This window comes from Pholis gunnellus (assembly GCF_910591455.1).
Source record: "Pholis gunnellus genome assembly, chromosome: 13".
Classification (NCBI taxonomy): domain Eukaryota; kingdom Metazoa; phylum Chordata; class Actinopteri; order Perciformes; family Pholidae; genus Pholis; species Pholis gunnellus.
Window position 1 is genome coordinate 8,516,851 of NC_136540.1, and position 127,842 is coordinate 8,644,692.

At 42.9% G+C, this 127,842-nt stretch overlaps 5 protein-coding genes across 9 annotated transcripts; 4 read left to right on the forward strand and 1 right to left on the reverse strand.

Annotated features, from left to right (window-relative positions):
• Positions 1-2,526: 2,526 nt before the first annotated feature.
• nbeaa (neurobeachin a) lies at positions 2,527-85,378 on the forward strand (the record flags this gene model as incomplete). 3 transcript variants are annotated; one of them, XM_079172190.1, is made up of 62 exons in its annotated part: positions 2,527-2,823; positions 27,578-27,809; positions 30,326-30,426; positions 32,182-32,277; positions 32,538-32,659; positions 35,000-35,126; positions 36,812-36,931; positions 37,935-38,081; positions 44,077-44,274; positions 45,283-45,416; positions 46,138-46,246; positions 47,050-47,202; positions 49,027-49,195; positions 53,767-53,846; positions 54,267-54,329; positions 54,711-54,808; positions 55,526-55,618; positions 57,467-57,575; positions 57,683-57,764; positions 58,043-58,166; positions 58,294-58,486; positions 59,450-60,136; positions 60,304-60,753; positions 61,290-61,507; positions 61,680-61,833; positions 62,398-62,421; positions 62,885-62,968; positions 63,703-63,883; positions 64,120-64,244; positions 64,361-64,429; positions 64,546-64,714; positions 65,017-65,378; positions 66,132-66,268; positions 67,711-67,865; positions 68,608-68,734; positions 69,733-69,852; positions 70,908-71,041; positions 71,698-71,759; positions 73,288-73,352; positions 73,777-73,885; positions 74,008-74,174; positions 76,136-76,260; positions 76,362-76,511; positions 76,619-76,651; positions 76,984-77,120; positions 77,266-77,383; positions 77,716-77,818; positions 78,054-78,169; positions 79,403-79,515; positions 79,766-79,906; positions 80,027-80,146; positions 80,452-80,604; positions 80,727-80,891; positions 81,087-81,176; positions 81,863-82,055; positions 82,929-83,000; positions 83,249-83,404; positions 83,741-83,911; positions 84,024-84,125; positions 84,339-84,535; positions 84,933-85,084; positions 85,288-85,378. In XM_079172190.1, 62 exons carry the CDS (start codon positions 2,527-2,529, stop codon positions 85,376-85,378), a joined length of 9,144 nt encoding a protein of 3,047 aa, XP_079028316.1. The 3 variants fall into 3 exon arrangements, with proteins under 3 accessions (XP_079028316.1, XP_079028317.1, XP_079028318.1); XM_079172191.1 differs by lacking the exon at positions 76,619-76,651; XM_079172192.1 differs by lacking the exons at positions 62,398-62,421; positions 76,619-76,651 and having other exon boundaries at positions 61,680-61,861; positions 62,892-62,968.
• Positions 85,379-89,059: 3,681 nt separating this feature from the next.
• On the reverse strand, positions 89,060-98,334 carry sertm1 (serine rich and transmembrane domain containing 1; the record flags this gene model as incomplete). The annotated part of the gene is made up of 2 exons (XM_079170990.1): positions 98,174-98,334; positions 89,060-89,414 (listed from the first exon to the last, which is right to left on the reverse strand). Exon 2 carries the CDS (start codon positions 89,399-89,401, stop codon positions 89,060-89,062), a length of 342 nt encoding a protein of 113 aa, XP_079027116.1. The 5' UTR covers positions 89,402-89,414; positions 98,174-98,334.
• Positions 98,335-109,233: 10,899 nt separating this feature from the next.
• On the forward strand, positions 109,234-111,150 carry ccna1 (cyclin A1; the record flags this gene model as incomplete). Its single annotated transcript, XM_079171055.1, has 7 exons — positions 109,234-109,392; positions 109,514-109,733; positions 109,824-109,939; positions 110,075-110,301; positions 110,468-110,672; positions 110,803-110,916; positions 111,013-111,150. 7 exons carry the CDS (start codon positions 109,234-109,236, stop codon positions 111,148-111,150), a joined length of 1,179 nt encoding a protein of 392 aa, XP_079027181.1.
• Positions 111,151-111,944: 794 nt separating this feature from the next.
• Positions 111,945-118,288, forward strand: sparta (spartin a). Of its 3 annotated transcripts, none has more exons than XM_079170983.1 (8): positions 111,945-112,081; positions 112,614-113,428; positions 115,060-115,254; positions 115,629-115,785; positions 116,054-116,248; positions 116,450-116,608; positions 116,769-116,859; positions 117,617-118,288. In XM_079170983.1, the coding sequence occupies exons 2-8, from the start codon at positions 112,640-112,642 to the stop codon at positions 117,864-117,866; spliced, it is 1,836 nt and encodes a 611-aa protein (XP_079027109.1). In that variant the 5' UTR covers positions 111,945-112,081; positions 112,614-112,639; the 3' UTR covers positions 117,867-118,288. The 3 variants fall into 3 exon arrangements, with proteins under 3 accessions (XP_079027109.1, XP_079027111.1, XP_079027110.1); XM_079170985.1 differs by having other exon boundaries at positions 112,639-113,428; XM_079170984.1 differs by having other exon boundaries at positions 111,962-112,040.
• A 574-nt stretch (positions 118,289-118,862) lies between these two features.
• ccdc169 (coiled-coil domain containing 169) lies at positions 118,863-123,430 on the forward strand (the record flags this gene model as incomplete). The annotated part of the gene is made up of 8 exons (XM_079172119.1): positions 118,863-118,867; positions 118,955-119,037; positions 119,187-119,321; positions 119,694-119,734; positions 121,104-121,202; positions 121,751-121,804; positions 122,287-122,363; positions 123,247-123,430. 8 exons carry the CDS (start codon positions 118,863-118,865, stop codon positions 123,428-123,430), a joined length of 678 nt encoding a protein of 225 aa, XP_079028245.1.
• Positions 123,431-127,842: the final 4,412 nt, after the last annotated feature.

Genomic DNA, 127,842 nt, shown 5'->3' on the forward strand with positions numbered 1-127,842 from the left:
TGAAAACAGGAAATTATTACCTGTGTTGCTGTCTGAGGTCAGCCCTTTGTACATCAACAAGTCTGCTTTTCTACTGTTCCTAATAGCAGAATTTAAAACCTTTGGATCTTGATCCTACTCTCTTAACTCCAACCAAATGTGGTGTCATTTATTTTCCAGGCATAGACAGAATTACAAGTCATTTAAATGACAACTTGTAAAAACAAATATAACTGCAACCGCGAAAAATTGCCAAGATACAAACTGAATTGTGTCCGTTCTCCACTGATTAAACCCTTTCTGATAGATGCCACCTCTTCTGCTCACCTCACTGAGTCCCGGTCCCCGCTGGAAGCTCCAGCACTGTGATCATCACCCCCACAGGACACTGGAACTACCTCCACACTTCTCTACAAAGGTGCAACGGAACAGAGAGGAAACTGATGGACTGCCCGCAAGCAATGCACCTCTGCTGGAGGTGAGAGAGGGGGAAGAGATGGTGGAAGAAAGAGAGAGAGAGAGAGTGAGGGAGAGAAGAACAATGTTAGTGCTTTTACCCAATCACAAAGCAGATCCCGGTTAAGACCTCTCTTTATGCTAAAGAAGTCTTTTGTGGAATCATGACAAAGCTGCAGAAGCGAGCCTTTGTCTGAAAACAAAGAGGAGTGTGTTTGTGCGCGAGAGAGAGAGCCTGCCATTGTGGTTGTGTGTGTGTGTGTGTCCACGTGCGTGCTTGTGAACCAAAATGTGTGCACATCTGACAGCGAGATAGCATGTGTTTGTTTGAGAAATTGCTTCTCTGTCTGTGAGGGAAGTGTGTAACAGATGCAAGCATTTGTGTGCAAGTGTGTGTGTGATTGTCTCCTTCATTTCCTTTGTGCCGACTACTGGGTTTAGGAAGAAAAGAAAAAGACATGGCCTCGCCCTCTGCTAATCTGTAAGATTCTCTAATGATCTCATGTGCGCACATGCATGTGCGCCAAATGTGAAACACACACACACAGCCAGAAAATGTCACTCCCATGTCACCCTCACCTTGTCCCCCCTGTCAATAGCCAGCATCTCAAGAAAAATTAGGAGCGAGACATCAAAGAGACTGGCACCTCTGCCTATATGAAAATACACTCAGACAGACGAATCAGCCTGTATAGTTGCTTTGCTAATGGGAATCCTACCGAGCAGATGTGTCCTGTTGGAAGAACACAAGGAGTGTGAAACAGGCTTATGTCCGCACACAGGTAGTGAACCAGTGGCCACGGTCTGTACAATTAGTGAGTATGTGTGTATGAGAGACTCCGGCTGGACCTGTGAGTCAATAATACTGAGAGCACGACATCAAAAGAATTGAAAGATAAAGGTCCAGACACAGTTAAACATGTAAGACATTGTAGCACCATCCAAACTGTATCCATAAACTACTTGCAAACATAACTGTTTGCATACAGTATGTATGTGCATGTGTGGCGCTGGTTTTAAGCCTGAAAGAAACAAATAAAATAGTGATAATAAAGAGAGCAGTTTGCTAGAAGTGCATTGATTTTCCTTGCTACATAAAGACATAATTGTTTGAGGGTGATATATTCCACATTAGGGCCTGTAAGAAATAGCAATGCTATGTAATGCAGAGGGCACGAGGAGGATGAAGAACAGAGGTGGTGAGGTAAGAAAGTGTGTTCAAAAAGTGAAAATCATTGCAGGAAAGTTAAAAAAAGAGGTGAAGACATTAGAAAAAGAGGAACAGAGGTAAGACAAATATTCAAAATCTTGAGGTGAGTGTCCGAAGAGCAAATCTGTGATGCTTAATAAGGAAACAAAGGTTAAATATAGGGACAGAAATAAGTGGGACAGATGGCTTCTGAAATTACAAACAGCCTCCGTCTGGAAGCCAGACTCCCTAAACGGCTTGAACTCAATATGAATTGCCGCTCTACTGCACCTACAATATGCCCACCAGTATTTATTGTTGCTTTTTCTTTTTAAATCACTGTATTCAGCTCGTCTTCACTTTTCCACACTGACATCTCCAGAGCCCTTCGATATTAAAAACATTAAAGTAGCCTACAAACAACGAAACAAAATCAAAACAAAAACAAATCACTGCTGTTCAGGTGGCACTGTTATATCTGCATGAACCCATGCACGGATGGCTCCATGTTATTCCGCCTCAGCGCCCTACCAGAAAGCTACCGAGTGCGCATGTGTGGCTAGCGCGCGCTGCCGCAGACAGGGGGCGTCAACATGGCGTTCTCTCCTCGACGACCGCACTGACTGCAACCTGCCAATGAGAGAGAGAGAGACAGAGAGAGGAGAGAGAAAGAAGCGGAGGCTACCATTCTGTCATACCTCCATCCCTTTTTTTCCAGCCCTATGAATCCCGACACATTTCCAGGAGGATAGGGTGACTTCAGAGGGCTTTCGAAACACCGCTCTCCCTTGTTTTTCTTCTGCGCAGTGGATGGTTTTTGTGTAGCAGCGGACGCTCGAGCTTGCAGACCAGGTGTGAGAGACAGCGGCGACCGCTCCTCTCCTCCCTGTTTCCAAGGGGAAATGTCGAGCGAGAAGCCGGTTTCAGCACCACCGGGGTCCACTTCTTCGCTCACGGACACAGACCGAGACTCCCATCCGCCGCCGGGCTCCTCCGTCCAGCAGGTCGCCGCGGGCGCTGGCTCCGGCGCCACCGGGGAAAGGATGGTGTCTTCAGCCGGCTCCATGGTCCTCCCGGCCGGGGCGATCAACCCCGCTGTCCCGATCAGGAATATCCAGATGAAATTCGCCGTGTTGGTGGGCCTGATCCAGGTCGGGGAGGTTAGCAACAGGGACATCGTGGAGACGGTGCTGAACCTGGTGAGTGTAAAACATGATGCAAAACTGTTAGAAACACAGAAAGGCAGCCATAGAGCACAGTGCTGTGCTAACCCGCTATGTTTTATTTACGATGCTTCACTCCCATGTTTTGTGTGGCTTTCAGGAGATGATGTCATTTGTTTGTTCGGATGATGGGATGTGGGGGTTTTCTTTTTCTGCAGATTAAAAAAAAAGAGCATTCACGAGGCTGTGTGTGTGTGTGTTTTGGGGGATAAATAGGCTGAAGCTGTATTATTGTAAAGCCCAGAGGAACTTAAAGGAAAGCATGTGACCCCACGAAGGCATGAAGGGTAGTCTGATCACCAGCCATTGTTGACTAAATGACCAGTGTTGCGGTGCAACAAGGAAAACACGTTTGCAGTTTAAAACTGTAGTGCACAGGGGAAAGTGTGTGCAGGCTATTCTCTCCATGACCCCGATATGTGCCCTGAAGTGATGCATTGAGGTTCCAGCACACGGCGAATGGCTACAATGTTGCGCACAACACGCGAGGCACCAAACGGAATTATTTCGTTTCCCCTAAAGAACGAAAACACTGAGGCATGCACTGTCTGTGGAGCAACTGAAACAAAAAAATCAATCCAACACGAACAAAGGCCGACTAGCATTATGCTATCCATCGACATATGTGTGTGTGTGTGAGTGTGTGTGTATGAGAATGGCTAAAAATTATGCATGGGCCTATTGTTGAAGGCAGGGCCCTGCATCCTGTGCGCAAAGGAGTGATGTATAGGTAGCTGAGACATGGCCAGGGCAACCGCGATCATTTTTATTTATGGAGCAGTTGTACGTCCCCCCCCCCTCCTTCCATCTTTAGGTTGAGTCGGCGATGCTGGGCCTCCCCTACACATGAGAGGGTTTTAATCCAGGCTGGGTGGTTTTTTTTGGACGTATTTCCCTGTTACGAAACAGAGGAGCGAAATGCACAGCAGACGTAGGTCTGGAGGACTAATGCGTTAGGAGGATATAGGACGTGTGTGTTGGATGCTGCCAGGCTGTTTTTCCCTCCTCCGTGCATCAGGCGATGGCGTGTACTGCATGGTGTTACATATCTGCCAAAAGAGGGGGGCTCTGATCATTATTCATTCTCTTTTTGAGGAAGAAGTCGAACAACGTAGACGTAAATTATAACCCGATTTCAGTTCAGTGCTGTCTGGAGGTGGACTATATCGGGGTCCTATTTACTCACTGATGCTTGGAGCAGGACAGCCTACATCTGGGCTAAACCATTTCCCTCGCAGTCAGTCTGGTGAGCCGTCCGGATTCAGGTCGCCCCCCCCCCCCCCCCACAATCGATTATTGGTACTACACAGAAGAGCAGAGGGGCTTTGCTGGCTCACTCCGACCTTGTCTCCTTCCCTTACAACCCCCCCCCCCCCCCCCCCCCCTCGCTGGCTGCATGCATGCTGATAACCATCCATCCTGTTCCACAGCCTCCTCCTTCACTCTGGAGGGGCTGAGAGGAGAGATGCTGCCTGCATAGACTGGCCTGGCAGGGCAGCGCCATGCATTTAAAAGCAGGTGGAGAGGAGGAGGAGGAGAAGAGGGGGTTGATGGAGGGTGGGGGAGGAGAAGAGAGAGAGAGAGAGAGAGAGAGAGAGAGAGAGAGAGAGAGAGAGAGAGTGGAGGAGGATGAGGTGGTAGGATGCTGCAGTGGCTATGTGCTCAGAAATCACCAGCTGATGCAGCGGAAGAGGAAAGGACTCTGCATTGGTCCACATCGGATCATCAGAGCGTTCAACTGAAATGGACCCCATTTCTTTTGCATAAATACCTGCGTTTAGGCCCACATGTTGGTCTGATGCATTAACACACAAAGGCCTGACACCCTGACAAATTAAAGCACTATGTGTTATCCATACAAAAAGCTTTACTTCCTAAATCCTGAATTGAACAATCAGTTGTGGTTGCGAGGCTGCCAATAGCTAAGCCTGTTAGGGAATTCTGTTGCCCAGCTCCTTAATTAAAAGAGTTGAAACAAAAGAGGTGTGGAGGCTGGAACCTCAGCGGTCATGCTGCTGGTACAATGAGTCCACTGTGACCCAAAAGCTGATCCATTATTCCAGTCAGTGTGGGAGGCCACAGCAGCCACATCCACCGTCCACCGCGGCCGTATTGATCAGATCCCACTGCGGCTTGGGCGAACAGATGGCTTGTCGGCTGGATCGGATACTCTCCTTGTTCTCTACGGTGTGATGCTGGCCGTTGGCGAGTGATGAACTGCACTGTCTCTAGAAAGAAGGAGAAGAAGAGAAGAGAGAGAGAAGACAATAACAATCAACTCTGGCCAGAATGCCTGCTGTACTGATGCTGATACAGAAACCACAGAGCACTGCTGCTCTGCTTTAAATACAGCAACTGTGCACATGCAGTGCATGCATACAGCATAAAAACACTTGCATTATGTGTGTGGGCTGCTGGTGCTCAGTTATTATCATCGGCAAGGCATCACAGTTGTCAAGGCAACACTGCTCTTTGACTGCCTGCCTCCAGACGCTCGACCACCTGGTGTTGCTCTCCACTTCCGGGCTTCTGTCACAGTACGCTGCCACAGCATCTCTCTCTCTCTCTCTCGCTCTTTCTTTATCTTCATCTTTGTTTGTCTCCTCGTCTCCTATTATACGATAATATGGTCGTGGCTTGAAGCCGTCTAGTACTAAACATCTTAAACTTTAAAGGGCGCACACTAGTGCAGCTAGATCTTCAGTGGGATCGTCAGTGAATTGGATTGGTGATGGGCCACCATGAGCCACCAGACTCTGGATCTCTACTGGAGGGATGAACCATTTTTCCAAAAGATATTGCTTGATTTTGTGTGAAAAGCACGTTGGGTTGCTTGGGTCATTTGTTATGTTGCTCTTCTCATTTGCTATTTCTTTTATATGCATGTGCGTCAAGTCTTTTGAGTATAACATGATAAATCTGAAGGGTCTTTAGATGATAAACGGGACAGGGGAGCAGAACAACGTAAGATCGATTTTTTACTTGAAAATTGCTGAATAGTTCGACATTTTCCAGCCTCTAAAAATAGGGAAACAAAATATTTTCTTTGGTCGAGCTGGTCATAACCCATAGACATATTCAACTGCCGATGATGGGTCACAAGTAGACATTTCTTTGTTTGGTCGGAGGCCTAAAAGATTGGGGACCACTGTACTACACCACACCCTACAGGACAGGGTACTTTACTTTCCCCTTAGAAATACACGGGTCAGGTTTTAGTGTGTCCTCAAATAAGGTGTGAGGTGTGCTCAAAAAAATATCCAATCACAGCTAGCAAATATCTTTTTTTTCCCTGTAAATATCAGTCTACGGTAAATATATGGAAGAGAAGTTAATCATGAAGGACTACCTGGCGCTTTACTATCTGTCTTTGCTTCACCCTCGCCGTCCAACAACGTCACAACATTCTGTTTTAAAGGTCAGACAAATTGACACAGACAAATGGAGCAGCAGAGGTACTGTGACGGATTTAAAATGCTGGAAATCCAGCCATCCACTTTTAGCTAGTAAGGCTTACTGCTAAACTTCCCGCAACTTCATCATTATTGCCATTTCTGTCCACAAAGAATCACTCCAAAGCTCTACTTTGAGTCTTGTGTTCACCAGAGATGTGCTAAGTTTCTTTGAAATAAGTCATTCAGCATGAAAGAGCATAAAAAAATGACTTAACGACTAAATTAATCTTAGTTTTTTTGTTAATGGTTCACAACTTAGGCTGTGGTTATTGTCTTTGACATGATTTAAATTGTGACGTTGGATATTGGAGGAAGTGAGGAGAAATCTCTGTTTGAAGAATGGAGAGGCGTAATTCAAATGCATCTACAGGCAGTACTGTCAGTCTCGCCTTAATACGGCACCAGCTGTGCTTATTTATAGACAGCTTTATCTAGTTGTTCTGTTTCTTTTTGGGATCAAACTGGAGTGTTTGTCTGGCATAGAAAAAGATTGGTGGCACACTCTGCCTCACTCTTTGTCTCCATGCACATTCTTTTTGCTCTTCGTTCTCTCTTTTCACCTTCCTTTCTCGGTCAGATGCAATATCTTCTGGCACTGTCGATCCCCCCCTGCGCCCTTTTAGTGGTCCCACTGAGTCTCTGTTAGCAAATGTCTCATTATTCTTGTCCACACACTCCACGATCGCCAAGGTCAACCAATATACCGAGTCCGTCACTCACGGACCCAAAAAACACACCCACAGACATATAGCGGGACAAACAGTAGCAACCTGGGCCGGGTGACATGGAGCAAATCAAGTATCACAATATTATTGACCAGCTAGAACAGTTAAGTTCAGAAAAATCCATAACTTTACTGTAACGCAGCCTTTTAAACCAGGAAAGGACACTCATACAATGTTTTGATATCCAAATAGACGATATATAGTCTCATATCACAATATTGATATATATATATATGGATGTCTCTCTTTTTCTGAAGGATAAACAACCAAACAAAAATAAGTGAATCAGAATCAGCTTTATTGGCCATGTGTGTGTACGCATACAAGGAATTTGACTCCATTTTTTTCCGTTGCTCTCAACGTACATACACAGAAATTGACAAAAACAACAACAAAGTAGAACAAAGGTAAGCATAAACATTTAACTACTATGTGCAAATATAAATATACAAACAAAAGTATATATATGAACATAAAACACAATGACCCTACGTCTGGAGAGCAGGGCCATCAGTGCACAGATTTCTAAAGGAATATGTCGCCCAATTTAAAAACGTGTTACGTGAGTATATGTTATCTCGCCCTGAGGTGTTTTTTTTTGCAGCGTAAAATTCAGTTGAACTGTTTTCCGAGTTTGCCCTGTGGCTGCATGCTGAGGGCAGAGGCTAACTATTTCCCTGCAGCACTGTGATGGGATAACAATGCGTCATCGTGTGCTCACAGCCATGCAGATGACTCTCACAGCAAACATCCCACTAATAGACTGTAATAGCCTTGCTGGTCTGCGTAGATAATGATCTTTGATGGACTTTAATTAATACAAAAGACATTTAACGGTTTTCAGTTATGGAACATAAGCTTGGTTTGGTTGTACTGCTAATAACGCACACAATTAAATGAGCTCTATACAGCATCCCTATTTTATTATCCAATGAATTGGACGTCGGTTGTTTCATCATCAATTGCTCGTGTTGCCTTTCGTGCATTTCGATCAACATTTTCCAGGAGAGTTTTGTGTTGCTATGAGATTGTTGCCTTTCTTTCTCTTTGTGTTGGCGCTGCTGGCCTCCTCTTCCTGGTTTGTGTCCAGGCAGTGTTGCCTTTTGCCATAAAGTGACTCAACTGATTTTTTAATGTGAAACCTAAATCAGTAGCAGACATTGTGAAGTAGAGTAGAGGCCAGTCGAGATCGCCAATGAGCTCAGCGGTGGTCTCATTTGTTTATACTTTTATTATTATAGTAATATCTTTTGTCCAAATGCTACATTCAACCCCTTTTTACTGTGCATGGATAGCCTATTAGCAGTTATTGTGTAATATCCATTAAATTGGGACAACAACAAAGTCAGAAAACAATGTTATCAGGGCTACTATTTTGATAATTAGTCTGACCACTATTGTCTTGAATTATCATATAGGGCCTGATCAGACAGAGCACACCTTACTACCATTTTTTTACGCTAACGTTAGCTTAACCCAAACCATGAGCTGTACGCTACTTAATAGCTAATAGTACACAACTTACCCGAACTCTCAAGTACCACACTCATTTTTTCTGTCAACTCAACTCAATTAATCGACAAATCGTTTCAGCTCTACATGTAATATTAGTTATGTTTTAACTGAATTCATTTCTGAATAGCAGAACTGCTGGTGTAGCCTGTCTTCATGAAGGGAAGGGAACATTAGCCTCGGGCTAATGCTGCAGTCAGGAAAAGAAAAACATTCGGAGGAACCCTGAAATTTCAAGACAAACACAATGTCTCAGAAAGAGGATGCACACATTTTGCACGTGTTCTGCAGGCCTCTGCGCGATGCTGTCGGGGGTTATTTTGGAGAAAGACTAGCTGCTGTAATGCTGCAGAGAAGCTTAGTCACTTTGCGCCTCGGGGCTACGGCCAGTGAGCAACGCTAGCTAACGGTAACAACCACGTTGGTGCTGGCCCAAGGAACAAAATCACAAGTCAACATGGTTTTATACGGGCTGCCACTTGAACGCTGTTTCTCACTCTGTCTCACACACACACACACACACACACACACACACACACACACACACACACACACACACATACAAACATACGTGCTGTGGAGGTGGAGGACAGTGGGTGTGGCTTCCACTGCAAGGTCATGAATGGCTTCGCTATCTATCACACAGCTGGGTTGTCCTGACCCCAGCATGAGCTGGAGAGAGACAGAGAGGTGGCAGCAGTTGATATGCGAGGGATGCTCGTCTTCACTCTAGTGAGACAGTCGGTAAACTGAGTTTTAGAGGGGGAGGGGATTGAAAAGCCTGTGATTGTCCTTCAGGTCCTTCTTTTCTTCTTGAGTGTACCAAAGCTCCAGTCCAGCTCTATGGTGTACTGTGGGGGTCTGATGAGTTCTGCCCCCCCCCCTGTGGAGCCTCACCACGCTGTGTGTATCACTACTCTCCCCTCTCCTCTGCTCCCGGTGATGCAGGAGTGCCGGGGACCTGAGTAGACTGGGAGTGCTTGCACACTTTTTTTTTTTTTTTACATAAAAGCACGACGCCTGCTAGAGATACCTTGACATTTTGAGTTTTAATTGGCCATTTCTCATCATCATTCGGTTGTCACACTGGGAGATTAGCCTCTACTGGCTTGTTAGCATGGTTAGCGTTCCTCTGTGAAATTGAGTTCACACTCTTGAGGCATGCCAGGCAATCTAGAAACCATTTCCACCTGACAAATATCCAAGGAGAGAGAGAGAGAGAAAGGACAAATTACAAATCTAAAAGTGTAGATGTCCCTTAAACAACAACCCCCAAAATCCTCTTACTAGCAAGATTCTCCATAGTGATCGCCTTCAGAGCCAAATGTATCTTTCTAAAGAATCACAACACCATTCTTGTTCGAGTCCGATTTGTCTATGTGTGAAAGTGTGAGTCTAAACCGTCGACCTATCCGCGTCTTACAGATTCTATATTCTGCTCCCCTCCTCATTCTTCGTTAGATGCTCTTTCCAGATGCTGTTCCCCCCCCCCCCCCCCCCGAGGATAAGCCACATCCGATTTTGGGTGAGGGCAACTTCTGGGAATGGGGGGAACACAAGAAATAAATGTCCAATCCCTGCTTAATGACACCTTTTGTTACTTCTGTGTCGCTTCCTTTGTCTCTCCAGTCTTTATCTCCTCTAAGCACATCCATCTCTCTAACCCCTCGGTGTAATCTTGTCCCCCGCTCCCTGAATCCCTAGTCGGGTGAATCGGCTGGTGGATGAATGTGTATGATCCCTATTGTGAGGAGGTAATGGAGCTGTCTGCAGTCACATTTTCTCCACTCACTTTCTCCTTCCACTCATCTTTGCCACGTTTTGAGCTGAGGAAAGCTTGGAGGGAGACTATTTGCTGTTAAGCATACGTCTGCCATTCTGTGGCCGTGCTTGTGTGAGTGTGGATGAAGAGTTGAAGAGGAGGACGGAGGGAGATGACAAAAAGAACTTATGCTCTTTTTTTATTTTTAGGATTCTTGCTTCATTGTCATCTTTTCAGTGAAGACAAAGACAGAAATAGATGTCCTGTTGAAGGTCGTTGTTGTACTGTATCTTTGACCTCTTACATGGAAGGAGAGTACTGCACAACCTTTTCTAATAGTGCTGTAACAAGTCAGTTTACATTGATGCCAAAATCGCCACCAGACGTCAGAAATCTATTATAAATTAATTGCATTGGTCTGCTACAAGAGTGGGTATTGTGAATTAAACAGAAATTTCACATGCAAAGCATGTGCTCATTGCAAACTACAGAACTATAGATGTAATCACTGTTAACCCCAAAAAAATCACACCTCTGCTTGCTTCATTCTTTACATCCCTCATTTTCAATTGCAGGGATTTCTCCACTATCTTAACTATTTATTTAATGAAACTTGTAATAATTATACTGACTGGTTTTGTTAAATACCTGGATATTTTCAGAGGAGAAGTCTAGATGATTGTACACTGTTTAGCACAGTCCTCCAGTGGTGAGATCTTATCAAAATATACTTTAATAATAGAAAGTGAAGTAACAAAAAGAAAGAAACCCACAATAAATGGTTGAATTTACTCTGTAAGGGATTTTCGCCTGTACCTTTGTTATATTAATGTTTTTTTATTGAGGGTTTTTTAATAAAGCCCCAGAGTCCAAAGTAACGTCTGTGTAATTTTACTCAATACATTACTAAAACTATAAGTTATCAAAGTGTTATTTGATACATTTTCTGCTGTTCCACTCGGTCTAATACATTATTCATTTCTGCACTGATATCCATATAAAGGCTACAGGAAGCTTGTGCTCTTGATTATTCTTGTTTTCTTCCTTCATGCTCCTTATTTCAACACTATTGTGTCTGGCAGGTTCATGCCTTTGTGTCTGGCTCTTTTGTGTTTTTTTTCCCCTAATGTGTGTGTGTGTGTGTGTGTGAGAGAGAGATTATTGGGAGTAGGTTGTGGGTGTCACTTCTATAGAACGTTATTACAGCACATTTGGATCAAACATGCTGTTGAAAAATGTTTTTGGTGCTATGTTTGCACCTGTTTGTTTGTTTGTGTGTGTGTGTGTGTGTGTGTGTTTCAGTCTGGCATCCGTACAATGCACTAATCTTCACATTATAACAAGCAGCTTTGTTTAATTTACCTGGTGCTTGTGCGCTGTTGTGTGCCCCCAACATCCCAGAGAGTTGATAAATGAGTGTTCCTAAAAACCCTTGCTCTAGTCTACACCTTCATCTGCACATTTTCTCTGGCAACACACACACACACACACACACACACACACACACACACACACACACACACACTCACACACATTCACACAAATATACTCGCACACTGCTCCCTTCCTTCTTGTAGCCCACATCATTGCCTGGCAGGGGTGATTTTATATTCATGCTGGCCTACTTCGCTTTTCTCCCTTGGCTCCACGCACACACACACACACACACACACACACACACACACACACACACACACACACACACACACACACACACACACACACAAACACACACACACATCTGCTTTACTGTGAAGTATAGCTAACTGTGAAGCTATTCATCATGCTGCATACTGCAGTGGCCGAAGGTTGATTATAGCAAACTTTGTAGTGTGTGTGTGTGTGTGTGTGTGTTTGTGTGTGTGTGTAACTTCAGCATTCAAGAACTACTCCTAATGTTATTTTATACCTTTGACATCTAGCATCTCCCTGCTATGCACATACATCTCCTGCAGTCATTAAACACCACATTAAACTGGTTGGTAGATCTACACTCGCTATCAAACCAAAACATTTTCTGTTTTAGAGTCTCATCGCTCACATCTGTAGTCTGCACTGAGTGAACAATGAACCAGGACTGCATGTTCTCCCCCTGAAATAGACTTAAACTAGCGAATGCAGATGAGAGCTGCGATCCCTAAAGGAATTCATCTAATAACTCCACTTCAGTAATGACAGAGAGCTGTGGATGAACGAGTGGGTTAAACAAGGATTTTTATGATTTGAAATGGGGATTTTTTTTTCGTTGATAAAACAGCTCAACTTGATACGAGACAGGCCTTGGTAATGCTTTGAACACTCCAAAGAAAACCAGCTCAACAGACCAAACAGTGGCACAATATGCTGCTTTATTGTTTCCCTTTTCTGTGGCTGTGAGGCTGGCTAGTACTGCAGCGACATCGTTTTTTTAGCACAGATAATGAAGTCCGGTCTGAGTGCTCTGGTCCATGCCAGCAAGGGAAATAAAGAACAGTATCCTCATCTACCGTGGAGTACTGAGACTTTATTCAACAATATCATTTTGTGTGGTCGCCGACTGTCGGTGCAGTAGTGTTGACCACTATATAGTGGAGTAACGTCTACCTTAGCAGAGGATGAAGTCGCTCTCCCTCTGTGTGTTTAGTTGGACATAGCATAGCATAACATTGTATATGAGCGTGTCCCACAAGCTAGCTCACCGCCGCCGCTCTGCACTGCGCTCATACGGCGCTTACAGCTGATCACGCTGTTAGCTGTTTGAACACTGTTAGGTCTGTTAGCTGTTTGAACGCTGTTGGCTCTGTTAGCTGTTTGAACGCTGTTGGCTCTGTTAGCTGTTTGAACACTGTTAGCTCTGTTAGCTGTTTGAACGCTGTTAGCTCTGTTAGTTGTTTGAACACTTTAAGCTCTGTTAGCTGTTTGAATGCTGTTAGCTCTGTTAGCTGTTTGAACGCTGTTAGCTCTCTTAGCTGTTTGAACACTGTTAGCTCTGTTAGCTGTTTGAACACTGTTAGCTCTGTTAGCTGTTTGAACACTGTTTGCCTGTGGTTTGCGCTGTTCGCACCATTCGCCGCGAACCGCCGGCTCAGCCGCCGCCATGTTGAGAGGCAACAGAAATGTATTTAGCATCTTTAAATATCATCGTCTATGGGCTGTACTCTGCTAACTGACAATGCTAACATGCCAAGACTAAGCAGTTATAATGTTTACCATATAGTCTCCATCTTAGCTTGGTGTGTAAGCATGCTAACATTTTAGTTTGGCAGGTATTTGGCCACAGCTAGTATTGTAGTAGTAAGTATTGGACAAATTTAAATTTTTACCTGCTACACAAAGCAGATAATCAAATAATGAACTGATCTGACCCATCTTTAGTTATCTGTACAGCTATCAGTGCAATACCCCGTTGGTAAAAAGAGATTGAGGATTTTTGCAGCCAACAACTGGCAGTGGTGACTCACTGTTTTACCCCTCCCGCCTCCTCATCCACATCCTCCACGCTGCTCCTCAACCCTCACCGAGTCACCACGACATTCAGTCTCTGGTTCCTGGAAAACTATTAGGCTGAAATACCAAATGTGAATGCAGAGAAGCACACTCTTATAATCAAGCTAATGAACGGATCCAAAAAGGTCTTGTTAGAGTCTGTTTTTCCGTGTTAGCAAAGGGAAAATTGGACATTTTAGATCATACTCAGTTAGACAATGAATTGATTAAGTGTTTATATATATAATTTTATTTTTTTCTTGCCTAGGGGACTGAATTTGCACTGGGATTATTTTTGCCTTTAGACTTAATATTTATGGTTTAGGATCTGTCTGTATTTGTTTTTCTGAACTGACTCACACACCCTCCTACCTCAGCCGAAGGGTTATTTCGTTTCCTGATATTATTTTTCACTTTGCAATAGCACTTGATGTCTATATATATATATTTAAAAAAAAAAATCTTAGTCTTGCAATCTTTTTTAAATCAAATATTTCTTTTCGTTTCTCTGTTTGGCCTTCTCCTGTATGATAGCGTGAGCTCTCAAGGCTGTGAGTGCATGCTAGCAATAGGCTTTGATATTTGAGAATGGATTTTCTGCTGATGTGACCTTTGGATAGGAAATAGTTTTTGCCACATTTCACGTTTGATATCCTCATCTTTTTCTTTCTAAGGAAACCTCTTGATAACACTCAAACTGGGTGTATTTAAGAATATGATACTATTGTCGTAATTAGTTTTATTTGAACACGTTATATTATTTGAATGGCATTAGTCTGGAAATGGAGTTGGTCTACCTCATTGGCCGCTGCCCAACTGAATGGCGGCTGCATTGGGCTATTTAACTCTGAACTCAGCTCACTAGCTCTCTACCTAATGGAAATGAAACATCTGATCAGCATTTCAGTCTCTTGTCTACCTTATTAACAAATCGATATTTGTTGCAGATTTGAAGCATTTGAAACTCTGTATCATACATTATTGCAGTTGAAGGTTTTACTTTGGTTACTCATATCTATTAGTTATCCATTAGTATCCATGAAAATGTCCTCCAGGAGGAAGGCACTGTTTGTAAATTATTCCATCGTAATGGAAGCTATGACATAAAGTATTAATGTATTAGATCCCCTAAGGGCATGCAAATAAGGCAAACCTCCCAGTGTAAAACAGAAGGAGCTGATGTGAAAAATATGGTTTATGTAAAAATTTTGCATTGGTCAAAATATGCAAAAGATCTGAACCGTAGTTGATCACCACAAATGCAAACTTCTAATGGTTCCTTTTTTTTTTTTTTTAAGGTTTTACTTCCAAAGTACACGCCTCTGACAACTGCTACACTGTTACTGCTGTACTTCAAACAGCACCAGCTTCAAACAGTCTGAAGACAGGCCTGTAGCACAGAAACACCTCAACACTGGAGAAGTTGGTGCGGATTATTTGCGCCAAACGTTTAAATAATAACAGTTTTTATCTAACTGTTTTAAATGTCGAGAGCCAAGTTTTGCTTCGGCATGACGGGGTTCTGTGTGTTTCGTCTGCTTAGAATTAGATTCTCTGGGGGTCTAACTTGACTTATGATTATACGTACAGTATGTGTGTGGTCTTTTTGCTCAATAACAAATTACTAATCGTGCTCCACTGACCTCTCCAACCCTACTTTCTATTTGTGTGTGTGTGTGTGTGTGTTTGTGTGTGTCATTCCCGACCCTGTCTTATGATGATGGATTACTGAGACTCGTTGGAGCTGCTTGCTGCCTCTCTTATCCTCCATCAGCTGTGGCTCAATGGAACAGTACTCTCCATTGTTTCAGCGGATGGTGAACGCGTGCACAATTCTCTGTGTGTGTGCGCGAGTGCTTACAGTCATGCATGCACACATCTTATCTGCTGCAGCACATACACTCAACCGAACCAAACAAACAGATTAGTGATCCTGAGTTGCCACCAGCCTGGCCTGAGTCTGGTCTGCAGGGCTTATCTGCTGACCCTTGAACTTAGCATCAGCTAGTCGACACCTGCCTCATCCCACAGGCAGACACACGAACGAGTGAGAAACACTAACACGGCATACGAAACACATTTGTTTTGTCATCCAGTCGACCAGATTTCGGTCCCACGTCTCTATTTCCATCCGTGATGAGCCCAGTGAGGTGTAAGCAACATGCAGGATGCCCTGTAGGACTCCACTTCCTGTCAGCGACTTTGACATGAGCACATTTGAGATGGCCTTGTTAAAGTACATCAGCCTTAAGTCCTTCCTTCCTCAACTCCCGTGACATAACACACAGGGATGCCCTCGTTGCTGCCTGTCTTGAGGAAAACATTAAAAGAGAGGAAAACTGAGTTTCCACTTGTCCTCAATGGAATGTGCCTTTTTTGTTTTCCGAGTAGAAGAGGGCAAAAAGACACTTCAACACCTCCTCCTACACATTATGTCTCCTTCGTGCTCCCTCTGTGTCTGGTGGAATTCAATAGCAGGTCCCATTTGTTTCATGCTGTCCGTTCAATGGTGCCCTCTCAATCACCACCTCTTCGTGATGCTATTTTCTCTCTGTCTCGTAGTTCTTTCGCTCAGCTCTTTCTTCTTTCTCTCTCTGCGGATGCCTCGACACTCCTCTCTCTTCTCCTCTAGACCTTCTGTCCCCTGCTAAGAGAAGTTGCCTTTGGCCCTTTTCTATTAAACCAGAAGTCTTGAGGTCTTGACACATACCTTTTATAACCGTTTCTTGTCTGTCAGGCCCAGGCATTTCCATGCGAGAGGGTAGGTGTTCCCTTGGCTACCATTGCTTTTTGATAGAATTGTCAGTTTCAAGTGTTGAATTATCAATAATCACATTTTTATTTGTTGATATCCTGCTTAGCAAGCGGTGATTCTGGAGTATTTTGTTGTGTCATTTTTGTGATTTCCTGTAGATGACATTTGATCCCAGTGTTTCCAGTGTTCTCTGATCATCCTCAGTGGTTTCCGCTACTGAAACATGTGTCCCAATACTTTGTATGCGCCTTCTATTAAACCACGTTTATAACTTCCTTTTTGTCTCCTTTTCCTGGGAAGGACCCAACTAACACTCGATGACACTGGATGAACCGCAAAAAAACTCAATCGAAAAAAGCTATAGCTTGAATTGATGGATGTAAATTTATTCATGAGAAAATGAAGTGGACTATTAGCTGGGAGGCATGATTCTAAGTAGTATTCCAACACGGTTAGTCTCAAACACATAGTTTCTGTCACTAAATTTAAAAGCTGAATTTCTTTTGCAGGGAATATATGTATAGAATTTAAATTAAAATCTCCAACCCTCTTATAGTTAAAAACATGGCAATAATTCAGTCAGTCCTTCAAATTTAATATAAATCTGTAAATATATCTTTTAGATATCCAGCTGACAGACAAACCAACAAGGTTGAAAACAAAACCTTCTTCGTGTATAATGCCCAACTCTGAACAAACTAGCTGTACGCTGTCATATTTGTTTGTGTATTTGGTAGCATGAATATCTTCAGACATTTATAGAACCTTCTTTTGCACTTGTAGTTGAAGGATGTATTCACTCTTGATGCCTTTTTATCTGCAGTATTTGCTGTCAAACCTCCCAACATGAAATACGAGTTTTTATGACATTCTGTTGAGCATCCAGTTTGGTAACGGTGACAGCTGTGTGAATCTACACACAACGTGCGTCATCACGTGTATCGCATTAGGTGTTTTTTGGAAGACAAAAAGGGGAAAGAAATCTTTTGTTTGTTGCCCAATAGCATGTGACGAGGCTTATTGCTAGATCCGTTACTAAGCCTCTTTGGCCAATCAGGGGGCAGACATTTTAAACTGCGGTTGGATGAAGTCATAGTTGTGATCACTTGGCTGCGATCCTCAATCCCCGTAGTGTGTGTATGTGCATGCGTGTGTTTCTGACCTGGATATTTCTTCTTTTTTTTCTGAGAATATCAGCCAAGAACAGTACGGTTCTGTGTTGCTGCGGTGCATGCATCTCACAGCTTCGGGATTTCGTGTCAAAGCCATATTTTTCTGTCACAGACCTTTTTAAGTCCTTGAAAATGTTTCACGGTATTACTACAGCAATTAGTACACTTGCACTTTCAGCTGTTTGTCAATGAATTCCGCAGCCGTCGTGAAGGATTTCCACTGTAGATCCTTGCACGTTGTCGGCGGGGAGAGCAGGAGCTGTCCGTTGTGCTGAAAGGAGTCTGCAGCATTTGTCATCTTGTCTATCTGTCGTTTCTCTCTGCTTTCCCAAGCAAACATTCACACCATCGCTGTTTTCAGTTCTGCCCCGTTTGTGACGTGTGGCCTCTCTTTCTAGCTCTTTCTCTTGATCTCTTCCTCTTTGCTGCTCCTCTGTTTTCTTCTTCTTCTTCTTCTCTGCTCTTTTTAAAGCTCCTTCGCCTCCCACTCCAGTAAACAGACTTTTGAAAAATTTGTTTTTTTTTACAAGCTGCTCATATGCTAATATTACGGCGCCTCATTATTATTGGATTATTTTGGGAGGATTCTCTGCTCCCCCCCCCACCCCCACACTCTTCCTCTATCTCCACTCCTTCCTATTTGTGTGTGCTCATGCTGTCATTCATGTGAATCACTGCTGCTGCTGCTGTGTTGTGTGTATGTGAGCGCGTTAGTGACGAACTGAGAGTGTATGTGCGAATGACTGAGACCTACAAGACTTTTTGCAATGAATTGTTTCGCCTTTTTCGCCCTTTGAATGCCGAGTATGTGTGTGCGTGTTGTGGCTGAGTTTGTCGAGTGTTGGTGCGCGTTCGGCTCTATGTGTCCGTACAGTATGTTTCAAGCTTGCACTTGACAAGCTCTGAGTCAGATGTTGGAGGCGGGGAAAAAAAAGGCACAACTGAACTGATCTGCAGAGAAATGGAGACTTGCATAAAGACAGATCACAGCAGGTATTACTGTCTTATCTCGCCTTCTCTCACTCCTCTTCTATCCAGCTCTCCCTCTTTGGTTTCTGGCAGTGTTAATAGAAACTGACAAGCCAATGCATGGGAACACTCAATAGCTTTGCTTCTCTTTGATGTATGTACAGACTCACATTCACGGTTATTTTTGTGGAAACTGTGCCCAGGGTACAGCTCTTGGCACTGTGAACGCAATTCTCTGTATTTTGAATCTAATGGAACTGCAAAGCGTACAGTTATTTGCTAAATTGGAGGTAGCAGTTGCTTGATTGGAATTTGTCACCCTCACTGCACAGCGCCCTTGACAGGATCACACGGGCTGATTGGAAACGAGCCTTCCTTGACAAAGGACCACAATATTTATGCATAAACGACTTTCCCCATATGCCACATCAAGCCATGAAATGGTGCAGTCCGGAATAGCACATTATTCATTCAGTGCTTCATGGTGTTGCTGGAGTTTAGACCTCTTCACGGCACACATATATAAAACATATGGCTCTGTTCTACGTCAATTATCGATCAATTTGACATACAATTTGCAATTCAGTTCCTATTTAGTTTGCAACTTTCCCCAAGAGCTTTTTAAAAATGTATGAAGACATTGATGTAATGATTTTGCAGATTCACAGTATTTTTTTCTTTGATGTTTTATTATATGCATTAATGCAGAATTCATGCATATTCCGTCTGGTGATTGGTTCAATGCATGGGTGGGATATGGTCTCAAAACTATCTCTTTGAACTATAAGTCTCCTGCCGCTGACAAATGACCCTGATGAAGACCCGTACATTGTCGGTCTCAACGGATTAGTGATTTTAAAAACATTGCATTTCATATCTTTTTAGACCATATTGCACCCATGCAGTGAGCCCTTCACAAGATGGTACGAGCACAGTACAAAATGTGGTCTATACTTATGAAGGAAACAAAAACAAAAAAATTGTATGTGGGGAAAAAAAAAGAAATGCAAATCCTTATCCAGCAGATAAGCACTCTAAACCAAACCTTTAGCCCGGCTTATTTTCTCCCATTTTTCTGTATTGGCTCCGTGATTGGATGGCTTATGTGTGAGAGGGAAGTGAGAGGGATGAGAACAGTGTTGATGTCAAAGTATGAAGTGTGGTTGCTGCATGGAGCTGCTGTATGTGGCTGACGAATCCGCTTGTAATGAACTGCCATCTGCACTCCTTGGAAAATGCAATGGTCGGATGAAGATCTGTTAGTTTCCCATGATCCATAAGCCTTTTCTTACACATAGAATCCAACCCGGGGCAGGGTTCAACTCATGTTGACAAAGATTTTACTATTTAAGGTTTAGTTAGTTATGTTTTTAGATTTTTCTACAATTAAAAAACCCGAAACTTATTTCCAACATAAGCAGGCACTTCAAATAAGACCAGGAGTCCAAGAGAGATGGCCGTGCTAGTGCTTTGAGCTGTATGCTAATGTCAGCATGCTCACAATGACGGTGCTAGCATACCGACGGTTAGCAGACCCGATGATGGCGCTAGCTCGGATTGGTATAACCAAAGGTGCCAAATCTATCGAAGGCAATCTATGCATTACCTTCCAAAATATTAAACTCTGGATGAAAAAAATGTCAACCTGTCGCCGACGCTAGATGAAAAGTCAGGGGGTCACCAAAGTCAGTAGGGTTCATCCTCTGGGGACCCCAAACGGCTGTGCCGAATTCTATAGCATTTCATGAAATAATTGTTTCGATATTTCAATCTGGACCCAAAGCGAGCGGTCAGACATTACCATCTCCTGAGCATGCTAATAAATAAGCAGTTTTATTTATTATGCATTGTCTGTACATGCAGTAACACTCATTGTGACAGACTTCAAGCACACAGTGGTTTGTTTAGTGTCAGACTTTGTTCGATCAAATCACTTTCATGTCACTGAAGAGACTTTACTGCCTTGAGGGATCTGCAGCACCGCTGTTGTTTTTGTAGTGCGTCTGGCAGACTGAAGACATGTGCCCGTGTCACTCTATGTTAATGTTGTGAGTCTAAAAAGCTAGCGAGTTCACAGGAGTGACTGAGATATTGTTTGACAGCTAAATGAAATGACACGTTCATAAACATTTGAGCAGAGCATTTAGAATGTACTCTTAATTGATTCATTACACATCCATAATGTCACTTAGCATGCAGTATGTAGCCTTCCATAATGCATTTATTTACAGTTTTTATGGTGAGGAAATTCATTTGTTGTCTACATCAAACATTTCTTACGAGGTTCTGATATTTATACATTTTATACATGCCCTCACCACACACACACACACACACACGCGCACACACACACACACACACATGAACCTGCCTTGCTTGTGGCCTTAACCACCCTTATATTCCCCAGTGTGGATTTATGTAATTACTGTGATTTTGCAGTGTGTGATGTGTGTGTTGAAACCTTGTTTTTCTCTACTTAGCTCCTAAAACTGCTCCGCTGTGATTTCTGCAGCGCACTTCACTTTGCTCTTCCTGTAAAGTCTAAAGTGAAAGCCCTACACTTTATGCATAAAAGCTCTTAACTACTCCAAACTCTTATGGCTGATTACATTTATTTTGCTGACTCGTGCGAGCATGTGTGTGTGTGTGTGTGTGTTGACTGTGTGATTGTGACGTTGTCGCTCTGAACAGGGTTTCGCGATTGGGGGCTGTGTGTCGTCCCATCTCCCATCTGTGCAGACACTGGCACAAAGGCCCATGGGAAATGCAGTCCGGGGGGCTCCCCCCCCCCCCTCCTTCCTCTGTGTCTGGAGGCTACACTCAGTCAACATGTCATTGTTGATCACCATCACAGAGACAGAGACACATGCGCTGCCCTTTTCGACTGCGACTCATCATCCCCAACTTTTCTTTCCACCTCCTCTACTGCAACTTTTTCTATCACACTAACTTTCAGAGAGTTACTAACGTTGGGCTTCAAATATTCCTTTTTTTGTATTATCCACTTATCTAATTATTATGTTTTTAGGATTATTAAATGAACCATTTAGTTTGTAAAATGTGCATTGTGCACAAACCCAAACATATTCAGTTAACTATGATATAAAACCAAGAAAAGAAGCGAGCTGACATATTCAGAATGCTCGTTTGTCTGGAAATCAGTCCAAAAATATTCAGATTAGTATCATGTGATCCAATGAAAGGTACCAAGTTTTGCGTGACAAATGACCTAAATCATCATTTGACGATTTTGTGTAGATTAATCAATTCATTTTGTTAATTAGTTTCGGTGTCAAATGACTCTCTCGATAACATATTGCCAATATCTTTTTTTGTTCTGCCCCAAATATTCCTGTCGCCCTCGTCTTTCCAAAAGCCAGTGAGCCCTCATCCTCAACCAAAAGCACTGGAAAACCAAAGATTAGGAGAAGTTTATCCTGAATATGAATCCGAGCCGCTGACAGAGACCTAAACTGGCGCTTTTATCAATGCTGTTGACCAGAAATGAGGTCGTGCAGAAAACAGAATGTGGATTATTGAGTGTTTAGTCGCCACTTTAGCCCCAATGTAATCCATATCTTTTTTTTTAGAGATTTGCTGTGGTCATCATCGAGACGCTAAACCCTCCACTGCACATTGTGAGGCTGTGGGCAATAAAATCGCTCTGATAAGAAAGCGCAATAGCATTCAGCCGCCGTCTCGCCCTCATTGTCTTTTTTTTCGCTCCCACACACACACACACACACACACACACACACACACACACACACACACACACACACACACACACACACACACGCACACACTTTCTCGTCACTGTTTTCTCTTCCCTCCGATCGGCCTCGCCCTACAGTTTGTTTTTCTCCCTTTTCGTTTCCCTCTCTCGTTCCCTGTATTTTCTTTTTTTTCCCTCACTCTCCTTCAAATTCTGCTCTCCTGCGCTCTCTGTCGAGCCCTCTCGGCGAAGCGTTAAGTGTATAATCTGTGATCTCATGTCTAGATGGGCCTCTCGTCTCCTCACTCGCTCGGCGCACAAAAGGGACTGAATGGCCGTGGCTCGCTCGGGGGACACACAAACGTAATGAGCCACACAAGCACACAGCTAACAAACACGTGCCTCTCCAGCTCACTCCCAGGGGCTTTTGAAGTTGCATATTGATGATGCCGGCTCCAAAGGCTCAATTGTAATGTGCAGAGGCAGAGGAGGTGGCCATTGACCGGCCACTCGCCTCTCTGACCTGTCATCTCTGACGGCGGTAATGAGCAACAGGTGCCTCTTTTTTGCCAGGTTTGGCCCGTGAGAGTCAGTCGTAGTAATCAGCCAGCGTAATGGCTCGTTTGATGTGCCATCACAGCACCATCCATAATGGACTGTGGTGGGTCCGTGTGAGATTGTCTTCAAATGAATGATGATCATTTTAATTAATGTAGACCCTTTCAGAGCACTACTGAGGAAGTGGAAATTAGGTTAAAACCAACAGTATGAATAAAGGGCAATAGAGACAAAAAAACATAAATTAACAGGTGGGTCTTTTGTAAGGAACCAATGATAAAGCAAACAGGCCTCTTCCACAAAAGATCATTTAATGTGTCACAGTAGGAAAAAATACAGGTGTAAATATAAAATGAATGATGGCTGAATTGCATTTATTTATCACGGGCTTGGTATTTATTACGCTGGTTAAGTGCGATGAAAAAAGCTCTAGACAGCATTTCTCAGATTGGTCACGATTGTCACACTGAATTACGCCAAACCATCAGAGGAGAAGGTATTTTAAAATATTTGTGTACCTTTAAGAGTTAACCCATTTTCTGGTGCAAAATAAGTAGTGAAAATGTAAAGTCTGCATGGCTATATATGGACGCACGGGCAGACTCGAAGGACGTGAATGCTCATCTCTAACAGGATATCAAAGAATGTCCTCACAAAAAAAAAATGTCAGCAATGGTTGTGAGCTCTTGTGGTTTTACAAATCACTAAAAGTTCCCGAACGTAATTTCGTTGTATGCCTGCAATGACACTAAAGTGTCTCATCTCTTAAATAATCACTGTTGTCTCGCAAAAGCAGATGCGTAAGTACTCTCACATTGCTTTAGCATCATAGCAGCAACACGTCTGACTAAGAAGGTAAGAGTGGAGGGTCAGCTCATTGTTTAGCTGTCCGGCTTTGACTCACTCTGTTAAGGTATCAAGACTTTGACAACAACAGCAGACGTTTTGACTTGACACAGGTGTCTTTTCAAGTGCCCCAGTGAGCCATGACAGTGTGACAGTGAGCCAGCATGCACAGCCCTGTGGACCCTGGCACTGAAGGGGCTCAGTGGAAATCCAGCCATCATTCATTTTTATTTATCTGCGCCTGTGACATGTCAGAATGTCTTCAGGGGGAAAAGGGAACTGTTTCTGAGCAGCGTGGCTGGTGAGAAAAGAGTCAGATGCACAGAGGGAGTGTTTGTTGTACCGACCTCTGTATGCTACCTCAGGTTTTGGCAGGTCGAGATGCCGGCTCATATAAGCCCTTTGTGGTGTGAAGACGGTCCTGGCACTGCCCCCCCCCCCCCCCTCTCCCCTCCTTTACCCGACACAGCCAAAGTGATGCCGAGCTTACTGCCAGCTTCCTCCCGGGTCTGAATGAGCAACACTGCAAAGATGGTCAGAATAATAAATCACAGCGAGGAAAGGTAACACATAGGTGTGCGAGTACAGAACTGATCCTTTACCCGGAGTAAGAAATATCGAATGACTTCATAATAACCACAATGTCCACTAGACAATACAAGTAGATTAGTCATCAGTGAACGAATCCAGTGGAAGATATTCTTACATTTCAGACTGTTACTGAAGCTGTTTTCAGGTCAATCATGACTACACTTGATGCTCTGAAGCAAGAAATACAGACTTCTGTCTCGTCACAACACAAGGGGGATATTAAATTCAATAAGCAGTCTTGAATGTGTTTATTTCCAGTGTGAGCACAGCTGCACATGTACAGGAGGCATATAAGACGCAGACACACATTCACATGAGTGTGAGCCTGTCAAATGTTCACAAAAACCAAGAGGAACATCGATTGTGGGAAAAGAAGTTGTCACGACAGGTTCCTTTACTCACCCGCTCGTTTCCTTGCTGTTTTAAAAAAAACATTTTTTTTAAGGAATAGAACATACAGACATGAGCGGCACTTGGGGAGCAATCATTGTCATAGTGCTGCCAAAACAAATGTCTTCGACCACTTGCCAAGAAAGACAGTGAGGTCAGTGCTCACATTGCCTCAGAGGGGGGGGGGGGGGGGGGTGGCACTGCCAAGCCCCTTTATCCTAAGGCGAGTGGCATAATGTGGGGCCCTGTTTTAAGTGTGTGTGTCCTTTACCCACCAGGGTACGTGTCGCAGGGCGTGAAGGCCTCTTGTGCGTGCTCATTGATGTGATCGCTCGTCCCTTTTGTGAGATTTATTTTTTTTTCTTTTCCCCCCAGTGGGCCCGAGGGATGGGAACCGACATTCGTGGACACGCGGGGGTTTAGGGGTGAAGGAGGAGATCGGAAAGGTTGCGACTGTTTATGCAAAACAAGCATGTTCCCTCGTAAAAGTAATTAGTAATCTTTTGTCCGTGTGCAGAGCGGCAATGATGGTGCCGCTCGAGTGCGCTCAAGTGTGCTCAAGCTGCTCATGATCAACCTTACTGCCATCTAGTCAGCGTGTTTGTTTATACATCAATTAAAAGCCCTACTCGAGCCAATAATGGGTCGCGGAAATGCATCATTTTTATGGAAGCCACTTAAAATGGAGAACATCTATTTGATGGAGCGTTTTCATATCGGAGACTATTTCCCCCCACATCCTTTCTTTATTGCAGCTCTTTCTGTCTCACTGTCCTTTCCTCTTCAGGGCTGCTCACCTCTCGTTCTCGGTCCAGGAGGCTCTTCTTGGCAGTGCCGCCCAGGCTTTAGTTGCCTTTCCAGACATTGTTTCTGTTGGAAGAGAGATAATAATTATCCGGGCCCCCCCCCCCCCCCCCCCACCCCCTGTGTGTTCCTGGCACTTGCCCTCCTTTTATTTTTTTTCCTCCCCGTATCGTTGGTCATGAGACCCAATTCGTTGCTGTCGTTTGCATCACCCCTCTCATCTTGCTGTGATGTTCTGCACACACGGGTAACAAGTGTGAACTAAGAGAGATTGTGCTTGTGCTGTACATGTGTAGGTATGTCCTGGGGATGTGTGTGTTCCCGCGTTGGAAGTCGCTGCGTATCTGCTAGTTTCTCCAAAGAATACTCTCTCTCTCTCTCTCGCTCTCTCTCGCTCTCGCTCTCTCTCTTCAAGCTTCCGCTGCGCGGTATATAGCGAGCGCCTTCAGACTGGCAGCTTACAGAGATGTCGTAGGACGCAGCGGTCCCCAGCGGGCCCTGTAATTGGGAACCTCAGAGGAGAGGGGGGAAAATTCGATGCGGGATGAATTAATTCTTCCCCCTTTTATTCCATGCCTTGTTCAGAGGTCCTCTCTAATCTGTGCCAGAGTGCACTGGATCAATTCACTGCACTGAGAGAGAGGGAGGGGCGAGGGAAAGGGATGAGGAGCTGGTAGAAGAATATGGAGATTGTACACTTTTAATACAAGCCTAAAACCTGATCAATCACAAGGTGACATGAGGTAAATTTAACGCCGACCCACGAGGCTTAACCACTAAACTTGAAGTCTCACCGGGGCTGAGGCCGAGTCTGTCGATAGGCCAGCATGTGATAAATGCTGGTGTTGCTAATGATTGCTGCAGCTGATGTTCAATTTCATGTCAATACTATTGTATACGACCCTATCAAAGGCACCAGCATTTGCTCTTGGATTTTCTTTGCTCTCTTGCATGGTGCTCCAGCATGCATCAGGGTTAGGGCTCAGTTTTTTTTCAAGCATCGACACCACTCGTACTCTTGTTCCCTTCGGATATTAGGAGACCACTCTCTCCTTCGTCTCCTCGTGAAACATACTGGCTCTACTTGAGTTATCCATCACTCTCATCCTCACTGCCTGTGTAAAGACCGTGGTCACACTGTGTCTTTTGTTTCTGCTCGTAATCTTTTCCGTCTGCTCATAACCTGTTGCGTGTTTCTCTTCCATCAGATTTAATAACCTCAATGTTTGGTCTCTTGGCTTGGTGGTTGCCATGGCTACCACTCACTGGGTAGTGCGGTGTGCCGAGGATGAGCTGCGTGGGTATATGCTTTGTGCTCACGTCGTGCAAGAGTGTGTGTGTGTTTGTGTGTACGTTTGTGAGGCTGAGCGATATGACGGCTGTAATTTCACAAGTCATTTTCAGCGCATCGGGCATTAAGAGACGGGACATTTACACTCGATTTTCCCAAAATGATGATGTCCTCTGACTAATGCTATCTGAGAGGACACAAACTGAAAAATGTGCGTTAGTCAGTGTCCGTGTTTGCCCGCTTGGCTATGTGTGGATCTGAGGCGGTTTTATGCCTGCTGTATTTTGAGAGTGATTGCAGCTCAGCAGAGGAGAGTGCTTTGCTCCTCACATTAAAGAGAGAGCAGAGGAGCTGTGCTGTGTGTACATGGGTGTATGGTCAGATGAAGGACATTTATTTGTTGCTGTATGTGCGGGCCCCCCCGGCAGAAGAAATGCCTCCGTAACCCATAATCAGCATCCATCAGAAGCCGGACTTACCTCTGCTACAGACAAAAGGTTAAATGCTTCACTAAATCTTTTTCTCTCTCTCTCTCTCTCTCTCTCTCTCTCTCTCTCTCTCCTCCCACTTTCTTCACCACCCCGTCTTTTTCCTTCCCTCCATCCCAACACTGGCCCTTTTCCTGCCTCCCAAACCATTTCCCCTCCTCCCCTTGCTGTCTTCTTCTCCATCCTCCTCCCCCTTCCCCCCTTCCCCCCCTCTCCCTTTACCCTCCTCCAGCTGGTGGGCGGCGAGTTTGACCTGGAGATGAACTTCATCATCCAGGAGGCGGAAAGCATCGGCTGCATGGTGGAGTTGCTATCCCACTGCGAGGTGACGTGCCAGGCCGAGATCTGGAGCATGTTCACCGCCATCCTCCGCAAGAGCGTGCGCAACCTGCAGACCAGCACCGAGGTCGGCCTCATACAGCAGGTGCTGCTCAAGATGAGCACTGTGGACGACATGATAGCAGGTGAGACCAGCCGTCCATTTGTGAGCATTTTTTCGTAAAGACAGTGAACGCACGATGGCAGAAAAAGATATGTTGAAGTGCAGACGTGAACACAGCCACACAGGAAATTATCTCCACTTTCCTTTTCATTAATTTGGACAAAAGGTCAAAGAATAAGACAATATGATCTTGATATCGTAGCACAATTCCCCTGAATAATATATGAAATGATGATGACCTGCATTACTGGCACACATGTTGGGAGGCAGCTTTGCTGATTTTGATATATCTTAAGTTTCAGTAAAATATAATTGTGTGCTGTATTTGAACAAATTATTAAATCTGAAGTCAAACTTTAAACACAGTTTTACTACAACGATGTTGAAATCATCACATGTCTTGAGAGAGAAGCTGAAGATTAAAGCTGTTCCTGGTGGAGAAGAACTCTGTTTCTTCTGCATTGTATTATTGTTGAACTTTGTGCAAACCGGTGGAAGGAGCGTTTGCTTTATTTGCTTTTGACCATTTATCCTTGTGGATAAGAGAAACGTTCGCGGTTACCTTTCTTTTTTCAAAGTCCATAGTCAATATTTGAAGCTTTCTTTTCACTCTCTTCCTTCATAACAGAACTATTTCATGTGTGAGTGTTTGTTTGCCCTGCAGTCAGACATCCATAAAAAGCCGCTGGTGCTGCAGAAGCAGAGTTATGACCCCAGTATGTCTCCGCCTGTGCTGCGATTCGTACGGAAGGCTTTATTGCAAAACAGCACATACACGGCCGTCTTTTTACATAATCATATTGACCTTGACTTCCCTTTAATGATTCCTTGGAGTGCTTGTCCTCTCCTTCCCTCCTCCTCGATGTCCTCTTTGTCCTACCAACCGCTGCAGGATAATATGCTTTATACCTTCTATGACTTATTACCTCTCACCACAGCAGAGCATATGCCTCTTAAGTCAATTTAATGCCAATTCTCAGACTCCCCTTCTGAACCGTGATTCTAACACTTTTTAAAAGCTATTTAAAATGCCCTACATGGATTGATCGTACCAAAAACAGAGCATAGGGGTTTTGAATCTAGGACATTGTATATTGCGTTTTTTCCTCTCACACCAAGCACCTCAGTGAGCTAGCCTTCTGCTTTATTCCCTGTCGCTGGGCTCTGGCTAATGAAATACTGTGGGAAGACTCTATTCATATCCAGCAGGCCTAATGGGAAAGAAGAGCCTCTGTAAGCAGATTGCCTCGCTGTGAGAGGACCGCGCTGTGTAGCCATATCACACTGATCTGTTGTGGCTGTGTAAAGTGAAAGTCAATGAGGCAGTCAGGTCATTTTGACTAAACAAATGTCTTTTTAACACAATGTACTTTTTAATTATCTGCCTGAATATTTAGAGGGGAAACTTTTGAAAACTAGTTTTTGTCAATTTTATGACATTGTCGGTTGTTAAATAGACTTATTTGCTTTCTTGGCAAGAGTTAGATGCGAAGAGTAATACAACTCTTAATGTCTGTATGATACATATGAAGCTAAAGCCAGCAGCAGATTAGCTTAGCTTCCCTTTAAGACTAGAAGCAGGGGGGGAAACAGTCACCTGTAAACCAAGACATGTTTTTTATTTTACATTTCCCCTTGCTTCCAGTCCTATTCCTAAGCTAAGCTAATCACTTGCTAGTGTACCTTTATATTTAGAACCTACGGTGGCCTTCAGGTAACGTAAAAACGCAAAGGCCCTCTCTGGAGACAGCGTTTGGTTTGACCGTTCTGTCGGTTGCAACATGGCGGACTCAGTATCTGCTACCTATGTAGACATGTAGGGCTCATACTAAGCTAACAAAAACACAACGATTCTTAGGTTCAGGTGATTATACAGTAATGAAAACATAGTTATGAATATAATTTTCCATTTCTGCTCATAAATCCCCCTAAATCCTACGCATTGGTCCTTCAGACACATTTAATAAGAAAACAATAGCTACGCAGCTTTTCAGTCCTGGACATTAACTGGACAAACAATACTGGACCCCCAAGACCCCCATCACAGTATCAGTAATATCCCTTAAGATTTAATAATGTTAGTATCTGGGTGTTCAGTGATACAGTGTATAGTAATAAATCAACATTCAGGAACAGTCCTCTTGTACACAGTATGCAAGCCTGTCACTGTTGTTGGTATTATCTTTGTTTACCCACAGTAGCTGAGAGTACTTCACTCTTTCTCAGTGTGTTTGGCCTTATATTACCTGAAGTATTAAAATCAATGTAGAAAAAAAACGCAACAAGAATTGACATCGTGATGTACACATTCAGATTCCATATTCGAGGTTGCGTGTATTTCGTTTACAGCGGAGGCGCTCTGAGTACTTTGAACGCGATTGCATTTTGACTGCAGGCATTTAATGAGCTCACCTTATTGTATCAGAGAAGTGACGGTCGAGGGCTGACTCACAAACACACTCAAAAGAGCACACAGATGTTCTGCTTGTTTCTGCTCTCCTGCGCTCACTATCTGCCTCTCTGTCTGTGCGTCCTCAGACCTCCTGGTGGACATGCTGGGAGTCATGGCCAGCTACAGCATCACGGTGAAGGAGCTGAAGCTGCTCTTCAGTATGCTGCGGGGAGACAACGGCATCTGGGTAAGTCGGTGGACACTTAAAAGAGTTTTAGGTTGTGTGTGCTCATCAGTTTGTTGTTATTGTTGTTATGACCACAGTAATATTGGAGACACATTCCCATCTATCAGCTGCTGGGCAACAAACATTGTAAAATAGTGGAAAAAAGACATCAATATATTATATGTATTTATATAAGTGACCTTACAAAATAAAAGCAACATTTCAATGCAGATTAATTCTGGAAAAATGCCTAAATCAACGATTATTGTGTAAATATATCTATGTATATGCCAGTATTTCACACAATGAATCGTCTGGGAAGCTACATTTATTTCATCCTAGATTAATTATACAGCATGAGCTTGTTTGTATGTCATTAGTCTGGGTGTCACTTAATGGGATGGTTGTGCTAATAGACAAGAATAATAGAGGACGGGTGTCTATCTATCCGTGTATGTTTGGATTCATTTGGGAGTGTATGTCAGGACAAGGGCAATTTAGCTCACGTTTAACTTTTCTTTCCCTCTCTTAATCAACATTATTAATGCAACAGAGGATTGAGTGTGCTGTTTTTGTTTGAGTGATCGAACCATGATAAAAATAAACAGCAGCAGGCTAATCAGCGGTGAAGGTGAAACCATGAATTCAGTATTGTTTTTCTCCAGGTGAGTCCCTTTGGGAAGCTTCTCATTTCTTAAGCAACATCCTGCCCAATATTCACTCTCTATATATCCGCCATCTTCTATTTCTAACATCCAAGCAGCTCCACAGCAGTAAATGCTTTGCTCAAGGGCTCAGTTTCTCTCTTCTTCCCCGCTGTCAGACTTTTACCAGGTGAATGTAGATTCCATTTGTCCACAACAAGTCTGTGGACGTAGTCCAGATATAGTTTGATTCACAGGTTTTCTCCCTCCCTTAAACCTCATGAACACCTGCTTCTAGCTTTCATCCTGAAAATACCCAACTTTACACTGTAAATTGTAGAATTTTTACGCAAATGATTCCTTACAAATGGAGAGAAATAGGCCTTTCAGGTGCTGATTTGTGCTTACCTTTTAAACCTACACTGCCAGGTTTACTTGTACTACCTCTTGATGAGATTAATTCAGGAGTTGAGTGCCGGGAGTGCTTAGTACAAAATTCCACTAACAGTGCTACTTGCTGTTGTCATCCCAACTGCTCCCCGCAGCTTGCTGATTGGCCAGTCACAGGGTTTAGCTGATGTTTTTAAACCAAACTGTGCACATTTGGGACGGTTCTGTAAATCCGATCTCTTGTTGGGTTAGTGTACTGGCTGTGCGATGCCTCGGCAGCTGCTGGTGTCCACTTCAATAACAGCCTCCGTCCCTTCTCGTCAATCTCCCCTCTGCTCAGACTCCAGGACAACCACAATCAACAACCCCTGGTCACTGATCAGTGGTCCACAGCAAGCCCATCATCCATCCCTTCAGCTCTCTCTCTGTACCTCCTCTGTCTACTATCCACCCCCCTCCCCTCCCATCCACCTCGCTCCTATTTCCCAGTCTTTTCCGATTCCTCCACTCCCAGCAGCCTCCGTCTCTGGAGACAGATCGATTAAGGGTTGCCATGGTATTGATGAGATGTTGTCCGGAGAGGGCTGACGTGATTGAAGAGTTATTGATCCAGTGGGGTTGTGGTAGAGATGTGATGTCACACAGAATCTCCCTGTGATAGTTTCCTCAGATGGCACCTAATATTTACACTCTCTCCTCTCCCCTCCTCTCCTCTCCTCTCCTCTCCTCTCCTCTCTTCCAGCCAAGACATGCTATCAAGCTCTTGTCGGTGTTGAACCAGATGCCTCAGAGACATGGTCCTGATACCTTCTTCAACTTCCCAGGACGCAGTGCAGCGGTGAGGCTGATATACAAACACAGACACCTGAGCTTCATTATCACAAACATGCCAAATTTATTCTTTTATGCACCCAAATTGCTAAAGAGCCCTTCATGGCATCCTTTGTTGCAGTCAGTCAGCAAATCTTAATTGGCACTTTGCTTCACCAGTGCAAGGAGTTGAATGGTGAAATGTCAAGTAATGACTAACCGAGTGGTTTATTGATTGCTATAAACATTGGCAAGAGCTGAACTGAAGTGTTTATGCTCCTCCCCCAGGCCATAGCATTGCCGCCAATTGCCAAATGGCCTTACCAGAATGGATTCACTATCAACACCTGGTTCAGACAGGATCCTCTCAACAACATCAACGTGGATAAAGACAAGCCGTACCTCTACTGGTAAGTAGGACGCCGTTCACCTGAACTATTATGTAATGAAAATAAAACCCTTGTCAGTGGAGCTGAAACCATCTTAAGAAATCCACTCTTTACCATTTTAGCACCGTCCGAATATTTCTATTGGCCATACATATTTCATTTCTTTGCCTGTTTTGTTGACCCCCATGACACATGTTGATATTTCTGCCAGCGCAGTTACAGAGGAATCAAAAACATCAATGTTAAACATCAGGTCTTTGTGTCAGTCCCTCAGGATCCCAGATGAAGGGCTTCTTTGTAGACTCTCCCTATTTCAGCACAAAAAATATTGAAAAAGAAAAACAGAAGTACCAGCTCTTCTACCGACAGTACTCAATGCAGCGCAGCTTCAAGAAATTGTACTTGTTATGTAAGAAGTTTACCCCTTGTTGACCGTACAAACTGCCTCTCTTGCTTCTGCCATCACTATCGATCCAGGCAAGGAAAAGCACAGAGCTGAATTAAGTGCAGTCGAAGTCAAAAGGCATTCTGGTTAAAGTAAGAAGAAACTAAGTGAAGTCAACATGAAAGACACAGGTTTAGGGTGAGTGCACTGTACTTAATCACAGTGCGAGAAAGCTGCAGACTCTTGCTCAGGTCGAATAATCTCCCACATAAGCTGTCAACACTGGACAGGGTAGGTGATTTAATACTTATGTACAGCTAACCAAAGTTTAGCTTGCTGATGCATTCTTGGATGTTTAAGAGGGTGGCCATGATCAAAAGATTAGTTTCAAATGAACAGATTTTAAATCCTCACATCTAAGAAGCTTTATTAAGATAATGTGTGGCATTTACATATATTATATGAGGTAAATTACTTTCTCAATACATTTTTTAGTTCACCAATCGTTTCAGCGCTACCAAAATTCAAAGGTTTTTTCATTTTCGGGAGTGTTAATGTTCTCAACTGGTTTCACACCATCAACCAATGATCTGTTGGCCTCAGACACAGAAGTGACCACATGGCTGACACCTTGTACAAGAATGAACATTTTCTGAACAAATCTCATATTTAAAAATGTTCTGCAACTTCTTTCTGAACAATAAATTCAGCGTAACTGTCAACATGAAAAGAGTTCCTTAACTGGCACATGATGAACATTCAACTCATTAGACTGGATGGCACAGAACGGAAGTTAATAGATAAACAGATAATGAATTAGAACATAACTTTAAATGTCAAGGCACTCCATTACGAGTGTGCGGCTGGGCGGACGCCTCCGATCACCGGGCAGCTCCGGACCTCGCTGGCCTCGACGTTGGTGTTGTAAGTGCAAGCCGTTAGCCACTATGAAGCTTCATTAGCTTTGACCTTTCATTTAATTGAACTTCTTTACTCCGCGGCTTGGCATCTTCACTCCACCTCTTCGCTCTGTGACGCTAACCGTCCTTCCCGCCACCTCGCCCCCCCCCCCCCCCCCCCCACAGTCAAACATGAATTTGTTATGAGCAGAACGTTTTTGCTAAAGAATTGGGGAGCTACCCGTCTATAGGAAGGATGTGTTTGTTCCATACCATCGCAGGGATGAGCTCTGATCATGAGAAGCGTCAGGACGTAATCCTATTGCCTTAGTAACAGTTTGTTCAAGTTGTCATGGTAAGTGTGGAGGGTGCCCCCCCCCCCCCCCCCCCTCTCCTCTTGCCCTGGTCTTATCATCCTCCTCCAGATGCAGCTGCTACTCCAGCTGCCTGTCTCATAGTGGCCTCCGCAGCAGCATGAAGGCCGCGATAACGCACCATGTTCTCTTCTAACATGCACCAGGGATTCACTTGAGAGGGATTTATATCTGCTCTCTGGCTCTGCTATGTGTGTGATCCTTCTGGGCCTATTTTAGAAGTGATACGTGTGTTGCTGTTTTTCGTGAAGAAGCTTAGCCGTGAGACCGGGGTTTTTTACGTGGAGGTTAGCAGTGCGGGAAGAGAAACACTATTTGGGGGAAATGGAGGGGAAGGGGTTTAGGAGTGTTTTTCCACAAGCCTGTGAACTGGGACCCCCTCGTGCTGCTGCAAAGAAAACACTTTTTATGACTGGCAAGTCAAACCAGACACGGTCGAAATGTAATTCATTTGACAAATGTTTGCTGTACTTTTATAAATCCAAATAAAACAATTGGAGTCATTTATTTTGACTCAAAACAAATAAAACTTAGTCATGAATGTAATTTTATTTTATTTTCACACAGAAGCTCAAATGTTGCACCATTTATGAAGGAGTACCATAATAAGTTTTAATACATTTTTTAACATAAATAGGTATTTTTTTCAAACACCTTGAATTGATAACAAACTGACATTAGTGTAACTCTGACTCCTCCGCAGCTTCCGCACCAGTAAAGGAATAGGCTACTCCGCTCACTTTGTGGGGAACTGTCTCATCGTGACGTCGTTGAAGTCAAAAGGAAAAGGCTTTCAGCACTGTGTGAAATACGATTTCCAACCCCGCAAGGTAAGACTGCACACACCGGCCAAATCAGTCGACTGAAGCATCTTTAGTCGGTGCAGGCTTTGGTAACCCTGGGCCACTTGTTAGATGAGAGAGCACCCGGAGTGTGTCGCTGCTCTCTCCTTCCATCTATGCTTGCACTCACTAGGAGTGTTGATGAGTGGAGATAAGGCCTGTCAATTAAGACCTGTACACTGCCCCACTACTGCATTGTCAGCATTCTGCTACTGTCCTACACACACACACACACACACACACACACACACACACACACACACACACACACACACACACACTTGCATGCACACATAAACACACATTCACTTGATGAGATGGCCTTCTGCAGTATTTGCTGACCCAGTAGAATCTCTGCACTGCCTAACAAAGTTCCCAGTGGTTCCATTTGATCAATTTATAAGTGACCATGTCGCACAGCATTTTGTCCACCGTGTGCACGTGTTAATGTCTGTGTGTGTGTGTGTGTGTGTGTGTGTGTGTGCTTGCACGCACATGGGGTATTGTCCACTTCTAAATTATGCATACACCAGCAAAAAATTCTAGCTTCTCCTCCCCCACTGCAGTTTTTCTCCCCATTTCAGTCTCCGGGGACTCTGTGTGTATTGTCACCGGGGAAGATGCTTTCTAGACTCGCACACATATGTACACGTACACACATGCACTCTATTAATGGCGAATGTATGATGTTAACACATTGTAATCTTTCGTGCTGGTTAACCCTCTTATAGAGAGCTAATGCTGTTAGCGGATGCATTCTCAGTATTGCAAAGACGTGAGGTTTACCCACGCCTGACATCTTGATACAAACAAACAGTTGTACTAAAAAGTCTCAAATGAATCATTGCATTAGATAAGTAGAAAGGTGAAACAACACATTTCAGTAGTTTAGTCAATATGATGAATCAATGAAAAGTGCAATGTACGAAATAATATACAAAAACAATAAACAGTACACACAATGTAAGGCAAGTAAATACCTTTGAGATACATAAGGCAAAGAAATGAATTGGGACAAAAGGAAAAAAATAAATCAATTAAAACAGAACACCTCAATGAACACAATAGTTCTGAAGAGAATCTCCCACTTGTATCATTCAAATATAATTCAGTTAGGAACACTCTCGTTATAGATTTTAACCATTTATTGCAACAAATGGAATACAGTTAAACTTGCCGATAATGGCTCCGCTCTTTGAATGCTCCCCGGATTAGCCAGCAGCTACTGAGCTAAGACGGGGAGCACCGAGCAACAACCCCCCCCCCCCCGGGTTTACAGGACTGAGCCAGAAGTACATTTTTTAGATACATTTCAACCATTTGCCAGGAGATGAACTGAAAAAGAGGTGGAGGCTGGGGTGGAGGAGGCGAAGCTTTGCCAGCAGTGCGGTCTGTAACAGCCATATTTAAATAAACCTCCTTGAAGTGAGAGTGGGCTGTGATTGGTGCGTGGCCGATTGGAAGCTATGATTCAATCGGCTGGCTGTCAGCTGGTTACGGCGTATGACTTTCGTGTCCTGCATGAACTTACGCTAGCTTCATAAGCCTGAGGGAAAACCAACAAAGTTGACTTTCTCATTCTTTAATTTGGTGCAATGTTGCGTATTAGTTTGTTGGTGTTGGTTTTGATTTATGACCTTGTCTCTCTCTGAATCTGTTTTTGTATTTTCCAGTGGTACATGATCAGCATCGTCCACATCTACAACCGCTGGAGGAACTCCGAGATCCGCTGCTATGTCAACGGTCAGCTGGTCTCCTATGGTGATATGGCCTGGCACGTCAACACCAATGATGTAAGATATTGGCTTATTACAGAGGCATGGTGTTGTTATATGCACTGATCTTTATGGAGAATAACTACATTAACATTTTGGGAAAATAAATCAGATGTTGCTTTTCAGAAGTTTTGCTCCAAAAAAAATCCCGGTGTTGGTCTGGCGCGACACTTCCCGCCTGTCGTGATATTGGCAAACGTTTGAGGTTTGCCCTCTGCGTTCGTCAGCTGGGGCAGAGTTGCCCTTGGGCCCCGTTCCAGCACCGCTCGACCCAAACTCCCAACTTCCAACTTTTCCATTTAGCAGAGGACAGGTAGCCCGACCTCTCTCCGGTGGCTGCAGCGCCTTCATTACACTTCCTTCCCTGTTCGCTTTTGACATTGCTGCAATTACCCAGAGCCGGGTGTTATCCTCTGAAAGAAATCCCTTGGCCTCGGGGTAAAAATGTCTTTATAGTTCACACAGCTCACCTGAAGGCAAGAAAAATAACATACAGTACACGAGTGAAAGAACAGGTCTGGAAATGTGTTGACGCTATCAGGGTTTGTTTTGTCCTGAAGGCTGAAGATACAACATATTTCATCACTTCAAAAGAAGCAGAAGCGTAAAGATCTCATTGTGATAAAGGCTGTCGGAGGGATGGAGTAGATGAAAGGCGAGTGGACAGAAAGTTATAGCAGGTGATGGCAAAGGTGAACAGAGCGATTAGAAGCGATCAGCTATCAAAAGTCTTTTCACCATTCACTGCAGGATACCACATATTTATGACCAGAGATTAAAAATGAATAATTAATAACTCTTGAGACGTCTTATTAAAAATGTGATGATCAACAAACTTTAATTAATCTTTACCTCTCAAAAGGTGTTAATGTGTCCCGACGCAGAAAAACACACGATCTAGAAGTCCTAGTGTTTAGTGTAAACAGTGTCCGCTCCTGTACTTCCTAACTCTCTTTGCTCTGAGAATCAGAAATGTTTGATATGACAGCTAAATGTTTTCTCGTGTTGTGCCCTTTTTCAGAGCTACGACAAGTGTTTCTTGGGCTCATCGGAGACGGCAGATGCAAACAGGGTGTTTTGCGGTCAGCTGGGAGCCATTTACGTTTTTAGTGAAGCTCTCAACCCAGCTCAGATCTTTGCCATCCACCAGCTTGGCCCAGGATACAAGGTGAGCCAGCGTGCACGTACTTCCTTATCACCCACCGTACTGTGTATTCTCTGGACGCTTTACTGCGCATCAATGTCATTCCAGCAGGATGAATATCCTGGCAACCTGAGGATTTCATTGTTACTTAATGCTGTTTTTGCCCGTTCAGCGAGAAGAAGTTGAGGCCATCGATCATTCTTGCGCTGTCAAACACAGAGATAGCCTGTGTATTGCTGCCAGGGTTGGCAGCTTGAGTGTTTGTTGTCAGTTGATGTATATAGTGTAGGTTTCACATCCCGTGGACCCTCTCGTAGAGTGCGTTAGTGCTGCAGCATGAGTTTTGGGACACATTGGTGTACTGCTTTTTGCGTAGGCCAGAGCAGTGGTTGAAGAACCCTTCATCAACACCACTCGTCATGTTCCAATTGTGTTCATTTGATTTGATTTGATGGTTGGGAATCACTGGACTGGAGTGCAGTATTAGCTTGTGACAGAAGCTTCCCTTTTTAGGTGTAGTGTGTGAAGCAAAAGTCTACTTTGCAACGCTCTAAACAACCTTTTTTTCCCCAACAAGAATACAGAGAGAAATTCTGTTTACAAGAGGCAGAGGTAATCAATATGTCAACCGTAGTTTCACGCTCATGCTGTAACCTTGATGCAACATATTTTATTGCCAAAAAACAAGCTTTTGACAGGGGGCTGTCTCATCTGGGTAATCTAATAGGTGCAGGAACGTTTTTCATTTCTAATAATTCTGCTCCTGTCAGCCGGAACATCATCGCTATCGGTGAGCTTTTCTAATTCAGTTTCAAAAGAGACAGATATATCTCTATATATCTATCTATCCATCTGTATATCTTTATTATGCTTTATTGTGTATATATATATATATATATATATATATATATATATCAATTCTCAACAATGGATCATAATGTCGTGCAGCTGAAAGACATTTTGTGAGTGAGGGCCGTGGCTGACGTGACAAACTCATTTTCTGAAATCTTATTGGCTACCTAGATTTAAATGCCTGCACTCTTTTAATGCCTCCCTGTCACAAAATAAAGTTGTAGTAGATGAAGCAGATTGATATTACAGGGGCACAATAAAAAGTAGATTACTAAACAATCACAAAGTGCCTCTCGGGAAATCACTGATTGATGCCTGGAATTTGCAGTTTAGAAGTATGCGAGGGTGGATTTTGCCTTTCAAAACAGAGACAGAACTTTGCGTTCCTGTCGCACTATAGAATTATGCAAATGAGGCATCACGCCCTTTAGAAATCACCAGCTCTGCCTTTTGGCCTGGCCAGCGGAGACGCCTGAGATGTCGCAACACCTTGCCAGCTGTCTGCTTCTTGTTTTGGCAGACGTGGACGCCTCGGGCCGCTTATAGCTTGTTTACGAAGGTGTCCAAACCTGTCAAGATTTCAGCACCAGGAGACTGCACGGATATCTGAGGCTGCTGATGTTTGGGAACAGCTGCTGGTATTTCAAAAGCTCCTTAAAAAGGGTACACACTGAATCAGGAATTGGCTTTTTAATTACCAAGACTTGATAAGGTGACACTAATAGAGAAACATGCAGAGTACACAAAGAGTGCATGAGCACAGATCATCCTCTCTCTCTCTCTCTCTCTCTCTCTCTCTCTCACGTTATAAACTACAGTCTTCTCATGTTCCTCCTAATGATCGCATGCTTAGGGTTTGCTATTTCTCGGCCATGAATACTGATTCCTCTCTCTGCCACAGCACACAGTTTCCCGTGGCTGATCAGTCAGATGATTGCCTCTCTACACGGTGCAGAATGGGCTTCTCAGATGCCCAGAAGAGACCATTAAATGGCTCAGTTGTTTCAAAAGCCGCTGGCCTCGGTGCTGCTACCGTAATGATGAGTGTGCGGGTTTTTCCGGTCGACTAAAGGAGAGCGCCAGTGGGACTCGGCTTGTGTCACACAGCTTCCTGTCTTAATACGAATAGAGGCCCGTCCTTGTTCCCACGACTTCACGCGGAGGAGGATGCGCATATGTGACAATCTGCTCCCGGAGTCTAATCTGTGCTGTACAGTATATATACATACGTTGTGCGCGTAGCTGTATGCGGCCTCTCGGTCTCATCCACTGTCAGTGTTACTGTTCAGTAATGAGCAGCAAAAAAGCAGACAGCCACTCTGCTCGCTCTGCTAAACAAGCCGTCAGCTCAGTGAGCGTGTTCAAGGTCTTCTCGCTCGACGCGGCTCATGATGGCTGACACGCTGTGTGTACTGAATGTCTGTACGTGTGTGCAGTTCAGTGAGCACTTCCATGCTCTCCTAACGACAGAAGCAGGACTATAACATCTTGTTTTCCAGTGTGAGCTATGGTTAAAAGAAGGTTTTGTCTGTGTCTGTGTGTGTGTGTGTGTGTGTGTGTGTGTCTGTGTGTGTGTGTCTGTCTGTGTGTGTGTGTGTTCTGTCTATGTCCTGTTACTCGCATGTTGAGTGTGTCGCTGGTTGCACTCGTCATCATCATCCAGTCCAGATTTCCTCATTGTCGAGCACTGCCAACAATCTGGCCGCAACTTCATTATTGGACCGCGTGGAGCGTCTATCTGTACACCTGCATTGTATGTCTGTGTGTGTTTTTGCGTGCACATTTGTCTCGTGCGTAATTTTCCGATTTTATAACACTATTATTCTTTTGTTCTGTGCATTTTAATATTCAGAGAAACGTCCCCTCAGTTTGGCACTGACTGAAAGAATATCAATAACTGTCCTAAAAGCTGGCATCAAATGTCTTGGTCGGGTTGTTGTATTGTTTCGCTATTCTGTGATCAGTTTTCGGTTGTATTTAGGCAAAGCTCTTGCGGTTTGGTATCAGTACTGAAACTCAAAGTCATGAAAAATATCAAATGATACCCAACCCTAGATTTGTACGCACACGTAATTCAATCATCTGATAACCTTAATAAGATGGATGATTTAGTTTTACCATATGTTCAGGAGGACCCATTTTGGAGGACTGGTTGTCATTCAGCAATCTGTGTGGAGGCTGAGCAGAATGAATAGATGTGTGTGTGTGTGTGTGTGTGTGTGTGTGTGTGTGTGTGTGTGTGCTGTTATCACTGCATGCCAGTGTGGTATCTGCAGCTGTCAGGTGTTACAAAGGCGCGAGTTGTCGCTTTCACTCCTCTGTGTGTGCTTGTGTAACCAGGTGAGGAGTAGTATGTAATTAAGCGCAGCTTCGTAAAGCTTTACGTATGTTACATTGTGCACTTTCCTTCACTCTTGCCTGCTTCTCCCGCTGTCTAATGTTGTAATTTTAAAGGATCCGTGCATCCATTAATACTTTAAAGAGTCAGCAAATCTCTTGTACGCTTTCAGCTACCTGCCTCCGTCGTTTAGCACGGCAACATACATTAAACGCTCACAGTTCCACAGCTACATCTATGCATATGCACAAGTACACACACACTTTTCACAAATGCACCACAATAAATGGGCTTACACTGCAAAAAGTGTGCATCTTATTAAGTGTGTTAATTTCACATTCAGGCTATTCAGTAATTCTTTTTTTGTGCAGAGGGCTCACTAACCTTGAAAAATAAACAGAAGAGCAATTTATTTGTGTTTTGGATTGATTATCCTTACATGTGGCTGCAGTGTTCTCGGTCACTTTTAATGGATAAGCTTTTTAAAACAGCGTTTTAATAGTTACACTTTCTAACACCGCTCATCTGCTCTTAAATTTCACTAAAGTATGACATTCTAAAGTCAGAAAGCATTAACACAGGCATGCTGGCCTACCGCCTAACTACCGTTGATTGTGTAGCTAATGTTCTGCTGGCATTAATGTGTGTGTAGGTGTCAGGACTGCAGTGGTTTCATAGTATACCATGGTATGAAAATTGACCGTTATTATACTACTGTATATATATACTGTATAGTTGCTTATTAAATGTTTTGAGAAAAAAACCCTGACATAAGTGAGTGAGTGTCCTTCAAGGGTCATTGTAATAATAATAATAGTGTAATACCGTATTTTCTGAGATGGTATCGTACTGTGAAAATCTAATACCGTTGCAACCCAAGTATGTGAGGCGTTTGTTTGGAAAATGTGCTTCAGGATCAGATTATAGGTTTCTACAAGTAAGCCTTTTGTGTCACATTTGAACCTGATAAATGGAAGGCAGACTAAGCCAGTGCTAGAAAACAGTAGAAGTGTATTCGCTGGGCTGAGATAAGGATGTTGCTCTGTGGAGGGGCTCTTTTCTTCAGACGTCGTCTTCATTGTTCAGCGCACTCTTTGCTTCAGAGGGAAAATTTTATAGCTGCATGGTTCAAACTGCTCCGGGCACGTTTTCTTCAGCAGACCTCAGATGAAAGGTTTAGAAGAAGACGGGCCTGCAGGTCTGTGAGCAGCCCCGGGGCTTTCCTGTGCAGTAAGGCTGAGCAAGGCACCTGGGGACCCGGCCGCTCGGAAGGGGAGAGGGCCCCCCCCCCCCCCCCCCCCCCCTTTTCCTGGAGCTGCTGCAAAGGGCGGCAGAGCAACTCGCTTTTACAGATTTACACACACACACACACAAAGTGTGGCCTAGACTTCCTACAATGTCTGCATGGACAAAACAGTTCAATGGTATTAATCATTTTTCTGTATTTGAGCTGAGGAGACAGCATTCAATTCAATTCTTTATAGTCAGTCTATTTCAGTATCACTGTATGAGGAGCTAATATTCTGCCAAGGACAAAAATTACAAGGAAAACATCCATCCATCCATCCATCCATTTTCCTCCGCTTATCCGGGGTCGGGTCGCGGTGGCAGCAGGCCAAGCAGGCTGACCCAGACTTCCCTCTCGCCCGCAACATTTTCCAGCTCATACTGGGGGATCCCGAGGCGTTCCCAGGCCAGCTGGGAGATATAATCCCTCCAGCGTGTTCTGGGTCTTCCCCGGGGTCTCCTCCCAGTTGGACGTGCCCGGAAAACCTCCAGTGGGAGGCGTCCAGGAGGCATCCTAATTAGATGCCCGAACCACCTCAGCTGACTCCTTTCGATGCGAAGGAGTAGCGGCTCGACTCCAAGTTCCCTCCTGATGTCCGAGCTCCTTACCCTATCTCTAAGGCTGAGCCCGGCCACCCTACGGAGGAAACTCATTTCGGCCGCTTGTACCCGCGACCTTGTCCTTTCGGTCACGACCCAGAGTTCGTGACCATAGGTGAGGGTAGGAACGTAGACCGACCAGTAAATTGAGAGCTTTGCCTTCCGGCTCAGCTCTCTCTTCACCAAGACGGTCCGGTGCAGCGCCTGCTTTACTGCTGCAGCCGCACCGATCCGCCTGTCGATCTCCCGCTCCATCTTACCCTCACTCGTGAACAAGACCCCGAGATACTTAAACTCCTTCACTTGAGGTAGGCACTCCGTCCCCACCTGGAGGGAGCAATCCACCGGTTTCCGGCAGAGCACCATGGCCTCGGATTTGGAGGTGCTAACTCTCATCCCCGCCGCTTCACACTCAGCTGCAAACCGCCCCAATGAATGCTGGAGGTCACGATCCGAGGAGGCCAACAGGACCACATCGTCTGCATATAGCAGAGAGGTGATCCCGAGACCCCCGAACCTGACGTTCTCCACCGCCCGGCTGCGCCTAGAAAGCCGGGCAAGATATTTTCGATTTCAACAAGATAAAAAACTCAGCAGCTTGTGGAAAAGGTTTAGGTTTGTGTTATTTGCAGGATAAATGTAACGTAATATATCCGTGTTTTACAAAGAGAGGAGATACGCTTGGAGCTCCGGGGGCCTTTCTCCCACTCACCCGTTGGCCCTTTCCATCTCTTATTCTGAGCTGATTGAATTAGTGCCCGGGTTAGCGCTGTGTTCATTAAGCTAATGCCGGGTTGGTTGCACATGCTGCAATTAAGCAGACTCCATTTTGGGTGTTAAACGTGCACTCACAGGCTCCCACTTCTCTCGTCTGTGGACAATTCGTTTGTCTCTCTAAAGATTTTTTTTCTTTTTTGACATCTTCTTTCTCCATCACTGCAGAGCACTTTCAAGTTCAAGTCAGAGAGTGACATCCACCTGGCTGAGCACCACAAGCAGGTTTTGTACGATAGCAAGCTGGCCAACTCCATCTCCTTCACCTACAACGCCAAGGCGACGGATGCGCAGCTCTGCCTGGAGTCGTCGCCGAGGGAAAACTCCTCCATCTTCGTCCACTCACCGCACGCGCTCATGCTACAGGTCAGTCTGCCGGGATTCCTCTGAGTGGCTGCTCGTCGCTGACCTGGTTACCGAGCTCTGAATCAATGCCAAATCTCTTGAGTTGTTCATCAATTCATGTAGGAAAGTAGGAAATGGCAGTTCAGTCTGACTCACACACGCCTCAAATGTATTTGCAAAAAATCTGTTGCAGCCTGCCCTGAGTACTGTAGTAGATCGGGGGTTTACTACAGAAGGACAATACAGATGTTGGTTGAAAAATAAAACATGAAATGCACCTTGTGAAAGACAGTTGCCACCAAGGTCTTGTAGTTCACAATTTTCACTTTTGCTCTCAGCTATTAATTTCACTATCTCGTTTGAGAATATTGCTTTTAGTTGAATGCAAGCACATTTCTTTCCAAGTGTATTCTACTCAAGGCTGGTTGCTAAAAGTGGTTCTTCTTTGTATCTCATCTTGATTTGTAACACTGTCCTCCTGCGCCAGCAATTCAGGCAGCTATTACTGTAATTCACAAATACAAAGGCAGCAGGTGAGTCTTATTGTATTCTAGTTGTATAGGTAACGCAACCATCTTCAGTTCAGTGAGTTAAGACAGCAAAAGACAGGTTGAGAGTTTAACAGGTGGCATTTACAGCACTATGGTGATTCTGAGCTTTGGCATAGTTAATAACATTTTCGATCATTTTTTTGCTGAAAACCAAAAGAGGGTCTTCATTGCACTAGAGCATCATCAATTAAACTTCAAATAGATGTTAAACTGGACGTGTGAAAGGCAGCTAATGGACAATAAGACAATACAACAACAATATATTCTGGTGTTCAAATCCCATATTCTGGTAGAAACTTAAGTTTTAAGAATTACAATTCAAAATTGTAGTAATGGTTTATTTGTATCTGCAGTAGATGTTCTACTGTAAGTCTGTCATGAGACATGTTTAATTAGCAGTCAGTGTGTGTGATTTTATCTGTGAGCATCCATACAGTATCGTCTTTGTCAGCACTAACAGTCCATTTCCATCCCACAGGACGTGAAGGCCATTGTTACCCACTCCATCCACAGCGCCATCCACTCTATAGGAGGCATCCAGGTCCTGTTCCCTCTCTTCGCTCAGCTGGACTACAAACAGCTCAATGACTGCAGCGTGGACACCACAGTCTGGTGAGTGGCTGAGAACTCAGTGGTTGCCTGGACTGCTTTGATGTAGAAGGTTTATGATTTATATTACAGTTAATCAGCTAAAACATTTTAAAAAAGTATTTTTGGGGGGTTTAATTTGCAACATATACTGCGGTTGATCCTTGAATGAACCCTGAAACAAACAAGGGAACGATTAAAAAAGTTTAAAAAGTTATATTAGGTAAAGATGAGTCTTCTGTGTGTGAGAATAATTATCTTCCAGCCTTACAATGTTGCCACAGGCTAGAAATAACTGATTATAGAGAGCAGGGCATGAAAGTGTGAAATAAATAAGTGTTATGTGGTTTTCCCCGGAGCGATGAGCTGCTTTTAGAACGTTGGAGTGTCTGCGTTCTTCTCGCTCCAGGATCATCCTGATACCACTTCATCACACAAGCCTTAATGCAGTTACATATCAGGCAGCATCTCCGCATCGTGTTTAGCAGCATCCGAAACTATTTGTCAAATATCATCAGGAAGACAGTGATAACAAACGAACAAAACAAAACCATAACAGGCTTCCTATGAAAGATAAATGATGGAGAAAGTGAATGTGTGTGTGTGTGGAGAGGTGAAGCAAACATGGACCGGGTTTTCTTTCCTCTTTAACTCACGTACTCCAATAGAGAAACCGGTAGCAATCAATCAGTCATTTCCATGCAGTGTTACTGAAATATATGTGTGAACAATGTGTATGTTGCAGTGCCACTCTGCTGGCGTTCCTGGTGGAGCTGTTGAAGAGCTCCGTTGCGATGCAGGAGCAAATGCTGGGAGGGAAAGGCTTTCTAGTGATTGGATACCTGCTTGAGAAGGTCAGGAACGAAGAGTTTGTGTTGCATGCCATATTTATTTCATGTATAATAATAATGCATTATGTTTATCTGCTGTACACTCAGTTGCTTGTTCATCGGGTACAGCCAGGTGTTTCTATTATATTGTCCAGCCCATTTCTATCTTTGAGGTCAGGCAAAATACCATAAACATCTATCTGGACAACACAATACAGTTCAACAGCACCACAAACTACATCCAAACGACCATACAGTTGATTAAAAAACTGCACAGGATGAATTTTCAACATCATTTCCCACAAATAGATGATAACGTCTTGTTTCTTCGCGCTGCAACAGGAAGTAACAGCATGTCACAGATGTGCAAAAAGACAGAGATAACAGGAATTACAGTAGAGACTCGGTTCCTGGTGTAAAATGAAATACTTAACACCTTTGACAACTGTTAGACTACACAGGCACCTTGTTACCGGTTTACAGGGGCTGTCCTATTGGCTGTCAGCATCTCCTGACACGGTCATTTAAATAAAACCTATATAAGTTTAACAACCCTTATTTTTAGTTTAAGTGTTCTGCCTGTGCTGAATCCCTTCTCACTCTGCATGTGTGTCTTCTGCTGTACTGTATGGGTGCAGTTATCCTTTGTAACATTTTACGATCTTTATTGTTGATGGTATCAAGGTATATTTAAGATATACAGTACTGGATGCAGACACTGTTTTAGTTAAGCGCTAAAATAACTATGTTATTTACCAAAAAAAGGGTTTTTGCGTGACCACTCAGTCCAGTTAAATCAGAGTTTCTATTTCCTCTCTTCTCTCCAGTCGTCACGAGTCCACATCACCAGGGCGGTGCTTGAACAGTTCTTGTCCTTCGCCAAGTACCTGGATGGTTTACCTCATGGAGCGCCTCTCCTCAAACAGCTCTGTGACCATGTCCTCTTCAACGCGGCCATCTGGATACACACCCCTGCCAAGGTCTGTTTATTTGTGTGCATCTACTGAATATGTGTGTGTGTGTGTGTGTTTTCATGACCTTGCTGCAAAAAAAACAAAAAAACAGAAGGTGATGGTCTGAATGAGAGAATTAATAGGGTGATAGACCCAGACTCAGACAAATTAGAAAAAGAAGTGCTTGGTAGTTATTTCTTTTTAATGCAAGAGAAATTGAGACAAGCAAGAAATATAAGACGAAGAGGGACTGAAATCTTAGTGCCCATTGCCCTTTACAATAATATAACAAAGGAGGTTACAGGACACGGAGGGAGGAGCTGGCACATCACGCAGGCAAAGGACAGACCAGGCAAACGAATGAAACAAAGAGAGAAAGTGACATTTGAAAAGACCCCAGGACAGGAGAGAGATGTGTAGTTCCTTGTTTCCTTCTCACTCTGAACTAGATGTGAGTGTTCCTGGCGTTCCCGCGGGGCCAGTCAGCTCTTGCCTCTATTATTTTCAGAACTTCCTGACTCCCCGTCTTCTTCCCTCTGACCCTGGGACGTGATTGGCTCCTAGGTGCAGCAGTGTCGTTTTCCAGGGCGCGCTGGAGTTAAGACGGGAGGAAATGCAACTGAGCAGCTGCTGCAGCTCGAGAGAATAAAGAGGGTGTGAAAGTCAGAATCCAACACAACGTAAACATATCAACCTTAGGTGACACGTCCAAACAGTGCGAAATGGCCGGACCATGTGATTGCCTATTGGGTTTTTTTACCTTCAGTTGAGGGCCAATACAGGAAGTGGATTGCTAGTAAACATTACCACAACTCGGCAGGGCCGTAATGAGACAAACAAGACAAGCATTAATGTACTAAGTAGCAGCGCACACACAAAAAAATATATAATCCTTTAATCTTACCTCCGCTCTACCATCTTTGTGTCCCGCAGAGCTTTATTATTTTCCACCTCTTAGGGTATTATAATCACATTAATTATTGGCAAGAATAACCTTGGTCATATTCAGGACGGGAAACACTTGGAAGAAATCACATCTCGCAGCGTCTCCCTTGCTCGCCCTGAACATAAAGAGCTTGTTTTCTTCACCGAGCACTTCTGGTGAACATAATCCCCTCAGAGATGGAGAGAAATGTTTGTCGCGCGCTACTTTGCAGCCGCGCAGCCCAAACGCTCGCGCTATGATCAAGGAATTTCAAGCCTTTCTGCAGCCGAACCAGCAAAACACATCAGCTCGATGCGTGAAAAGCAATGTAACAAAAGGCTATTTAAGCCAGCTGAGTGCGCTCTCCATTCTAGATGAGCTGTGATGTGCCATGGTCAGGCCGCGGCACTCCGGTAATTTCATCCGCTTAACCAGCGCTACCTCGTTAGGGCTGGTCCTCAGCGTCGTGGTCACTGTAATGAGCTCAGAGATGAGCGAGCAGCAGACTGGAATCTGTGTATGGTGGATGGAGAGGCTTGGTTAGAGGTATGTTAGGAGAGGGAAAAGGGGAACAGAGGGAGACAGGAGAAGGAGCAAATAAGCAATTGGAGAGCGCCCTCCTTAAATGTCAGCGTTGCGTAAGGAGCTCCTCAGATGCTTGATGGCTTCAGGCACAGAAACATCAAAAATAACACAAAGCAGAAAACAGTGGCGCTTTTGCTGGAGGCTGGATTCCTTTCGTTCCCCCTGTGGCTGTCTTTTCACAATAAAACTGCCTTTTGCTGGAACACCAGAAACAACACACACAATCATTTGTATCTCCCCAATAGGTGTCTGACAATTTGTATTTGTCCGTCAACGTTTGTGTGTGTTTGTGTATGTACCTACTGTATATGTACTCTGTAAACGGATGTTTGTGTGTTCAGGTCCAGCTCTCCCTCTACACATACCTGTCCTCCGAGTTCATCGGCACCGCCACCATCTACACCACCATCCGCCGCGTCGGCACCGTCCTGCAACTGATGCACACTCTCAAGTACTACTACTGGGCCATCAACCCGCTGGACTGCAGTGGAATCAGCCCCAAAGGTCTTGGTAGGTTCCGCCCCTGCACACAATCTGCAAACATAAAGCCACTGTGATAAATATCCGTCCCTTTTACACCTCTAATGATCACCACAAGAGATTTAAACGCACTATCAGATACACTGACCGAGTGTATCTGTCTATACAGTACTTTGTTTGGATTTATTCTCTCTCTATTTCTGTCCTTTAATTCTCAGGCATTGCACACTCCAGCCCCTCTTCTCTTTCTCTGTCTTTATTTGTCTCAAACATGCAAAAAGCACACAAAAAAGCACTCACGGCCTTCAGAATATTTTAACAAGGCATTTTTCTTTTCACATAGTGGTAACGTCGATCTCTGACATATCCATTCGCCTCGTGTTAGGTCACAGGGGGCTGGAGGCTGCCCCATTACAGAGCTACCACATAACGACATTCACTGTCACATTCACACCTGTGTGCAATTTAAGGTGTCGTAAGCTCCAACCAAAGGTGTCGGGTGGCTGAACAATGTGTGGAGCCCCCCCCCCCCCCCCCCCCCCCCAACACCTTTCTGACGTCAGAATTGAAGGGGCTGTGTCCGACCATTACTGTCCCGTTCTGAATATCCAACAAGCGCGCAGCGATTTGCCAGCTATGCAGATGTGAGAGAGTACGGAGGGTTTGAACGCTTTCTAATAATAGTTTTTGAGCGTTTGACTCAGTAGCCATAGCTACATGCAGCAAATAAGAATAGCTTTCCATGTGTGCGGTCGATGAAGAGTAGCTTTTTAAAAATGAGTCACTGTGCTGGAGGTTTTAAATTTGTCAAATCAGTTTCAGCTTACAGCTGAAAACAACAACATCCAGACCTAAAATCAATAGTCACTGAGACTTGAATAAGCTACCTGACTGTATGAAATTAAACACCTTATTTAATGTCAGGTCAAATCATTGGTAATTGCTTTAAATAACATAATATACAGAATGCTGTTTGCGTCCAACATGACGATTATGTGAGAAAGAAAGTGGTCATTAATGCTACACAAGACACATACACATACATGCACTCGGTGGGTGTGAGTGGGTAACTCTCCCTTCCCTTAACAGCAGCTGTCTGCTTGCTCATGAGCGCGGCTGAGCGGCTCCTTTTGTTCATTTGAGGGTGAATGACACCATTGCAGAAAAACAGAATGTATTTTCTTTTTTACTCTTGTCAACAGTAATCCATTTTATTTTTTTGTTATTTGTGTCGCACATCCAACTGTCGGGCCTCTTTGAAAAAGAAGTGCAATCATAGAACACATCGTATTCCAAACACAACACGGCGACAAATCAGATGTTAGATTTCAGCAGAGAACGGTATTAACGCGCCGACTGTGGCCTCACGCCAGAGCTCCAGAGAGGTCGGAGCAGGCCTCTAACTTCAATCAACCCGGGACCCTCCACTGACTGTGATTACGCATCTCATGTTGCCATGGCAACAGGCAGATTTGATTGGCAGATCCAAGGGAGCTGTTAGAATTTCTAATCAAGTGTGTCCTGTCTGGTTTTCCTTTCTGGAAGGCGATATTGCCGTTCGACTGCTGGGATTGAGACACATAGAGAACCGTCGCTGCTCGAGAGTATTGCTAAACATTGAACTTACATTTGTAACCCGACTGTAGAAAGTGGTAAAATGACGGGAGTTTGGAAGGCAGCACGTTATTCTACGAGGGTCCATATTAGGTCCTATTTTATTTACAATTTATATTACAAATCTGTGCTGCCTCTGTTAATTGAGACAAAAATGTTATCCTTCTCAAGTTCAAAGAAGCCAGCTGGTGATGTGTATCACATTGTTACTGGAAATAATGTGATTGAATGAGTATCAGCTTATACATACCTATTCTTTGACCATTATATCGACTATCTTACAAAAAGCACAGGGTGAAGTTCAGTTTCTACGATAGAAACAAATAAAAAATGAATTCAAGCGGCGCTTCTATCAGCAATTGATAATGTTGATATGTTATACATGCATGCAAATTCATCTTTGTTTAAAATGTTAGATTAAGCGTATCATGCTGCGTTACATTTTCTCTCTGATTGGGGTTTCCACACATTTGCAGTTTGTATGAGAATGTTTTTGTCCTCCTCATACAATCGTAGAATGGAACATTGGTGCATCTTTCTTTGTCAGCCCGTATCACACAAATCAGTCGCTGTAACCGTCGATCGTGTGGAGAAATTAGGCACGACGCTCCTAGAACCCGCACCGTTTGTGGTGAAGCACTTTTTCGGGATCTTCATCTTGATGTGAGCTACAGAGACAGTTTTAAACTTATACGATTTTAAGATCAGGATCGTTTGATCAGTGAATGTACTTCATATCATAACACTCATTTCTTTTAAGTCTGTCGTCTCTTTTATGTGAATCTGAAGTCTGTTATTTGTGTTTTTGTGTATTGCTTGTGTGAAACGTTCATGCTTTCATCTTGGCTAGGGCCCCTTTTGAAATGAGATTTAAAATCTCATTGGGATTATCCTGCCTGGGTATATGAAGGTTAAAAACACTAAAATAGTTTGCATGTATTTGGTTTACCGTGGTGTGCCCAACATGTCCATTGCTAATCTTGAGCACACACAGACTGCAGACAGCTGCAGAAATATATTTCTAAACAAATCGATTAATTTGTGTAGTTGTTGCATTGAGCCCAAAGTCAGCATAAACACACACATATAGACACACAAAGGACCCGGAACATGTATAGGTTCATTACTATTAAAGTCCTCTTTCATTCCTCACAGGTTGTCATTATACGGCAGAACCAATTTTTTTTTTCACAACGACTGGATAAAACTGTTGAGTCAGATTAGGATAAAAGGAAAATTAATTTCAAAGAGTGAAAGACGATAATTAAAGCTGCCCCTGGGAAGTGGTTTAGATGAATATAAGCTTTGCTCAAATCCTCTTAAAAGACCATTTTAAAGGAGGTTGAACTGGCACACGTTCACCTGATGCATCCACGTTTGACACAGAGCCGCTGCGTAACCATGATGGATGGTGAGTGTCACCGCTCCGCCAACATGTTCCAGCTTGACAGATAATGAGGACGAATCACAGGGGAGTGTTTCAGTGTCATGTCCTGGCTTTGAGAGGAGCAGGTGAACAGACACACGTATGTGATTCAAGGCCAGTCGAGCGTGACAAAAAATATGTAGGGAGACGCCGCGTACCTCCCTTTCACACCCTTCAGTCTTTTATGTTTCTCTTCACTGGACTTCCGCCGGCTAAGCAGCTATGGGTCAGATATCGGTTTAAACGTTCTGAGAGGACGAGGTGCGTTTTATTGAGCTTACAATAAACTCTGTTTGCTGTTGCAGTACTCTCCCTTTTGTTGCTCGCATCAAAAAAAGGTCAATTCCAAACATCCTGACACAGCAAAGTGTGCGGTGGCAAATGCACATAAGCTGGGCATCATCAGTGTTTATTGTTGCCTTATAAATTTAACAAACCTCTGTTGGGAATGTAGAATGCTGATAAGAACAGGGAGCTTGTGAGGTTTATCGCTTACTGACTTGTTTGTTTGTTTGTTACTGACATCTGTAGAAGAAGAGTTGAGGAAGATGGAGAAGTAGGAGAGTAGGGAAGAGAAAGTCGACGTTATCTGACTGCAGTGTCCACTGGGATCATTATTAAAGCAAAAATGTTGTGTCATTCCTGCTTTGATCTGAATGTATGCATCTTTTTCTATTTGGCACCACATTCCATTAGTTAGTTATTTGGCAGGCGTTTTGAGCCGATTCATCACAGCGCTGTCTGGCGCACACATTAAACACCTCAAAAATGAATGAATAACAGTTACAACAACGAAAATGCAATGCCAACATCTGAGTGGTCAGTTTTCATCTCCTAAAAGTGCTAATGTGCCATCAAGTTAAAAGTTAAAAGGAAGCTTTTTTTTTTTTTTTCTCTTTTTTTTTGCTAATTGCAGCCAAATGTCAGAATGAAAGCCGTTGAAAACCTGGTTGCTCTTTGCGGCTATTAAGACACATGTTTAAAGGTCATGGAGTTCCAGCAGTTATGAATAACAGCACAGTGTAGCCGAACGCTTCAAGAATGGCAAAAGACGTCAGACCTTTCAAAAAGAGGCAGTGACATCATCTCAACATGGTGAATTGCTCGCGTTCTGCGTCCGAAGCCTTTGGTTTGTAGCTTGATTCTTTTTGTGCAGCTGGTGGAGTGCCAGAGCTTTAAAGCACATACAGTGGATAACGGTGCTTGTTTGGTTTGGATCGTTTGGGCCATCAATCACATTTTTGTAAGTTGTCATGTCTTGACTTTAATCAGTTAGATTAGTACAACTATAAAATATTCAGATTGCGAAATTGCTTCCAGAGTTAATGACAGTGATTTACAGTTCAATCTTGTGTGTGTGTGTGTGTGTGTGTGTGTGTGTGTGTGTGTGTTTGTATTAACATGTTTTTCTCTGCTCTCCAGGAAGGCTAATAAAACATAATATCAGCACACAGTAGGGCTCACTCAGACTGAAACACCGACGTATTTAGCTGCTCATTATCCTGCATAAAAATGGATTTTTAACAGGAAATTATTCTTTTGTTTGGTTGTGTTTGTTTAGACGGACCACGGCCATCCCAAAAGGAGATCATCTCACTCAGAGCCTTCATGCTTCTCTTCCTCAAACAACTCATACTAAAGGTACAGTGAGAGAAACGGATTACCATTATCTTTATCGCATAGTTCAAAGAGCAAGAAATCGCTTTTTATCATTATGTCCTCTGTTGATTTTCCTGCTTCTGGGAGCTGCAGGCTTAATCTGAAATACGTGTGTGTGTGTGTGTGTGTGTGGGGAGAATTGCATTATAGATCAGGAGCCTGAATGAAACACTGTATCGTTTGTGTTCCTGTTTGCTTGTATAGATTTGTTCCTGCATTTACACACACGTGTGTGTGAGAGTGTGAGAGTGTGAGAGTGAAGGTGTTGCTGCCTCCCGGTCGAAATGCATCCACCAGGATCAGAATTAATGAAGTCATCCGAGGTTCAGAAAATGTAAAAACTACTGAAGACCATGAATGTTTTTTGGTGAAATATGCCTTTTTTTTTTTTTTTTGTTACAGGACCGGGGCGTGAAGGAGGACGAGCTGCAGAGCATTCTCAACTACCTACTGACCATGCATGAGGTAAATGCTTCTGTGCCAAAGAGACACTGTGAGAGAGGGCAAAAGAGGGAGACAGAGAGACAGTGAGAGCGGTTGAGTGGAGCTGGCAGCAAAATGTGCATTATAATTTGTGAGCCGGAGTCATGGTCCACTTAAACGAGTGAGAGTGTGAGTCAGCTTTGGCGCCGTGACAGCAGGAAAAATGGCACAACAATGGACTGAACAGAATGTACTCTTCTGTAACGATTATATCTATTCTTGCTCTGAAATACCACCTGCTCCTCCGCAATCCCCCCCCCCCCCCCCCTCCTTATTTATCCAGCCCCACAACTCTCTCTTTGTCCTCTTAACCCTCTTCCTCCTTTTCTTCACTTGTTCAACTTTGCTTTCTTTTCGCGGCAGGATGAGAACATCCACGACGTGCTCCAGCTGTTGGTGGCTCTTATGTCTGAACATCCAGCGTCCATGATTCCTGCATTTGACCAGAGAAATGGAATAAGGTGAATGCTGCCCACACACACACACCAATAAAGATGTGATGCAACATCTGATGCCTACTAACATGAAATAGATCTTTCTTTATTTTAAAGGACTCTGATCATTGTCTATCTGATCACACTCTGTTTACATTTTTGGTTAGACCGTTACTGTTTACTGTATGCATTGAAGGTTTTAACATTATTCTCTGGTTTATATTGTATAAAATAACATGTTTAACAGTTGTCTTTATAATATGAGTTGTCTGATTATCAATGTTTTGTTCAGCAGCCATCACGTAAATGCTTTCCTGCATGGTTAAGCCATTGTTTACATGTTCAGTTACAATATTGATGTGAATTATGCAAAAGGTAGCTTCAGCCAAGCAGCATGAGTTTTCAAAGACGGAGTCTAACTGAGCTGCTAAGTCCCCTAAAGCACAACTTCACATGGTGGTGTTCTGGTTGCTATAGTAAATCCTCTGTTTCCGGAGAGGTAGTCAGCAAATGGTGTTTCTTTTCCCACATTTTAATCACTTTCATGTCCTCTGAGTACACTCCTATAAAGAAAATGCCTCAGTCAGCGCATGTGTTGCTAACTTTGAGGCTGTTTACTGAGTATCAGGCAGCAGGTGTTTACTACAAACACAGAAGAACTTTTTACTTTTAGCCTACATCTAAGGTACTATAATGTCTTCATTGAAATGTAATCAGGACGGCTGTGTGTTTGACATGTTACAGGGTGATCTGCAAGCTACTGGCCTCTAAGAGCGAGAGCATCCGGGTCCAAGCCCTCAAAGTCCTGGGCTACTTCCTAAAGCACCTTGGTCACAAGTCAGTACCGCTTTGTCTTTGTGCTTTTTGTCTGGTGTATTCCATTGTGAGGTGTTAGGTGCTCGGATAAATGGTGAATCACTGCAACAAGGGAGCATTTAAAATCAGCTTTTTTTCTATCACAGCTGAAACAGAAATACTGCATCAGGGTAATGAGACTGAGAGGCTTCGCAGAGAGTGTGAGAAAACACACTGCAGTAAAAACTGAAAACCTACAGCAGCGCCGCCGCCTCCAGTGAGCCTTAGACGGGCTTGTTTGTTTGTGTGTGTATGTGAAGATAATGTCCCCATCATCACGTCCAGGCGGAATAATCATTTTGACAGTGTGCACTGGCAGGAAGGTGGAACCTTGATGAGCAGCAATGAATGCTGGGGGATTTATTCATCCCATGTGACATTCACGCCTCTCGCTGCGCGACATGGGGGCAGGCTGCCAAGCTGCACCTGAGCCCTGCCACTTCAGTGCTCCACCTACTTAACATCTGCTCCAACCGAACATCCTGTAGGGCGGCCTCTTTAAGTTTACGCATCGCTTCAATACTTATATATTCATCCAGATTGCAATTTAGTGATGCATTAAACAGCATTTATTCTCTTAAAAACATTTCAATATATTTAATATTATCTCATTAAATAATGCTTAAATCAATTGCACATAACCTATTTTCGTGTGATTTATCGGCAATCTGATCATTTTTTGGCTTAAACATTTATTTTTGGCTGTAATTTTAGAGCCATTGACTGTTTTACGGTATTGTTGATCTCAAAGAATAAAATTAAACCAATTTGGATTATACGGGTTCTACACTATAGTTTGAGAGTCAGTGTCATATCTAATAAACAGCTGTTTCAGATGTTTTCTGCAGTGTCGCTGCTGATGTCATTGTTTCTTTATCTACATGCAGTATATGCATGTCAGAATCTAGCACCTCGTTCTCACATCTGATTGAAAGCAAAGTGAAACTGCATTGCAGGTGCATCAGCAGGCCGTCAGTTAGACCACAATAGAGCTGTTGTGGATGATATTTTTACCGCTCTGTTTCTTGACAACAGTCCCCTAAATTATGGAGATCTGATAGCTATTTTGATATTTAATTTAAGGATAAGTGTGTGTTTTGTTTTAATCACAGTCATGCAGCTGTTTTATTATGACAGACCAAGCTACACAGATATAATACATTTATTTCTGTGGAAAGTATGCCATCATACCCTCAGTTTTATATTTTTCCTTTGCTTTTTTTCATTTAATTTATTCAAAAAGACAGAGAGAACTGGTATTGTATGTCAAAAACAATTAACACTTTCTGCAAAGCGTAATTATTCTGTTTAAAATGAGCAGAAGTTGTAACTAATTAGATTAGTTTAAACATGATAATGTGCAAACATTACTTAGTTTTCTGTCTCTAACGACCTGATTACAGTCAGGAATATACAGAAGCTCTGAGCATTATTCGCCTAATTAAATTTAAAAAAAAATCTCAAAGTTAGTCAACCTAAATTCTAAATCTTCTCAAGTTAAAAGCCCCTTGGAGACATCCTTTTCGCCCGATGGCAAGGTTAATAATTTGCAGCCATTCGAACGTTGCCCCAGTGCTGCCTGCGGTGCTGCCGTTCCGCTAATGTCTCGAGTTAATTTCTCTTGTTGGTATTCATTTCCCGTCCACTTTGGTCCCATCGTAACTGACAGGGCCATATGGTGCCACCTGCCAATATCAGACCGTCATCAGGCCAGTGACAATCAATGTCAGATTCAATTGTCATAAAGCCTGTTATGAATGGTGTATGTGTTTGTGTGTATGTGTGTGTGCGTGTGTGTGTGTGTGGGTCTGGGTCTGTGTTTCCCTGCAGAAGGAAAGTAGAGATCATGCACACACACAGTCTGTTCACTCTGCTGGGAGAGAGGCTGATGATGCACACGAACACCGTCTCTGTCACCACCTACAACACTCTGTACGAGGTAGGTGACTGGCACGATCTTATCAATATAGCAGCGTACGATAATCGTGGCATTTAATTGTTAAGTTAATCCTCTGTCTGTGTGTGTGTGTGTGTGTGTGTGTGCAGATTCTGACAGAGCAGGTCTGTACTCAGGTGGTTCACAAACCTCACCCTGAGCCAGACTCCACGGTCAAGATCCAGAATCCCAGTGAGTACAAAAACATTGGCGCCTGTCGTCTCCCTGTGTTTTTTGGTCTGCCAATGATGCGGTACTGTTTTAATGCCAGCAAACAAACAACAAAGACTCAATTAAGCAGCCGACAGTGCTGCCGTCTCCCACTTATTGATCTGCCTCTCACTCTCCTGTCCCTCACATTTTTCTCTCTCGTTTAAAATACGTTGTTTACATATTTGCTAGGCTTACTCTCTCATCTTGTTCTCCTTCCCCTTCCTCTCCCCATTCCTCGATGTTTACCTCCCACACAGTGATTCTGAAGGTAGTGGCCACCCTGCTGAAGAACTCCTCTCCCAGTTCTGAGCTGATGGAAGTCAGAAGACTCTTTCTCTCTGACATGATAAAACTTTTCAGCAACAGCCGCGAAAACCGGCGGTAAGAGCGCACACATGACTACATTGCATTTATTCCGCTACATGTCTTTTGCTTCTTACGATGATTGTTACATCTTGATATTAAGCTCATGCTGCTGCTTCATACATTGTTTTTTGTTGTGTACCAGCTGCCTGCTGCAGTGCTCTGTGTGGCAGGACTGGATGTTCTCCCTAGGATACATAAACCCCAAGAGCCCCGAGGAGCAGAAAATAACCGAGATGGTGTACAACATCTTTAGGATCCTGCTCTACCACGCTATTAAATACGAGTGGGGAGGGTGGCGTGTCTGGGTTGACACCCTATCCATCGCACACTCCAAGGTGAGAGTAAGAAATGCACCTTAAGCATTAAGGAGCAAAGCCATCTCCTTAAACTCAACATGTTGCATCACACATGAAGAAATCAATTAATGAAGACATACCAAGGAGACATACTAATTTCTGCATCCAGAAGATTCATAATAGACTAGAATGCCATGCAGCCAAATTACATTTGACATTTTTCAGGCATCAAATATCTTCTTTTTATTTTAACCAAACCGCCCCCTGATTCTCTCACTGTTGCAATCACTGTAACTGCTTAACGCAAAAAGTTAATTAATTAGTAAAGGTACAAGTAGAAGTAGGCAAGGAAATGTGATGCAATAGCAAGGTCAATCACTACTTCATTCCATTGATGATTGCATATTATTAATCAATAATATACATTAGAATAAACTGGTAAAGGACTTTTCCTTTAAGGCAGTATTATTCTTCTCTTTAATTTCATTTTGCCTCTTTGTCTGAAGTAATTCTCCCTAAAATGACTCACTGATGTTGATACTAATTTGTCAAATCTGCATGGAGTTGGGAAGATCTTTGGTATATATATATATATGATATTTTGATATGATAAAATATTTTAAGTAAAGCTTCATTAATAATAATTATAAAAGCTTTATTAATTGAAAAATAATGACAATTGTTTAGTGACCTGCAAGGCCCATGGGGAGTAACATGCTGACTTTTGATTCATCCTAGTTATCATATTCAATAACTGATCATCTCTCATATTTAACTCGACAATTTTCTCATGGCAGTGCGAGAGCGAGGGGTCATTATAGATGATGGTCGAGTAGCTCCGTTAGGCTAGTGTCCCACTTTTGTCCATGCAGCCTTTGGAACGGATGATCTATGAGCCCCTTAAGGACTACCTGGTGAAGAAGTTATTGATGGGAGGGTGAACCATTGTCAGTGCTTGTGTTCTAATCACATAACCAATTACTTCCCCACCGTCTGTCACAGGTGACTTACGAAGCCCATAAAGAGTACTTGGCTAAGATGTACGAAGAGTACCAGCGCCAGGAGGAGGAAAACATGAAGAAGGGGAAGAAAGGCTCTGTGTCCACCATCTCCGGGCTTTCCGCTACGCCTGCCCCCGTCGTAAATGGCAACCTCGAGATTGACGACAACTCACAGACACAGACACCAGAGAGCGAGGCCGAGTACAGCGAGGGGGCCGGCGGAGACTCGCGCAACCTCCTCGCAGAGGGCGTCGTGAAGCGACCCAACGGAGAAGCCCTGACACCCGGCGAGCAGAGCGCTGGTCCTGGGGTGCGGGTGGAGGTCCACGACCTGCTGGTAGACATTAAAGCAGAGAAGGTGGAGGCCACAGAAGTTAAGTTGGATGACCTGGACTTGTCTCCAGAAGGCCTCGGCGTAGGCGTGGGTGGAGGAGGCGGGGGAGGAATAGAGAACGGACCTCTGGTTGAGGTGGATTCTCTTCTGGACAGTGCTTACTGCGCTGTAGTTCAAAATCTAAATGGAAACCTGGCGCCGAAAGATGACACGCCTGGCTCAGGGGTTGGGATGGGGTCAAGCCTGGGGCTTACGGGAGTCAGTCTGGAGGATGATGGGAACATGGGTCCGCTCATCACGTTGGCTGACGAGAAGGACAGCGTCCCAAGCAACAACGGATTTCTCTTCAGCAAGGTAGGACGAGAAGATTATTGTCTCTGATTACTTAAAGTCTGACCTGTGGAGCCGCATCTTCCCATGCTGACCTAAAATATAATACCAACAATCAGTCTACTGCTTACTACTTAGACTTTTCCTAATGCCTTGATGTTATTTTTTATTACCCTATTCATCACTTCCAGGTTGACGAGAAGCTGCTTCCAGCTCTGGCAGCCACAGACCCCCTTGTACTGCCGAGTACAGACCAGCCCACTCCATCCGGCCCAGTCCCGGCTCACTCCACCACCAGCGCCAGTGATGACCTTAGCCTGCTGGCCCACATGACGAGCTGCGGCTCTGATCTAACGCAGACCCAGAGCCACACTTCTGGGGAACTTCTAGAGGACGGGCCCTTCAAGATCCAGAGCCCTCTTGCTGATATCAGCTCTATTGCTCAGGCTGAGAGCCAAGCCCAGATCCAGGCAACATCGAGACCAGATTACCCAGAGGGAGAGGGCGCATCCGGGGCAGAGGGAGAGGCTGCGGGGCTTAAGACCGGGGGAGACACAGCCAGCACCACCTCTGACACAGAGAGGTCGGATGACGGGAAGGAAAAGGACCCGAAGAAGATCCAAACCACTGCGACCACTCAGGTGTGTTTACGTGTGTACATGACACAAGTCTGCAAGTAAGTTTCTAGGTTATTCTAATTTGACTGATTGTGGGTTGCAATTGTGCATACCATAACGGTCGCAGCTATTGCCCATATTGTAAAAAGTGTATTTGTTTATTTATCAAAAAATATAACGATACCTGGTTTTGATATTCAGCTAGCAAGTAAAAGATGTTGAAAAGAGAATAGAACAAAAGTACATATTGCATCATTTCAACTGACACCGAACACAAGCCTTCTTCTCCAACCTTAAGACCACCGCTGCCTCGATGAGATTGCTGTGTGTGTGTATTGATTGGCGTAAAAAGCAGCAGAAAAGCAGAGTGGCTGCCCACACATGAACTAATTCTCTACTAAATCAGGGAATACAGAACACGAAGTCCCAGAGAGTCATCTGTAGTTTCTCTTATGAAATAGAATTTCATAACTGTATGCATGCCACGTTTTATATTAGTATACAAGTAAGAGATGTACTGAAAGCTGGCTGACCAGGTCTTGGCCCCCACCATGTTGCAGGCCCTCCATGGTCGTACAGCAGCCCAGCTGGAGCGGGACCTACGCGTCGATCTGGGCTTCAGGGGCATGCCCATGACGGAGGAGCAGCGCCGGCAGTTCAGCCCCGGCCCGCGCACGACCATGTTCCGCATCCCCGAATTCAAGTGGTCTCCAATGCACCAGAGGTTGCTCACTGACCTGCTGTTCGCCCTGGAGACTGACGTGCATGTGTGGAGGAGGTGAGCTTAACAAGCTAATACTACTCGCACTCATGCCTGGTTTTCAGGGCATCTGTATTGATCACACAATGATCTGAGGATATTCAGAAAGTGACGTGTTATACCTACGATGTCTCAATTTCCAAACTGTATTTTTGTATCGTTCCGTCCAACTCTTCATCTTCTATTTCAGCCACTCCACCAAGTCGGTGATGGATTTTGTGAACAGCAATGAGAACATCATCTTTGTCCACAACACGATCCACCTCATTTCTCAGATGGTGGACAACATCATCATCGCCTGTGGAGGCATCCTGCCTCTCCTGTCTGCTGCCACCTCCCCTTCTGTAAGTGGCTCTACTCTGCACCTCTGTGGTGGGAGGGAAAACTGCAGGTCAACAGCTGCCTCGTAGGCCTGTAGCTCAGGTGTTAAACCTAAATACAGACTTTGAAGAACCTGCTGAATCTGATTCCCCCCCCCCCCCAAGCGCAGGGCAGCGTTTATCTTGCATGATTGAATAGGTTCAAGAATTTGTTAAAGTAAGTAAAGTAAAATCATAACAGATCAAGAAATCTATTTTTGCCCCATGAATCTAAAAGGTTTAATTTTAGACTTGCTTTAGTTTAGTTTGGCCTTGAATTTAAAAATGAGTAAACTAATTAAACTATCAATATTATTTTCTGGATTCCTCTCATCTGTATCTCCATTAACTGCCTATCTAACACTTCTTGCGCAATATTTTAATCTTTATTTGAAGTTTGTTCTAATCCTTTAAATTAACAATCTATTTCATTTGATAGTTTGATAATCTATTTACTTTATTCATCTTTCCTTTTTTCTTTTCCTCTCTGTGTTACATGTATTGTGTATTTTCTTGTCTCTGTTTTTGTCTGTTTTTGCATTTGTGCAGAGTTCTAAGAGTAGTGCCAACACTGTAAGTTGCAGTTTCTTCCTCTCTTTCTATTCTACTAATACTTTGTTCTGGTTTATTTACCATTGTGACTGACACTAAGCCTTGCTTGTGTGGCATCCATAGTGTTTCTATTTGTTGTGCTTCTTTGCTGCTAATCAATACTCCCCCTTATACTGTTTGTATCGATTGACCTCTCTGTCTCAGTGTATCTAGTTCTTAAAGTTATAGGAACTAGGTATACTGAACTAGATACACTTTGTATAGAGACGTACATTTAGTATAATATTCTCAAGTGGTTAGAATATTATACAAATAAGGGTGAAAGAAAAGTTTAAAAGGCCGGATCGATAATCGGAAATATTAGAGTGAGAAGGTCTATTTAGAGGTGAAAATAGATGATTTATGAGAGAAAAAGCATGAGAGTTTTCCAGAAGTCCTTGGGGTTGCATCTGCTAAGCCTGTCCCATTTGTATCAACACTAAAGAAGGCAGGAGGAGCCGTACCCCAGAGGGGGTCAAAGGGAGAGGAGGTGACCCCTGTTCCTGGGGGAGGAGGCGCAGGGGGAGAGGTGCGTAAAGAACCTAAGACTCCCACCATCACCAGAAGAGCTAAGAGCACCAACCCAAGTCCCTCTGTCCTCACCTTGTGTGTCTGTTATTCCCCAAATGTCTGTGCTGACTTGCTCTGACGAGCCTCCAGATGCTTGCACTTTGTTGACTCTCCACAGCCCTGCACATGCTGCTTACTGAAGCAGAGACACAGCAAACCACACACTTGGTTTGCAAGTTTTAACCCCTGCTTTGCTGCCTTCACATTTACTGTCAATGTAGATATACCGAACATTTGATACTTTGGTTGGTGTCAACAAAAGGGAACTTTGTTTACTTTTCCATGAAATACGTTCTAGGCGAGCTCATTAGGTCAGTCTGTACACTGCTACTGTCACGATCCCACTGTTACCATTACCTGTGTGTCATCAGGCTGTACTTCCTGTGTGTTGTGTAGAACACCTCATGTTGCCAGATTTCATCATATAAGTATGTATTTCACTTAAGCAGCATGATACTCAAGGTTGCTTCGCCTGTTTGTTGGTACAACCAGCCATGTCCGTTGTGGTCATGCTCATGTAAGACATGATGATAATACCTTTTCTAAAGGATACTTTTATGTAAAAAAAAAAAAAAAACAGTATCTCGCCACCTTTCTAAAACCAGGGAAAGAGCATCCAGTTCATTGTGTTTACATGCTATGATGTCAATAAATAACTGGCAAGCGTGTGTGTACTTATCCTCCCTTTTCCAGACGGAGTTGGAGAACATCGAGGCCACACAGGGCATGTCTTCAGAGACAGCGGTCACCTTCCTGTCTCGTCTCATGGCCATGGTGGACGTACTGGTGTTCGCCAGCTCTCTCAACTTCAGCGAGATTGAAGCAGAGAAGAACATGTCGTCAGGAGGGCTAATGAGGCAATGCCTCCGCCTGGGTGTGTTCTAGTTTGATGTGTTTAGTTTGGCGTTAGACTCACAAACAGCTTCATGGCCTTTTTTTTAAGTAGGGCTGCATCAAAAGAACCTCAAAGGAGCCAATAAATAATTTGCAAGAATTATACCCTTCTTTTTTCTTCTTAAAAGAAATGCTATTATATGAAAAAAAGAAAAGAAAAAAAAGGCAGCTCCAGTATGAAATACTTACAGGTTTCATCTCTCTTGTGTCCATCAGTGTGCTGCGTGGCAGTGAGGAACTGTCTGGAGTGCAGGCAGAGACAGAGAGAACGAAGCTGCAAGTCCTCCTTAACCAGCAGCAAGTCACAGGACAGCCTCCACAGTGCCTCCACCACCGGCAAGGTACCACACACACACACACTCACTCAAATCAAATGCACAAAGCACTTTAAAACTGACACAGAAACATGCATATATGCACAGCGCACCACATTTGACATTCTGTCTCCCATATTTAGCAGGATCCGGACAGACTCCTGCAGGATGTAGACATCAATCGTCTTCGAGCTGTGGTTTTCAGAGATGTGGTAAGCACGTGTTTGTGTGTATTTTTTGTGTACACTGTGTGCGTGTGGGTACAAGTTTATTTTGTTTGTGTGTTGTTTTCACTGAATAAATGTGTGTGTGTGTTATTGTGCCGTAGGACGACAGTAAGCAGGCTCAGTTTCTGGCGCTGGCAGTCGTCTACTTTATCTCAGTTCTCATGGTATCTAAGTACCGGGACATTTTGGAACCCCAGCGAGAGATTGGCAGGTCCACCAGCCTATCAGGGAGAAGCATCCGCCACGAGATAAACTCCCCAACCAGTACAGGTGATTCTTGTTTTTCTTTGTGCAATATCCTCGACATTAGAGCGTAATCTTGGATGGGTTGGTGGTGACTCATCATTGTAGCATTTGTATCGTGGAAACAACAATACCTTTGTCAAGAATATGAGACAATTAAAGGATGCAAAATAGAAGGAAGAATAAAGATGGGTATTACTTGACAGAGAAATGAAGCTTACAAGCAGGAGAAAATAGCCGAGAATGAATAAAAACAGACAATATCTCGTGGAATTTCTTGGCAGGGCAGATTACAAAAAGAAAAACGATGTTTTGTGATTTTGTTCCAGAGCACCCATCCACAGCCTTCTCTGACCGTGACAAACAGACCCCCACCCCCGTGGACGACTCTCCACGGGCTGGCCTCCCCCACACAGACTCAGGCATCGGAGAGGAGGGCCATGTGGCCGGATCCCTGAACGGCTCGGAGATGGGCCTGGGGCTCGGCCTTGGCCTGGTGGGGAGAGAGACAGACAGAGACAGAGACATGGGGGGAGGAGGTGGGGTAGGAGGCACAGATCTGTTGTGTAGTCTGTCGGATGTTAGGAGGTCACAGGAGAGCCTTCTGGATTCTCCCCACAACCCCAACAGCCAAGCCCCGCCTTCGTCCATCTCCAGCATCAGCCAAACAAGCAAAGGCATCAATGTCAAGGTTGGTGTGTGTGTGCGTGTGTGTGTGTGTGTGTCCCATTCAGACCTGGCTGTTTGTATCCAGAGATAATACATCAGGTCCAATGTGGTCTGAAAAGGTGCAATTAGTCTACATTATTGATTATTGTGGTTTTATTGATCAAGCCACATCTGTATTTGTAGCTGTGTGGTTGTATTTTAATGCCAGGTCTGAAGAGGGTCAGTGTTTTTCCAGGAATGCAACTTTCAGTGAGGTTGTACAGTCTAAAGTTATGTATCATGAAAACATGCCCACTGTTCTTACTCTTATACAGGGTTCATACAATGTCTTGAAAGTTTGGATTAATGCTTAATTTGAACAGTTCTCTTTTCAAGGTTAGGGAATATGCTTGAATTTCAATAAAGTTATTCATCACAATCACTCACGTAAAGCAAAACTTTTTTCACATTTTAAATGAAACAATCCCGTCGTCATGTTACATGAAATATCAAATATACATTGATTGCTGTATAAAAGAATTCTGTAAACTTTATTTTTCGTAATTGCATTTATAGTGACAACTTATATGCGATGGCAAAGACTTCGAGAGTCTGTACATTTTTGGTTTAGGTACCTTCAAAGTGCTTGGATTTTACTCTTTAAAAGCCGTATGAACCCTGCACATACATTCAGTTAAGAAAGTTAAAAAAAACAGCCAGAGACTTGTCATGCCGTTGGACTCCTCACAACTTGTGTCCTGTAGTCACCAGATGGGTTGTTCTCTCTGAAATGCAGGAGATCCTGAAGAGCTTGGTGGCGGCTCCAGTTGATGGCGGGGATTTGGGACAGGAGTCCGGGCCGACGCCCTATCACCCCGACCCTGCCCTGAAGACTCACCCCATGCTGCCCATGCAGTTCCACTCCTTCGACAGGTTAGTCCCAGTTTACTGTTTGACCCACGAGAGGCAGACAACCAGACAGCGATATCAGAGTCATTAGCAGCCATGACACACCCATCAATTAATCCATTTTTCCAGCCAATACTGATCTTGTGGTGATGCGTTTTACTGTACTGCTATTTGTCAAATTGCTGTTCATCAGTTTTGGAAAAGCAATGGACACAGAAATCGATCAATTGATTAGCATTTAGAAAATGACCTTCCCCTTTGGATGGTAACATTTACAAGCTGACACAATGTTCTTGACTTGCCAGCAGTCACATTGATTTCTTCAGTAAAACTCCCAAAAATGCACAAATAAGAAAAAAATCAAATGTGAAGTTTGCACAAAGACAGGTTTCTTGCGTTTACTGAGCGCTACATGCTTGTGAATAGACACATTTATTTTGAGGATTCAATTTGAAAACAGAAAAACAATGTTTTTACTAGCAGTGACACTACATTAATAAAACATGACTAAGACGCTGCTGATTTCATTATTACTTCCCATTCCTGGACTGATTTTAGTATCTGTCAGAGTGAAATCTTATAGGGATAGAGATATTGTTGCTAAATGATAAAGTAATAGGACATGACATGATGAATTTTCCTCGCTTGTGTTAACATATAGACTCTCCACTGAGTGATGACCTGTTTGTATCTTCTGTGCATCACTTAGTCTCCTTGATCCTGCTCTGTGGCAGTCCTTGAGAGCTAAGCTATTGATTGAAGACAGTGTGCATAATAGATCACGAATGGCTCCGTATCCATTACCCAGATGTCCCCTGGATGTATTTGTCTAGCCCATGCAGACAGGCGTGATACATCTGATTCATAGAAATGAATGGCAAATATGTAGTTACTAACAAACTGCATTTTAATAGCGTTTTTAAACAAAAATGTTAGTTTTTTTAAACAATCCCTGCTGTATGGCCACACTCCCTAGATTTTAGTTCCGAGCTTGTATGTTTGTATTTATACATAGCACAATAACACTTGATGGGATGATACCTCGTTGAAACCTTTACACTATATAGAAACTGAGTTGTTGTTCAAAACATACTGTTGCTGCACAACGCAGCAACATTTCATGCTTTTCAAAAAGCATGCTATCATTTTTGTGGTAAATACAAATTTATCCCAAAATATCCGTCTAGCTCCCCTCAGGTTGTCAACTGTGTTTTAAAACATTAAAGATGGTTTAGGAGGAAATCTTTAAGGGGTTTACAGTGATGACAGGTATTGGAGGTAAACTCTATTTTGCCAAACAAAAGGCCAAATGTATTTTTTATATGACGTGGAACCCTTTCAGTTGCTCTCTCTTAAAGTGACATAAACCAACAGTTACCCAGATCCAAGGTGTCACTGAGGAGCATTTGATAAAGAGTATTGTGTATGCAGGTTTGTCTGATGCCTTTGTGTCCCGCCTCTTACAGGAGTGTAATGGTTCCGGTCAAAAAGCCGCCACCTGGCAGCCTGTCAGTCAACACGGTGGGCACGCCCACTACTAGCGGAGCAGCTACTGCCGGCAGCACACCCAACATTTTTGCATCTGCAACCGCAACACCCAAGAGCATGATCAACACTACAGGTGAGAGATATAGTGCACTTCCAGTACAAACACATGTGCTGTTCACACCAGCATATCTTTGGATATTCTTACCCATTTTTGCATCTACTGTGCATTTAAGGAGAGGCAGCAGACCGACACCCGCAGTATGACGAAGTTGTTTGCGTCAAAGGCCTCCAGCAATTCAAAGGCCGCTCCATGAAGCAGAGAGTTATTTCTGACATAAGACAACTCTTTAACAGCCACAACAAACCACAATAGACACAAACTGAACCAATTTCACCGGCACATGCTTTCACGGTTAGTTGTAGACTATTTCCAGATCGATGAAGTCGCAGACTGAACAGCAAGTGTTAAATATCTTGCAATCAAACAAATATGGTATTCAATTAAAATAAATTGAGAACAAGATCAGAATCAAATACACATCAGCTGAGATGCAGATCAGTGCTGTTTCCATGCACGCAGCAGATTCATTGTATCATACATGCATAATGGAGAAGGAAGGGATTTGTTCCCTGGAGTGGATTCTGTATATTGATCACAAAGCTATTTTCACAAACAGGGGCCATTACCGGAGGACAAGCAGCAGCCGCACGTCCGCTGAAATACTATCCAAATTGAATTTGGCCGCAACTGACCGGGACATTCATACATTTATTTTATCGTTATCCTGCGCGATAATCTTGGTCACGCTTGATTCATGTTGCAAGTGACGCTTGTCTTATTTGTCATCACTCTCCCTTCTCTCTGTCCTGTCTAGGTGCCACAGACTCTGCCTCCTCTTCCTCCTCCTCTTCTTCGTCGTTTGTAAACGGTGCGACTAGTAAGAATCTGCCAGCGGTGCAGACGGTGGCGCCCATGCCAGAAGACTCAATGGAGAATATGAGGTCAGAGCTCCCTTTTGGCTTTTTTGGTTTTTATGTTGATTTGTCTGTTTTCCCACTTCATTCCTGTCCCTCTTTTACTTCACACTTAGGTCTTCATCGTTCCAACAGTATTCTCGCCAGCAGCTCACTCTCACAGTCATCACTGATATTATACAGCAGGGTTAGATTGGGGACAACTGGGGTGCACCCACATGCTTTTTGAGGCCACGGTAACAATACCTCAATTAATCATAATCACTTTTATATGAGAATGTCAGGTACAATGTAGATGCTGACATGTTAGAATAATTTACCATGTTTTAAAACAAAACTTTAATTGCAAATTTGACAGTTGTACTGGGTGACAAAGTACTAGCAATCAAAAGTCACACAAACGGCAGTTCCACATTGAGTTCTCAGCCATGAAAAGGATATTGGACTGATTCCAATATTGCTCTTTAAAGCTGATATCGACGAATAATAATAATATTCTTCTGAAAGATAGTAAAACTACTCTATCTGTGGTAACTCTCACATTCATATTTTCTGCATGCATACCACCCACACATCTCACTCAGTCTACTACGGTGCTCTTCATCCCCGACACGACACTGTGTTTTAATGTCACAATAACAATATACTGTAGAGTGTGAAAATATCAGCCGTCTCGCTGGATTACTTTTTTTGAAAACATGTAAATCAGATTGTCATAAACATAAAGCTGTGTTTCCATACCCTGTATAGACATCTGACACTCGCTAATAAAGTATAAGTTGATCTGCCATATGTTCATGTTAAGAAATAGCATTACAATAAGAAATCATTCATAATTCCTTTGAACATTGTAGCGGCTTGTACTGTAACATTTCTGTCAATGTACTCTCTCTCCTTAGACACGTCAGACAGTTTGTAATGATGTGTGCAGTTACGTGCACACGCATGTGAGAGGGTGCGTGCGTGCGTGTGCATGTGTTCTTTAATCAGTGTGTGTGTCTGTGTGTGTGTGGTTTGTATTGCAGTGCCTATTGTGAGGTGGCGCAGTGTGCGCTGCGCAGCGGTCAGACGCCCCCTGAGCTCAAGTCTTTTAGCTCTCTGGCAGGCTTCCAGGCAGCTCCCCGAGATGCAGGACAGTGTTTTAGGCAAGGAGATACTTGTCCTCCCCCCACCCCACCCCATGCCCCACCCCTCCCCCCTCTGCCCCACCTCCACCACTCACCCTCTGCTACGCCCAATCCACTACTAAATGTTCCCAGAATGCCATGGGAGGAAGGACAGACAATCTTTGCTTACAGCTTCAACAGTCAGCATCACATCATATATATTTTTTTTAACTCTTGTCACTTCTGGCTGTGTCCTCACACTAACTCACAAACTCAAGATCAGACCTGAGTCAAACTGTCTTTGCAAGTTGCTTGGAGCAGCACTTGTTTGCAAACAGCAGTCCTGTTTTAACCTTCGCTGTAACTTTTGCAAATGTCACCCATCTGCTACTCTGAGCAGCTTGAAGCAAAAATAGGAATTTGTAAACACTAGTGGCCCAGGTCTGTTTCAGAAGTCACATGCTTCTACGGCTCCATATTTTATTCAGCTTGGCTGTATACTCTTCTCTGCTTACTTTCTCCATTTGTTAACTGAACATAGATAAGAGAAGTATTTTACTCTGCACGTGCTCTACACTTATATGAAGATGTGTAGCAAGTTAGATAGAATACATACAATATTTTTCTAGTGCAGTTTTAAAGTAAGGACACTTTTTTTTTAGACGTTTTAGCTTTTACTGCACTTCCAGCTTCACCCATCCACCAATGTTGTTGATTAACGATTACGCCTTCAAACTATATTACCATCAACCTTTCCTTACTTATACTAACCCAGGCATAGTGCTTCCATACCAAATCATCATGACATACGCTTTAACTCTGTACATTTTGAGTGTCTTCTGTGTTCATTTCAGACATTTTTCTATCTCTCAGCTTGCCTTCTCCCGTCTCCTCTCCTGTGTGATTTGTCCTGTTCCCTCCTCCCGTTTTCTCTACTCATTTCTATCTTCCATGTTTTTCTCGCTCCCTTCCTCACCTACCTGTATATCCCCTGAGTTTTCCCCCTCACGTGCTCTTCTGAGGTCATCTGTATGTTGCTAGTCTTATCTTCACTCCTATTCCCTTCATCTTTCTCTGACTTATTTCCGCCACAGTATCACCACCAAGCTCGAGCGCGCTCTGGAGAAAGTGGCGCCCCTGCTGAGGGAGATTTTTGTGGATTTTGCTCCCTTCCTGTCCAGGACGCTGCTGGGTAGCCATGGGCAGGAACTGCTCATAGAAGGTACAGGTGCTGTACACGGCTCCTTTTTTCTAACTGGCGTCTCTCTGTGGAGTCTTCCCATTCACTGTCCCTCACCGCGATCCTTGTGTATGAGAAAGACTTGAGAGAAAGTGAGCGGACGAGAGTGACGTGTTGCTGTGTGATTGGTTGAGAGTGAGTGAATGAGTGGGTGAGTGTCTTTGAGCTGGCTGCTTCACTCATCCGTCAAGCAGGTATGAAGTCAGTATTCACTACTATTTTCAAAACAGCTAGCTAGGCAATGACGTAAATCAGATTATTTAATCGTATTAATGCTACTGGTATTACAGATTGTACGAAATGTGATGCTTCCTCCCTCTGCCCACCTGCTTCCTGGTGTCCTGTTTTTGTGATCCACTGTCTCAATGTTGATCTCTCCCTCTCCTCTCCTCCTGCTCCCTCCTCCCCCTCCCCCACTCTCACTCTCTCCTTTCTCATCTTTCTCTCTACTGTTTGTTCCTGTCTTCTCTGTGGCATGCTTTTTTTTTATAAACCTGACTACGATTACTGTATACAATAGCAGAAACCACTGACAGTGCATTCTTTGATGATATTTTTGTGTCCCGCGGCGGTGTGTGTGTGTGTGTGTGTCAGAGAAAAAGGAAGAGAGGCTCCTGACTGTGCTGTATGTCTCTGTATTGCAGGTCTGGTGTGCATGAAGTCTAGCACGTCTGTGGTGGAGCTCGTAATGCTGCTCTGTTCTCAGGTTGGTAACCCTTCACCTCTCCTCCCTTATCTCTCTTGTTTCCCGTCCTCACACATATGATCCACTTTGCTCCTGAGCCTGACAAAGTCATCCTTCATTTATCTCGTTTCTAACCCATTCTGAAAGTCTTTCTGTGTTTTTAGACCAATGCTAATGGCTGAGTCGGCTGCACACAGGAAGCTGTTTAGTTATGGACGTGCCCTGCGAGGCAGAGTTGACTATGTAATGAGCGCATTGCAGATGTAATATAATATTGACTTGTATGCTATCATCACACCATAGTTTTCCCTCACCAATAACAAGGCCACAAAAATACTCTTCCATGTCAATCACATGCACATACACTTCTGACTCGATTTTACTTGAGAACTATGAGAACTAAACTAAATCACATAAGCATCACAGCTTAATTAATGTTGGGGTCATTTATCTAACTTCCATTCAAAGCCAGTACCTTTATTTTCCGTAATAACACTCTAAAGACAAGGTGACAACAGAGAGGTACTTACCACTACAAAGCTTTCCCCTGATGGCGCAGGTGACCAGTCTTCTTTTTCTTTCATATTATGAAGTCGGTCTCCCAACTACAGTCTGTTTCTAAGAGCTCCTCGGTCCTTTCCCTTTTCTCTTCAACTCTCCTACTGTGGTCTCCACTTTATACTCTCTTACTGCTTCATCATCTACCATACCGTCACTGCTTTACTGGTCCAATTTCGGTGGAAACTGCTTTCATCTTCTACCACTCTCCACACTGCCCCGTCCTCTCACCACTCCCTCTCCTTTCTCCTCCCCTCCACTCTCCTGCCTGGCTGCTCGTCAGCATGTATAGTATTACCCCTGGCTCCGGCCTTGTCTTCCATTAGATGCCCAGGAGAGCGAACCCTAGCCCAGATATCGATCCCCTGGATGGGGCGGGTGTAACCTGAGATGGTCCCACATGTCCTTGAGAGCTAGTGGAGCTAATGGAGCTCTGATATTTTGAGGCTTTCAGCAAGACTCTCATCCTGCTCAGAAGTCTCCGCTCTAATATGCACAGACACATTAAACACGTCCTCTTAGGCGGACGGGTGCATTAGAAAGCTCTTAAGATGTTTCTTCTTCCTTATTCTTTGCAGTTTTGTGCTAATGCACCTTTACAATAATGTTGGTATATAATGGGAATATATATTTAACATTTTTTAAATCTTTGTATTCACAGACGCTTCTTACATGTTGATCAGCTGGTTAACCGTAGCTCTGTGACAAAATACATTGTGAAACCGTTGACAAAGGGATTTTACTATATCGTGTATACCCACATAGCTCTGGTAACTATAAAGAATTTTCATTTGTCCATTGTTGACAATGTTGCAAAATGATAAGCAGGATTGCTTTGTGGCAATATTGAATTCACAGCATTTTTGTGAGGAAGTATCTTGATTTCTCAGGCAACAAGATTTCAACAAAATCCAGAAGATGAATATCAGCATAAAATGATCTATTTAGTGATAGTTTTCCTTATTAATTCTGATGCATTCTCTACACTTAGGAGTGGCAAAACTCCATTCAAAAGAACGCTGGACTGGCCTTCATTGAGCTCATCAACGAGGGAAGGTAATGTGATTTACACTTTAACAACAACACTGTTATCAGCGCTTAGCATCTACAGGTGATGGGTCCGATAAAGCCATGTGAGTTTAGTAGGAAGTCAAATCATTACAGTGCAATTAAGATTTGTCCAGGTATAATCACAGTGCCTGTTTTACTGCAAAATGTGTTGCACAAAATTGAAGTACAACTCCAAAAAGATTAATATGCATCCCAAAAAAAGGAAGCTACATTTAAAAACATCTGTTTACCCATACATACATCAGCTTCAGCAGCAGATGGACAAGTCTTATTGGTGTCATTTAGAAAAGGTTGCCACATTGATGGAAACTTGCTTACGTTCCCTGTCGTTGAGAATTAGATTTTTTTTTGTAAATGGAGGTGTTTCTATTGCCTGTCATGTTTGTCGCTCTCTTCAATCCCTCACCAGACTTCTGTGCCACGCCATGAAGGATCATATTGTGCGTGTTGCCAACGAAGCAGAGTTCATCCTGAACAGACAGAGGGCAGAGGATGTACACAAACATGCTGAATTTGAGGTAACAACATGACATATGTGACACATATGATGATATGTGCCTGCAGGTCAAACAGTCACATGAAGTGTCTTGACGTGTAACGCTCATTGTTGTCACGGATTTTACCTCCCACTCTCCTGCAGTCTAACTGTGCCCAGTACGCTGCGGACCGGAGAGAGGAGGAGAAAATGTGCGATCACCTCATCAGCGCCGCCAAGCACAGAGATCACGTAACCGCAAACCAGCTGAAACAGAAGATCCTCAACATCCTGACCAATAAGCACGGAGCGTGGGGGACAATGTCACAGAGGTGAGGGGGAGACGCGTGGAACTTCATGTCAAATTATGCTCTGGGACATTTTTAGATTGTTGTTCCCCGGGAAGTCATTTGACAGCAGACGTTACACCGGCTGAGTGCACATGGAGCACTTCTTGCATATAATGAGAAAATATCATCAGTATGTGTAGGGATTATTAATTGAGCACCGTTCGTCACGTCCATCACTACAACACATTACCACTGTAAATTATCCCTGTATTTGTGTAAAAGTAGGATCATTTACACCATCAATTCATGAACCCAGGAGAGTAGCATCAGCTTCACATCACAGACTGAGACGATCTTAATTCTGAAAAGGTTTCCAGATCGTGGGTATGATCAGTGCTGAAATAAAGACTTTTATAAAAGATGACATGCTTCGTGTAAAGCAGGCTTCATGAAGCAATCAGGTCTTATTTAACATAATTTATCGTACATCGACTTCAGCACACACAGATATCTTAACATCGTTGCTGCCTGGTAGCTGTGTAGGACTGATCTCCTTATTTAGTGCACTCACAGACACACATTAAATCAATGAATGCTTGTTATCCAGATCTGTCACCAGATTTGGAACGGACAATTTGAGCGCATGTGACATGCGGAATCTGAAGCCTGACTTCTTCATGTCACTGTTGATTAAGTTGATTAAGTTGGCACAACGTGTATGCTGTTGATAAACACCTTTTGCACTCAGATGAACATTTTTTAATTGCATCTGAAGTGCTCTGGCATTGATTATGTTTTTTACTTTTGTGCGCATTTGCATATAATTCTAATTAAGAATTTCAACCACACTTGCTTGTCTAAACCTTGCTTTTCATCTGTTTTCTTCATAAATCACCGTGGCTCTATAGATCTTTTTATTGCCATTGTGTTGCTCCGAGAACAGCTTTGATCCAAGTTTACTTCCTGGCGTCAGTCAGCTCTCAACAATATTTCATTTTGTTGTACGGAGGTGGCGCCAATCGCCAAATTTGATATGCATAAATCTGGGTTTAGCTAACGTTTGCCAACAATATCTGCATTCATTTGGAGATAAAACCGTAAACATTGGTAAGAAATGATTATTGTGAAGGTGTAAAAGAAACAGGGAGACAGGGAGCTGCGGTGTTGGCGAATGTTACAGCCTCTCGCGTAATTGCTGTCATGACCTATGTGTGTGCTAGTTAATCATATAGATGACTTGCATGAAATTGAAGCTATTAGCATGTGATCGAGTGCTAATTAAGAATGTTTACCTTCCTCTGACAGACCCTGTCATTAAGTCCAGACAGTTATAATCAGAGCCATTAATGAATTTGTCAGGTTATATTTGCAGTCCGGTCAGCGATAGTAGTTTGGTCATGTAACATGATCATGTAGTATCTCGAGTTGAGCTCTATGTAGCTGCAGGACAGAGCCATGATCTGTTTGGTGACCAATAATGAGAAAAACAAACACGCACATTTAGATTAAAAAACATCAGTCGACATCCCATAATGTGTTCTTTTTCAGTCAGAGGTGAAACAACACAGATATGGTGGGTTACACTGGGACAGGCCATGCTCGCCCCATTCACTTTAATAGAACTGGCACCAAAGTCTGGTACCAATGCAAAATTATAACGATGACACAATGACCCTTCCTTCTTTAATAGTTTCCTTGTCAGCTAATACATTACCCTACCTTTACCACTGCGACACGAAATACAAAAGGGGGCGATTTCGATATCTTTAAGCCATTTATTTGTGTCTGCAGAGTTCAATTACCACCCTTTAACCCAATAAAGAAGACTCTTTTTTCACTGTAGAAAATTAGTTCTGGAATTTGCTCGCGTAGATTTTAAATGTAACTTCAGCTTCGACTCAAATTTTATTGTCCTTGAGGGAAAAGTCCCAAAATGCACACCTTGTTTGCCCCCCACTAATGAAATTACTCTCGTCTGTGTTCCTCTTCTTTTATCTCTTCAGCCAATTACATGACTTCTGGCGTCTAGACTACTGGGAGGACGACCTGAGGAGGAGAAGGAGATTTGTGCGAAATGCCTCTGGATCCACTCACGCCGACGTGTCACTCAAAGCTGTGGAGGAATACGGTCTGTAATGCGTACGAATGTAAACATGGTGTACTTGGTATGATCTGCTTTTTGCATACACTCAATCCTTACATGCACAATTACAAACACACTCAAAACAGGTTCAGAAGAAGACGAGGAGGGGCTTAAGTCGAAGAAAACTTTCCGCAGCCAATCAGTAGTCACGCAGAACCCAGAGGCGGAGTTAATGCTGGAGGGTGACGATGACGCTGTCAGCCTGCTGCAGGAAAAAGAGATTGATAACCTTGCTGGTAAGATGCACTCGCATAAAGACAGACACACACACACACACACACACACACAGTCACCATGCTACAGTACAAATGAACAGTAAACTGTCTATGACTCTTGTTTTTAGTACGTTTCCGTCCAAGACTTTTTACCTCCAAAGGCAAGTCATTTGAAAGTGTTGCAGCTGCACTAACCATCCAGCTGATTTATCTGACTCAAGAAAAATAAATCATAATTTACTAAAAACTGATGCAAATACTTTATTTAATCCAGTGGTTCCTCTCTGACTTCTGACACACCTGGTGGTTTGTTTACAATAGTACGCAAAGTAGAAGGAGCAAATAAATAATCAACTTAATTAACTAACATGAAATGACTCTATTACAGAGCGTGTAATAATTAATTGTCTGTTGTGTGCGTGATGATTACTGTTGTGTACCGTGAGCCTGTCTGTGCAATGAATGCCTGATAGTAATACATATGTCTCCCCAGGCCCAGTGGTTCTGAGTACTCCAGCTCAGTTGGTGGCTCCAGTGGTGGTGGCTCGAGGCACTCTGTCCATCACTACTACTGAGATCTACTTTGAGGTGGATGAAGAGGATCCTACATTCAAGACGACTGACGCTAAAGTAAGTCAGGCTGTCGTCCTGTATCACAGAAAAAATGTTTTTTTACTTTCTGCTTCTCACTCATTGATCCAATTAATTTGGGATTGATTTGTAGGTATGTCTTTATGTTAAAATGTCTTTTTCAATGGATGTCGAACCTCAACAGGTACTGGCCTACTCAGAGGGTCTGCATGGTAAATGGATGTTCAGTGAGATCCGAGCCGTGTTCTCCAGACGCTACCTGCTGCAGAATACCGGGCTCGAGGTCTTCATGGCCAACAGAAGTAAGTCTGCAGATTTCTTATTAGCGTTAATAAAATGCCTAGAAAAATGGTAAAACGTTTTTAGAAATAGATGTTCTAGAAACGGTGTTTGAAATGTGTCTCGTAGCAATAAGTATCGAGTAAAACATATAATGAAGAACATTAGAATAGCATCATTGCTATCCTAAGTATATAGTAACACTGCGTGGGCTCTAGTCTTATATTGCATTGCAGCCACTCATACTAATGTCACCACTATGAAGTATTGTATACGCTGTTTGGTACCAGTTCAACAGTAGTTGTCATGGTGAGTGATTATATCTATTGACTATACCTTGTCTCCTCCTCTCCAGCGTCTGTGATGTTTAACTTCCCTGACCAGGGCACAGTCAAACGGGTGGTCTACAGTCTCCCACGGGTTGGTGTAGGAACGAGTTACGGCCTGCCACAGGCCAGGTAGGTGCAGGGTATAATCAGCTGGTCCACCACTATGGTGTATTAGAGAGGTATTTATTCCTGGTCAGATAGAAAGGAACTTCAATGTGTGTGTGTGTGTGTGTGTGTGTGTGTGTGTGTGTGTGTGTGTGTGTGTGTGTGTGTGTGTGTGTGTGTGTGTGTGTGTGTGTGTGTGTGTGTGTGTGTGTGTGTGTGTGTGTGTGTGTGTGTGTGTGTGTGTGTGTGTGTTTCCCAGGCGGATTTCCTTGGCCACCCCTCGTCAGCTCTTCAAGTCATCCAACATGACGCAGCGCTGGCAGAGGAGAGAGATCTCCAACTTTGAGTACCTCATGTTCCTCAACACGATTGCAGGTAAAGTCCACATTCAGTCACATTTATCACAAGTTATTGTGGATCTTAGCCTCTAAATAATATATGTACAGTTAGTTCAATGTAGCCATCTTTGTTCTCAGACCAAACCATATAATCGTTTGAGAGAATGCTTCCTGTTTCCTTCATTGTCTCTCTTTCCACCGTGTGATGTTGACAGTTTCTGTGACCATTTTACTAATGTAACCTTATCTGGTTGCTCTGACAGCTCTTGTTGTTCTCTGTTGTTCAAAAATAACTGCACAGCCAGAAGTTTCTCTCCATGTTCATGAATAGATAAGCCAATGTATAAAAATACTTCATTGAAGAGACCAGATAAAGAACCTGGAGGATTTGAATAAGATAAACCTTTTTAAGCTGCAGTTTGCGTAACAACAGTCACCCGTGTGACGTGTCAAGACATTAAAGCGGCCATAATGACAATCGACCAGTTGGTAAGGAATTGAAAATACTTACTGCAGCTAAATAAAATGTCACAATATATTTTGATATATGTATGTAATAGAAACACAGAAGGAGCTTCAAATACACATCTGCTGTAGATGAATGTCAACCGCTGATAATGTGTTTAAACGCCTAAACATATGCTGACATGTAGCAGTTTGTCAACAGCTTGTGCTTTTACGCCTCTCCCTGTTGGGAACGTCTTTTATCACACTAACATAAAACCTTGGTCCGCATAATTGTAACACCAGTCTAGCACTTAATCTTTGCTCGCATCAAGAAGTTAGTCTCATTAATTAAACGTTTCAGCTTTCTTTGTGAGGCGCGGAGGTTTTGAAGCCGGAAAATTGATAGCAAAAGTTTTATGTTGCAGTTTACAGGACGCATGTATTAAAGTTACTGAGAGGAACTTTTAACCAGTTATGAAACTCAATGTGTTTATCAATTTAATACCGATGACTTTATATTACCTGCATTAGAAAACAAGACCATAAGAGTGAGAATTGGCTATTTATATATAGTGATTCCTAATGTTTGTCATCGCTGCCACCGGGTCGGATTACGCATGAAATCAGATGAAATCATGCAGGTTCACCAGAAAGTCTTTCAGCTCAGACTCCAGCAGGGGACTGTCAGTGTAAAACCCAAACTAATGTAGTAATGCACAGAACAATAATAAAGCATGTTGTCATATAGGACCATCTTGAGACACAGCTATAATGGAATAATGTTATTTTTGTTCCTTCTTCCATCCATCTTTTGTCTCTGCAGGGAGGACTTATAATGATTTGAACCAGTACCCCATCTTCCCCTGGGTCTTGACCAACTTTGATTCAGAGGAGCTCGACCTCACTCTACCTGGCAACTTCAGAGACCTCTCCAAGGTTAGAGCACTCTGACATCCAGCACTTTCTCCAATGAATTTCATGTATGCTACAAAGAAGATGCTATAAACCCAAACAGACGGTAAAAGTCAAATCAAAGCCACATAATAACACCATGGATTCCTTGCCTCCCCTCGTCCCACAGATACGTGTTGACAGTTTTAAAGAATAATATATGACATGCTTTCTGAAACCAATGTATGATTTTCTTGTGTCATCAAACCAATTATTTCTCTCTGGTTTCCTCAAGCCAATCGGTGCCCTGAATCCCAAGCGAGCAGCGTTTTATGCAGAACGCTACGAGACGTGGGATGACGACAGCACGCCTCCTCACCACTATACAACCCTGTACTCCACTGCTCATTCAACCCTGATGTGGATGCTCAGAATAGTAAGCACCGGACTGAACTTCACACACTTACAGACCTTAACCTTCAGAGAGCCGCTTGAGCACACGGCAGAGACCCTAGGCTTCTGTAATAAATGGATTGGTCTGTGTGTGTGTCTGCAGGAGCCCTTTACAACGTTTTTCCTCAACGCCAACGATAACAAGTTCGACCATCCGGAAAGAGCGTTCTCTGGCATCAGCTGCTCGTGGAGGAACTGCCAGAGGGACACGGCTGATGTCAAGGTAACTGTTCCTGATGGGTTGAAGGGAACGTCCCACTGAAGCGACAAGTTAAGATTAGTGCAAACCACTTAAGCATAGAGACAAACAACTGAACACACAATAACAGGAGCTAAGCAGGTAAAAAGAATGTTTGAAGATTTAATTTGAAGATATCTAAATGTATGAGGAGTGAAGACATTCACATATTGTCTAATGCCCTGGATCTCATCCTAAAGGGTCAGAAATTGAGTTAAGATTATTATAAATTATAAAAAAAGTAATCATCTTGTTGTAATTTAAAATGTGTGTTCTGTCGTGTCCATCAGGAGCTGATCCCAGAGTTCTACTACTTGCCTGAGATGTTCGTTAACAGTAATGAGTACGAGCTCGGGGTGCGTGATGACGGAGTCTCTGCGTGTGACGTGGAGCTTCCCGCCTGGGCCAAGAAACCTGAAGACTTTGTCCGCATTAACCGGATGGTGAGAGACAAACTCTCTTCTAGAATATGAAAAGGCCTTGTGTTTATGTCCTCTCGAGACACACTGAACATATTCCTGACCCTCTTGTCTTCCTCTCTCTCTGCACCTGTTACTTCAACCAGGCGTTGGAGAGTGAGTTTGTGTCGTGCCAGCTTCACCAGTGGATTGATCTAATATTTGGCTACAAGCAACGAGGGCCAGAAGCAGTACGATCTCTCAACGTGTTCAACTTCTTGTCCTATGAGGGAGCAATCAACCTAGACAATGCAGATGCTGCGCAACGTGAGGTTGGTGTCTTATGACAACACATCGACAATGCATGCAGAACTCTCCCGTGATTCTCCGTGATAGAGAGCGCTGTCTTCTCGATCGTGCGGTCGCATCCGATCGATGACAAATGTAAAGCTCTTGAGATGAATAGTTTCCAGGTAATTCCTCTTCCTCTCCTTTTGTTAACCCCGTCTCTGTTTCTCCGACTGTAGGTGGTTGAGTGCCAGATTCAGGCGTGTGGTCAGATCCCCTCCCAGCTGCTGATCGAGCCACACCCACCTCGCTCCTCCGCTATGCACCTGGTGAGAATACCTTGACGTATAATGCTTTAAAGAAAATAAACTCACATATTCGAGCTCAGCTGCAGACCTACTGAAAAACACAACAGAAATATACAGACCTATTTGTTCCACGTTCCCTAAGTCAATGCTATTCCATTGAGAGGTTGTTATTGAGAAAATGTTCACTTTGGGAACAGGAAGAGAGTTTTTCCACAATCTCTCTCATTTTTATTGGCGGGTTGAGGTTTATTTTTCATATTCATAGCACATCTTATCCCTATATACCAATTTAGAGGTTTTATTTCATACAAGTTTATGTAATTATGCTTTTCTTAAAGCAAGTTCTGCCCTGGTTTTAGCCTCTCTGTCCTCCCTGCCACCCTCAGCAGAACAAGGCCTCAGTGTCTTCAGATCAAAGCCATCCATGTCAACCCAAACCTGTCAGTCCTCTGAACCCCCGAGCCAACCAGTGCCTCCACCTCCTCTCCTATAGGCCCAGAGCCCCCCTCAGTGTGTGCACCTGCTCTGACCCTGTGCTCCCACTAATCTACCTTCTCCCTTCCTTCCCTCCCTCCGTCCCATCTGTTCTGTCTCTCCCTCTACCTCCGTCTCCATTGCCCTCCTCCTCTCTCCCCCCGGACCTTCCCTCCCCGCTCTGCCCTCCTCTTCCTCTCTGTCCCTCTCTCTTTCTCTGTCTGTCTCACCAGTGTTTCCTTCCCCAGAGCCCACTGATGTTTAAGGATCAGATGCAGCAGGACGTCATCATGGTGCTCAAGTTCCCCTCCAACTCCCCCGTCACTCACGTCGCAGCCAACACGCTCCCCCACCTCAGCATACCAGCAGCCGTCACCGTCACATGTAGCCGGCTGTTTGCCGTCAACCGCTGGCACAACACAGTCGGTGAGTGCATGAAAGACCCTCAGCTCTGCAAGTTTACAAGTTGCACCATTGTGAAGAACAAGAGCATGACATTACATCATCTTAACAGTATATACAGTATTATTGTGTTAACTATTTTCAGCAACATTGTGACAACATTACATAGTAACATACAGAGTTTATAATTGGGCTAAATGTTCAGTGAGTGTATTGATAAGTCAAGCAACCGAAGATTGATCAGCCAGAAGTTTGATGTTTGATATAAATGATTTAATGTATCAAGGAAAAATACCAAACACATGCTGGTTCCATGTCTTGTTTAGATGATTGGTCAGACCAATGCAATTTAACGACATCACTTTAGGCTCTGAGAAATTGTAATGAGCATTTTTCACATTTTTGTGACATTTTATAGAATGAATAATTAAAGGATTAATCAGAAATATATTCATATCATTCACATCATTAAAATATGATCAATAGCTATGAAATTAGGACCGTGGGAGCCTGTAGTGAGATGTTAGTTCATTTCAGTGGTAGTTATAGAGCCAATTTATTATTATTATTGTATTATATTAGTGTTTACTCTTATTTTATCCACATGTTGACATGGAAATATTAGTTAATCAAATCCTCAATTAACCTTTAATAACCTCATTAGCACAGTGGAGTAGGTTTAATGAACTGTGGTAATGTAATTATGGAGGGTCATAAGCGACTTTTGTTATTGAGGCTCTTAGTTGTTTTTTTTACATAAGCCTGCATCAGTGCTTTCATCAGAGAGCCCTCGACCAGGGGATTATGTGAGAGGTTGCAGTTGAGTATTTATCCTCCTCCGTTTTATGATGTGTGCATGTGTGACTCTCTGTAACGTTTGACCCTTATATCCTTCAGGCCTCCGTGGAGCTCCAGGATACTCCCTAGAGCAGGCTCATCATCTACCCATTGAGATGGACCCTCTTATAGGTCAGTGCACAAAAATCTCCACAGCAGATTTAATTAGATTTGCATTAAGGACACAAGTAATGGGACTTAAGTCATTACATCTCATGATACAGTGGGCATTTATGTGCATATATTGCAGAGACGCAGGCTGCAAAACTAACTGTGAGTGGTGAAAGATCAGGAAAGGTTGGAGTTAGCTTGTAGCTTGTGAACCATATTGGCTTCGTATGCCCTTATTAACCTACTGACATCTTTGTGCTCCCATGTAGCAAACAACTCGGGCGTGAACAAGCGTCAGATCACTGACCTTGTGGACCAGAGCATCCAAATCAACACGCACTGTTTTGTGGTAACTGCCGACAACCGCTACATTTTGGTCTGCGGCTTCTGGGACAAGAGCTTCCGTGTTTACTCCACCGAAACTGGTAAGTTTTCTATTATTAATGAGACACGTTGAGCATTGAGTACAGTAAAAATGTACTTTTAGCTTGCAGTTTGTTTTTTTTCCCCACATTAACGCTGTGATTTGTGATTCTGTCAGAGGTCCTAGTTTGAAAGTGGATCGTGAAGACTCATGCATTTGCAATTTTATTTAGATTTGTGTTTGGATTTATTAATCTAGGGGATATTTAGAACGCCCTTTTTTTTACGCTGCTCGCCGTACAGTACATTTCTGTATCTATCGGTCCAGAGATATGAGTGACACCCTGCTCACTAACCTGCTTGTTTAACTTCGGCATCTTCCTCCTTCCTCTCCACAGGAAAACTGACCCAGATAGTTTTTGGCCACTGGGATGTCGTGACGTGTCTGGCCAGGTCAGAGTCCTACATCGGCGGAGACTGCTACATCGTGTCAGGCTCCAGGGACGCCACTCTTCTTCTGTGGTACTGGAGCGGACGACACCACATTATTGGGGACAACCCCAACAACAGTGAGTGGTGACATGGTGCAAACAACATGTGTGAATGTTTGCCTCAGTTCCTAGTCCAGAAAACCAAGCAACAGCTCCCAGAGGTTTATGGTGTCTCTTAACTTTCTTCCAGGTGACTATCCCGCTCCCAGGGCAGTACTGACAGGACATGACCACGAGGTGGTGTGTGTGTCTGTCTGTGCAGAGCTAGGATTGGTCATCAGTGGGGCTAAAGGTTTGTGTGTCTTCATTCGTATGTCTGTGCTTAAGAGAAATTACAATTTAGCCTTTTATGTTTAGCACAAAGTCTTTTGATTTTCTTTTTTTAGAAGTTGAGCTGATATTTCAAAACAAATAGATTGATAACTCACCTTTACGTTTAGGCTAACTTCACCAAAACCAAACATGTAAAGATTCTTCTCTGTCTCGCTTCGGTCTCGTTCCTCAGAGGGCCCGTGCCTGGTCCACACCATCACAGGGGACCTGCTTAGGGCCCTGGAGGGGCCAGAGCTGTGTCAGCGGCCTCGCCTCATCTCAGTGTCCAGCGAGGGCCACTGCATCATCTACTATGAGAGAGGCCGCTTCTGCAACTTCAGCATAAATGGAAAACTGCTGGCACAAATGGAGGTCAACGATTCCACACGGGTAAGGCTGTCGGAGTTAATACTGTAATATTCTTTGTGGTATATTCATGCATGAATAAATGTTAACTGGACTCTTCCGACCACTCAAAGAGCTTTACGCGACATCAATATTAACCCGTTCACATAAACACATTCATACAATGTGCCAACCTCGGGGTTTGAGGTTTACAATCTTGCCCAAGGACACTTCCACATGCAGAGTGTAGAGGCTATGGATCGACCGCCGATCTTCCGATTGATTAGTGGACGACCTGCTCTACCTGCTGAGCCACAGCCGCCACATACTTAGATTAGACCCATATTTACTCGTAAACAATGCAATATACATTTGTACAACACACTGGAGCCCTTGAGCCTCCATTGACTGCTCTCTCTCTTTTTTTTTTTTTCACCTCCAGGCGATCCTGTTGAGCAGCGACGGACAGAACTTGGTGACAGGAGGTGATAATGGAGTTGTGGAAGTGTGGCAGGCGTGCGACTTCAAACAGCTTTACATCTATCCAGGCTGTGACGCAGGCATCCGTGCCATGGACCTCTCCCATGACCAGAGGTAAAACAGACAGAGAGCAGAAGAAGCAGACAGTGTGACCTTTTTTTAAAAGAGTACTGTTGTAGGCAGCAGAGTATAATGAATGATCAATAATGGGGCTGTTATTCAACCCAAATCTCAGATGATGTCCCAGGCCCAGGGAAATGTATTTTATGTGTATAGTTTGGTTTGCAGATGTGACGTTCTGTGTGCTCTGCCCTCAGGACTCTAATCACTGGCATGGCGTCTGGCAGCATTGTGGCGTTCAACATAGACTTCAACCGCTGGCACTACGAACACCAGAACAGGTACTGAGGTGGACAGCGTGAGGAAGAGGATGGCGAGAGGAGAGAAGAACAAGAGGGAGAGGAGGTGAAGCATTCTGCTGTGTATCTGCAACGTGGGGAGACTAAAGGTACCGAGAGGAAGGAAAAACAAGTACCGGACCTTAGGCTCTATTCCCTTGTTGAAGTTTACTTGATTTGAGGATGCGGCAGCGCTGGTGGAAATAACTTCCTCTGTGCATATGTGTATGTACACGCGTGGGTAGCCACAGACACATAATAGCCCGAAGATACACACCAAAACCTGCAAATAAAATAGACCGCAGAATGGGGGGAAAAGAGCAAGTCAAGCAGACCTTGTAGAGGTCGATCATACCCGTACCTCTCACAGGACTGGTGCAGTTACTGTTCCCGGTACGCTTAATGCTTCACAGGCAAAGAACTGAGTTTTGTTTTCCCTTATACTCTTTTTATTTCTTCTTTATCAATATTTTTTTTTTAACTTTTCGTTTGCGGGGGGAGTTTAGTCTGGGAATTATTGGGTGGACTATAAATTAAGACTCCTTCAACGTGTCTAAACTGATTAGAAACGGTCAGAAATGATCCCGCCCCACCCACTGCTTTAAAAAGAAAAAAAACGGTGCTATTGGCTTGATCTTAAAATTCACCCTTGAAAAATTGCCTGGGGTTATACTTTTATTTGATTGTATCTTATTTGAGTTGATCTTATTTGATTTGATTTTATAATGTGAATTAAAACAACATTTCTTTGACCCGCAGCAGGGTTAAATCTGATTCTTATGTAAATAAGGCTCTGCTTCCTTCAGAGTCCACACGTGTTCTTTCACTACACAAACTGCGCTTATCACCTTTAATTTATTAATGACTTGCTGTATGTAAAATATTGTGTAATAATTATTATAATGTTGACGAGACTGATGATAATAACGGCAGTGTCAAGGACGGTGATTGTTTTGCCAGAGATGGTAACGATAAAGAGGTCTTGCCAGTGCCACCAAGGATGACAAACACAAGACTGACGGGATTTCCTTTGTATATTTGGTGATTGTTTTGTCAAATATGTACATATAGTCTTGGTTCAAGCTTGGTGGGAGACTTAATCAGCTGAATATGACTGAAAGCGCAAAGGAAACCTTCACTTACCCACATTTGTTGATTATTTAAAAGAAGAGAATCAAATCAATGTAAAAGTTTGTTTTGTATTTGCACTTTGCACCAATCACACGTCATTATTTATTAGCTTGGTTCTTTCTGGTCGGCTGCCATTTTGTTTAGGTCCATTTCCCCTTCGGGATTATTTGTGCATTGATGTTTGTATTTAAAGCGTTGAGCTCATGTGTGATTATTAGGTTTTACAACCTCACCGTTGTAAGCAATATCATGATTCTGTAGCTGATAGAGGCGGGAAGGAAGGAGGAGAGGGGATGAAATGTGAGATGTACTGTATGTGTGAAGCCATCTTGATCAAATGCGCACATGCACATACTCTATCGACAGGTTCAACTTACGTATCCAAAAAAAGGTTAAATATTTTTGGATCTATGAAACCCTAAAAACTATTGTATTCATGTTTTATTGCAAAGATGTAAAATATGACATGTGTGAGTTGAAAAAAAAAAAATCATGATAAGAAAAATAAAATATGCAAAGAATTTGATGACTTGACTTTTCATTGGTCACATATTTTGTTTCACTGAAAGGTTTCTGTCTTGCGTCAAGACGGCAGCGCCGCACAGAGAGCGAGCCGTCAAGGATGAGTTATCGTAGCACTCTCCAATCATGAGACACAGGAATGAAAGGAATCAAATGATTTCAAGAGACTCTTGAGTTAAAATGTTGCACTCTGAACACAATTTACTACATTGTTGAACGACCTGCCTTGCTGTTTTTTTTCATTTCTTTGTCTGTTTCTGGGAGTCACATTCTGCACCACTTCCTAAGAATGAAGGTTCATTTCCAGCACTAGCTGCCTGCCTTTTGCACCTGAAGGCTCTGGTTCTGCATTGTCTCTCTTTGCTTAAATCAAACCCATGAAACCACTGAAGTTCCCTTGAGAAACTCAAAGCGGGATTTTAAAAGCATCTCATTCAGCAGACTCTGTAATCAAGTAGATTAAAAGAGAGAATAAGTGCAATGGGTAAGATAGAAGGAAATCATTGGTGGCATTCATTGAACCCATGGACAAAAGTCAGATTTGCACTCACAAGGTGTACAGTACAGTAACTCATGCAAGGAGCGGTCAAGTATCCAAATAAGTATAAAGACAAAGGTCACCCAAGTTGGAAAAAGTTTTAATCTTCTTTATGTCTCTGTGTTTGCAGGACTAGAACTGAAAATAAGAGCTGCAATATGACAAAACACCTCAATCAGGCGGTTCATTCTGCAGTTATTCTTTATCATCACGACTTTTACAATGATTTTACTTCCTGGTTAACTTAAAAACAGACAGTGACTATTTCAAACTTTGAATCTTTTTCTACATTGAACCAAACAGGTTCTAGAGATCATTGCCTATATGCTGGTGTGCATACAGATTCAACAACAGCTAAACATTAACAGAACTAACCCAATTGTTTGTGGCCTCTTAACCGCCATCACTGCTCTCTGAGCCTTCAGTTGGTATTGAATTTTGTGGAACAACTGTGACAAAGACGATTTCTAATAATTTGTGTGCGGTGTATTTGTATTGCCATGCCAAAGAAACTACGTCTCACAGTGTTAAAACAAAGACCTGCTGCGATACGACCATTACTGTAGCTTCAGCTTGGAATACAAACGAGTCTCGACAAGCTGCACAAAGCTCTCACGCTTCAGTCACTATGGAGACTGCGATCAGACGCCATATGAGCTGACAGTCAAGAGAGGGTAATCCGTTACGCTGGAAGACCTGTCTGTCAGGCCCAGAGTTTCATCTTGTTATAGCACTTCTGACCTGGTCTGTAGCTGAAGTCCGAGGCCGACTGCCTGTCTGAGACACAAAACTCATTTCTTTCTCACCTTTACATCCACACGCACCATGTTTTGTGCATCGTCCTTTCCCCGGGAGACTTTTAAAAACAACTCGGTATGAGTACAGTTTTTATTAAGGTATCTCACCTTTTATTAGGGTAAAAAAAGAAAACGGGAGTTACAGCATCCCAAAGCCTGACTTGAACAACTGAGACACAATCATGCATTTCTGTACAAAGTAATGGTCTTTAACACTTGTGTAATTCTGATTTTGCAACGTAGTCTACAGACATTATGAAACATGCTGTGCAAACCTGAACGCAACATTATTGTTCCACTGTAAATATGACAAGTACAGTGCAAGAAATGTGTTTTACAAAAATGAAGAGGAAAGATAATGTTCCTCATTAAGCTTTTTGTCTGCTGAGAGAAAGCGGTTTGTCTTCGTTGTTGAATTAAAGCTCAGAAAGGTTCAGTCAGTCTCACTCAAGACCTCTTCATCCCATGTGAGCGTTATTTACCCTGTGCTTATTGAAATTGCATGGACACACCTGACTCACTGGACCGTCGGGATTAGAAGATGCACACGTTGAGTGTAATGCCGTGCTGTCGCCTGACAAAGTGTTTTTTGTGTTGATATGTCACAGTGAGTAGGTGCCTGGGCCTCCATGTGCTTTGTGTGTATGCATGCATGCAGGAGGAGCTGCACATGGACATAATACAGTATGCCCATGTGTCTCCCTCAGGTGGACAGTGAGGAGATGGTGGACCTATGAGACGAGATGCTACAGATCTCCATGTTGGTGAAGGAGCTCCCTCCCTCGCTGCTGCAGTCGGGGACAGATGAAGAGGAGGAGATGATGTTCTTCAGCCTGTGGAGGGAGATGATGAGCAGCGTCAGCAGGAATACCAGCAGGCCGAGGAAGAGCCACACATAAACATAAATGTTGCCCTGACGTCCTGGTGACGAGGCGGCCGCGGACGTGGAAGCAGAGGTTGGGGAGAAGCGGAGGAAGGTCCCATCGTCCAACGGAGAGATTCCAGTCTCATTATGGTCCACCGACGAGACGTCCATCCCTGACATCCTGGCTGATGTCCTGCATGGATTTGCATGGGGGCAAAAGAAAGATGAGTGAGATTTATTGTGAAACAACGGAAAGATACTTCAACATATATAATTCATATGGCCTTTATAAGAAATTCTCTTTTGTCTGCTGAAGCTGCCACGGATTTATTTTCTCCCTCCAGGACACTTCAGCGCGGCAGATGCTTGCTGACAAAAGAGCTTTCACCCACATCCTCAGCTTTGGCTGAGATTAGGAGGAAGACAGAGAGCACGTCTACAATTCTGATTCAGGGCCAACAATTCACTTCAGATGCCCCCAGATGCAAAACAAACTCCTATCAAACAATAGTTGCAAATTATAATCATTTATTTTGCCATCTTGGAGCCCCATGTGTATATACATATATATATTGCATTGCTCTAGATGGATAACCTTATTGTCTGCCTATAAGTTGCAAAGTAAAAACACTTGTTTTTAGGGCTAAACTGCAACTTGGAAAGAAATGTGCATGTATTTGCAGAAACAAGCAAAAAGGTGCAATACAAATGTATTGTGTTTTGATGTATGAAATATGTGTGAAACACCCATAAAAACATATATACCTATAAACAGAATATGATTTTTGGAAGTGTGGTTTGCAGAATTGTTGCTTGCTCACTAAAAGTTGATGCAATGTGAACAGGTGTGTATAAGGATGATTTTCTGGCTAATCATACAACAGATGCAAACCTCCTACAGTATGAACGCTGGTGTGTGTGTGTGTGTGTGTGTGTGTGTTGCTGTACTGAGCGGACTATAATAAAGAGTAACAGCAGGGGGAGTGCTTGTCTCATCAAAGGCCTGTCAAGCTTGGGGCCCAGAGCCGCGTATATGGAAAGGCGTTCTTATCTGATGAAATTAAACTCCTCATAATCAGCTTTCACAAAGACAGCTGAGAGCCTACCCTCCTCCACTGCATATTAATGCTGCTAATAATGTTCCACTGCAAATTACTGCGAGGCGCACAACTGACTGGAGGATGTGAGTGTGCTTTGTAGAGTAGAAACGTACAAAGTCTTTGTGTCGGTGAGAGACAGGGAGCAAAGGGAGGCTGTTTTGTATTTGGGTTAGCCCAGCATTGTGTCTTGATTTGATCGGAGAAAGACACTTCAAAGGGAGGAATGATTGACCATGACCAGAATGAAAGCAGGGGCGCTCTTTTCCTCACAGTTGTGTGTGTGTGTGTGTGTGTGTGTGTGTGTGTGTGTGTGTGTGTGTGTGTGTGTGTGTGTGTGTGTGTGCTCGTTTCTCCCCTCTCTCCCCTCCGTTTCATGCTTATGCATTTCGCCATACGATATGTGTCCCTCGCCACATTATATTCCGGAGAGTCGCCTGAACTACCGTGAGCCTTTGCTGCATGTGTGGCAGAGTTAATAGACCATTTTTTCCACAAGCTAGTTTAGAAAATAGGATAATGCTGCTAGTAGAAGCCCCCCCTATTTCAAAATGTGGACATTTGGTACTTTTACTGTTATGTGTTTATGTGTTGTGCTTGTAAGTAAAGTTGAGGGCGTCCAGAGCTCAGAGTCGCAGCACAGTCTGGTCCTTCACAATAAAACGATAGCCTGGTCCTTCACAATAAAGCGATAGTTTACCGCACTCCTGTTGAGTGAATGCTTGAATTGCTGAATGTTGGCATACAAACTGTACGTTTTGCACAGGTAAGTGAGCTACAACCGGACTGTTACTGCGGCGAAATACAGTATACACTTTGGTGAACACTATAAACATTTCTTCGGGTCGAAAATAACACTGCAAAGTGGAGTTTACGTGCAAGGCTGGGATGTGTATGTGTTAGAAGCATCAGCGATTCGCAATGCTGACTGCTGCCAAATAGCTTAGATAGATAAATAAATACATTTGTAGATCACATTAATAAACTATAGAATACCATCAAACAATAACACGAGGGTTGGTCAACATTAACCTGTGTTTTTTTTTACTTTTACCCATAAAACAGGTGAGCATTGTGTGGAGCATGCAGGTGTGAAACTATGTTTATTGTATGTTTAAATGGGTTTTTTGTTCTTTGGTAGAGAAAATGTGATTGATTGTGGATGCAGTGTAGACACTTCAAGTACTAATCTTGTAAAGTCAAGAGAGACCTTTGTTGCAAGACATGAATATATTCAAGCCCCATTCATAGTCAACAGCAGGGCTGATAAGGTAAATGCGAGATGAAGATATGACTTTTCTGTTGTCAGTAATAGGCTTTGCCAGCAGTTCATTTTTTGAGCCTGTAACACTTGCTGGTACACAACTTTTCTTAATCTCCAATTGAGCAGTGTTGCTTTTGAAGCTTAAGCCAGCCACTCTGTGCCCAAACTCCTTCCTTCTGAACTTATTTACTCGCTTTTTATTCTCTCCGTTTGTGTCTCTCTGGATGATACAGTTGACGGGAGCTCTCTTTTCATTTACGGCCCACTGTACCTTCAGGGAGATCCACAGCATAATGAGGGAGGAAGAGTCGGGCCGCTCTCTCTGACTGATTGCATGCTCTCTTGCCCCAACTCTGTTTTCTTTATCAAATACTCCCAGTGGTCTTCCCAGCCCAATGAAAAACCAATGAGTATTGATATTCACTGCACATGCATTGCCATTCCCTCCTTCTGCTGCGATTTATCATTGTTTTGCCATCCTCAATCATCAGTTGAATTTATTTAATTAGTTTGTTTGTTTGATAACACATTAAAAATACAAATTAATATATACACAAGGTTCAGAAATTGTGATGAGAGGTGCAGAAAACCCTGAGGGGCTTGATTAGGTCACTCTTCCTCAATCCATTAGAAAAGGAGAAAGAAATTGTTTATTCATATTATAAAATATTGTAAAATATTCTTGAAATAATTTCCTGATATTCCTAAAATTATGTGACCATCTTTATTTCAGGATTATTAACAATATTTTTCTTTGTAATTGCTGATAGTGGGGGGGGGGGGGGGGGGGATCCACTAATTAACTCCAATTTCAACCTAAAATTTACTAATTTTGTAATTTCAGCTGAAAATGTGTCGATCATGAGTCATTTGGCAGACACTCCACGAACATGACACTGAACCCCCGCCTGCTCGCTCATCCTCCATCTCTCTACTCTAATTTCTTCTACTCCACCACCATTTTCTGTATAGGTGGCTGTCGTTAATGATATGTTGTTTTCAAATCTGTGATGAAGCTTGTTCATTGTCAGCTGAAGAGGCCGATAATTGGGCTTAATGATGCTTTTTGTATCCAGGCAACGAGGTATGGTGAGTTCTTTTTCAAACTAATCCATTTTAAGAGGGCAAGCCATGCAGTCCCGCTGAGGTTGAAGAGGTCAGACATGCGCATACACACACACACACACACACACGCCTACGTTAAATGGACACTGGTAGTTATTTTTCTTAGAAATAGCAACAAGCGCAATACAGAGAACACCAGGGACTAATTGGAAAAGGGATGCATCCCTATCGAGAGAAATCATAGATCTGTTGAAAACGTCTTGGCTATTCATGCGGTTGAGATAGGAAGACGTGTTGGAGCTGAGTTTATTCTTGTCTCCAAATGGTCAGCAATCTTCTGCATTCGGTATTTCCTGCTGAGCAACACAGCCACATGTCAGCTGGTAGAAATAACAAGGCGGGCAACTCGGGCAGAAGGTAGCTAGAGAAGCGCACTCGTAGACCGAGCGTAGCCGGTCCCAATCGCTCGCCAGATGGCACAAAATCTGGCAAAATGTCAGCTAGCTCCTGCCATTGTGCCTTCAAGCCTCTCCATCGTATCGCTGTGTGTTTGGGTTGTTTGGATGGCTTAAATGCAAAAGATTAAATTCCAGTATCTATTTCATTTGATTGTAATTTAGGCTGTAAAGAACAGTTTGATGGCTGTGAAGCAGCATTTCTAAGTTTGCGGCTATGATCTGAGTTGGTAGAGAGTAGATTGACTTCACCAACAATAAAAAAACAACCTTCTTCCAGATTTTCACATGATCACCTCCATAATATTTCTTTTCATTGGAGGAACTTACTTGTTGAAACCTAATCAAGTGAGACTTCTCACCATAGCCAATATTTACAAAACTAAAAGGTAGTCTTAAACTAAAACTGAAGGGTAAATGAGAAGCGCTTGTGGAGGGTACAGGGGCAGCAGCCAGAGCCTCTGATGTGCTTGCAGTATAGGGATGTTTGGATTATCCGTTTTCGCCTTAACCGCGTTTATAGAAAGTCAAGCTTTCATAACTAATAATTGGAGAAGCTACAGCATGATCCTCTCTCCTCTGAGGCCAGGGATCCGGCTCTGTCTGAGTCAGACGGCGAAGAACTTTTGGTCGAAGTCCCAGCTGGTAGCTGGGCAGGCCACATGGAGGCTGGCCGCTCACCATGATGATGATGATGATGACGTGCTGGACATCCGAAATATGCTCCTTTTCCAGAGTCCAAACTCGCTCAGTTTCAGTTGGGACGCAATCTGTGTTTTCCAGAGGTTTTTGCAGCTAGTAGGCGGGATGGCATCCATGATTGCTGTAGTGCTGCGCCATGCCTACCTGTTGAGAAGTCAAATGTAATGGTTCCGCCCTCAAGTGGTGGCATCAATCCAGAGTGTGAGGGCACTAAAAATTATGTGATGTGGAGAAAGGCATTAATGCAGCGTATAATAAGTAAAGCTGCCTATAGATATAGAAACCACTGAAGATTACTAAAAGAAAGTAAGAGGACATAATTAATGATGATAATAAATATTTTAGTTCACTAGCTATAGGCTTATTAGAAATATTCTGATTAATAATGGTGAAAACCGAGAAACAGATACCATCTCTCTGCTGAATCTCTGAAAACGTTACGGTCCTGGAAATACGCCAAAAGGAGAAGTTACTCTTTTAATGATTTCAGTTTTTCCTTTGATTGCGATGGTTTTCATATTTCTTCGAGATGTAATTTTCTGCAATCATGCTTTCCTTGTACTCATTCAGCTGGACACAGTCAGCTGATCCTCCGATTCTCTGCACATCCCAAAGACTAGTGTGACTTTGGTCAGCTAAGCCTCCCAATATTTCTCTTCAGAGACAAGAGAATAAAGTATGTAAGATGTCATATTTTTGTGATTTTATATTTAGTTTTTTACCCCTCTCTCCCACTGAGCTGTAATCCTACTTGAGTCTCTGAAACATAAGCCTGGCTTAACTTCAGCTGTTGCTTCACCCTCATGTTCTGTTTTGGATCTTGAAGCCCTCGGGTCTTCTTTAACAGCTCAAACAAACATACAGCGTGACACCACATTACTTTCCCTAATTGTACGAGGACTGCTTCTAAACATGAGCATTCACCAAATGTGCAAACCTGGTATGAGGCAAAAAGGAAGGGTTGCAACTTTAATTGGTATGGAAAACCCTTGAGGTCAGATAAAAAATAAATAAATGTCGGTTTATGCCATTATTTTTTTACACTGTAAATTGAGCTCGCCACAGTTTTTAATAGTTGAATAGACACCCTGCACAGCCGCCACATGCTCTTCACGCTGTCATTCTCCCTCTCACTGAGGAAAGGAGCGTCGCTTAGGTGTGATCTTCATACACTTCCCTCTGAGCCGATATGGTCTTTTAACTCTGTTGGACTGCTGGTTCAGGATAATGGAAGCTGCTGCTCCCCTGAAGAGGCAAGGAGCAATAGTCTGTCCGGTCTTCAAAAGTCACTGCCATTTCCTGAGACATCACGAGAGCCGCTCATTCTTTGACTTGACCTGCGTCTCGGCCCTCCTTTAACAACTCAACAGTGAAGAAGTATGTCCCCCCCCTCACTCCCAGTCAGGGCCATGTGGAGTTCAGGCATTTTGAGACTGTTCTGCCTTTCAGCCTCCTCCTGAGCCTGGAGCCCATCAACGGCTCCTAGCAAAAAATGCTCTTCCATTTTACTGCCAGCAGTGACGTTTCCTTTTTCTGATTTATATATTTCAGCATCACCCTCTCGGCTACATCAAGAGCTTTTTTTTTTTTGTATAGCCTTGGATATCTCTACTGCACACTCTTCAAACCGGGCTGCTTTGAGCAAATTTCTCTTCATGTGTTCCACAGCTTTCTTCTCACTCCGCTCCGCCTTTGCTTGTTCGGTCTTGACTTGAGCATGCGTTTTGTCCCCCCCCCCCCCCCACACCCACCCGTCTGTATCTATAGAAAGTAAGCGTTGTCTCCCAAAGCTCCCTTTTGTCCTGATCAATCTCCTTCCTGAGCTGCACAGCCTCTCCAAGTCACTCCCCCAAACAATCTCATCCTCTGCCGGTGGAGTATGTTCAGCAGAACTCCTCCTGAGACATTGTGCCGTGAAGCTTCCTCTGCTCCACTTTCTCAATCTGTTCCTCACATTTTTCTCATCATCTCCTTATAATCTTCCTCACTGTCAGCGTTTAGTGAGTGCATATTTGGTACAATTCGTCTTGTCTGATGAGTTCTGACCACGTAACTATCCTGCGCTCTTCTGTATTTTGCACAGTTTCATCTTCTCAGGTGTAGGCTTATTTGTTTGAAGTCTTCTGTACAGTGTGCACTTTCTTACGTGCCTAGAGGGTTTTAAGACTGCCAGACATTTGTTTAATTAAATGATAACATTTGTTTTATGCTCTGAAGGTGTTCTTGATCTATAGCTTTAATGACAATAATATCATAAAACATAGCAATTATTGTTTGCATTTGGTAGAGCTAAAACACATTTGATCCATCCACATTTGTATCTGTTTATTCTGAAGATTCATGCGAGTCTGGTTTTATTGTTTTGTTTATAAAATATATCAGTTTTGCACAAGGCTTGTTTATATTCACAATAGCTCACCCCCAGGGCCGAACGGAGCCTTGGACTCTATTGTTTTTAAAAAATCAACATCTCTTTGGGCTACAGGAAATAGCCCTAGCCATTACTGGAAATGTTGCAGTCCATGCATGCAGCATATAGTCAAATATTGACTAAATCCTGAACCCCCAAGATAAACACAGTATGTTGTCTGTTCAGTTCTGGTATTAACTCCTCGCTTCATGAATAATGGACAAGACCCATGTGTGGCAAAATGTCATGGCATTTCAGCCATATTCTTTTGTGCCTGTGTGTGTGTGTGTGTGTGTGTGTGTGTGTGTGTGTGCGCATGTATGTCTGCGCATATTTTCTTATACTGTATTCATGCCCGAGCAGATGAAAACAAGCTGGACCAATAGCAGAAATGCCATATTAATTCACATACATATAAGATATACACACATACGGTATGCACAGGCATACACACACTGTTCCAGCTCAAACAACAGATTGCCAAGAGATAAAAGCAGCCTGAATTTCAAACACGTTATATATTTCATATTCTGAGCCAGATCAGCTGAAAACAGACCCGAGGCTCAACCGCTTGAATTCCAAATCGCCTCTGCAGCCCCAAATACCACAGATAACCCACTTAGGGGTCAGAGATATGCAGGAATGATGAAAGTATGAAGAAAGTTGTGTTTTAATATGCGTCAGTGGTCTCTCCACCATTTCCCCACAAGACGCCAAACAATCTGTTTTCAATTGTTTCAGTATTTAACTTTAAAATGATGTCCTTTTTAAAAGACTGCGTGCTAGTATAAACACAAGTAACGTGTGCCAATAGATGACGGGCAAGCCTCAGAATTTAGAAAAGCAAGGTGGAATTCGAATGAGTCCTCAAAACAATAAACTCGGGCCTAATGTTTTTATTCATTGCGTTTGTATTTGAATGATAAAATCTCACAGCGCACCTGAGTGCACTCCAAAGCTCCGCCAGGGGTCAACCAGCACTGTTCAACTGTTACCTGATTCTCTCAGATATTCAGTGCATAAAGGTGAGTATTTCAAAAAAACTCAATTGTAATGAGATATTAAAGGTGCTGCAGAGGGTTTGTTGTAATCGACAGAAAGATAACTTGAGTTGAAACCAGAGAAACGGAGATCATTCCGAATAGGAAGTATTGGAAGATAATTTGGTCAGTGGCCAGTGTAGATAATGAGCTCTTTTGCTTTGATGTCTGAGTGTGTGTGCGTGTGTCCGTGTGTGTGTGTGTGTTCATGTGTGTGTGTGTGTGTGTGTGTGTGTGTGTGTTCATCCCTGTGGTGAAGTGTATTTTTACACCTCGTTCTTCTCCTGACAATTCTTAGTGCAGTTGCCAATACTTAACATATGCTATTGTGTGTCTGTGTTTATTATGATGGACAGGGTGAATCATACTTCATTTTAAACACAAACAAACTCTGCTCTTCTTCTCGTTGCACTGAAAGTACACTTTTTTTTAATGTCTTGCTCTTTTTTCCCCTGAATCTTTGGGTACAATTGCTTCACTCATTACTGTCACATAGGAAGCCTGCTTATTTACCAAGTTACTGAATGAATGTATACATGAATTCTTCCCCCTTTACTATTATCTTTTCCTACAAGTCTCGTGGAACATTCATTTCTTTTTCTTCCTACGTTTTACTGTCATCTTCACGTTGTGTCTTCTCATTCCGTCCTCCTCCCTATCTGTCTGAAACGGTGTTTGTTCTCTCACGACTGCTCTGCGGGCAAAGACAAAGCACTGAATAAAGTTGCCGGAAACTGAGGAGAGACGGATACATTTGAGGTGAATAACGGCTCTTTGTATTCAGCAGGAATCCCCTCTTACAGAACAGATTAACTCCGTTCCCGTTCTGTCTCGCTCTCAATTGGAAACGTTTCAGAAAAAGCAGCCTGAAGCATCGGCAGCATAAATGAAATTGTTGAAAAAAGCAAAAGTTACAGACCTTTTTTTTTTTAATGCGAGGAAGGTGTTTCTCGTAGGCGTTCACGTCGTGCAGAAATCCATCCCGTAATGTTTGGTGTTTCCAGCCGAGCAAACCAGATCTGTTGCCCCTGGGATCTTCCCTATGAGTCTGTCCGCTCTCTCTCTCTCTCTCTCTCTCTCTCTCTCTCTCTCTCTCTCTCTCTCTCTCTCTCTCTGTCTCTGTGTCATTCAGTGTTACACACAGCCACTACAGAGACACTGTCAGATGTGGGTCCTCTCTGAATGGGCTCACATTCACAAGGGAACACACACATACACAAGGTCTGTAACTGAGTGGCTGTAACTAATGAATAATGTTTTTTATACTCGAGAACTGGTGAAGAGGAAAGAAGAGAGAGAAGAGAGAGAGTAGTGCTCGCTCTAATCACATCCTCTCTCTCTCTCTCTCTCTCTCTCTCTCTCTCTCTCTCTCTCTCTCTGTGTTGTGACTCCCTCCGTCACTCCCTCACTCTGCCCTCCCACTTTTCTCTCTGCTGCTCATTACCTTTCAATAATGATCACATTAACAGTCGAATCTATTCTGTGTTTTTTTTGTGCTCTCATTTTCACTGAGCAAACAGTCCTCGCATTTAACAAGCTGTCCAATAGTTAGTTTACATGTGCGGACAAATAGCTAGATCAATAGACTTACACCTACATAAACGGTTTGATAACTTACCATTAAAATCAATATTTGTCATTACACGGACACCCGCTCACACACACCCAATCGACCCTTTGTTTCGCTTCTCTCAAGTTTACGTGAAGGACACAGCCTTGCTCTCTGCTCTCAGCAAACTGCGTCAGTAGACGGTATCCAGTGGTGAGCAATAAGCCGGCTGCCGTCGTGCCGACAGACTGAACTGCTCAGTCAGATGAGACCCCAAAACAGCAGATGAATGAGAAAGGGCGGCCATAGAAAAGAAGAAACACCCCTCTACATCTCTTTGCAGCTCTTCTTGCCTTTCTTCATCTCAAAGCTTGTTTTTTTTCCCCACTTCCCTCTCCTCTCTTTTAACACTATATGTCTCTTAACAGCAGCTCAGCACATCTATTCTGTAAAAGTGCACACATCGTTTTATATAAATAAAAAATGACCATATGGACATAATATGCAGAAACTAACTACACATGAAATAAGATTTTTTTTTTTCCAAATTGCTCTCCATATGTTTTCATCAATCCACAAAACAGAGATGATTCTGTTCTCAGATGTTTTGTGAGCAACCCAACGTTATGGTCCCCTCATTAAAAGGTCAGTTCACCCAAATTATAAATTATAATATTTTGTGAGGCCACTACCCAATACAATATGGAGGTGGGGTTTGTTTGTTATTGATTATAAGTGGTGGTGCCTTCAGCTGAATGCTATACATCATGCTAACGTGTTAATGCTAGCATGTTTGCCATGTTCACCATCGAAGTGCTAATTAGCAGTAAACGGCACAAAGTACAGTTGAGGCTGATGTAATTAGTCTCGCAGGTATTACATCGTCTGGGGGACAATTAATGTTTGTACAAAAACCTGTGTTACTCCATCAAGTGGATGTTGAGATACTGAAAAAGAATGACCTGCTGGTGTGATGAGAAGAAAGGTCAGAGCATCACTATTAGTCAGTAGAATTTAATATTTCTGGCAAATTATATAGCGACCCATCCAATAATTGGCTAGACATTTCACTCTAAAACACAAATTACAACCTGCTGATGGTGCCAGACGAAAAGCCAGAGTCACCAACGTCATTGAATTCATTCATCTGGGGACCATTAATGTCTGTATATCCCATAATTGTGGAGCTATTTCAACAAGATAGTCAGCCCTCACGAGCGACGGATCTGTCAACATACTGACAGACCGCAAAGCCATGCCGCTCGCAGAGACAGTGTTCGTGTTGCTTTGGAGAGTCCACAGAACAAGCTGTCAACAGAACAAAGTAATTCCTTGATAGAAATTAGTTCACGTGGAGGAAAGATTTTTTTGTAATTTGTGTGAACCAGCCCTTTAAATTGCTTTGCTTTGAGTATGTGAAACACTTCAAATGCAGCTCAGTCGCCTCTGTTCTAAAATAGATTTTGCGCATGACCCTGAATCTCACGCATGAGCTTGTTAGCACCTTGATGGTTGGTATTCATGAAGGTGTTAATTGTGTGCCAGACGACACCTGTACCTGCTCTTTGAAGGGGAAACGGTGCCTCCTCCTCCTCCACAGATGCTTCTGTCCTCCGCCATCTGCCCGCTGACACAGACACCAGAGGGGGATAGCAGCACTGGAGAACTGAGAGCGTGGAGATGAGAGGACGACGACTTTATTTCACACCCAAATCCAGCTTTCACTGACATCACATGGCTGATATTCATGCGGACTTCACACAACATTTGACAGGACTGGGATTCAACCGATGAGCATGTATCCGTTTGTGAATATTTCCTTAATCTGAACCACCCAAATGAAAAAAATATATTTATATATTTATCAAAATATTTTTAATGAGACGCTTAAGGCAGTTTCGCTGGTGTTGACAGTGTTGAGGGAGAAACCAAGGACAGAGGGAAGGAACATGATTTAATTATTCAAATAATTATTTCCCCCGACCTCCACTCTACTAATCACACTCTGCAAGACCATTTCTAAATCTATTACAGGGAATCGTTACACTCACCCGATTCTCTGTTTTTCCTAAGGAGGGAATATGTTTGGTAGAGCTAATTATGTCTCTGTGAACACATGTGCTTGTTTCTGTGCAAACTCAGATGTGTCTGTCTGTGTGTGTGTGTGTGTGTGTGTGTGTGTGTGTGTGTGTGTGTGTGTGTGTGTGTGTGTGTGTGTGTGTGTGTGTGTGTGTGTGTGTGTGTATGTGTGTGTGAGAGAGAGAGAGGACTGAAGGATGGAGATAAGAGCTTTGGCCTCAGCTGTTTTTTGTAACTAATCCCAGAAGGCGTGGCCGCCAATTCCGTGTCATTCCCTGATATACCAGCCTGCTCTGACTCCATGCCATCCTAACACTGCCCTTGTGAGGACACCAGTCTCTGCACTGCATGTTAATGAGGGGGAGACAGCAACGAAGGGGGTGCAATTGCATTTTGGGACTATTTTGGGCTAAACTGTGTGTGTACGTTTGACAAGCTCATTCTGCTAAACTCTGGGGGGGGGAACAACTTTAAACCCCCAGATAACAGACAGGAAGGTGTCAAGATAATAGTTGCAAATATGTTAGAAGTTCTGGTTATTGTAGATGCACTGCCAGATATGCGTTACATCTACTCTGGTAATCTGTAGCAATTTGCACAGCTCCCTACTGAGAGAGAAGCTCACAAAAGCAAAATCCAAGACTTTGACGAGCGCAGGAGAGCGGACCGTTTCACTTGACTTCTCCTTATTGCAAGAGAAAGTATCGCTCCATCCCTAATCTGTGAGAAACAGTAAGAACGTAATAGATATTGTCCCCGTCTCCGAGATGTTGTGCAGAATTATTTGTGACGTTCAGTTTGGTTTTTTTTAAAGATTTTGCAGATCAATAAATATGCACAGACTGTACTCTAGCTTTTGGCCTCGTGGCAGTGTCGTGCCAATCAAAATGATTTCCACAGATCTGACGGCGTGGTGCAGAGCAAACATACTGAGGCATAACAGGGACACACTCACACAGAGACACGCAGGACAGTAGCCTGACAGGCGAGTACTTGCCTGGAATAACAATGAGAGAGATGAAAATAGGATATTGGTTCTGGGAGGGGGGGGGGGGGGGGGCATAAAGGACAACACACATGTACAAGAACACGTCTGAGCAGGACGCCTTTAAAGTGGACTGAAATCATAGCTCCACTGAAACCTTTACCGCTAATAGTCTTGGCAATTTTGCCTGATCCCTCTGAAGGGTATACACTCTAAATTTATGAAAGGAGAGAAGAAAGAAAAAAAATGTCCTCAAAGTCAGATTCATTTGAATATATGAATAATTTAGTGCACCAAAAGATTTGAGGCCCTTAAATTGCAAATAAAAAAAAAAAAATTCATAATTCATACGTACCATGGCTCAGGCATGGAGAGACAGGGAGATATTTGATGCGCGAGTTAGACATAAAAGGTATAGAGAGGATTCAAAGACAAACGATACACCACGTTGTCCTTGTGCATGATTAATTACTGAGTCGGTTTAAGGCTTTTACATTTCAGTCAATCTGTGAGTATTTATTCCTCTCCCTCTCTCGCTATTTTCCTATAATTCACTCCAAATAGTTAATGAACCGAAAGCAGACCCTGAAACTAAACAATTCAACTTTCATCATGTCGACGGATAGTGGAATTTTAAAACAATAGTTTGAAACCGGGAAAAGCCGATAGACGATTAATCGACCAATACCTATCAAGAGCTGATAGTGTTGCAATATATATTCAAGAGGTAACTTTTGTCAAGAGAAATAAACTGAAAACACATCAGATATGAAATAGGTTGTTGCTGGGACTGCAAAGTTTGAGCCCACATTTTCTCCGGTCCTATCCGGTCCTATCCAGTCCAGTCCAGTCCGGTCCTATCCGGTCCTGTCCAGTCCTGTCCGGTCCTATCCGGTCCTATCCTAACCCTTTCATCAGAATAATGCGCTCAAGGTTTTTTCATGGAGTGGAGAATTACTCTTCTGAAAAAGAAAAATCTCAAACAATCTAAATTGCAAATATGTAAAACATAATTTAAAGTCTGTTATGATTTCTCCCGGTCTCGCAGTAAAAGTGTCACGTCATGTGGTCTCTAAGAGATGTTTCGATTATTATCAGGAGTTAATCACATGCACACAGATATTTGCACTAAACGTGGTCTTCATTATGTGTCTGAATTCTCACGTGACTGGTGGTGTCTGCGCAGCCATTGGCCGCTATGGGAGCCCATTTTCACAGATATAATGTCCAATCAGCGGGTCAACCTCCAATCATTATGGTTATTACAACATGCTGTGATATTCTATAATGTATTACTTTCTGGTAATATGTGTGTGTGTGTGTTGCGGTGTCCGTGTTTGAGCAGCATAATTATTCCATAAGACAATGAGAGCTCCCAGTCTTGACGTTAACACCCTCCGCCACCCCTCTGCAGCTCATTTTCTTTTCATGCCCCTGGCTCATTACAGTGATGGGCTTTTTAATGGAGGAGATTGACACCACATTTCCACATCATATCCCTCAACAAAGGGTCCTTTGATTCGCATGAGGATCATTAAATAAAGCATTATGATAGCACAAAGACTGTGTGAAACTTGTCATTTCCAGAAAGAGGATAGATCCGCTGATAGGTGAATGGGTGATTGTTTTTAACTTGTGATCACTGCTTCACATGTTTGAGGTTGTTGGTGTTTGTCAAGAGTTTTTAAACTCTTCCCCTCTGCATATTATTATTAAATCATTTTGCAGTTTTTACTTCACTGATGCCTCTGCAGCTTGGCACAGATGATATTACCTCTTCGGAGTTCTGTTAGTTGTCTCGTTGTTTTTAAAATTGGGATATCAGAGCTGATTGCTTTACGAGCCAATAAATGCTGCTAATTGGCCTTTCACCCAACATGACCCACCTGTGTAACAGTGTTATGTAGCCTACACACACATCTACAGTACATAACAGATTGAGAAGGAGAGCAGAGTACAGAGATATCGACCAAACAAAGTACAATCGTCTCCCCGTAGGAACAGACAGTAGTTTATTTGGCATGAGCTGACAGAAAAAGTTGCAATCAGCCAATTATCTAGATGTATTCTGATGATGTTGTGTTTTCCCCGAACCATTTACTAAAGTGACTGGATATTACTCACACTCTCTTTGAGTAGTCAAGTCAGTGGAGGGTTGTTGGTAAAATGACAGATACTAAGAAGATAACTAATGGACATTGACTGTGATTCTTAAATGTGCGTTGAGTGATGATCAGTTGATCAGCTTCTATTCCTGCAGAAGGTTATGGGAAAATGGCTGTTCAACACGGATGCACCTCAGCGTATTCATCTCTTTATCCTGCAGGTTAGGAGCCCCGTTTCATGTTTTCTGCCTAATCTTTCTGTGCTCAGGGTGGGAGACGATCTCGGCTGTGAGTAACACCACTGGATGAGGGTGCGGCTGAGAGATGAGACGTGTCCGTCCCCAGCTGGCAGGATTTTCCTGGATGGCACCGTATTTTAGAGGTGATGCTCAAGCCCCCCCCCCCCCCCCCCCCCCCACCCCCCTCCCAACCCATCTGGCTCAAGCCTGTCACCGGCAATACATCACGTTAATGAAATGGCAGCAGCCCAATGCTATCTGTCATCAGCAATCTGCATCTGCTCAGGGACCGAACGGAAATGAGGAAGAGGGATAAAGACAGAGGAAGGCAGAGAGACTTTGTGTCCCCTGAGCAGGTGCCATGTTTGTGTTTCTGTGTGTAAGTGTGTGTGTGTGTGTGTGTGTGTGTGTGTATTTGCTCATTCCCTCCTTTTAGCACAGTGTGACCAGATATCGATTTATTTTTTTTGAGAGGAGAAACTAGCCACCACAGCAGGCCACCTTATCTTTCATCTCTACTGGACCAAATAGGTGAGGATATTTCATCGGTTCTGTGTTAGAACAAAGTTCCAATGCATCTTATCTGTCAGGGTGAAGATTACTCGCTGTACCTTGTCTTGGCACTCGGGGCAGCTGGTATTGATGTCTGTTTCAGCGTCACAAACTGAAATGTGACCCAAACGATACACTACACACGGTTGTGAAAAGGTGCTGGAAACACCTGAAGAACAGCAGCTGCATAAGAGACACATTCAGTAGGACTGAGAAAAATTGCTTCACCTAAACTTTATGATCCCCTGTGTCGATAGCAGTTTATAATCTTGTAAATATAATCTTGTTAAAAGTTGTTGAGTCTGTAAATGCCAGAATTGATTATGGGTAATATTGTCTTGGTTGGTATAAAATCTTTTTAAAATCTTTTTTTTATTATTATTTCTTTGAGCTCTTTTATTCTTTAGGATTCTGCCCCAAAATGATCCCGTTGTTATCGATTAACATTTTGGTTTTTAATGGTTTTGATGGTTTTGGAGATTACACAGTTTATTTTTTTGTCTTTAACACATCAGACCATTGTTGTTTAAATATCACCGTGTCTATTTTGATATAGAATCATAAGGAAGCATTAATGCATTCACTTGAGGAATAAAACATTTGCTCTGTTTTCTGAATTAACGAGATTATTATCTCGGTATTTCTGAGAAAAAGTTTCCATGAAAAGGAAATCTGCTCTGTTTTTCTGAATTAATGAGAGATCGATTTCTTAGAAGCAAACATGTCCCACCTGTTTATTCCACCACTGAGAAACCTGTGAAGAATGACGGGACTGCAGCTGAGGTGCAATAGCCTGACTGTCTCTGGAGTCGCAGCGTAGCCAGCCTGAATACCTTTCAGATGCCGCATCTTTTGTCTGTGAAGCGTGCCATATCGGTTCAACTGATGCTGCAGAGAAAAGCTTTTCTCAGAATTACTGAGATAATAATCCTTTTAACTCCGAAAAACAGGGCAAATATCTTTTTTTCACAAGTGAATGGATTATGCTTCTGTAGAACCACACATTGCATACATATGAATACACTGTTGATGGGATTTCCATTATCATGAATTAAGTCTCTGACATAATAACTGGAACATATGAACGTTTTATATGCTTTTGTGGTCTGGAAGTGTTTTAATTTGGCATAAATGTTGGCACCTGTCATAAAGCAAAGTTGTATTCCTGTCAACACTTTCTGTGGGTTACTTGGGTTTCTGCTTGATAGCAAACTCTTTGGGAGTAAAATGTCCCTCTAAGATAAGTGTATGGTGTTTGACCATGATAGAGCTGAAACGCACTGTTATGGTCAAATGAGGAGGGTAGACAATGCTAAATGCACACAACATATTGCACAAAAACGTAAGGAGCCTTCCATCAAATACAGCTGTCCAGAAAGTATAGGAGTGAAGGTTGGTGGCTGAAGATTCAAGAAGCAGCCTTGTTACCCAAAAGATTGCAAATTGGAATCCTTAATCCCCTGTTGCTCCACTGGAGCTGCTCCGCGGCAGAATGAAAACACAGTGGTTAATGCTCCTGGGTCCTTCCCAGCTTCCCTACTTGACTCTATAGTTTACTGCCTGTAGTTCTTGCTGTGACTAAGATGTGATAATAATAATCATCAACAACAACAACAACAATTTCAGGCAACTCCAAACATCCACTTGGTTTGCAGGCAAAGAAAATACAGACAGCACTTTGAGTGACTTTTAATCAGATGAATTCTTCACTGCGTTGCACCGTCTCCATCCATGAGGAGTTTAAGCGAGCAAAGATTCTGTGGTAATTTGTCAAATTAGATTTAGGAGGGTCACAATGTCATATCAGTTATAAATCAATCTGAACGTATTCCTGTTATTTGACTTCTTAGGTTGTAGCCTTGTGATAGGTCTCTTCATCTATATGGTTACATAATCTGACAAGCCCTAAAATAGTTATTTGACATAAAGATATGTTTAAAAAATCAGCTTGATTCACTGCAAATGAAAAGCATGAGACCATTATTACTGAAGAGAAAACCTGCCACCTGATGGACAATGTAGAACTTGCAGGCGCTCAGCAGGTTACTCTTCCCTCAGACAAAACATGAAGCTTTCTATATAGACTTTTTTTATTTTCTCTTGTTGCCCAATATGTATTTTTATTGACTTCAAATATCCTGTATATTTAACATAGTTTTTAATTGAACTGGGTAAATCGTGTCTACAGAATCAGAACCTCTAGTCCACTCTGGCTGTGTTAATACTTTCGATCTAACTCTGGTGTGAGCAGGTCCACAGGACGATATATCACTGTGTTATCTAGTGAAGTTGTCAGTTTGTTATCTGCAGTCGATCTTGGTTTTATACCCTGTTTCTGTGCTATTTTTAGTGTACCTATCTTTGGCACAGCAAATCATGGCCACTCCTATGCAACCACACGGCAACAACAGAGGCCACAGCAACACCAGTGACAAGTACGGTAAATAATGCAGTTTACAGTTAAACCCCCGCTGAGGGCCAAACTGACAGGAAGTCATTAAGCCAGAAGCAGCATTGCTTTCATCCTTAGACACATGTTTTGGTGTGTGTGTATAAAAAGCAGGAAGATGACTAACTGCAGTCAAGTACAAGGTGCCAGTTTAAATATAAAATCCAGATTTGTGAGTGTGAACAAATCGCAGTGAAATTTACGATGAGCTGCATTAATAATGACATTATTGCACCTACTCAAAGTGTGACACATTCATGGTGACAAGAGCTCTCTTCAGATTAGTGTCTCTAGAGAGATTCATAATCTAACTGTATCTAGAAGAAAAGAAAAGAAGAAACTGATTTTAGGATATATATTGAAACAAATGTCATAAAGTTAAAATATGCATTTTCAGATAAGTATCTCATGCATTTCATTGATTTATGTTGTGATTTTATTTTGGCTACTGGCTTTTTTTGTTGAAACATCTCTAAGCAAAGTAAGATTTACAATGAATTTGAGTTATTCAGAAAACAGTAAATAAGGTATCAGCTTCCTCAATGTCGAAATCGAGTTTCCCTTACAAGTACAAAAAACTTCACATTTACTTTAGGTAGTCATGCAAAACCATAGTCAAAACAGAAATCATGTTTTTATTACTAAATACAAATTGAAGCTACAGGGTTCCAGACGCACGACGTGGACTTCGACGTCAGTTATTCGGGCACGTGATTGTCCAGAGAACCGTTCAGAGGAAACAGCTGATCCGTTTACAAGGAAACCTAAAGGAAACTTCCCCGCCGGACCATCAACACCCTGCACGCAGTGAAACTGCTTTAAATCGCTTGATCACAGCTAGAGGTCGCTGTTTGTCTACAAAAACGCAACAAACAAGAAGGTTACCGTCAATGTCTCGGCTGTAGTGGAATGCACAGGTCTTACGCGTCCACCTTCCCAACCTAACGTTAAACTGTTAAACTACGGTGGTCGTGATTATGGTGAGTTTGCAGTCAAGAACAGATGATAGTGTGATTTATCGTGGAAACCGACAGGAACCCACTAGTGGGCTGTGACACACTCATGTGATGCACTTAAATGGCAGCCAGTCGTTTTTCTGTTTGTCTTAACTTGTGTGTTTGTGATTGATGGGACACTAAGAAAGTTATTGTAGCCATGGCAATGACGTTTCTTACAATTCTTCAGTGAACTTTAATTGTCATTTGAATATCGTTATATAAAGAATGACTCATTTGGGTTTTCTCACTTTCTTTCCAATTGTGGGACCAACGTTTATTCTGTTTTGGGACCAATCAGTTAATCAAAAATTAACCAGCAGCTATTTTCATAAGTGATTAATCCTTTCAGTCATTTTTCAAGCCCGAAATCCAAACATTGACTGGTCCCAGCCTCTCAAATGTGACGAATTGAATGTCTTTGGGTTTTTAAGTGGAAACTATTTGAATCTGTTACCATGGGCTCTGAGAAATGTATAGTGGATATTGTTCACTCATTTCTGACATTTTATAGACAAATAACGTATTAAACAGCAATCAGAAATAAAATTTTTTTTTAATTCGGACCCTACTTAGATACTGTCAGGGAGACAATAAAGTAACTAAACAATATGAATAACACATAGCCAACATAAAGCAACATCTGCATTGCTTACTACAGGGTGCATAGGTGGTGGACAGGGTGAATAGCTCCTAGAGGTTAGAAGAGCTGAATCAATCCAGTATTTTCATGATAAAAAAGCAAATATTTAAAATTCAAAAAGGAAATACATAATTTACTGTACAATAGATTTTTTCTCTTGTTTACTATTAATTGAATTGTCTTGCAACCCCTTTCAGGGTCTTAATCCCATGTTGGGAACCACATACATACAGGGAATTGACAAATACCACACAATATACTTCACTTCTCAGATGTATATTTAATTATTTGCGTACATGTTTAACTCCTATTTTTCTGTTACTTTTCCTTTCTTGTATTCCATGGTGACCACCTTTATCTTTTTCTCATCTCCTTGTTTAAAGATGAACTTTAGCTCAAATGCCCATTGCGGCAGTCACACTAGCAAAGAAAACATTGCAGCTTCAAGCAAAACAGATGCTCTGAAGGTCCAGCGACCCAAGCAGCGGCCAGTCCTCGGTGTGTTGTCAGAAAATGAGCAGCGTGGTCGATCGCTCAGCCAGGTCAGTGAGAAAGGCACAGTGGGGAACATCACATTTTGTGATTTTCAACTCAATTTCCCCTCACAGAACATTCATATTTCAACTTGATGTGGCGATCGTGTTGATCCCTTTTTCTCCACAGGGAAGCCAATTTTCCAAACACAGTTCAATCTCCGACAGCTCCCAGCTCGCCTTCCTTGGCCGTCCCTCCACTTCCAGCTTTGATGTGTATGTCGAGGAGGCTTGTGAAGTTGTTCTGGCGGCTTCCGGTCAAGAAGTGGTCTCAGACAGCTATTACCTAGATGCCAAAACCGCTGCACTGCAACATGAAGAGTTGAAACTTCTGCTGGAACTGAGTTCAAGTGAGATTTGGCAAATTCAAAGACACCATACCAAGACTTTTTTTCTTGGTCAGTCTTTATTATCTTTACCACTGCTGTTCATTCTTGTAGGTTTGTGCCAGGATGCTTCTATGCAGTCTGAACCAGATACATCCTTGATGTCAGAGGAGGTGCTTTGTATTTCAGAGTATGCAGAGGACATTCACCTGCACTTGAGGGAGAGTGAAGTGCGTAATCATCTGAACCATGAGGACCAAATCATTTTTTTTAATGGGTAGCATTAAATGCATTGTAGTTGTGATGTTTTGCTCCTCACATCATTGCAAATACCTCATAATAACTGTTTTTGTCCCTAACGCCAGATGAGGACCAAGCCAAGGCCAGGCTACTTAGAAAAACATCCAGAGATCACCAACGGCATGCGGGTCATCCTGGTGGACTGGCTGGTGGAAGTCGTCCAGGAATACAAACTTCGTTCTGAAACTCTGCACCTGGCCGTCAACTATTTGGACCGCTTCCTCTCCTGCACAGCATACGTGAAACGGGGCAAGCTGCAGCTGGTCGGCACAGCTGCGTTGCTGATTGCTGCGTAAGTACATGTTTGTGTTTTCTAAATCTTTCACACGTTTCCTGTTCAGTCCAGTCACTGATTTGTTAGAAGTTTTTGCGGCCGTGGTAAGGATCACCTTATGGAGTCGTAGTGACTCAGTGATGACGATTTACAACCTGATGCAGCCGGATCTGTCACCTTGTAGAAAATATGAGGAGATCTTCCCTCCGGAGCTGAACGAGTTTGTGTACACCACAGACAACACCTACACGAAGAAGCAACTGGTCCGGATGGAGGATGTTTTCCTCAGAGTGCTGGCTTTCAAGATGGCAGCCCCCACCACAAACCAGTTCCTACGCCTCTTCATGTCCATCCACTCTGTCTGTGCCAACACAAAGAACCTTGCCCTTGTGAGCAGAATCAATAACTCAAATGCCAGCCAGATTAGAACATTTGTGCCCACTGCCTATGAAGTTACAGTTTCCCAGGTCCCTTTATCATATTTTCATTTGGTGATGTGTGTTTTTTTTCTGCTTCTAGTATGTAGCAGAGTTAAGCCTGCTGGAAATTCATCCATTCCTACAGTACATCCCATCTCTAATAGCAGCTGGAGCTTACTGCCTAGCCACTTACACTGTAAACAAATCTCTCTGGGTAAGTTTGTCCAGACCAATGGCTTGAGATGAGATTTTATTTGGGAATTGGCCAAAACGTGACTTTTTAGATCATTTCTTTTTCTTCATACTTTAGCCTGATTCCTTACAAGCCTTTACTGGCTATACCACGGCTGAAATTGTGCCTTGCATGACTGACCTCCACAAGCTATACATCAGTGCAGAGAGTCGCCCACAACAGGCCATCAGGGAAAAATATAAAAGTTCCAAGTAAGGTATAGTTGATAGTTGTTGTTTTTTAAAGACGTTTATGTACCTTTTAGGATCTTTCATGTATACTTTGCCTGGGTTGTTAGTGCACCTTGACAATTTGACATCTCTGAATGGACGTCTTTTATCTCTCCATTTACAGGTATTGTGGTGTTTCATTGCTCACTGCACCTGCTGATCTGACATTCCTATGAATAACTGCCCCACCCTTCTTTGACACTTCTGCCAGAACATAATTAGATTCAGAACAAAACAGAAACAGCTCATTCTACAGCCAATCCCATACATGCCACACTCCTCTGGATACTTAATTACCGTAAGTTTATTTTTCAGCATAAATTAATTGTTTATGCACATACAATAAATACTTTTTATAAAACCTACTTCATGACTGAATAATTCTAATACTTGCAGGTGTTCATGCAAAAGGTTTTTAAAGCTGGTCACCATCAGTGGTGATGTATATTTTGTCCAGAATTGTGCTTGAATTACAGCATCTTCTTTTAGAGTGATTTCAAAATACATTGATATAGGATTTCTGTCGGCTTCATTTTTCATCTTGTCTCACTAAAATGTGAAGTGAATAAAACAAATTACTACACGTAAAGGAAATGTGTTTTATTCATCTCACATTCCCTAAACATTATTTTTTTTTATTATTATTGGTTCAAGTATTACAATTTTAATGCGTAGTTTTTTGGATTTTATTTTGAAAGTGTTGGCCGGAAGCCATTTGTGTCGCTCTTAATGCTTGTGTGTCACTGCTGGGAGGTGCGCTATATTAACGCAGTGTGAAGTGAACACCTATTGATATATGCTGGCATTTTCCTATCTATGAAAGTACAGAAGATCATTTGTTAACTGAAAGAGTCTCTTTGAAACCACTTTTTTATTGTGAGTTATTTTTGTTTTTTTCCCCGAATATTCAAGTTCAGGTAAACCCGATTTAAGTTTATTATTTATTGTCTGTCAGGCAAGAAAAGGCATTATGATTTGAGCATTTGATACTGAGACGAAGAATACACGTGGTTACTGCTATTTTACATATGAATCTGTTGAGGCTTTTTAAGAAAGCTCGCAGGCAAATCTACGGTCTCGTTGTTCAGGTTTAACCTGATGTGTTCTCTGGCTCCGGGTATTTAAAACCCGTCATAGCCGCGGAGTGTTGGGAATGTATTCAAGTTGTCCTTCTGTTGCTTAAATTCTTCACTTATTCTGTTTTTTAATCCCAACTGTCTCCCATCCTTTTCACTGAAATCTACATTTTATAAATCATTAAGCCTAAAAACAAACTATAGTGCACCAATAACTCATTATTTAATATTAATAGTATAATTATATCAATATATATAAACCTGTCATTTATCTACACAATTTTAGGATGACTATAAAAACCTTGAAACTGCAGTTCCGACTTTTGTCTCACTTTGGAGACAGCACACTTGATTTGCGCTCTTTACTTTCTAGTTTCTGTGTCCCGTCTACTCCTCAGTATGACTGAGCCTGCTGAGCTGCTGCTCATCAAGGACCAGTATGAGTTGGCATTTCACTCTCTGAGCCGGGGGCTGGCTGCCGAAGAGGCCGGGAAAAGAGCAGAGGCCCTGGTGTTTTACAGGAAAGGTCGACAGCACCTTACCCAGGGACTGGGAGTCCCCACTGGAGGGGAGAGGCAGCGGGGAGCGGTCTGGGACACGGCCAGGCATCTTCAGCAGAGGATGAGGGACACTTTGAGGACTGTCAGCACCCACCTGTCTGACCTCGAGACCTCTCAGCTGACAGAAGGATGCCAGAGGGTCCGACTTTTGATGGATCTTCCTCCCAATCTTTACCCAGACCTGGCACCAAGCAGCCAGCCTCCACAGAGCTCCCTCAGCCATCTGTACCCCACTCTACCTGCTACCACCCAGAACACAATCCTAACCCCCCCCCCCAGGCCTCCTTCCCCTGCCGTGCTGCACGCGCTCCCTGCAGCGACTCCGGGAACTTTAGCAATGGCTAACTCAGGGGACCAGCCTCCAGCATACACACCACAGCCAACTGTCGGCCACCGCAGTCTGTCCTACGGTCCCGCTAGAGGTGGCCTCAGGCCGGGGAAGCAGACCGGAGCGACGGCAGGAGGAGATGGAAACGAGCTGCTTTTCATCCCCTCTGGGGTGCAGATGTTTTTCGTGGCACCGAACGGGCAGGTCAGCTCCCTGTCTCATCCAGGTTACCTTCGCATCATCACATTTGACACTCAGCACAAGGGTTCCACTGCTGGAAGACCCTCTACATTTCTACATGTGAGTATACAGCATGTTATAATAAGTACGTGTCATAAGTATCAGCATGCATGTGAGTGTGCGTGTGTCAGCAAAGCGTTTTCCTTGGGTGTGAACAGTGAAATACCTGCAGGTGAAACCACTTCATCACCATTAGACCGGTTTGAGAACTAACTATGAGTCATTATGTTGGGTGATGTTCACTTTTAGTTTGTCAACACATGCACGTGTTATGATGAAAAGCTTTAACATTTTCCTGACCTGTACTTATTTGTACTGAATTTGTTAACTGATGAGTTGCAACTAATGATTATTAGTTACATTAGCAATGAATAATGAAAAGTACCTATCACTAATTTACCGGAGCCTAATATGATTCAAATGTTCACCAACAGTCCAAAACACAAAGATATTCTGTTTACAGTGATAAGAGAGCAGAAAATCCTCACATTTTAGGAAAAAGAACCAGTGAATTTTTCCTTGAAAGAGATCCATTTATTATCAAAATAATTCTGACTCAATAGAGTAATCAATTACTTGACGAATTATTTCAGCTCTAGTTACAATGTGGTCATTGCCTTCAAACTCTAGATGATATTAGTTGGCAAGATGCTAAAGAATTAGCAGTACAAAAATGTATTTGAGTTGCTTAACTTCCATCTGTTTTCGCATGCTAATAGAATACAAGTGTTGGAGGTTTGGCAAAAAGTGTCAAATGACTTTTACAGCACAAGGTCTCATCCACATATGTGTCCTATTCATGTGAAGCTTTCTGACAACCTGCTACTTCTGTGTGATGATTTTTATATTGAGTCCATATAAAATGCATTAAGTAACAATAATGTATTCTGGCACCTCTCCAAAGTGTGGATTACGCCGCGCCGTATACTGCAGCGCCACCCATGACTTGTTTCCCACCAGACCGGGCTGGCCGGCTGCTCTCCTGTATTCTGGCCATGCTTTGTTTCCCAGCAAGACAATGGTCCCATTAACAGATGACTCTGCGATTCTGTTGTGCGGCTGGTCAGTGTCATGAGCCCTCACAGGGGTCATTGTGTCGGGCGGCATACCAGTGGCACGATGCAGCAGCAAGTCTGTATCTGTATTATAACTGTGCGGATGACTGACATAAGGCCTGATGGGGCTAATGTAATGTGTCCTTGAGAGGGCAAAACATTGGGTCAAAAGGAATAGGGGGACACTGTACTTGCTGGGACATGACAACACATTTGTATGCCCTTTTGGGCTTCACAAGTAAGCAACTTTTACATATGAAGTGAATTCGGAAAATAGCCTTGAACAAGGGATGAACTGGAGAAACAAATAAGGACTCAGAAGCCACCATGTCCTGCCTTTCTGTCTAGATCCAAAGATCAGAGATCCTTGCCAAGAATAGTGAACGTGAAGTGTATGTCACTAGTTTTAATTTAAACCAAATACAACGGGTGATCAGTCAGCGTGAATACAACCTTCTTTGGTAATGATGGTACATGGGCGATGACCCGATTTCAAAGAAAAAAGCCCATTCACACACACTTATCACCTCTGCACTGGTTTATTAAAAATGGGCAGACATTCCGGTCACAGGGATCTTGGGCATGGATGATGACCTTAATCACTTCTTATTTTTTGTGTGTCTTTGTGTTTTCAAGGTGTGCGACTGGCTTTACCCGCTGACGGCAGACACTCCAGTGCTACTGGCTAACTCTGGGATCTTCATGTTCCCTGACACCTTGTCAGAGACGCCAGGGTCCTACGTGGGCATAGTGTTGTCCTCCGAACTGCCTGCTGTACATCAAGAGACGTTTCGGGACCTCCTCTCGCAGCTAGTTGACCTTAGGGTCCAGGTCAGTCTTTACTGTCTGTTTGGAGCAAATGTGAGGATGGATATGCATGTGGTTGGGGTCAATGCTTTGGAACAATATGTGTTTGAACAGAATAGGGTGGTGTTTACATTTTACCAACAGGTAATGTAAATACTTTAAATGACTACACCTTCTTGTAGAATCCAGTGTCTCATAGTGTCGCTCTTCTCTCTTAACACTTCAGGAGGAACTAAATAGTTGTTATGTTGTGGGTGACAACATTCCTAGCCAGCTGAGTCATGGCTTACAGAAATGTACGTCACCTGTTTGGGTGCATGCACATTTTTAAAAGCATCTTACAGTTTGTCCTTTCATGATAACCGATGAGAAATATGACTTGATGGATCCCCTGACAGGGTCCAGAGGGGGAAGGGTCAGAGGTCATCAACCTGAGTGAGAAAATCCCCCTTGGTCCCATGAAAGAGCATGAAGGACTTACAGTGCCAACAGGGGAGAAGGACAAAGCACCACTTCCTGGATGGAGTGAGAAAATGGCGCAAGGAATCTTGACAGGTGTGTGTGTGAGCCTTAATAAAGGAAAAACAAACAAAGACAACATATCAGTGTACGCAGACTGTATATACAGTACAGTGGATGTTCTCCTGTCTACAAAAATAGCCACTAGAGGGCATTGTTTACCTTTCCCTGAACCGGATTGAGTGCTGCAAAGAAAACTTTGTCCAACCATATCGTCATCCGCATATATTCGATATTTTAACAGCACAATCAATGATATTGCTAATTTACATATAACACCCGCAATTATATTTAATGTCTGTAGGAGCTTCACGGTTGAGTGTCGGGGTTGTAAAAGGAGCAGAGGCCACTGGTAGGGCCATTCATAAAGGAGCAGCCAAGATCCGGGACCACATCACGCCTGAGGAAACTCCTTCAGAGATCAGCCCTCATGTCACCAAAGGTCTGCAGGTGGCTAAACAGACCTCCGGGGGTGCTGTTCGAGTCAGCCAGTTCTTAGGTGAGAACGTAAACTGTATTTGCCACACTGATGATGAAAACACAACCGTCTTTTGGGTGGTAATCAAACTTTTCACATGGCTGAAGAAAACGCTTGATTTTTCTTAATTTCTTCCTTTTTTTTAATTTTCATTGCATGCCATAGTCTCCTGTACTGTACATTGATATGACTATGTATCTATATGTCTGTACACATTTACAGTTAATGGAGTGAGCACTGTGGCAGGACACATGGCAGACAAGATTGCGCCCCATGTGAAGAAACAGAGCTCTAAGCTGGTCCCAAAGTCTATGAAGAACAAAGATGGCGGCCCTTCCAACTGGGCTGGAGCCAAGTTTGTGGCAGTCAGCAGCATACAAAGTATGTACCAATATAATAGAGATTTCAGCATCAAACATGAAGTGAAACTATCACATATATTCATGTACATTGTCTTAGACTGTTGTCACTATTGTAAATGGGTGATCCAAATCTTTCTTGAGTTCTCAAACATTTTCTTTTTTGTTTCCATCTAAACCAGGTTTCTCTACTGTTTGGTGTAGTCTGGAGGCCGGAGCAAAGCTTGTTGGCAAAAGTGTTACAGCAGAGACGGTCACGACGATGACATACAAGTAAGTTTATTTATTTAATAGACAATTTCTCATCAATAAACTTTTGCAGATCTTGTTTCCAGCCTTATTCTGAATCTATTTGGTTTCTTTAAACAACAATAGAACACCGGATCAGAAACAAGCCTACTGTGTTGCTTTCTTCTTGGTACGTTGGTAAACTGATCTGCTTTCACACCTATTTCTTTTCAGATTTAAGGGCTTAGAAAATCTATTAAAAATGTCCAGCAACATATGACTGCACGGGGGAGCAAAGGCAAAGACTTGTGAACTAACAACTGATCAACTCTTTCATGTACTGTGCACTCTTTCATTAACCCATTTCGAGTCTAACCCTGAATGACATTCTCCAAATCCAACAGCTTACACAGAATCAAACAAATGTTATTTTAATCATTTATATCTAGACATATAAACTATGTGTTTTGGGTTCTTTTCTGACTTGGTGTAGTTTAAAGCTTCTGTTCTGTTTGTGTTTTTTTGGGTCTGGTAACTGCAGCTACATGTCAGCTTGTGTTGGGTGGTGCTGCTCTTGCTGTTCATACTCTCTGTGGCCCCTTTCCTGGTTTCTTAATAATAAAACTGCTACAAAGTAAAAAATGACTGTGTTTCTTGGCCTTTGGTGTGTTGATGTGAATGACAGCAGTACCAATATCACCAATCACATTGCTCCAGCATTTTAATTCTGTACACACCCTCATTTATTTTTATTTACATCAAACCACTCTTCCCTTACTCCGCCATGTTATTCGTGGTGAAGGTACGGTAACGATGCAGGCGAAGCTACAGACAATGGTCTCAGGTCATTGATCAATGTTGGTGTGACTGCATACAACATTGACAATCTGGGCCTCAAAGCCTTCCTGAAGACTGCAGGGAAGCAGACAGCCAAGGCCATGGCCAGGCCGAGGGAGCAGCCAGGACAAACTCAGGGAAAGGAGGCGCAGAAACGAGAACTTCATGCAGAGACACATGGGAAAGAAAAGCAGAAGAAAATGGAGACAGAGTAGTCAAAAAGGGATTCCCACAGAAGTTTAATGCTTTGTTTGAAGTGTTCTGCCAGATTGATGGAGCAACTCACCATTTGCATATTTATACAACAAAAATGATTATTTGTGAATGTAAAAAAAACAATAAGGAAAAATACTGGAATAAGTCAAAATGCAAATTTACTCCACAAGTTATTAAAGTTATTTATGTATATTTAGGTGTTGGCTGCATTGTTTTGTGTTTCATGCATTATTTTATGTGGTAGTATTTTAGGTTGTCATCATGTATTTATATGTATATATTTTGTGTATGTTTTACAGCCTGGCAAACAAATCGGTGTAGTTTAGCAGTAAACAGTAGACTTACATGTTGACCACCTGTATGATCTGTATGAAAGTGCAATAATAATGTTAAGCAAAGCACACAAATGTTGACTACGAATATATAAACTGCACATTCTAACCATGATAACCAGAGATTATGTTTTTTATGTTGGATGTTTCTCGAAAGGTGTTTTTACAGATGGACAAAACAAAATATCCGCTATCTTTCTTACACACGTGCTGTTGTTTTTCCATTTAAAATAAGATAATCTGCGAGATAAATCAATTAACATGTATAGGTCGTTAATGTTAACGGTTGAATAAAGCGCTCGGTATACAGAAGAAGTACATTTAATGGCTAATCAAGCGCGAAATGAGCTTCATAAAAAGGTTTGCTTGCAAAAGGAAAATCACTGTATGTGACGAATGTCATTCACGAGTTATTTCTTCGCCTATTTCTTCGTACTATCGTCTTAAACCGTAAAGAGGTCTTTATTTTTAAATCCCCCGCTGATCTGCACCATCATATCCGAGGCCACCCGAACGAACCGGAAACATTGGTCTCCATGGACACTGCGAGGCACAAACGTCTCTTCGGTTGATCTCAGTTTTTCTAAAAACATGACTGGAGATAGCGACTACAGCAAATACGACTTAGCACGCCTGCAAGCAGAACTTGAGCAAGAGAGGGAAATGAAGTAAGTTTGTTTGAAGTAAATGCATTACCTACAAAGTTATCAAGGAGATTAAATGTTATTTTAACCCTCCAAAAATAACATTTACAGAGAGATGCTTGAAGAGTCCGTGTCAGATCTGCGGAGTACCATGTGCGAACTGCAAGAAAGACTGCACAGTGTTGACGGGGAAGGTTAGTAAGTGTTTTTCCTTCTATATATAACGTTAGTTATATTTCTCACCTTCACCCACAGTGGCCAGATGTTACCCAACAACCCACTGGTTTCTATCAGCCCAGCCCTGTAATGTGGACTGTCCCTAAATGAGACAATGGTGTCACAGTTTCCTCTGTTCATTCTGTGACAGGAAATGAGTGGAAGACAAGGTATGAGACACAGATCGAGCTAAATGGACAGTTGGACAGACAGATGTCACTCATTCATGAGAGACTGGAGGACCTACGAGGAAACCCCATGGGTGAGTTCACAGGCTATAGTGCCCACTTTTAAAGCGGTTTAATGCTGTAAGTTCACTTGTTAGGTTTCTATTTGAATATGTACACATACAATCAAGCTGTGCACAGCAGTTAAAATACCTCAGAGGACTATACAACACATCCACTGTGATTATTTTAAATCCTAAAACCACTTTCGGGCAAGCTCAAGATCTACACATGAAGCAGCTCAGGGCTGGTACTAGCATGTAGCCTATGTGTTCCTCTGTCTCAATCTTTCAACTGTAGCGTATAAAAACAACAATGTTCATTGTGATGTATTCACCCCTCTCAAGCATGTATGCGTTTTAAAGCATGCACACATAATGCTCACACACACTCTTGTTTTTTCACAGATCGATTGGCCGCCATCCGATCCTATGATGACATGTCAGTAGTGAGTGCAAACATGTTCATTTTCTACTGAGCTTTTCCCCTTTCTGTCTTGTGGTATTGACGTTATCAGAGTTTTTTCTTCTTTCAAATAAAAACCCTGGTATACTTTTTGTGTCATATCTCACAGGTGCTTTATTCTGTCATTCAATTCTTTTTTAATAACTTTGTCAATCAATTTGTTCCTAATGACTAATGAGTGCTTTTTAAAACTATAGTTTTAAATACTAAAGTGTATCTTACAGTAGTTTATTCTTGTCGGTACCCAAGTCGTTAGTCCTCGTATGTTGAATATGTTAGTATGATGAGGGTTAACAAACAGATGACCCACAGAGAGCGGGAAACGTATTTAAGATGGAAGCACATACCGGCAGAGAGAGAGAGAGGACCAGAGACACAGAATGAGGGGAGAAGGCAGGAAGGACAGACAAGATTATAACGTCAGCTGCTGTCCATCCTCCCGCTGATGCAGGCTGAATCCACCACAGTTTAATCACAGCACTGTAATCACAGGATTACAAACCATGGGAGAGTAATGCACGCTAATTACAATGCTTTAGCGCACATGAATGCACAACACTCACTAAAAGGTTGTACAATGCAGTCTAAATATGGATCTGTGTGCCTTAAGGCAGAACTAACAGATGCTCATTCTTGTTTCCAAGGAGTGACTGTCCCTTTGCAGATGAACTGTGAGCATGACAGTAAATGAGACGTTAGACATTAGTATGTTAGAAGAATATGGATTTTATTTTTAATGGCATGTCATAGTGTCTACAGCTCCCAAGAAAGAAGCTTGAACATTTCACCGATCGATTCTGCAGCATCATACTCGTGTCATCATGCTAGTGTCATCATTGCATATTCATATGCATATGCTGGACCACAGTCTCATAATTATGAGCCCGCTAGGTGTACACGAGAACAGGAACAGACAAGGATTATTGGAAAACGAATGGATATCATAAATAATTTGAATCCTTCTTCCACCCCTGACTGTAACATTTAATTATTCATAAAATACTCAGCAATTGGCTGATCGAGCACCGTACAGGTATAATGCATAAATGTGCTTAACGTATAATGCTGCGTCTTTAATCACACTGATTACAGTGGTATTCATTAAAGCTGCTTATTGTTCCAAAACTCAGATATACCAAGTCTCATTGCTGTGCTCTGTACAAAACATCTGTCTGTTTGGTTATTGCATAATGCCTAAACCATGTTGTGCTCATCGTTTCTGCATGAAGTATTCTCTTATTGTTTATTCCGAGTAGAAAGCACCATTTCATTCTATTGATTTGTAATTAGGCATCAGCAGTGCAACTTCTTTGTTATGAATGTTGCTAATTGATGGAAACACTTTGCCGCAGGAAACACTGAGACAGCGTCTGAAGCTCCTGACGGAAGAGAAGTCTGACCTCCAGAGTCAGCTGATGGACTGTCACGGCCGAATCGAACAGGAGGGAAAGGTGTGGACCACTGCACAGTTTGAGGCATTTTGTGTTCAGTATTGTGGAGGGTCATAATGTCCGCTGGTCCAGTTTTATCATTTCTCAGACAAGCAGCTTACATTTTTTTTCCAGGTATTACATATTTCAGTGACAAATTACCATCATTAGCAAAGGATTGAAAAAGATTTGGCTGAAATGTTTTACATTCTTTCTTTTTAACAACCATTGATGCAAAATTGAATCCTATAACCTTTGTCCTGTACTGCTACGACTTGGCCGGTATGCTCTTAGTTTGGCGTCTCTGTTCTTTGTTTATTGTTCTGCTCAACAAACAGAAAGATATTTAGTAGAATAAAAGTGTAACGCGCAGCATGTGCGGCCAGTAATCCATGTTCTAATCTGTTGCTCATTAACACTGAAGACCTCCTGAAATAATACACACAGGCAGCGAACGCATAACAAGCACTGCACTCTGAGCAGACAGATTATTACTGACAGTTAGAACAAGTGTTGTCCATGAATGGAGGAATGTGACAATAAGGCCCTCTGTTTCGTTCCAATACCAGGCATTTCATAAAACCAATGATGAGAGGCGGGCATATCTTTCAGAAATTGCTAAGGTAAGCGTTCTCTTTCATCCATGTCAACAGTAGTGCGAGCAAGTAGCTCTCAAACCAGACCGATTGACTGCTAATTAAATGTATGCCCCACTGAAGAATAGCTGTCATGGTTAAATTGTACCAAAGGATAATTCAGTGCAGACCGGCGTGCTCCCTGGCTTTTCTGTTTCAGGCCTATAGTTATGGTTTGTCATTCATCCTCCAGTGCTGCGCTCGCTTGTTATATAATAGCTGAGTGTCTGTTCAACCACCGAAGTGAGTCAAGGACTTTCTGTCTGATGCTGCAACAAAACTGGTTCCTGCAGGGCTGAAACGCGAGGACGCAGCTGCAAGGAAACTACTTTTCTCCCTCAATACTTTCGCAATAAGCTCACGCCTGCCGTAAACACAAAACGCACACATGCATCCGCTTAAATCCAAAAACAATATTTGTGTCTGGAGTGCACTTGGTGTCATTACTCATGGATTGTCCTCTGACACAGCTGTCCTCCACCCTTGAAGCCCAAAGAAGACAGTACTCCACCCAGCCACAGAGGGCACCAGAGAGCGAACAGAGGAGGTCAGTGCGACAAAACATTACAAGTGATGGATTCAATTACCATCAACTGTGAACAATCTCAAAAATGACTGTTGAGTCAGAACATCAGGGGCTTCACATGGGTAACCATTGCTTGTTTGCTCTAAATATGTTGATTTGATACCAGCTTTTTACAATTTTTATTTATACCTTTTACTTGATTTATTTACAAAGAACCGTGTACAATATTGTATATGAAGTAAATGCTGCCATTTGATGTATTTTAGTCTTTGAGTTACAAGAGAGCTAATATTAATCTGCAGTCCATTGGCAGATCACAATAAAATAGATGCACAAAATGACATAACTTGTACGATATAAACATGGAAATAAAATGACCAAATTAAAAACGGCAAAAGTACATATAGAGCACAATATTTGTAAAATCCAGAGTTATTGCTTTTAACCAACATTTTTATTTACCATTTATGCTGGAACTCTAGTTGTTATGGAAGATATTGTAGGATGCTCCTTCAAATGAAGGGAGACAAAATCACATAACAGGAGAAACCAATATTTTAACATTTGATGCAGAAGACAAACTAAGATCAGTCATCCATGACTCTTAAACTATGTTCACTACATGATATACTGTAAGTAAATATTATCCTTGTATCTGTGTAAATTGATTAGCTTTGCAGTCCGACTTGATTTTCTAGTTTTGATTTTGTAGTAATCATGCTGGACAAATGAGCTCAGAAGTAATAAATGAATACATTCTGAGATGTATCTTTTAATACTATTGTTGCAAGATTTGAATTGAGAAATGTTGTGTTATTTTATCTCTCTGAAGCACATTAATTAGAAAACATTTTGTATCTGTTGCATGTTTCTGCTAAACTAACTATATTTTCTAATTGCATAGAGGGAGGCAGACCAGCAGGAAGGCAGAGGCTGATTCTAAGAAAGGAAAAGAGAGAGAAGAAGAAGAAGATGGAGGAGGAGATTGTGTGAAAGAAGGAGGAGGTGGTGGAGCAACAGCAGAGAGAGGAGAAGAATATAATTCCAAGAGGGAAAGCAGGTTACCCACACTAAAGTATACTACCTGAAACACAATCCTTTAAAAAAAACAGGTTATCTGACTTTGTTTACATTTCTCAAAAGACGATTGTGAGGAAGGTTATTTAGCCATGTGCCACAGTCAGTGATGTTTTATTCAGTGTTCCTTTTCAATTGATGACAAATACAATAACATGTTACATTTATAAGTCTGGCATTATTATTTCCTTACAAGTTTCAGCAAAAAGAGTACGTAGGAGGAATATTACAGGCTCCGAGGGCAGCACGGCCATCTCCTAATGTGCCAGAAGTCTGCCAAGTCTGACATTTCTTGTGTCACTAGATTCAAAAACAACTCCTACGACTTGTATTACGTAAGCAACACCACGTCCACCACTCTCTCCGAATGTTGTTCATCCACAGAGCAACCAGTCACCCCCGTCCCACCCACTGACCGCCTGTAGGTGTTGGAAAACTATCCATGTGAGCTGCAGTAGTGAATAGAAACAATTGCCAGAAGCTGTTTTCATTTGTTTTAGTGAAGAAGTGTGGAGGCTCTTGACAGCCTTAAAACTGAACTGAAATAATACTGTACTGTACTGTACTAAAGACATGGTCACATGTCTTGTGTATTGCTCAAACAGCAATAATTCATTTTATTGGTCGTTGATTGGTCTTTAAGTGCAATGACATCATATTAATTGGCTCATGGATTGTGACCTAAAAGTGGGGTTTGAGAATAAGAAGTCCCAGGCTGAGAACAATTCATAAAGGTGAATTTTGCATTTCCTCCTCTACGACTACGGTCCATGCCCAAGCCGGCATGGCAGTGAGTTGTAGTGACAAGGGAACTGGTCTTTAGGGCAAAGATCGAGCCGCGGTGTCAACAAACATCACACCAGCTGAACTGTCCTTAAGTGTGACACTAGGTGCTCAACCACCTTCAAAATGTCCTTCCATGGATAAGAAATACATTTTATATTTTTAGTGTCAAATTATGGTTTGAAAGTATGTGATAGCAGGTGTTTCCTAAAGTGAACATCAGATTGTGGTGAGGATGAAGACATTAACACAGACGTTTTATGATAGATACCTTTAAGTGATATTTTAAATAATCTAGGATCTCACAGCAGTCAGTCACTAATTTATTATTTTATCTTCATTCAATAAACCAACTTTAAAACGTATCACCTGATGACTTCATCAACACAAATCCTAACACTCAAATGTCCAGCCCCGAGAGACATTTGTTTGTGTTTGCTGATAGTGACTTTACTGTCTACAATCATTAGAACTGCACAGTGTTAATTGTGTTTTTGGGTGTACTTTCCCTTTACAGGTCCACTCGTGTGTCTGATAGAGTTGGCGGACCATGTGTGCGATCCATTCATGTGCTGCAGTGACTGGTTGTTTGTCTTAGATTAATGACTTCATTTAAAGATGGCTGGTCCATGTTGCCCTCTGAAACAGTGAGCACATTTACGGCACACGACTCTCTACTGCCTCTTTCTGCCCTGTCTCCTCTTTTTCTCTCCGTTTCATGCACAGGCTCGTTTTAGTACAACTCTCTGCGTCCGGCCCATGAATCACACTGCCACAGAGTAACCACCTAGATGCCTCCAGCTGACAGGGGAAACACCGTGACAAATCACTACAGTATCTGTCAAAACACCACAAGTCACACCACTGCCCATGCTCTAGTCACCGCACTCACTGCAGTGTGCGGCAAACAATTTAGTGTAGGCATACGTGCAAAGTGTGTGTATAAAAGACTCATTTGCAAGTGTGCATTCATGTGCATACGGGTGAGCCAAATATGAATATCTTGAGTTATACGCTTATCTTAAAACCTGTAAGATGTGTCAAAGTGACAGACTTTGTTTTGCAGCATAAAGATGCAGTGATTGATGACAGAATGGATTGAGTGTCTTTGTACAGTAGCATCTGTCAACAGTCTGAGTGGGTGGGTTTTTAAATTTCTCTCTTGGGCTGTGAAATTAAGGCAGATTTAAAACACTATTTAGATACTATATGAATCATCAGTCCATCCATCCACATCGGAATGTTTTTATTACCATTCACTTCACAAAAAATGCATTAGCAGAGATGTGCTAAGTGGTGCTTTTCTTGTGGTTTTTTTAGTGTCCCTGAAACAACTTTTAGAGTCAAAAGGTCATTAGTCACTGCCCACAAAGGTTATTTTTTGGTGAGGGACAGCAGATCAGTCTGATCCACATTAAATGTGCCCTTTGATAGCCTTAGTCAAAAATGCCAAAATTCTCTATCTCTTTATATACACGCCTAGTCATGCTCCAGGTGCAGAGAGCATATTTCAATCAATATCATACAGAGTTGCACTCAAGACTGAATCGTGCTTTAACCTCTGAAATGCCTGTATTTATTCACAGCAATGCTCAAATCCATCCATTTCAATGTCCCTATGTTGAATGAACACATGTTGAGTAAAGACACATTTTTTTCACATTGTGCTCTGTTTCCCCAGGAGTCATTTAGACAAGAACACTGATCAGCTCTCAGTTTGTGATGCCCGCTGGGTCCTTGAGTGTGTGTCTCACCCAAATAGGATTTTTTTTCCTTACATTCTTACATTCTAATGCATTCATGTGCATGTAGTAAAACAGGTAGGTCTGTGCACGGAAGCAGTCAAGAAAGATGCAATCACACACTGTATTTGATCATTAAAATGTCAGATATATTCATGTAAGTTCTGGATTAGTGAACTGGAAAGCATTATGATATGTGACCTTCTAAAAGAAGCATCAAACTAATGTCAAAGAACGTGAGCATTTTACATTCAAATCAGTAAAATGTAACATAAAGCAATGTCTTCCCCCTGTTAAACCCCTGTTAATACAATGATAGGAAAATATTTTAAGAGGGCTGCAACTTTCACCACCACTGGCACAGATCAATGCTGGGTAACACACAAACACACGCACACACACATACAGTACAGTTCATCAGGGAGTGGTGATGGAACAGAAATGGGTGGTCTCTGGAGGCCAGGATGTAGGTCAGTGGTCTTTATCACTTCCATCGCTCGGAGAGCCTACTTCCTGCCGTCACATGCAAACAAACTTCAGAGGTATAGGAAGAAACAAGCTTATGACAATGAAACAGCAGCATCCTCTCCAGCCCGCATCTCTCTTTCTGCATGTCGGTTTATGGAGTCCTGTTTGACTCAACTTAGTATGTTGAAATCTTTTAGACATGTAATTCAAATTGAGTCTTTCCACATGAGATAAATACGTGGGATTGGGTAAAAATCCTTCTTGTCACACTGCATTTGGCTCACTCCGAAAGCTGCTCTGCATAGTTTGAATTGAACGGTTTAGGTTTTAGCTGCCTTGATACCCTTAGAGTATACATTGTAGTAAGTGTATTGCATAACATCTCACGTGCAAATGTTTTTGTGGGTTAAACATAATGCTGCTCAGTACTTATTCTCATGGTTTTGATGAGATGTAATTGGCCTACACACACCAAAATATAGGTTATACTTGTCTTAATGAAGTAATTAATATTCACAAACATGTAAAAATAACATATATGTGAAATTAAATTTAAAATAATCACTTAAGGTATGAAAAATGAATTATCATAAAAGAGGGGAGATCGACCCCCCCCCCCCCCCCCCCCCCCCCCCCGCCCCCCCCGACGCATGTCTTCGGGGCTGGGGGTGGTTGCAGGACCAGCAGCATCCCCAGCACGAGTGGGAAGCGTGCATGGGTTTGCATTTTAATATGAGGGGTGGGGGCGCTGAATGGAAATCACGACAGAGTGACGTTGAGGAGGAGAGAGAAGGTGGGTGCAAAGAGAATGGGAGGGGGGAGCAGCTGCCTACCTAGTTCATTTCCAGTCCAGCCTCTGCTTGGCTCACTACGCACACACATAAACACGCGCACACTGGTGTTTTTTGGTGGGGCTAGTCAACCGGACAACGAAGGGACGCACAGGGGGGGCTCTCCTCGGCCAGGATCACACCATCTAGTGTCAGCGACCAGCTCACTGAACTCTTTTTTTTTGTCATATCTACTGGGGAAATAAAGCACCTGTCACACTGGAGGTGACCGTCAGAGAAGCGTTAATTGCTCACTTAGGTAAGTCAACGCGCTCACCATCAGCTGATATAAAAGCAATTCATACTTTAATATGTCTATTTGAAAACACACTTCTCCTAACGACTGACGCGTCTTGATCTCAAGACAAGAAAGTAAAATGTCTTTATTTGAATCCTTGTTGAAGTGCTAATTATTTCGGTGTCGCACTTTTAAATTGACTCCCGGCTGCTGCTCGTCCGGCTGCGCGTTCTGAATATTCATAAAGAGGAAAATTGATAGGCTGTTATTGATTCGTGACTACCGATCTCTCTGCATCCATCTGCGCCTCGGGACAACTCAGGCGCACTGTGACTGACAGTGTGAGTCGTCATGAGGCATGC

Bases quoted from the DNA above. Each gene is read 5' to 3' on its own strand.
- sparta (XM_079170983.1), top strand. From the start codon at position 112,640: ATGACTGAGCCTGCTGAGCTGCTGCTCATCAAGGACCAGTATGAGTTG. The intron at 116,249-116,449 runs GTGAGAACGTAA...ACACATTTACAG, and splicing joins TCGAGTCAGCCAGTTCTTAG to TTAATGGAGTGAGCACTGTG. The intron at 116,609-116,768 runs GTATGTACCAAT...CATCTAAACCAG, and splicing joins GGCAGTCAGCAGCATACAAA to GTTTCTCTACTGTTTGGTGT.